This window comes from Teleopsis dalmanni, chromosome 2 (assembly GCF_002237135.1).
Source record: "Teleopsis dalmanni isolate 2A chromosome 2, ASM223713v2, whole genome shotgun sequence".
NCBI lineage: Eukaryota > Metazoa > Arthropoda > Insecta > Diptera > Diopsidae > Teleopsis > Teleopsis dalmanni.
Window position 1 is genome coordinate 94,231,704 of NC_051847.1, and position 108,950 is coordinate 94,340,653.

General features: G+C 31.2%; 3 protein-coding genes across 5 annotated transcripts; 1 reads left to right on the plus strand and 2 right to left on the minus strand.

Annotated features, from left to right (window-relative positions):
* Positions 1-11,013: 11,013 nt before the first annotated feature.
* LOC119685444 (caltractin-like) lies at positions 11,014-21,116 on the minus strand. Its single transcript, XM_038099718.1, has 2 exons — positions 20,787-21,116; positions 11,014-11,581 (listed from the first exon to the last, which is right to left on the minus strand). Exons 1-2 carry the CDS (start codon positions 20,997-20,999, stop codon positions 11,159-11,161), a joined length of 636 nt encoding a protein of 211 aa, XP_037955646.1. The 5' UTR covers positions 21,000-21,116; the 3' UTR covers positions 11,014-11,158.
* A 22,288-nt stretch (positions 21,117-43,404) lies between these two features.
* On the plus strand, positions 43,405-45,030 carry LOC119681491 (protein arginine N-methyltransferase 8-like). Its single transcript, XM_038094701.1, has 4 exons — positions 43,405-43,492; positions 43,555-43,779; positions 43,843-44,066; positions 44,361-45,030. Exons 1-4 carry the CDS (start codon positions 43,490-43,492, stop codon positions 44,980-44,982), a joined length of 1,074 nt encoding a protein of 357 aa, XP_037950629.1. The 5' UTR covers positions 43,405-43,489; the 3' UTR covers positions 44,983-45,030.
* A 4,183-nt stretch (positions 45,031-49,213) lies between these two features.
* LOC119678951 lies at positions 49,214-85,568 on the minus strand. 3 transcript variants are annotated; one of them, XM_038091072.1, is made up of 24 exons: positions 85,464-85,568; positions 85,301-85,405; positions 85,114-85,251; positions 82,040-82,114; positions 81,878-81,979; positions 81,643-81,819; positions 81,506-81,586; positions 81,344-81,439; positions 81,177-81,287; positions 81,047-81,124; positions 80,895-80,981; positions 80,728-80,832; positions 80,567-80,662; positions 80,400-80,510; positions 80,267-80,347; positions 80,114-80,200; positions 79,948-80,052; positions 79,786-79,881; positions 79,619-79,729; positions 79,476-79,556; positions 50,436-51,686; positions 49,805-50,370; positions 49,534-49,733; positions 49,214-49,466 (listed from the first exon to the last, which is right to left on the minus strand). In XM_038091072.1, exons 1-24 carry the CDS (start codon positions 85,515-85,517, stop codon positions 49,264-49,266), a joined length of 4,197 nt encoding a protein of 1,398 aa, XP_037947000.1. In that variant the 5' UTR covers positions 85,518-85,568; the 3' UTR covers positions 49,214-49,263. The 3 variants fall into 3 exon arrangements, with proteins under 3 accessions (XP_037947000.1, XP_037947001.1, XP_037947002.1); XM_038091073.1 differs by lacking the exons at positions 80,567-80,662; positions 80,728-80,832; positions 80,895-80,981; positions 81,047-81,124; positions 81,177-81,287; XM_038091074.1 differs by lacking the exons at positions 80,114-80,200; positions 80,267-80,347; positions 80,400-80,510; positions 80,567-80,662; positions 80,728-80,832.
* Positions 85,569-108,950: the final 23,382 nt, after the last annotated feature.

Consider the following 108,950-nt stretch of genomic DNA (forward strand, 5'->3'; position numbering starts at 1 on the left):
AACTACACATAGTTCATAAAAATAATAAATTAAGATAACGTTATACAGCCAGTTTGTCAACTTACGAGAAAATTTTTGCTTGAAAGTTTCAACATTAAAAATGTGCATATAATTATTTAGCGATAAAGTAGCTATTTCCTTAAATTCGTTCTTGTAACCCAATAACCGTATTTTTTTTTCTGTATGACAATCCTTCATAGATAGTGGATTAATTGTATCAAAAATAGAACCACAGTCCGGAAACTTTATCTCATCTTCATTAGCACACCCAAGTGCTCCACGTAAGACTTCAGAACCTAATACTATAACTTGATCATCTGACCAACATTTTTCCGTTACTACCTCTCGATGTCTATTTTCGCCTATGCAGACTGGAACAAAAGTCGGTAAGCGACAAACAGCCATATCTGAAGAGTTACGTGCACCAGTAGCTAAAATTGAACTACTCCGATTTATTTCTATAGTAGGTACACTGTCTTGTACTTCAGAGTGGTTAATATCTCTATTTGGTAATGTTTGAATTGCATCCACTCGCCTCATGTTTACATCATGCTTTAAAACATAACTGGGAGTTTCTTTATACTCTACACTACGTAAATCCTTAAGTTCCTCTTGTTGATATAACGTTTCTACTTCACAACCAAGATCATCTGGTTTGTCTGGTCTAACACGATCCGCTTGCTCTTCCACCGGTAATTCTAGCCTGTGCGCTGTCATTGAAAACATTTCTGGTATACTCCACTTTGGTAACTTTACTTCTTCTGGCGGTGCTACTGTTTCACCCCTAGCTCTGCGAAATGCGACCATTTCCTTGCGCATTTCAGTCATCCGTATTGCCAAATCCTCGTTTCGTTTCATCATCATATACATCATTTGTTTTAGTTGCTCCATACCCACCTGTTGAGCTCGTCCAGCTCTATTCGGTTGAGCTGTATTTTCAAGTTCTATTTCCATGGCAAGTGTATACTATCTCCCAGTATTACAAACTCTTGATATACTTCTGGTTAGTCGCTTATTTTCGTTCCTATTGCGTGTATTTGCTTCACCTGTAGGAGTAAACCACTCGCGATCGCTCTCCATGAATCAGAAACAGAATAAAACTAAACAAATTCGTGTAATTTGAATTGTAGCAAAATAGGAAATGTAACTAATTACTGTTGTCTATTTACCCAACTAATTCACCAAAAAAAAATTATACACTATCTCTATTAATTCAAACCGTTTATGCAGAAACAATTTCATAAAAAAAATTCCAGTAATAAGTAATATACCAGAGTCAAAAAGCGAAAGAGAATTAAAGAAAGATTTTGACTACTTCTCTTCTTAATTAAATGTAAAACTTAATAAATAAATAAATTATTTCCAAAAAAAAATATAATATATAAACAAAAATAAAAAATAGATAACTAGAGATAAGGGTTTTAAAAGAAAAAAAAAAATCAACCACCATAAATAATAATGAATAATACTCAAAATTATTCAAACTAAACTTCAACCAAAATTTGGCATCAATAGGCAAAATCTTAATAAATACCAAAAGAAAAATAACTTCTAAAACAGGTTAAAGCTATTCAATTGGTATACTATACCTAAACGTAATCTAAATATAAAGTATTACTATTCAATTATATTTAAATGGGTTTTGTAATTTCTACAATATAATAATAATAATGATATAGATGACCTTTGGTGTATTCTCAGTGTTATTATCTCAGGGACAATGTTAAAAAAAAATAAAAATGAGTTGAGTCGCGTTTCTCTCGGTCTTTAGTCCCCCACATAAATTCTAAGAATTATTTGCTGCATTACAATTTGATGCAGTCTGAACTACTGCCAAAAGCTAACACAACTAAAATTCTACACCCACCCATCACAAGCCGTTTCTGAAGCAAGCCTCACAATCACAGGACGTCCTACTAAATGATCAGCAGCTTCAACTTCAGTCTTCATTCGTACTTTCTATCATTCACGCGCACATTCATATCACCTGCTGCTATACTGACTTTCACGTATAACGTTTCTGACAAACAGCTTCACGGCACCTCAGTATAGCTGCAGGTTTGCTTGTGATTTAAAAGAACAAAAAAAACAAAAACTTAATCACCTCAAACATATCCTGTTCGAATGTATGTTGTAGCGATCAAGCCAAAACACAAACCTAACACTAATTCTGTCAATCCGTCATTCGTGTCCTGTCGATGGTCAGTCGTTCGTATTACGTTCTGTTCTTTCGTTAGTTCCGTGCGTTGGGCGCCATTTTGTTAAGTTCAACATCTTTATATTCATGTGTGCAGAGTTAGAGTCTGGCACGGTGGCGAGGCCAGCTAGCTCGTCAGAAAAGGGTTGGATTCTTTACTCCGCTATAGCACATCCGAACCGTAACAAAAAAATAAAGAAAAATCGTGCCAGAGAATTTGGTTCAAAAAAATTACAATCAATGATAGTAATTTTATATAATATTAATACCTTGTGTCTATCAGTTTTTTTTTCTTCGTATTGTCCTTGTCCTTGTCGGTCGGTTTGGACCTACCCACCCTCACTACATTACCGTAGTTACCGTTGAGCTGAAGTAACAGGCCCTGTTAAATTCTCTCCAGCTCCCTATTTTCATGTTCGTCCCTGTCCTGTCTAACTCATTTTTATTTTACTGCAACCTAACATTGCCCCCTTCTTCACTTTCACCTGTCACCTATATCTATTGAACTTAAGCCATCATTTTGTTTGAATTTACTTCATTTACACATTTAGTTTGTTACACAAAAAAAAAGAAAATCTTATGAATGGAATTATTTTTAATTTTGTTTCTTTTTTTCTTTTTATGGTTTATTATTTTATTATATAATAATACAAAAAAAATTCGACTAAACTAAACTAAGCAAAATTCTCTTCAAATAAAAAAAAATACAAAAGAATATATATATATATATACATAATGTATTCATAATAAAAAACTTACAATCTACTCTTACTATTTAATGCACAACTATATGTATATCCATAATATATTTATAATAAGAAAATAGATAAATATAACGAGAATAAAAAAATAGCTTTCTATACATCAACTTGTTGTTTTGTTTTTTTTTCCTTTTTTTTTTTTTCTTTTACATTTGGACTACCAATATTTTAATTACTTTGATTACTCTTACCAACATCGTAGCAGTGACGTCACTCCGCATTGCTGACCTAAATAGCTACAAAAAAAATTAAAAAAAACAAATTGTGGATAATCAAAGAAAAAAACAACAAAACAAAGACACCTGATGTGCTTGATCACTTATAATATATGTACATCATTTAAAGTAAAAAAATGTATATATTCTAATCTTGCGTGACTAATATCATATCCAAAATAAATTAACAATGAATATTATTTCTACTAATAATTTCATAAATAGAACTAATTAATTCAAGAAAATTAATAAAAAAAAACTTAATGTATATATAAAAAAATTCAAATTATTAAAATAAGTTGGAGAAAAAAAAAATTTTTAGTTTAGAAACAAAAAAAAAATATGAGATTGAATATTTAAAAAAAATTGTAAGACATTATAGACGGCAATAAGTCATAGGTAATTGAACAACTGAGTAAGCATAATATAATTTATTGTTTAAATGAATTTAATGAATTTAATTAATTTAATCATAAGCATTAACGTAAAAAAATCATATCCTGTAGCACTTCCGCGCGGTCTTAGTATTCTCCGTTGCTATTCTACAACTGTAAGGGTAGCTTACCGTACCAGTTGCTGTTAGATGTACTTGCAGTGAGTCCTAGGGCTAATTCCATATGTTTATCACTCCTTATTGAACTGGACTTATTACACATATAATACGGCTTGTTAGGTTGTTAAATCCAAGTTTCACCGACAGGTTATATTTATATATGGCTAATTCCATATGCTTATCAATCCTTATTGGACTTGATTTATTACACTTATAATACGGCTTATTAGGTTGTTAAATCAAAGTTTCACCGATATGTTATATTTATATATGGCTAATTCCATATGCTTATCAATCCTTATTGGACTTGATTTATTACACATATAATACGGCTTGTTAGGTTGTTAAATCCAAGTTTCAACGACAGGTTATATTTATATATGGCTAATTCCATATGCTTATCAATCCTTATTGGACTTGATTTATTACACTTATAATACGGCTTATTAGGTTGTTAAATCAAAGTTTCACCGATATGTTATATTTATATATGGCTAATTCCATATGCTTATCAATCCTTATTGGACTTGATTTATTACACATATAATACGGCTTGTTAGGTTGTTAAATCCAAGTTTCACCGATATGTTATATTTATTTGAATTTTTTTTCGATCATCAATTTATTCAAAGTTTTGATCATTTAAACCTCCGATTTGTAAAAATATTTTTTTTTTTTTTTTTTTTATTCACTTTAATTATTTTTTTGTATTAATAATAGTTAATTTTAAATGTTCACTTTAATTAATTTTTCAATATATCGTCTCAAATTTTTCACGTCGCTCGCGGACATCAACCGTCTTCTTCCAAAGACTTCCTTTTTCCAAAAAAAAACTACAACCAATATCTCTATCTTATATCATTCTCCTCCCGTAATTTAATCCGTTGGACACTCATCCCGTACACTTTTCGGGGTCGTTCCTTGAACCTCCAGTTAATGTTATTTTTCTTTCCACCTTCCGAACACTTTTTTTTTCTTTTTATCTTATTTCAATACTTGCATTACACATTGCTCTGGCAGCATTGATCATTTCAACTTCCAATTTGGCCAAACTTTTCGCCGCGACTCTTGATCAAAACAAAAGAAAACAAAAAAAAAATGTACAAAAGCTTTTTTTTTCTTTTTTTCTTTCTTGCAAATTTTGACATTTCGCTGTGCGTGCAATGCACAGGCTAATTTTAATTTATAAAAAAAATAAAAATAAAAATAAATAAAAAAATGAGTAGACGGTGTGTCAATAAAATATTACTGCCGCGAATTTGGACAAGGAAGTGCATGCTCACTTTACCAAAGGAATCACCGTGAGACAAGCAGGTGCTGCACTGAGACTGCCTGGACAACGTGGGACATGCGAGGTAATATCATGTTTTTAATTTTCTTACTCATGTTAGCCTATCACCTCCTACTCACACAGGCATACACAACAGCATTGTTTAAACGTCCTTTTTAATTTATGTATATTGTTTGAGAGCAAATATTCACACTTTTTTAAATAAATTGTACGCATTTTTTGTCGAATATCCGAATATCCTAGGTACGGCAGAGTGAAAGTTAAGTCAATGGAACACTGGTAATTTTGGTTCGTACTACGAATGCTTGTGTTATTTGCAGCCAATTGATTTTATAGAATATTTAATAAATTTTGATTAAAAACAAAAAACTATAATAAATTTTACTTAAAACGGAAAGGGTCAATAAATAATCTGATTCTGTGATAAATTCCTGCTTTTCAATTCCATTGTTATATGTTGAATTTTTATCTAAAACATTTAAAAAATGCTAAAAAATATTAAATCTCATTTATTTTTATAGCCACAATATTCTTCCTTTATTGCTATTTCCGTATATCTTAAATATATTTCAAATATTTTTGTTAGATATTATATGTTAGTATGAAATTATTATAACTACGGTCACAGTGGTCGAAATTCGACCAATAGAAAATACAATTTATTAACAATGTTAAAGTAATTCTATATTTTACATTACAAAGTTCTCAAAACTTCAGTGTAAACAATATTTTTCGTAAACACCATTTCATCATTAGTCAAATGACCTTGTCCACCTTCGTTACTGACATAAAATTACAGCCCATCAAATGATCTAACTCTACTGGCTGCAACGTAAAGTTGACCATGCCAAAAAACTAGTCTCCTAAACAATATTCCAACTCTATCAAATGTCTATCCTTGGGATTTATTAACTGTCATAGCAATTGCAGTGATAATTGGAAATTATGTTCTTTAAAAATTAAATGGCATTGCAGTCCCTGTATACGTCAAGTGTATGCGTGGAATCAAAATACGTTTTCCGCGAACAAATCCAGTGAACACTTCACAATCTATTGTGTTATTATGCATTGCTTTGACTCCTATTTTCGTCCCATTCACTAATGCCTGTTTTGTATTTAAATTTCGAATTAACAAAATTATCGCATTAATTTTGAGCTCCCACTTATGTGGTAGCAAACCACTTACAATCAAAGTATTCAAAAATTCTAATGGATAGTTGCGCACCTCGCTGTTATCCTCGCAAATAATTGTGTCAAAACTGTGAGAAACCTTTTTTTCACCAGCGTTGCGATTCAATACATCGTTATTGATAAGTACACAATCTTTATTAGTTATAGCTAATACAATTGACTTCAACATTCTATCTGATAAAATGGTTTCATTAATATCTCCAAAAATGTCTTGTAGTATATTGGATTCAACAACTATCAAATTTGCTGGAATTTCAACTAAATCTTCACCAAACTGTCTGTCATTAGATTCACCATTGCCAATTCTGTTTAGAAATTGAACAAATTCTAACTCTTCGGGGAGTGCTCTCATATTTTCAGTTAGCTGACTTCAACATTCTATATGATAAAATGGTTTCATTAATATCTCCAAAAATGTCTTGTACTATATTGGACATTGGATTCACTATTGCCAATTCTCTTTACAAATTGAACCAATTCCAAAAATAAACTCACCAATAATAAAGGAAGCAAAAATTAACCTTCAAACTCAACAAAATAAAACTTATTTTCCTTAATTTTTACATTTTTTTAATTTAACAACATATCATTAGTTAATTCGGATAGTCTACTCAGCTCAAGAAGCAATTTAAAATCGCTTTTTGTAATTGTTACACAAAATCAGTATTGAAATCCTACTTTGACTTTAGACAGTACAACATGCGAACGTACATACGAAAAAATAACGTTGTACACTTCTGCATGTCTTCACCTTTCCAACGGTATAAATTTTATCCATATATGACAACGGCAACACAGTCAACTAGGGAACACAAACTTTTTTGTTAGCGTAATTATATATAGATGATAATTTTTTAGTCATATTCTTTGTGACTGCCCAACCTTGATCTGGACCAGGAGGAGGTCACTGGGTCGAGAACGACTTTCCCCTTCTGACATTAGAAGGTCCTCATCTGGCTTTCATTCGGAAGGCGGAATGTCTATTGTGCGGTTAGGGTCTATTGCAGCACAAAAGATCAACCATGGTCAATCAACCGCAGTACTCCGTTCCGTTAAGAGCTGGTACCATGTTTATTCCTATTCCTATATGTAAGTAACAATTAAATTTATAATTATAAACCATCTCTTTAAATTTTTATTACAGCTACCTGATTTTACTGTATTTAAATTTTAACTACTTTTTCATATAAACGTATTTCCATGTACTGAGTTTACAAATTGGTATTAATCCTTCATAAACTCATATATTACCTAAACTTTAACTCAATCTTACTTTATTTTATTATTATTTTTAACTATATTTTTTATGTACACGTATTTCTATATACAAAGTCAACAAACCCTTTATAATGCTACATAAAATCACAAATTAATTTATATTTTCTACTTATACTACTCTCTTAGCATTGTGGTCTTTGGTGAACAGTCTATTACACCACTGAGTCGTCTTTACCTCGGCCTGTCTCTATCACATCCACAAAACGGTGTCCTTGTAATGCTTTGCCATTTGTATCAGTTGTCTGCTGTCATTTAAATGGAAATTTAAAGTCTTAAAAATTCAATACAAATTCTACCATTGTCAATTACAATTTTCTTCTTACATTTATTTTCAAATAATACTTTGAATTCTTCTAATTACTAAAGTCATTCCTTATGGATGATACATAAATAATTAATATTTACCAAAAAGAAATCTACACTTGAACTTAGTATCGACGAATTATTGTAACATCAACAGCTGTTTTTTATTGGATGGTAAGTAAATTACACTCAAAATTAATGAATAAAACACAATCTTATTTAAATACATTTATACTTATTCTACGATAAAACAATAACTCTAATACTATAAATGATCTCATAAAATACCATTATGTTCTTCTTCTTCCTATTATCCCCATATTCATACTAAATATATCTACGTCGTAGAGTTTTGCCTTGTGTCTTCATTTTTCTTCTCTTATTTCTTATAATTTCTTACCACATAATCCTTTTGTCTTCACTCCACTAAAGGAGTTGAGATTTTTGCAACTTCGCGCCAATCGGGAAACTTTGCTACTAACACTGATGAAGTTCTGTTGTATCATATATATTTTTAAACTAATTTTTTTTTAATAAATAGTAAAAGGTAATACCAAGAAAAAAAACAGAGCTATGAGCCGGCAAAAAAGTCTTTTCATACGATGGCTCACGCTCACGAGCGAGCCCAACTACAGAGCTCACGCTTACGAGTAAGAGCCGCCATTAAGTTATAAATGGGCTCACGCTCGTGAGCAAGATTATGAGCTGCGGCTCATGAGATCTCATGCGCCCAATTTAAGATTTTATTATTTTTGTTTTGTGAAAACATGTCATTAAAAAGATTAAAAATATTAATAACCTTGAACTAACTAAAATATGGAAATAAACAAAGTTCCTAAAATAAACAATAAATATATTTTTATTGTTTATTTGTGGAAAATAATAATATTTTATAAATTTGTTTTCAAATTCAAATTATTGTTTCATTATATTGTTTTAATATAAAATTATATATTTTTACATATAACGTTTATAAAAATAAATAAAGCAACTAAACTAATAAATCGCTTTTTATTAAACAGTTGAGCTCGTGAGCTCTCGGCTCGTGAGACCTCATGAACAGCTCTTCAATATGAGCAACTTGAAGGCTCACGCTGGTGAGCAGCTCTTCAATATTAGCCAATTTTGGGCTCACGCTCATGAGCCAATTTTGGGCTCACGTAAGAATTGGCTCTTGCTCATGAGCCTGAGCTGCTCATGAGTGAGCAAATACGAACCCTAAAAAAAAATAAGAAGACTGATCATTTGTCAAAATATTGTCGACTATTGTAATTTTAAAATATGTTGTACTAAAATATAAAATATATATAAATAAAAAAATATATTTTTTATATAAATAAATGCATTTGAATGCATTTTTGTCCCTTACCTTATATCACAATGGAATTCAGAGGTCTGAAAATATTTTGCAATACAGAATTAATATTTCATCTATAGATGTGTAAAATATTTAAATTTATTTTTTTTTATGCATCATACATCGAATACATAGTCATAACTGTAGAAACACATTTTATTTGATGTTATTTTTTTTATTTACTTAAAGCTGAAAACTTTTTTTTTAAATAAAAAATGGATTGCGGATTCACTGCTTTAAGATTATTTATTTATATAAAAGTAGTATTATAGGAACACCAATTACGTCACATTAAAATAACTTACCTTGAGTGAGAAGTGTATAAAAACATCGAAAAGTCAGCAATAAAAATCAAAATTCAAGATATCAAAAAATTGAAATATTTAGACATATAAATAAAATAGTGACTCTCGTAACAGTTATAAGGTGAATTTATTTTTTAATAATAACTGTTACGGTCCCTGACAATAAAACAAAAACTCTTAAATATAATGAAGTGCGGTTCATAAATTATGACGGTCACATAATTATGCAACTATTATGAAGACATTGTGAACCGCCCATTAATTACTTTTAAATTTTTATATATGTTTTAATTATTCATATAAATCTTAATCAGCATAAATAAAACAAAAATTGATTATTTAATAAAAAAACAAATATCAATAATATTAATGTGGATTTAATTTATGCAAATTTAGTATTAGTCAATACCCCTTTCGCTTTGACAAGTCATGCAGTAACGCCAACCAATCCCAAATTAAACCACAAAACTTAACCGACGGTTCGGATATTTTCTTCTTGTCAAATATTCCATGATTTCTTGCGTCAAGCTAATCACTTCCAATTCGCAACTCGTGGTGAACTGTGGGAGTTGTGGGAAATATTACACATGTCACAATTATATATTCTAATTAATATCCGAAATATCCAAAAGGGAATTTCAATTGTTATTTTGGTTAATTAAATTTAGAAACTGCGCACCGGCGAGTACCACTCACCTAAAGCCAAATATTTCATCCGCAATGCAAGTACCGCGATGAAGTCAAATGGATTTAACGCTGATGCAATTTTCTGTGTAGTTCTCTAATTAAATATTTTGATAGAATTTGCAATTTGAATAAAATATATCGCGGTTTACTCTACATTTGCAATGTTTTCATATCAACGAAAAATTCTTACTAACAAACAACTCATTTTTAATGGTTTTTAAGCATATGTTAAAAATTTATCATTTATTTTTCAGTGAAATTACTACTTCAAATTATACAACAATTTCAAGATCAGTAAAGGATGAGGTAGGTAGGTTGGAGAGTGGCGGCCTTATTTTCAAAAAAGCTCACTTAACCTCAAATAATGGCCCATTGTGATACCACAGGAATAGCATTAGTATATACATAGATTGAACGATCAGAATACAACAGTAAAGGATTGGATTTTTTATTATTTCATCCGAAGAATATTTCGAGTCATTATTTTTTAATTCGTTTTAAATTCGTTATTAAATTAATTTTATGTAAAAAACACCCAAATCCACTAATTTCAAAGATTTAATTTTACAGAATTATAATTATTCAATAAATATTAAATAAATTAGGCATGAGAAATTTTGCACCACAATAGAACCCTTCAATCCAAAATTTTGGTGAAATGCGTCACAAAGAGTCACAAAGTGGTGACTCAATCTTTCAGTGACCTACTCACAGGAAAAACTATTTTGTGTGCAATAGTGATTTAGTCAGAATTATATTTGGTTGATTTACAATCATTATAAGACATTATAATCATTCTTAGTATAACAAAACGTGATTAATAATAATTAATAATATATTTACATATCAGTATGTAAGCCAAGTGTACTCACTTATTACATTTCTAGGTAATATGCATGATTTTTATTCACTTAACTTCCGATAACTCTAATTGAACTAAGATCAGTGAAACATTTATTTTAAAACATCAATTAAAACATTTGCTACAAACAAAAATAAATCATGTCAGACTCCACATCGTTATTGGTCATACAATACCGTATTCAGTACTAATCGTATGTAGTCATCTTCATTAACTTTACCATCTTTGTTTAGATCAGCGTATTCAAACATTTCAGCCAGTTCTTCATCATTTAAGTTCTCCCCCAGTTGTCTGCTAACAAGCTTCAAGTCATCTAGAGTGAGACTATTTTTTCCAACACCACAAAATAAACGAAATGACTTGCGCAAATCCATCTCGGTATCTTTTTCACCAATTTTCATTTCCATCAATTTAACAAAATCATTGAACGATATACGTTCAGTGTTGTCCTCGTTGATTTTAGCAATCATTGCCTTAATATCGTCTTTCCTTGGTTCGAATCCCAAAGCACGAACAGCGACTCTGAGATGATTATCGCGCAGAATACCAGTACAATTTGAATCAAGTAAATCAAATGTTTCCTTCATGTCAAGAAGTTGTCGATCGTCAAAACGAAGTTTGTGTCCAATTTTTTGAGGTGTGGAAACATCACCTTCACTATCCCTCGATATAACTGAATCATCGTCTTCATTGTTAGAACGTTCTTCTAAATACCTCTGTAATATCTTTTCAGGAGTGATGGACTTTATTGGGGGAGCTTTTTGACGTTTACGAGTATTGCTTACAATTGACATTTTTAATGAAAATCAAACAAATCTGCAATTAATCACTTGTAGTTGTTTAAAGAATTGAAAAACTGAAGTCTGATTATTGATAAACATAAAGTTCCTTGCACATTCTTTGACAATGATTAACAAATATATCCTGATTGTGAAACAGTTTTTTATATAAATTTTTTTTATAATATATTTTGGAATGTTGTTTTACTTATCCAAAAATATACAGGCTAATGTGATTCGAAAATGATTTTGAAGTGATACATCTAATATTATGTTTAAATTAGTTCCAATTGTTTTATTTCGGAAAAAATAAGCAAAAGTTCTGAAATAAAAATGTCATTTGATCACATTTTCTGCGAATGCGTTATCAAGATGAGTGATTAGACTAAACATACCTTTTGCAATAACTTTTCTCAACATTGTGACCATAATGAACTACACCACTAGAATCGTACAGAAATTTGAACTCTAACTCAATTTCTAGATGACACCACTAGAATCGCACAGAAATTTGTACTCGAACTCAATTTCTGCACGACTTTGGCGTAATATTTTCGATCTTCGCTGACGTTTTGCCTGTGATTCGCTTGATTGGACAGTTGCTTCTGAGACATTAGCATCGCGTGTTATGTTATTACAAATTTCATCTAATTCCTATAATCGTCTAATTGTCAATCGATGATTATTGATCACTAAATGTTTGATTCACATTGTTCATCTGTTGATGTTGTTGGCTATTATATGGTATATCCAATATTTTTATATTAACAAACAATTCAAAACAGTCATTATTTGTGGTTCAAATAGAGTCATCAAGTTAATTGAAGCTGAAATGCCAGTTGTTAATTAAATTTTAATTTAAAGTAGGTGAGTTTTATTGCGCCACCAAGAGAAGAATCACAAATCATTACAAAAGTGCTATTAGGTATACTTCACAAGATGATGTCTACCGTATGTAATAAGGCGGATTCATCGTTTGGTTGCTGAAATAATAGTCAATCATAATCCGGTTCATTGCTATCGAGCTTGCCAATAAAGACAAGTACAAAACCAACAAATAGAGAAAAACATATTTACAGAATTTCAATTATAAGGTAAAGCCTTGAGCATTAATAAGAAGAGAGATTATTAAATTGTGACAAGCCATTGAAGTTCAGCCTTTGGTATCAAAATACCGGTGTTGTCATAAGCTGAAGGTAGATATTATACATTACAAAAGATTTCTGGCCTGTGGTATCAGAATCTTGCTGTCATCATAAGTTAATGGTAGATATATATTACAAAATATTTCTAGCCTATGGTATCAGAATCCCGGTGGCGTTATAAACTACGGGAATAAAAAAATTTCAGCCTGTGGTATCAAAATACCATTGGTGTAATATTTTCCTAAAAATAATTTAGGCATCTTTGTTTTATATATATAATATATATACATATATATATACAATATATAAAGCAAATAATACTAACGAAATTTCTCATAATAAATTTTATTAATATAATTATTTGAAATATTTATTTTTTTCTATAGTATATATATAAAGAATGATAGAAATAAATAATTCATTCAATATTTAAACAGTTCAATTTTTAATATAAATATTATATAAAATAAATATTATAAATGTAATCATAAATATTATAAAATTTATTTTATACATGTACGTGATCTATTGATGACAAAGATATAAGTATTTGTATTTGCAGATAGTTTTTAAAATTGAAGTCCCGATTCGACAATCTTTATTCCCGTTCTTTAATGACACTCAACTTTTCTAAGGTAGTGGAGTAATATTTAATTCTATCAAAGCTCGTTTACATTACTAATGGCAATGAACAATATTTATTATATATAATATATATTTATTTGAGTTATTTTTAAAAAACTATTTTATACACCATCGATTTCTCTTATTATATCTCAAAGAAGTCCAATTCTCTGTCTATTCCATTTGACAATCGTGGTCATTAATGCACAGAATACAGCGTGTGCCTATAACCTCATCTTTTACCAGTCATAACAGTCTATTTTAATTTTCTTATATTCTCTGATTTGTATGAATTTAGCCGTCAAAATATAACTTAAAAAACAATTTTTTATTTTTTTTATAAGAAAAATAAGAAAAATTTTTAACTTGACTTTTCATCTTTATTCCACTTGCTCGGATTTATATTCAGTGCTTTCTTTGAAATAATTGAACCTTATGTGCTATTTTCTTATATTATCAGTTTAGATGCAATATTATCATGAAATTTTGATAGTATATATATGATCTTCCCGATCAATTTCTCACCAAATCTAATTGCTAGTAGATGATCACAATAAACATACCTATTTTTCTTAATATAAAATTGTAGGTCAATTATATATTTATTTAGTGTTCGCATTTCATTTCATATACATAAAAAAAATTTTACTAAAATATCTTATCCAAAGCCACACCGATGATGGAACCGGAACCTTTTTGTGGACTAGGAAATAGCACGCTCCTTTCTCTCATAAAAATAAAGGAGAACCAGAATAAAAAGGACTACTGCGATAATATACCAGGAGTAAAACAATCCAAATCACTTATTGGTACCTATAACCTATAACCTATCAAAAGAAAAACTTAGAATCATCACAGGTATCCTAACAGGGCACTGTAGACTCAAACACCACCTTACAAAACTGGATATACTTACGGATGTAAACTGTAGATTCTGTGAAGAGAATGAGGAGTCGGCCACACATGTGCTGTTAGAATGCCCTGCGCTAATGCACATACGATAAAACTCTGTAAAGTAGATTATATACTACTTTTTATTGATGCAACAGGGCTTAAAGACCTACTGTAAGCCCAGAAAGGGGCACAATAGACCCGACGGTCGCAATGCTACATCCCCTAACAATAATAATTATCTTATTCAAAAGAAAAAAATTTTACTTTCGATTTCTTACTTTATATGTCAACTATTCATCACAGTCGATTTCGAAAAGGCTCTTCCGAAAAGACTCTACGTAAAAAGACTTCATCTTAATATGCTCCTCACGCTTTTATGTCGTGCGTTGAAGTAGCTTTCCCACTGCATTATAGCAACTGAATAAACTTCATTTACCCTTTAAATGGTATTAAAAATCAATTACATTTGAATAAACTTCCGAACCTTCAAATATAAAGCAAAGTCTTTTGTAAATAACCGTGTTCGTAATTTTGTTGAAAATATTATAAAGAAAAATGTCCAATTTAATTTAAAAATACCTGTGCCATTTCCTAATACGGAATGCACTTGCCACAATTTATGAGTTGATTTGGCACGATTTGCTCTGCGAAGTCTATTAGCTCGTATTCAAGCGTTAAAAATTTATTATAGATTTTTGTATTTTCCCATTATTTCCTGACAACCTTTTGTACGAAACTCACCATACCTACGGGGAACGGAGCCATTAGTTTAAAATTTTTCCAGTCCACTTTGTCGACTAATGCGATTTAATGGAAAACTGGTGCAAGTAAAAGTAAAGGAAAGAACATTTTAAATTGTAGCATCAGGAAATAAATTTCAGAGTTAGAAGAGTTATTCAGACTCTTAAGAAAGTTAAATAAATGCAATTACACGTGCACTAAAAAGCTGCTGTTCAGTAAAGTTATTATATCTATCATCTATAATCTTCGGAAACAAATTAATGTATTAAGATTTCCAATTCTCCATATATTTAATTACATTGAAATTGATTCTTCAAACTATCAGCTGTTATTGTAAGTTAAATTGTGCCTATAATTATTTAGATGAACCCAACATAAAGTATATTAACTCCAATAATTTTAATATTGTTGAAGACGAAAAGTTTTTCGACTAGAATAACTAGGATTGCATTGGAACAATTATTTATAAATCATATTATTTAAAGTTACGGATAAGATGGTACATATAATATAATTCACCTCGGATCTATATAATACTCCATCGCAAGCCTAATTAATAGAAACTTATTGACCAGTAAACAGAAGGTTAATTCACCCTGTCTTGCAAAGACATTGCAAGGTGCACGAAATGCAAGAATGCTAAAAATTGCAAGGGTGCGAGAAAACCTCTGTTGCCGAATTGCAATATTAAAATAAAACAGCTGTTGTTTTTCTTTTTTGTTTCGTTGCAAGCATACATACATACAAGATTGCAAGCAATTGCAAGAAATTTCGTGCACGTATTTTCTTGTTGTTCATTAAAGGCTCGAGCAATCTGTATACTTCGTGCACCTTGCAATGACTTTGCAAGACAGGGTAAATACCTTTAAAGTCTTTATACACATCAACCCAACACTACATACATATTATATCTATCAAATTACAGTCAAATTGTTACAGCTATGTGTCCGCAAGTCGTTTTCATTAAATTTATTGCTTGAAGACGATTAAGTACTGTATAATAATCTATCGAAGATATTGAAATCATGTTTTATTTTAAACCTAGTACGAATATTCTAAAATTGTTTTCTTTATTTTTACGTTCGAAACCAGAAATCTGGTAACGCTATGAAATGAAATTATAAAGTTCTAACTAAACTGTATGTCAATAATGCTCTTTCTGGATATGTAAACTATTCTTATTGTTATTTTTGAAAAAAGAGTTTCAAGTAATAAATATATGGCATCTTTAAAAAACCACATTATAAACCGTTCCTAATGCCAATAATGGCATAAGAACATAATGGACTTCACTTAGAATTTATGTCTGTATATATATTATAATACAATATTACCATATTGCTTTACAAATCGCCAAGAGTTTATGAATCGGAAAATATAAACCGTGACTTTGATTGTATTTGCACGCTTTGTATGAACTTGGGGTTCAATTAAGTTGACTGAACCTCTCGTTAACTGTAAAGCGATTTTCGCTCTGTCATTTCTTGTCTCTTTTGTATTTACTTTGCATAACATTGGAGGTTCACTTTTTTTATTGAACCGCTTGCACGCATTAATTTAAGAGTTATGATTATTTTACGTACATATTTTGCGCGACTTGTTTTCTCTTTTATTTTTATATTTGTATGTATGTTTTGTGTTTATTCAATACTGAACATAGTCCCAATGTGAATGTTATTTCATTTGCATGATTTGTAGGCAGCGCGGTGCAGTTTTTTTCTGAACCTTAGTATATTTTAGGAGGAATGTGTTTACTCTTTTATTAATTATAAGTAATGTTGGGTGTAACTAACATATGTATGTGTGATTTTGTTTGTATTGTACGTTTTGTGTTTATGTTAATCTGTTTGGAAAAGCTATTATAAAAAATGTTAAGTAGCAAAATAGCGAGATTATTTACCTAATAAAAAAAGATCCAAAAAGGAAGCTTTGTTAAGGGGTTCAGTGAACACTCTGAACCATTCGACGCCTCGCCTCTGCATACAGTGCATTTTGTGGATGCAATGCATTTTCTATATGAATTTTTGAGTTTTCACTGCTCCATATGCGGTAATCAATGGTCTGAAAATCGCATCACTACAAAAAATCCGATACAAAAAATCCTTATCATTTTCATAAGTATTCACAATCTTAACAGGATTAATTGTTGTTAAACATTTCATGTTGTAAAATTGCATATCCTAAACTAAGTATGTGACGCTTTGGATAGTAGTCCTATAGTGCTGCCAAATCAGAATTAAAGATACCATAGTGGAAATTCATACCAGAAATATTTGTGATCTGAATACCATTTATGGGTAGAATTGGAAAAATCTATGTTATATTCTTCCAGTAACCATTAAAAAATAAATTTTTTATCGAAAGTGAATAAGTGTGTGGCCTTTATACATTAATAAAATCAAGTATATGCTTTAATGTGAAATTTTCATTATAAGAATATTTCTTAATGAATATAAAACTTTAAATCAGTAAAAAATATGATTATATATGGCTAGATATATATTTTGAAAGTGGTTTTGAATATATTTAAAATAATGTATGTTAAATGCATTGCAATTTCTTAGATGTCAGTTTCGATTTGGGTTATAATCTCAAAAGTATTGCTTCATGTACTTCCACACTATAAAGTTATTCATATTTCCAGCTGATGTAAAATAAGCTATACGGAAAAGAATTAATTGACACCACAGGGCAAAATACATATGCGAATGATTCATTTCTCATATCTGATATTTTTCGGTTGGAAAAGCATTTTCACGATGCCATGCAAAATGCAGTCTCATAACATATTATTTGTTCGCGCTTACTCCTGTGTGCTCATCATTGCGTTCTCATACATGCATTCTCATGCACAAAATTATATATGAATGTCTTGAAAGTAATATACCAACTTTGCAAAGCTATGCAATACTGACATGTACAGAAGAGATACTTTCGGTACAGTATGTTTAGAAAGTTGTTAAAGAAAGGAGTCGCATGTGCAATAAAACAATATTAAGCGAGAAAATTATTCAAATGCATTTCAAAAATTTCTCAAAAATAACTTCGCGATATTAAACCTGCAAGGAATGATGTAAAACTTTTTTTATTATACGAGTATTTGAAATCTTATTTTTGAGTTGTATTATTTTGCTTAAACACTCAAAATAAATACGGTTTTGATTTCAATAAATAAGTTTTTAAGTTGAAAAATTGAAAAAAATTATTTATTTAGTTGAATAGTAGTTTAGGCTAATTGCTGATGTCTCACAAGTCATCATACATGCACGTACATGTATGCATCATATACTCTTGCAGAAGTGTTTTAAAAAAAAATATTTAAGCTCCCTTCATACGCACCGGACTATATCCTTCTCAGTTATCGCAAATAAAAAGGACAGTATCGTATTGTACTGCAAATATCCAAAACGGATTTTGTTGTTTGTTAACTACTCCTTAAGTAATAGACCTTTTTCAAAAAATTTTTTGTTATGTTGGTACACCCATCCTTGACATATGGTACAAATTTGAGCGCCATCTGGCAATTAGTTTGTTTACAGCAGCTGTTAATGTAAGACCACCTCAAGTGCATTTAGTGATTTTTACTATGGAAAATTCTTGTTGTACGCGATTTTTTCACCAAACATGGCACCACTGTCATTGCTCAGGCAACATATTCGCCAGATCTGGCGTCGTGCGACTTTTTCCTGTTCCCGAATCTCAAATTGCCCCTTCGTGGTAAGCGTTTTGAGTCGATTGAATCGGTAAAAGAGAATTCGCTGAAGGAACTAAAAGCCATACCTTCACGGGCCTACGAAAAGTGTATGGAAGATTAGGTTAAGCGTTGGCATATGTGTATCGCTTCAAAAGGAGCATATTTTGAAGGAGATAAAATAAATTTGAAATAAAATTTAAATTTGTGTCGTTCTTTTATTCAAAGCTTGCAGAAACACAGGCTTAAATTCATTTTTCGGTAAATTTTGTACTTCAAAATCAAGTTCCAACAGTATTATAAACAAATCGCTATAACATAACTTTCGAGACTGCAATTTTATAGTTGCTGTATAAAATGGTTTTAAAGTAGAAACACGTTCCGTCATAAGTCTACAGTTCTTTTCGCTTAAAAAAGACCATCATTTGAAATAATAAACGGTTTTAATAAAAGTAGTCCTTGCATTATTTCATATATGGAATTCCATCTGGTTACACAATCAATAAGTGCTACTTCATGACCTCCATCCATCAGCATATTGTGGTAATACTTAGTCGTTAATTTTTGTGATAATATGCGGTAGGTGTCAATATTTTCTTTAATACTGTAGATTTTTAAAGCATCGTTCACACAAAGTTGTATGGTATGAACCCCACATTTTATAAATTGAACTCTAAATGATATAAGATCTGACAGTATACGTTCTAAATGGCCCAGATATTGTCACTTTCTGCTGCTAACTCCTCTCTTAATTCTTGATTTAAATCCTCTACAGTTTTGATCATGTTAGCAGCATTATCAATAGTAATTGTTAAAATTTGAGCTAAATTTATTCCATAATCTTGAAGAACTTCCATTAAAATGGACTTCATGTATTCGCTTGTATGTGAGGTCTTTATTTCTTTTAGTCCAAGCATTTTAATTGCAATTTCTTTATCTTTAACATACTGCACATTTATTGCAACTACACTTAAAATGTTTATTGAAACCGCATCAATTTTTATTGAAATGAGCTTTCATTTTAAGTCTTCAATAATTTGGTCCTTATTCTTTGTGGAATATTTCACAATTCGCTCGTTAACATTGTATTCATTTATTTTTATTCCAATAACATTTAGTAGTGGTTCAGTCAGAACTTTAAATGCTGTATCCGCAAGCAAGCAGAAAGGCCTCATATTTTCAGTAAAGAGGTGCACAATAGCTACTTCAATTTTCCGTTTATTTACATTGATAGAAATTTTTTCCGTTTATTTACATTGATAGAAAATATTTATATTTCATCACAACTATTTCTTTGTAATTAAGGTGACAATATAAACAGTGACTTACTTAAAACTAAAAGAATTACAGCTGATCATAACTCACAATGTTAATCAACTAGCCTTCCATTACAAAATCATACTAAAAATTCTTGTATAAAACAATTTTAAAACTTTTATTAAAATATATGTTATGCAAACAAAATTAAATTAAATCAGACTCCACATCATTATTGGTCATACAGAACCGTATTCAGTACTAATCGTATGTAGTCATCTTCATTAACTTTACCATCTTTGTTTAGATCAGCGTATTCAAACATTTCAGCCAGTTCTTCATCATTTAAATTCTCCCCCAGTTGTCTGCTAACAAGCTTCAAGTCATCTAGAGTGAGACTATTTTTTCCAACACCACAAAATAAACGAAATGACTTGCGCAAATCCATCTCGGTATCTTTTTCACCAATTTTCAATTCCATCAGCTTAACAAAATCATTGAATGATATACGTTCAGTGTTGTCCTCGTTGATTTTAGCAATCATTGCCTTAATATCGTCTTTTCTTGGTTCAAATCCCAAAGCACGAACAGCGACTCTGAGATGATTATCACGCAGAATACCAGTACAATTTGAATCAAGTAAATCAAATGTTTCCTTCATGTCAAGAAGTTGTCGATCATCAAAACGAAGTTTGTGTCCAATCTTTTTGGCTTTGCAAGTCTCAAAATCACTATCCATCGATGTACCTGATTCATCGTCTTCGTAGTTAGAACGTTCTTCTAAATACCTCTGTAATATCTTTTCAGGAGTGATGGACTTTATTGGGGGAGCTTTTTGACGTTTACGAGTATTGCTTGCAGTTGACATTTTTAATCAAAATCAATCAAAACTAAATTAATCGTTTAGAATAGTTTTAAAAACTGAAAAACTGATGTCTGATTATGATTAACAAATATAGATTATGAAACCTATCTGGTATACAAATTTTTATTTTAACATACTAACATACAATTACGTATACCTATTTATTTTTGTTGACATTAAATAAATTAATTGGTTACTTAGATGAAAAGTACATAATTCAGAACAAGTTATTAAATAATGAAATCATTTACCTTATCACATAAACAAATGAAGCGATTACGTTAATTTAATTTAAAAGACAACCGTTTTTATACAATAATTGCTTTAATTCATGAACGAGTCACTGAATTTAAATAAGATTTATTTATTTTTTTTTTTTGTGATGTAGAGGTGGAATGCTTTACGCACCGTCAGACCAACCGTCGTCGAAATGGTGGGCCTGTCTTCCTAACATTAACAATATTAATAATATAATGTTATACTAATAGTATACGGACGAAAACACCCCCTCTTCGGCGAGCGGTATTTCTCCACGGAACCGCCTTCAAATTACTTGGAAGACGATCTCTTTTATGTTGGCATTTCAAGCCATGCTCTTGCGATTTTTGTTCTGCTTCCAGACCTATACTCTTTTACCGCATTTTCTTGGTGTCTGCACTATTTATTTGCCTAGTTTCGGGTTCTTCTTTCTAAATTTTATAGGATAACATCAATAAATTATCAACAACAACAGTGAATTTTTTTTATTATTGCATTACTGAAGACTTACTAAAGTTCTAAATTACTGAGGATATATGATAGAATTACAAACAAATAATAAAAAAATTTATAAAAATTTAACAGGACATTTCAAGTTAGTGATCACATAGACACTTTGAATAGCTTTTTAATTAATTAATTTCTTTAACGACAAAGTAATAAAATGTTTATAAGAAAAAATAGCTTTCAATATTTTTAACTTCGGCAGCAGAGCTTAATGATCATAACAATTAAAATGTTAACTCTTTATTGTCTTTATGATTTACCAACTTCCAAAATTTTCAACTACGAAAAAACAAAATCATTTAGAACCATGAAAATATCTAATTAAGAATTTTAATCAAAATCCGTGAAGACACAGAATCAAAACATTTTAGCCTGTGACTAAAATAGTTTTACAGAAAAGAAATTTTATTTCCAAGTCGATTAAAATTACAAAAGTTTATATTGAAGATTGAAATTTTTTAAGAAAAAACAGATATTACATAGTATATAATAAGGCAACGGATGATGACAAAGACACTGCAGAGTCAGCTCATTTAGCGGGCAAGTAATATCCGCTCCACTTAACAACTATCCATGTTAAACATCAAAAAGAACCTAAAAAGTTGAATTTTACTTTCTTAAATTGCAACTATTGCTCCTTTTTCTCAACCGTTTTATCTGCCACAGACTCAAACTGAAGTCCATTTGAATGTAAATTGTCTACACTCAACCGCCTACGAATTACATTTCAACCGCAATTTCACTTTAAGCAGCTGCAATGATTTGGTTCCGCGTCCTTGTTGGCAACTCTGTGCCAACAAGAAAATCAGCATCGAGGCAGTTATTATGGAAGCAATTCCATCCGGATTGCAACGCAACGCAGCATTATTCGAACTACTGTGCCGAAGTTGAATCATTTTGTTTATCTCTTCTTCTTACTCTTTTTCCTTAAAATTTTTTAAGTATTTAAATATTATTTAAATAGAGCTTCTTTTAAATTATTTGTATTAAACTTATTTTTAGCCTTTTTGTTAACGGAATTATTGATGACCGGATTTCCACAGGTTCTCAGATTATTTCATATAATATTAAAGTATTCATAAATAATTTATTGATTAATTACCTCCTCGTAACAATTGGCTCTTCTATTTACAAACAAAAATTGGAAATTAGGTAACTAATTATTAGTTATTTATTAGTTAGCATTATGAGGATAAAATCTCAATTACAACTTCATCTTAATAGCTGTCGATTAATTATAGTACTACATTGCAAAACAAAATCTTTACACACTATCTGTCCGAGATTCTATTCTATCCGAAAACTATTCAAAACAAAAAAAAGCTCCTCCTTTCACAATGCCTGATTATTTGCAAAGATAGTGATATTCAAAGGACAAACTGTACTTGTGTTAGGTACTTCTTCGGTTGTGCTCCCGTGTCAATCTCCATTTTTAATCCATATGAGTAGATGGAAACTCATAAATTTCAACTTCGAGCTTTCGCTAGTAAAGTATAGAGTAGGAATTCTTATGCTAAAATTAAGTATTAATGTCATGCAATCTGCAGCTAATTATAATTATTATTCTATAAAGTTTATCCAAAAAAGTATGGTGTATGAAGTTTGTCACACCGTATACTCATGTACTCTAAGGTCACTATTCCACCATTACCAGAAGCTATCTGAAACTACCTTTAAGCTTTGCGGCGACAGCAAAGTAGATATTTAAGTTATCACATGCTTTTTTTTCTTTCATCGGTTTATTTATTGTATCTTACCAAACAGAAATTGATCATTTTGAAAATCTTAAAAAACTATAATGTTTGCTATTGAGCTAAGTATTCATATTTATCAAGGATTTTCTTTTAAGGCGATTTGGTGCAGTTGCAGAAGATAAGTGTCGAACATGAGGATTTGAATGCGATTTGAGTCTCACTCAAAATTTGATATGTATTGAAGAATAACTTCTTCAACAGTTGGTAAATTTAGATCTTTGTGTAGATTTTTGTTTTTGACATACCACGGGGCACACGTAGCTTGTCGGAGAATTTTTTTTGTACTCTTTGGATTTTTTCTATATTTGTGTTATTCTATACCATAAGTCCAAATTGGCTTTAATATTGATTTGTAAATTAACAATTTGTTATCGAGACTGAGTTTAGAGTTGCCATTTAGAAGCCAGTAAGTAAAACTCTAAAAACATAAGAGTTATGTTTTATGCGAAAGATTTTATATAAAGTATCAGTACATCGGATTATCGGCCAATAACCAAACCTCATAAGAGAGATAAATTTAGACATACACATTTGTGGCAGTTTCAGGTTGAATCCGGTAACAACATATAACATAATTTTGCAGTTGTACCAATAGTCGTGTAAATGAAAACAGCTTCTAGGAAGTGTTTCAGGTTTACTATTAAATTAATTTTTATTGATATTTTCGGTATATGTCTGATATTCTTAATATTATAATTAATAGATATATTTTTCGTTATAGTTCTCATTCGAACTCAATTAACATTATTTGTTCCAAGCAAGTATTTTACCATAACTAACTGTTTCTATATATTTCAACCAACTTCATATTTTTGCAACATTAGTATATTTTTTCTAATTTATTAATATCTTTCTTCTTATATTTGTGCTAAGCTGTTTTGTCTAGACCGGACACAAAATTGCTTCCTGCACGCAATCGTTTCAAGCTAAATGTGCTAATTCTTCTCACAGACAACTTGACTCATACTATCACGCAACGTACGAAGGAAACAGATTGTTTTATTTCAAGAAAATTTGGAAATTAAATGGAAACATATGTTGTCTTATCACGCAAACTTCAATTGTGACTAAATGACTTAATGGATATCTAATACATAATATTGTTCTTTTACAAAAACGTTATGAAATTACCTAAATTTAATAAATAAACAAGTTTAAATTTATAAAATAAAATATTTTTCGAAAATTATTTAAACAACATAAATTTCTCTTATTAGTTTTTCAATATAAATTACCTGAAATATCTCGAGTACTAAACTGTAAGGGCCTCGTAAAATATATCGTAGCTAGACTATTTTAATTAGTGTAATTTTTTTTTTTTTTTTTGATATAAGTTTAATAAGATCAATCCCACATGGTAGATATGCCATAAGTTAATATAAAGAAAAAATTGTTATTCCAATTTGTCTAGAAACTTTAAATTCTCTAAGAATGTACCTTCTGCTCAAAAAGTTTTTTTAAATAAAACATACAAATTTAAATTTTATTCCAAATTTATTTTATCTCCTTCAAAATACGCTCCTTCTGAACCGATACACATATGCCAACGCTTAACCTAATCTTCCATACACTTTTCGTAGGCCCGTGCAGGCTTTTAGTTCCTTCAGCGAATTCTCTTTTACCGATTCAATCGACTCAAAACTCTTACCACGAAGGGGCAATTTGAGTTTCGGGAACAGGAAAAAGTCGCACGACGCCAGATCTGGCGAATATGGTGCCTGAGCGATGACAGTGATGCCATGTTTGATTAAAAAATCGCGTACAACAAGAATTTTTCATGGTATAAATCGCTAAATGCACTCGAGGTAGTCTCACATTAACAACTGCTGTAAACAAACTAATTAACAGATGGCGCTCAAATTTGTACCATATGTCAAGGATGGGTGTACCAACATAACAAAAATTAGGTCTAATAAAATCCTACGGTTTTAAATTCTTGACCTAATTTGATTTGATAAAAGTGGAATGAAGATACCGAACTCGTGTTCACGAACAGAGGGTTTTTGTCGGCTACTTTTTTGCTGTTAAAAAAATTGCTAGCGTAATTAGGATTACATTAAATCTCAAACCAAAAGCGTCAATATAGATAATCTGTTAGATTGTAAGAATGTATTGAAAGTCTGACTGACTGTTCTTGCGACAATAAAAAAGAAGTGCTATATAAGCTCCTTATTGATCTTTTGGACTTATTTAAATAAGTATCTTATATCATAATCTTTGTGTATAAAATAAGGAATAGAAAAGCATTTTATATAATTACAAAACAAATTAGTACAGTTTTTAGAGTGAATTTAAGTTAACACTTATCATAAACTTTTAAATTTTAGGTCATTGAGTGTTGCAAGCTCCTACACTTACTTGCTGCTCAAAATAAGGTAAGTCTTTATTGGGTTTCTGGTCACACAGGAGTTCTGGAAATGAACAAATTTATGTGCTAGCCACAACTGCATTAAAAACTGTTTCTAAAAGGCCTCAATCCATTTGTAGGTTAAACTGGGCCAGTACAAAATAAATAAGCAAGGAGAGGGAGAATCGTTTGCGGCTGGTGTACTGGGAAGATTTCCTAGGACTTAAATAAAGCAAAGCACTAATTAAACAGTTTTCCTACAAAAACATTCTTAAATTCTAAAAACGTAATTTAAGGATGCTAAGGAATTTCGTTACAGATCATTATGGTCTGTAATATCATCTACATAAACTTCGATTTTCTGCTAATTTGAGATGCAGATTATGCCTCGAAGATGAGAAAACAGCTATGCATATTCTCTGTGACTGTCCAGCTTTAATAACAGAAGAAACTTTTTTCATATAAAATATTTGTCACCAGAACGGATTAAGAGCTCTTCTCCAGAATTAGTTTTGAACTTTGTTGAGCTTTTTGGACAAAGTTTTATAGAGCTTTGTGTAATTAAAAGTGAATTTGGTGCAGTAGGATTCTGGCCGCAGTACCGGCTGTTTGGCAATTTCATGACAAAAATTTTAATGACAATAATAATATCATGAATTTTCCATTGAAATCATATAATAACATAACTCTAGCAAATGAACGACTTAATGCGTGTCTTCAAAAATCAGCCTGGAAGGCCATTCCGCAATTAAATTATACAAATACATTTTATAGCTTAACTCTTATAAAAGAACTCCTAAATACTAAAAGAGTAGCGAAGAAAAAGTGGCGACAAGAAATAACACCAAATGGTAACACTTCCTTCAATTCAACAGTTTAGCAGTTAAAGAGACATTTTATATCTCCAAGTGCACTAATTAGGAATGAGCTAAGCTCATAGGCTAGAACATAGGCTAGATGTCGCATAATCAAAACTATTTATTAAGTATTTAGGTAAGGTTTTTATGTAAATAATTCACTAATCCACTAAATCTAAATGGATCCATTAAATCAATTAATATAAATCATATAGCAACAAAAATTGAATAAATTTACAGAATATGACTTTATAATTCCATTTTTTAAAAAAATTGCTAAGAATAGCAGTAAAATTCTTATTAAATCTAAAGAAAGTCGTCGATGATGACGATGAAATGGAATCTTTATTTCACCTCAGTGGAAAGTAGCACAAGAAATCTTAGTTATTAAGCCGTGTTAAACGCCTGAGATATGAAGTCCTATTGACCGATAAGCATACTATGAATTTATACCAAGTTACCAGAAAAATGAAAACCATGATAACAGAAAGAACCAAATCCAGGTCATAAATTCAGATGTAGGGAACATCATTGTACATTACAAGTTCATAGACATGTTGAAAAAATTTATTCAGCATTTCAAAATACTGTACTACTGTACAGCTGCATATCCCAGGCTTTGAATAAAGTTGGGAATAACAATATACTATATAAGATATAGTAGCAGTGTTCTACCCGTACAATATTACAATTTCCTAAATCATACCTTGAAGCTCGCAAATTTTTGTGTAAAATAATTCGAAATCACTTTACCTTCTCAGTGGTTTGGGCCCAATACTATATATGTCATACACAAATGATATACCAATTGCGTCAGTTACTGATATTAGTATTTTACTAGTATTAGAACCTTAACTGGAATCAAGTCAATTATAAGCTAGTCTAGGTGAAATGGCAAGATGGCTCAATAACTGGAAAATAAAATCCAATAAAACCAAATCATCACAGATTACTTTTACAGCAAGAAGAAACTCTTATCCTCCAGTGCATTTAAACCAAGCTTTGATATCCAAGTCAACAAAGACTAAATTTAGTGATATTGAAAATATTGTTTATTCTTAAAAGCATGTTAACAGATTGCAATATTAATATGAAATAAAAAATAAACGTATTTTAGTAATAAAAAAAAATGCATATTTTAACAGACCTTAACCAATCCCTATATATATTTTTAATATTTATGGAATTAGGTTTAGGTAGCTATGGTAAATTAATTTCAAACTTACAAAAAATTTATTTACTATGTATATTCGCAAGAAAACATTATCAATAAACTTATATTATTAACTCACTATAAACGCATTTTTATTGAATTTTAAACTAAAATACTAATTAATCAAAAGATTATTTCAGTTTTTAAGTCATTTCAGGATGTGATTTAATTTCTTCCTTTTCGTACAACTGCATTCGCACAGCAAGCTTAAAATTTTGTGAAAGAAAATGCTAAGTATAAATAAAGACTTAAATATTTTAATGACGAAGCCCCCTCGCATAAAAAATGAATCCTCTTAATTTTTGCTAAGTGTGCCTAAAATATATCATTATGCATTCATACTAAGTTGGCTTCCTTTACGAAGGATATTTTTTTGATACGCCATCATAGGGGTAGCAACCCCAACTACTTCGCTGCGGAGCAACTGTTAAAATATTTGAAATTTCCCAAAGCTTTAAAATTGTCTAAAAGTATTTTGCATTAATCTTTCACATAAACGTTTTAGCTTAGTTACTTTTTCATAATGTCATCACTTTCTCAAAGATTGCGGCGGACATTAGGAAAAATGAGGGAAAAGTATTTGAAATGAGAAAGGACATAGGACGCGTTGGTTTGGAAATAAAATGTTTAAAGAATATTGCTTAAGTTTTCAGTTTCTATATTATATGTACTACAAAATAAAGTTGAATATTTTATTAAAGTATGATTTTGTCATATATAATTACACAAAACGATATGAAAAAAGTGAACAATTTATTTTTTAATTTAGATAATTAATTTTAAATTATTTTTAATAGAATATGGTCAGTAATATAAAAAACAACGACATATATTTTATGATACGATTTATGCTATTCTCTTTTATATCTTCAAATATATTTGTATTATTTGAATTTTGAAATCCTCTTGATATTAAACGATAACTTTGTGTATAAAATTTTCTATAACATTTGTGGTGCAATATAGATGACGAGGATCCAACCAATGTATTAATACAGTTGGATCAATTTTCTAACACTGTTTTTGGTAATTAATTCTGTTCCTGAAGACATATATTTCAATCTGCAATATACTATTTAACTAAAAGCTAAAACAAATGTACAGACTATATCTAACAACGTGACTATTTCTATACAAAATAGCAATAAATAAATACAACCGTATGGAAGGAAGAGAGATCCATTTTAGTTAGAAATCCACCATTATCTTAAAAAGGTTCATTCATTCATATATCAATTTTTTATTCATTATTGTCAATTATTTAGGTATTAATATTCATGCATACTAAGGTATTTGTGCTTTTTTATTTAAAATAAACTGTAGATAAATTACTTTTTAAACGATTTTAATAATATTGTACTATATCATTAATAATCAGATTAATGAACAGAAGATTTAATTTTATAAATATTTTATATTTAATATTACTTATGTAAAAAATAACCAAAGTTTTAAAAAAATTTGTTGGTGAATGAGGTTTAATGTAAAAATGAACAAAAAATTTTCATAAACACGTTTTCGAAAAGTAGTGAACTACAACAACAAAAATTTATTTTTATATTACTTTAATTAATTAAATTTTTGGCTGACCATACAGCTGTTTCGAGTATTACCAAATACCCATCATCCGTGGTCTTGGAAATAATTGTTGTATTTAATTATTCGTAAATAATGTTTTAAGAATGCACAAGTACCAGGAATCAAACTTGTGCCCTACCAAATTAAAAGCTCAAGTTTTCAAAAAAAAAAAAATTCACTTTAAACCGTCATAATTTTTGAATCTATTTTAATCTAAAGGCCAACAGGAATTAAATCAAAGGATAATAAATAGATTAAAAAGTGGTGTATATGTGAATATGAGGTGGATAAGAATCCTTTTTAAAAACATGGGCGATTTTCTAATTGTATTTTATTTAACGTACACATTTCGTTATGTATTTCGGTAAATATTGGAAATGAATCCCATAAGAACTTCCATAAATTTCAGCCAATTTTTTGGATCAAGAAATCATCTTTTGCATTTATTTCACTTTGATAGAAATTATATAGATAGAAATATTTTGTCAAAATTATTCTCTTATCATAAAACCCATCAATTGGATGTAATTGATGCGCAAGAACAAATTATTTCTGTTCTTAACAAACTCAAAAAATATTCTATCATTATATATACCTTCTGATTAAAAAAGAACGAGAGCCTCACTTTTGAATTCCCGCGCTTATCCAATCGGTAAATTCTTTTTATTTTCATGCTGGGAACACTATTATACACATTCTGTCAAAGTTAAATGCATATCGTACGATTAGTTTTTGTTTGGGGTCTATACAAAAAGTCGAAAAATTTTCATGTGGCGATTTTTATAATGGATCAAAAATTAGAACAACGTGCGTGCATTAAATTTTGTGTTGCAAATGGATTCAACTGTGCCGAAACTGTTAAAAAATGTTAAAAAAGACCTTTGGTGGTTTGTGTGTGTCGCAATCACGAGTATACGAATGGTTTAAAAGATTCAAAGACGGTCGTACAAGCTTGGAGCATGATGAGATCCCTGGCCGCCCAACAACTTCTGTTACTGAAGAAAAAATCGGCGAAGCAGATCGTGTTGGAAAATCGTTGTGAACTGATTAGAGAGATTGCAGTGTTGTTGGGTATCTCATATGGATCGGCCGAACACATTTTAACTGATGTTTTGGGTTTAAAACGGGTCGCTTCTCGGCTGGTGACATAAAAACCGAATTTCAATAAAAAAAACCGCAGTTTTTGGCAAAAACTCCACCAATATCATCACCCAAACACCGTACTCTCCAGATATGCCCCCGTCTGAATTTTTCCTCTTTCCCCGACTCAAATTGCCATTGCGAGGAACGCGTTTTGAGACCATAGAGGCCATAAGGTAAAAATCGCCACACGAAAATTTTTCGACTTCTTTGTATAGACGCCAAACAAAAACTAATCGTACGATATACATTAAACTTTGACATAATGTGAAATAGTGTTGCCAACGTGAAAATAAAAAACATTTACCGATTGGATAAGCGCGGGAATTCAAAAATTAAAGAATTAATTTATTTTTTGATCACAAGGTATATTCCAATAATACAAAAGAAAACGAGATTTTTAGTTTCATTTGAGTATACTACACATAATATTTGATGACCCATTTTTCAAGATACCTGATCATTTTCCACAAATATTAAGTTTTAAAGTGCAGTTTGAAATTAACTTTCCTAAACGAGAAATATGTGCAGAAAGCCTGAAACAAATAAGTACGCAAAAAGAGTTTGATACACAGATGAATCTTAACTTCAAGACGGTAACACTGAGACAAGCATACCAGGATATACTTTCCAAAAAACTATGTCAAATATTTGTAAATATTCAACTATACATCAAGTTAAATTGTGTACCATCCTATCGTGTTTTTGCTAATGTGTGCGGAAAGAGATACTAATAAATAAAGTGAATATAAACATAATATAGGTAAGTTAACCGGTCTTACTGATCTTGTATTCTATCATTTAGGTACCTATGCTAAAGAACGTCTCTTAATAAACCGTAAAGTATTTGCATTCTTTTAAGGTGGCTCCGCGATATGTACGAAACAATGATAATAAGTCAAAATTTTCAACGTATTTCTAACAGGGCACTGTAGGCTGAGGCACCATCTCAACAAAATGAGCCCTTCAGAGACCAGTATCTGCCGCTTTTGTGAATTACATAATGAAATGTCTGAGCACATTCACTGTGAATGTCATAAACTGAGCGGCAGCAGAACTATGTACCTAGGAGAAAGACTTGTTGCTTCTCATAACAAATTTGTTTTTTTTTTATTTAATTCAAATTCAATATGTATTCTGTCACATAACATGGTGACATTTTACGATTTTTTAATAAATACTATTTAAGTCATGATAATTCACAATTAAGGTAGTTCTCTCTGTGGAGAGCTACTCTTTCCTTTTTAAATTAAGATTTTTATTATAATATCTGAAGCGGCGTTTTTCTTTTCAGTCTCGTAAAAATTTTTGAGGGGGACATTAAATTCGAAGCAAGGAAGTTGGGATGAATTTCTATTCGTTCATGGTATTTTGTAGCTATTTTTACTTCATCTCTTACCGGGATTATCCTAAGGTCCCGATTGATTTGAATATTAGTTATATACCATGGAGCATTTACCATTTCTCGTAAAGTTTTAGACTGAAATCTTTGAAGAATTTCTATGTTGGATATTGAGGCTCTTCCCCATAGTTAAATGCCATAGGTTCATACTGATTTTAGCACACTTTTATATAAAATATGTTTATTTTTTAGAGATACTGAAAATTTTTTATTCAGTAGCCAAAACATTTTTCTGTATTGAATCCCAAGGGATTTTCTTTTGTTAAAAATGTGTGTTTTCCATGTCAGATATCTATCTAAGTGCATGCCAGGTATTTAGCGCTGTTTTCTCATAACATATGGAACAAAACCAAAGCTTTAAAGGTACTCAAGTTAATCAAAAGCCCAATGATCGGTTAAATTAACTTGGGTTAGTATTTCCCCATTTAATTAATAGTATACTGTGTTGATTTGGAGCTAAAACATTTATCTTTTATTCGCTGAAAACATGAAATTTGTACCTCTCAAAGCAAAAATTATTTATTAATCCTGTAAAACCCCAATTTTTGAGCTTTAAGTTATTTTCAGAGGTCCAGTTGTCTATTAAAAAAACAGGTTGTAAGTTCATACTTAGTATACCCAAATTAACCTAAAACCGTTGAAAATTTAAAAAAGAAAAAATACTATTTTTGTCTCATAGTATAATTAATAATACACTTTGATACAGCTGCATTAAATTCTTTTTTTTTTTTGCATTAGACGAAGTTCTATATTCGTGAGATAAAATATTTTCAAATAGAAAATATTATAAAGTAAATGATTACCAAACTATACTAATACACTAGTTGGATCCTGTGGTTGTATATTAGAATAAAATTGAACAGTGTTTTTAAATTCAGTCTTATTTTGAATTTAAATTAAATTTTCAATACTCTTTGTTTATAATAACAAAAGATTTATAAATATCTTTGTTATTATTCATAACAATCAAAAGCGATAATTATTTATATAAGCTTTCTCAAGAAATTATTTATATTGCTTAATAGCAAAACAACCGATATCCTTAAGCTTGTGCTATTGGCATTTGGAGAATATTTCTGATAAATTCTAAATTTTGGCAAATTATTGGTATGCAACCTAATTAGTTGTTCTGGATTAACTGGATTAACATTCCGAAGATACACACAGAAACGCTCAACAAATGTTTGTGTTCGGATTTTAAATCAAATATCTGAAATAATTGAGTTTGTGCTTAACGCAGCACATGCTCGGCATTTTCATATTTGCTGAGTGTCTGAATTTATTGCAATTGCTGGTTATCAAGATTTCAGCTTGCCACGTCCTGCAATTTATTTCGGTTTTATTTTTCAACTTCACGATCTTATTTTGCTTGGTTCAAAGAAAATTGCTGGTTCTTTGTTTAATTTCCGGTAGATTTAATGCAGACATTTTACGAGTATAGTACAAGCGCATGGGAGCCTATGCATTTCTCTTCGCGTACATTTACACAGATTATGGAAACTCAATTGTATGGAAAAGAAAAGTAAACTGCATTGTTAACCCTTGGCAGGAGAATGCTATAATTGGAAATATTATTTTAAGTTTGCAAATAAAACTGTTTCCTTTTGAGTTGTAATACACAAAATGTTTCTGCATTGATTCCTTGACCCAAAAAGTATAATCGTATGGGTATCGTTTGTATATACAGTGTTTACCAAGACAGAGGGTATTTTAAGGAATCCAAATGCTTAATAGCTCCATGAAGGTTTGTGAGAATAACTTTTATCCTATACTATTACGAGTCTTCAAAATTCGTTTACTTACTTACTTTTGTGGCCATAACAACCTGTGATGCCATAACGCAGCCGTAACCGTACATCAAATCCACTTAGTGCTCTCTCAACTTAATCACTCCACCGGAGACATGGTCTACCTCTACGTCTTCTTCTTCCAACTACTGCTTCAAATACCTTTATCGCTGGAGCATCTTCATCCATTCTCAATACATGACCAAGACAGCGAAGCCACTGGATATTAATTCACTGAATTATATCAATGTTGTGATAAAGCTAGTCATCGCCACCTCATAAAGGACCAAATATCTTACGAAGAACTTTTCTCTCGAACACTCCTTGTGTTTGTTTATCATTTTGTGATAATGTCCATACTACTGCGTCATACAGAAGCACATAAAAAATAACCGACCTATAGAGTATAAGTTTTGTTTGTCGAGAGAGAGCTCTATTTATTTCAGTTGCATGCTGAGCCCATAGTAGCAGCTATTAACAATAGTGATTCTTCGTCTGATCTCCAGGCTGACATCATTGGTGTTCATTACGGAGGTGCCAAGGTAGATGAAAACAACAGATTCGAAAGTTTAGTCGCCAGTCAAAAATCATAGATCGACGTCTGAGCGACGCACATTTCTACCAGTAGCAGACATATACTTTGTTTTGCGCTCTTAGTTCGCTTAGTCAATTAAATATTCTATAATTTGATATCTTAATGGTTATACTACTCTAATGAGTTCAAAAATCAAAATATGAAGGAAAATATATTTTTTTTTTCAAATTTTTCGCTTCTTTTTGCTTAAAAATTCTGTAATAATACCAGTCGAATACTGCGCGAATGATTCTACAAGCTAATCGGTCAATATGGAATGAAACCATTCACACTGACTTAATAATAACGTCATTGTGAACCATTCCAAAAAAAAAAAAAAATTTTGTAAGTAGTCAGAATTATATTTGTACAGATTAAGTGATTATGTTATAAGAGAGTGAACACAATCGCATCATTAGCTGACAGCAATGAAAGAAAATGTCTCAAAAGACATCATGTAATTGATTTCCGACAAATCTGAAAGATTTAAAATTTTGTGTGGAGTATATATAAAATATACATTGTTAATATAAAATAATAGTTATGCGCTTTATTTATTCAAGTTTAATAAATGGATTTATACATAAAAAGGTATATGTAGTTGTTAGTTATTGCATAATAATGGTTTTATTGTTTTCAAACTCAAAGGTATTCATAGACAATCAACTTAATGTACATTTAGAAACTTAATTGTTACTCCCATGGATGATTACAGCAACTATCATTCCTAAACAACTGCACAAAAGACATTGAAATGAAATACAAAGCAAAGTACATAGAGAATAAGTTTCATTTGAATTAAATATAAGGGAAACAAGAGGAAAAACTTCATGACAGTTGCAACTGGAGCAGCATTTGTTGCAACAAAGCGTGTATTCCATTGCGGATGGAAACTATTTTAACGCCCATAGACGCTGTTCCGTACAACATGTCAGTATAATGCTGGACATAAAAGCAAACGAACACAAGTAGTTAAAATGAAATTGCAGTTGACATGCACCGCCGGAAGGTAAGATACAATTTCAGGTTAAATTAAATCCACTTGATAAGGAACTGCAAAAAGTATAAAACTTTGAACGTCTTGTTTTACATTCAATGAATCAGTTATTTAATTTGTTTGGTTTAAAAACAAAAACATGAAGTTAGTTGTAGCTTTATAAATACTCCTCCATACCCCTTACTTATGTTACGTATGGTACGTGGTCTAATTACAAGACTATCATTTACAGCCTACTTAAAATATTTTCCTAAAGATTTATTCACATTAAAAATTACAAACGTTTCTTATAACAATTGTAAATTGTTTACAATTTACAACTTTATATTGTGTTTTGATTGTTTTTATATATTCTTCTCTAATTAGGTGCTGTTAACTGATAATTTAACTTTTGCTAACTTTAAAGTAGGCTAAGTTGAATATTGTTAGCATGCTAGAATGAAGTGTATAACTCCTCTTCTTAATTGATATGACGTAAATTTAATAGAGCATAAGCTTTCATAAAATGCAGTTGCTTTTTGTGAGTTATTTTGCATAACTATATTTTGTAAGATATAGTCAATTAACTTACTGAAGTAATAAACTTAATAATAAATCATCATCCTGACATTAATAAGAATAACGCTAAATGAATTTGTTTTATTTATCTGCGACATATTGTTTATATAGTATCCTATCTCCTTTACTAAGTAAAAATTTTGTATAACGAACTCATAGTAAACTTTATTCACAACATTGTAAAATGTTTAAAAGTATATTTATATGTGTATAAAAAACAATAAATGTAAACTATTATAAACACTTTAAATTGTTAAAAAGAAGGGTGTAATGTATTGTGTTATGAATTATTAAATTATTTTCCAAAAATCATACTGTTTGAGCAATATTCATGCTATGTAATGCACCAACACATTCATTTTTGAGCTTCTGTTTTCATTGCACAATTGAGCATAAGCTATAAATGCAGTTTCTTGTTAGAAATTATGAACACCCCTAGTATTAATCCCACCTTACACTACAAACTTAAAATTCTTGGAAAGGAAAATTTCTTTCACTTGTGTTCAAGTAAACACACAGAAACAAAAAAAAAAAACTATTCGATTTAGAACATAAGAGGCTTTTTCTCACATTCTTTTGCTGGGGGCTTGTAAGAGAATTTGAAAATAACAAACACATGTACAACAAAAACAACTTCAGAAAAGTACTTCAGCTGGTTAAGTTGTCGTGGCAAACACAGAAAAAGTTATTAGCTATTACAAAGTACACACAAAACAAAACAGCATAAAAATACAAACAGCACTAATTAAATTCAATCACTAAATAGTACACACGCAAACAAATACAATGTAATTGCTCAATGTTTGTATCAGCTGAGATAAGATTTTTCCAATGTTTAGGTCAAACAACCAAAAAGCAATTGATTATTACGTTTCCCCTTATTTTCACATTGGAGTGAATAAGCGAATGGATTGTTTTCCATAAGACAAAACTAACTAACTAATTCAACTTTTAGTATGGATATCTTCCATATTTCAGCAAAAAGTGATCTTAGCCATGGCTATCCAAAGTACGGCCCGCTCTGGCAGCAAAACCAGTGAATGACACCTTCCGCAACCGCCTTAGTTCCTAGACCTGACAGCATCTTTACAGTAATGAGGTGCGCACTCACAGGGTAGCTTTTCAGAAAATTTTGAAAAAGTTGGAAAATGGCTCTACAAATGTGGTTTGCCGTAAAAGACAAGCAGTTCTTTGGCCATGGTATTCATATATTACCTGAAAAGCAAGCAAAATGTGTAGAATCCGATGATCAATATTTTGAATAACTAAAAGTTAATTTCCATTGAAAATCATGTGAAAATTAATTTATCAAAAAAATCAGAAAAAATGTATGCATGCACCATATTGTGCTACTTGAATTCATTTCCACTATCTGACTTGATGTTTTTGATATGACTTGATATTGTACAGTATTTTTGACCTAAAAAATACTTTCTAAGCTCTGAGGACATAATTGTGAATGAAATATCTTCAGTGCAATAGTGAATATCATACTTTTAACCTAGTTTTTTATAAAAATATTATTTTAAAACTTACATTATTGTCATATTATCACCTTATTGTAGTTAAGGATTTGTGGTGGTCGTGGAAATTTAAGACATTCAGAATCTCGCGTACTTCGCAGATAACTATAAACTTGCTCTTTTGTCATCACAGTCACTCAACAACCACTAATTAGATAGAATGAAAAACGGGTAATAGACAACCACACATTTATGTTTACTTGTGGTTATATTATAAACAAATTAAATTATATTTGGTATTTTGAACTGAATTACAACAAAATTTTGTTATTTTTTAATTAAGAGGTTTCGAAAAGTAGTAAACTATAACAACAAAAATTCTTTTATATTACTTTAATTAATTGAATTTTTGGCTGACCATATAGCTATTCCTACTATTTCTATTTTTCATAGAAATTATGTAGGAATAATATGAATCTGCCAAAAATTTAATTAATTAATAAATAATAAAATTTAGTTGTTGTGATTCACTACTGTTCAAAATACCTCCCGAATAATAGATTCTATTGAGAAACATGGTTTAGTTCATCATAATTCCCTTTTGAAAGTAAAATTTAAATTAAGTTTATTTTATGTTTAAAATAATTTTTAGATCTGCATATTGAATGCACTGTGTTCATACTATTTGATTTGTTCACTAATATATCACTCTAATTCATTATTTAAGGCTTCCATTTAAGCAATATACGAGAGTCACTATTTATATTTTGAGTCTTGGCAACACTGTCTGTTGTCATCTGACGTTTCCATACGAAAATTTGAAATTATAAAAAAGCCTACCTCAGACTGTTTTTCAAAAGAGCGTTATTTGTGTTATTTACAGTGACTTGTAAATTGAGTGTTCACAAAAAAATGGAATTAACATGAGAAAATTTTCATGCAATCATTTATTACAACTTTCGATGAGGATTATCAAGACAATAGTGCATCGATCCACTTACTTACACATTTGGCGATGAAGCTCCATCTTTTTGCCACTGTGAAACACTGACACAATGATTTTAATCGTGATCCTAGTTCGCTCACTGACAAAATTCCTGAAGGTCGTCCAAAATCAGTTGTTGTACCAAAAAACAATATTGCTATGCAAAAACTGTACAAGTAATGTAAGATCGTTATGCTACATACTGTAAGAATGAACGAACCCTAGGTATTACTTCCATCAACATATATAATATATTACACTATCATTTAACAGTGAGAAAGGTTTTTTCTCGTTGGATACTTCATCTCAAGAACTACAATGATGATGATGAGATTATAACAGTTGACAAATCATGGATATATGGATATGAGCCGAAACGTAAACAAGAGTGGACTGTATGAGTGTTTCAAAATGAACCAAATCCAATAAAAGTTGTTCGCGCTCGAAGCACTGAAAAACAAATGGTTGCTTGTTTTTTGGCAACTACACGAATAAAATTACAGGAACGTAAAACGGCAAATTCCGAAAATGGTTTTATACAACCATTTGTTTACCGGAAATATTCAGTGAAATACGGAAAATAAACAAGCCCCGTCGGATCAATCTCCATCAAGGCAATGCGAGTGCTCAACCAGTTCGTCTAACAACTGACTATTTGAACATACAAAAAATGGCACATCGAATTGATGGGTCTGATTTGGTACAGTCCTGATTTGGTACCCAATGACTTTTTCTTGTTTCCGAACACCAAGAATAAATTGCGGGGACATCGCTCAATATTTTTATCGGCGGAGGAAGCCGTTATTGCATTTAAAAACCATATTTTGGCAGTGTGTGAAGAAGATTGGAAAAAATGCTTTGACAAATGAATCGAACGCATGCAAAAATGTATTAATAATACTGGAGATTACTTCGAGAAACAATAAACGAATTTTAAACAAGTTAATATTTTTTCATTATTAGGCTGAAATTATAAATAGTGACCCTCGTAACTATATCGAAAAAGTTCATAAGGAACCTTTCACTTTATCTTATTTTCTAAAAACTAGTTTCAGGTTTTATTTTATTACATATAAGTCATACTCAGCATATATACTCTTAAGCTCTCAAATAATTAGGTAAATATAATTTCATTGAACTTTGAAAAGTGGTACTTAAACCTTTAGATGTAGTTTAAAAATCTATAATAGAGAATATTTCGGTACTCTGAAATATTTAGTGCTAATCATACATTGTAATGAACTGGATTTATAATTGCAATCGATTTTCGTGGCTCTATGATTCACAAATATCCTAAATGCAAACAATTTTTATTTCATGCTTTTACAAAGCAGAATATACTCAGATAAAACAGAATGAACCCCCAACATCAATAGTAAAATAAAATTGTAATATTTCAAATGATAGAAATAAATGTGCAAAATATTTATGCCAACACATTGCACAATAAGAAGCAAGTGAAATACTTTATGTTGCAACAGTACATTTTGCATACGTAAAATATTCTAAAAATACTGAAATACTGAAGATAAAAAATATTTTAAACATGCCAAATAAAATATTGCTACCGTAAGAGTGCAGCTTGTGTGCATACTTGCATTGTGCATATGAAGTTTATGCTCGTAACGTAGTAGTAAATAAATATGCACTTATTAATGCCAAACCTCAAATTTGCCACATTCCATCAGAAGTTTTGTGCTCGCTGCAACCGAAACGCATACCGGCGCGAAAACTGCATGTATTTTTGCATAAATGTGCAAAAGGACTGTTGCAAAATTGCTATTTGCATAACTGAAAGAGGATATAATGCTCCTGTTTAAAGCCACATATACTCGTATATATACGATCTGCCAATAGTATCAATTTTTTCAAATACTCGTATGCATGCCAACCACACGTACATACTCGTATGAGTTCACATATTTTTGAAGAATATTTCACATCAGCACAACGAAATTGTGATGGTTAAAATGAAATTTATTTAAACAATTTTTATGCACTGATAAAATTCTTATGCTTGTTATTCTTGCTACTGAAATGCATATTTTATGGTCCAACATTATTTACAATTAAAATATCTGACATGTGTCTACTATACACTGAAGGTAATGGTGAAAATAATTGCATCGAATTATAAACAGAATTATACCGACACGTTTGAAGCAGGAGAAACGATAAACAGAATCTCAAGAGAGGAAGCTAAGATTGAAATTGCTTAATAAACGACAAATAAAATATTATTTAGAAATGAAAAACAAAAGGAAAATATTGAAAGTGATATATATATAATAATTTAACAATATCAGATACAGTCAAACTTCCATAACTCGAAGTACCATTTGACAAAGAAAAGGTTCGACTTATGGAGACTTCGGGTTATAGAATTTTTTTGTGTTTTTTTATTTTTGAAATAAAATAAAAAAACTACTTTCCCTGTGGAAAGTATCTAAAATTATCATGGTACATAAGCCAGGAAAGGATATTAATGACGTAAGTGGTTACAGACCAATAGCACTTCTGCCTGTACTTTCAAAAATATTTGAAAAAGTCTTACTGAAAAGAATCCTTTCTCTGATTGAAAGTCAAAACATAATACCTTTACATCAGTTTGGTTTTAGGTGCAATCACTCCACTATAGATCAAGTCCATAGGATTACCAATGTAATAGAAAAAGCTCTTGAGGAAAAAAAAATCTGCTCAGCTGTGTTTTTAGATGTCTCGCAGGCTTTCGATAAAGTCTGGCACTCCGGATTGCTTACCAAAGTAGAAATATTCTCCCAACGGAGTATTATGACGTAATCTCCTCTTACTTATCTGATCGTTACTTTCGAGTAAAGCACGGTGATGACTATAGCAAATTGCATAAAATTAACGCTGGAGTTCCGCAAGGTAGTATCTTGGGTCCTCTCTTATATCTTATTTATACACACGACTTGCCAACGAGTGCAACGACGTTCACAGCAACTTTTGCTGATGATACTGCAGTCCTTGCAGTTGGAGAAAGCGCTGAAATAGCAGCTAATAGTTTGCAAAATAGTATGGACAGTATAATTGCTTGGACAAGGAAATGGAAAATCAATTTTAATAAAGAAAAATCAGTGCATGTAAATTTCAAAAATCGAAGCGTTAGTTATATACCTGTTTATATCGATGCAGCACAAATCCCTCACGCGAATACTGCGAAATACTTGGGTATGACTTTGGACGCTAAACTAAGATGGAGCGAGCACATAAAAAAGAAAAGAAGTGAATTAGATCTTAAATTCAAATCGTTGAAATGGTTAATCGGTAAAAAATCAAAACTATCGCTTTTCAATAAACTTGTATTATACAAACAAATGCTCCAGCCAATCTGGACATATGGAATACAGCTATGGGGTTGCGCAAGCAAAACACAAATTTCCATCATTCAAAGATTCCAAAATTTCATGCTACGGAGTGTAACAAACGCACCATGGTACGTGAGAAATTCTGACTTACATCGTGACCTCGGAGTGTCAACAGTACAGGAAGAAATTCATACCAAAGCCAAATCACACCAAGATAGACTTAGTTGTCACATAAATGCTGAGGCGCATTTACTAGCGACAACTGAGCCAATACGCCGTCTAAAGCGCCAAAAGCCGTGCGATCTTTGGGCTTAAATCATTGAAATGTAGTACAATTAATTTATTATTGCGTGGAATCGCCTAATCTGTTTAAATTTAAATTGCTTGTTAGTTATCTAATAACTAGTTGCTTTATGTCTTGTTTTGTTTTATTTATTGTTATTTAATACCATATATAATAAAACAATTTATAATAAAAAAAAAAAAAAAAAAAAATTCGTTTGCAAATAAAAATTCAGAATTTTGAATGACTCTTCTACTTCATTCTTGGAAGAATGATGAACAATTTCATCCCCAGAGCCCTCATCAGTACTTTCCGTTACGCTTAGAATCGGATCCACTACAATGAGAAGAACTATAATGATCAATATTATCGTCATCTGTATCAAAGCTTAATGTACAAATTTCATTGTCGAGATCTATATAATCGTTAAAAGTGGAAGTTGGAAGTTATTGTATTTACTTTGCTTTTACTTTACTTTTACATCAATTCACAGTCTTCATCAATGCTATTCAAGAAAATTAAAGGAATGTCCTCCTGTTCGTTCCATATAAAAAGTTGACCAAATCCAGCTTTTTTAAAGCAGTGCACTATCGTTTGAATACCGTTTGCCAGCGACTGGCATTTACACAAAAAAACAACATAAGAAAGAAAAACTTAAATATTTGGTTTGAAAAAAGAGACTTTCCCTAACATCAAAATGGATTCATATTTAAAACAGAAATTCGACTTATATTCCTATTGGCACGCGATAATATTTCTTTCCTTTAAGCTGCGAGTTTCTACTAATTATTTATTATTCACATAGCATTTGTATTAAAAATTTTAGGCTATCGTAACAATTTATAACCGATGTATTGAGTAAAAGCTTGGATAATAACCAACAGTGATCAGTAAGCATTAGGAGGATTTGAGAGGTTACCATTCTTTGAAAGATCTATGATCCCGTGCGCGTTTATTATGAGTTAAAAAATTGATTGATTTGGTAGCTGCTGATAAAAACTGCAATAGAGAACATCCGAATTTTCAATGGTGGGACCAAAGAACATATAATTTGAAGACATTCGATAACTGCTGATCCGGATGACTAACGGAGACCAGTCATTTAACCATGGCATTCCGATGAAAAAAAAGTTCTCTTACGATATACTGCACATGGTGGAAAACTATGTTAGTTGGGTAAGTCACCCTGATCTAAACTGATATTTTGTAGTAGTCCATTAACCAGTCTTCTGCAAAATTTACATGCATTTATACAATCATTCAGAATTTTTTATTTAGATTGACAGTCTAAGCAACATTTTTTAAATGCCATCGTAATTTACATTATATACCATAACCGATTATTTTTGATAATTATCGAAAATATATATTATTCCTGTAGACATTAACTATCAAATTAATAAAGTAATTTTTATATGATTCAACAATCGTGAATATTCGTGCTAATTTATTGATTTGAAGATGGTAAGGAATTAATAGTTTGAAACAATATATGGTATAATGTACTTATATATTTGTGCCTATAGAGTGATAATCCCATGCAAACTGGAAATGGCATTGCTACTGCTGCTGATTGCGACAACGAGGCTAAAAAGAAATCTCGTATTAGATTAGAAGACATGACGTCTCAGGATTTTTATACTGATATGTTTGCATACTATGGAACTCATGAAGAGAAACTTAAGGATAGAGCTCAAATTGTCGCATTTCGTACGGCTATGTATAACAACAAGCAACTTTTCAAGAATAAGGTCATCTTATAAAACTAATAGCGTATATAAAAATTTTTAACCATTTGTCACTTGGATTCTTAGGTTGTTTTGGATGTTGGTTGTGGAACTGGAATATTATCGATGTTTGCAATTAAAGCAGGCGCCGCAAGGGTTATTGCAATTGATAACTCCAACATACTAGAGTTGACAAAAAAAGTGTTTGAAGATAATGAAATGTCTTTTCATATTGATTTAATCCAAGGTGAAATTGAAGAAATTGAGCTGGGTGTGGAAAAAGTTGATATAATTATTTCAGAATGGTTTAGGTAAGACAAACTCGTAGAAAGCAAAAACAAAGTGTGTGAATGTTCAAGTTTTTTTTTTATTAATATCTAAAAACATTACAAATACTACATCTGACCAATACAGAATATAAGTATACTTATAGTTTATGATATTTAATGAGAAGTGCTGTAGTGTTGCATTAAATATCCTTGTATATAAAGAACGTGTAGTGAATAGTTCTACTTACGTGCAAATAATTTGCAATATTACTTATATGCATATAAATAACAAAATGATAGTTGATTAAAACTTATATTAAACATATTTTTTTTTAGCTACAACTTATTTCATCTGTCTATATTGGATAAAGTATTGTATGCACGTGATAAGTGGTTGAAGCCCCATGGTCTCATTTTTCCAGATATTGGAAGGCTGTATATAACCGCAATTGAGGCTTTTAATAGCAAAGCTTTTAAGATTAATTGGTGGAATAAGGTATATGATTTTGATATGAGTTGTGTGCGTAAGGCCGTAATCAAGGAGCCGTCTATTTCTATTGTCTATGCAAATCATTTAGTTACAAACTCATGCCTAATAAAAGAAGTGGATCTCTATAAAATACAAAAGTCCGATTTAGAATTTGCTTCAAAATTTCAATTGAAAGTACAGCGTAATGACTATGTTCACGCTTTTGTTACTTATTTTGACATAGAGTTTAGTAAGTGCTTTTCTCCAATTAAGTTTAGCACTTCACCTTGGACAGACGACACACATTGGAAACAATGTGTTTTTTACTTAGATGATTTTATAACAGTTAAGGAAGACGAAGAAATCACTGGGATTTTTGAAATGAAGTATTTACAAACAAAAAAAACTGCTTTATATTTTGGCATTAAGGTCGATTTTGAAGGAGAGATTTCTCAAATTCATGAAATAAACTCTTACAATATGGATTAAAATGATACGAATCTCCATTATTTTCTTTAAAAAATTAAAAAGTGATATCCAGAATAAATACATTTGATTTTTAACGTGATTTATGAAGAAATTACTATTTTTTATTTAAAAAAGACTATTGTTTTTAATAGAGAGGTTTAATAGAGATTACAAGTACCAAGTGTTAAACTCATGCCCTGCCAAGGAAAGTGTAACTTTCCGTGTAAAATTAAAATTAATTTCAAATATCAATTGAAATTTTAACAGAAATAAATTTTTAATTTATAATCAAAAATGGTTTTGTATTTGTATTAAAAATTTTAGGCTATCGTATCAATTTATAACCGATGTATTGAGTAAAAGCTTAGATAATAACCAACAGCGATCAGTAAGAATTAGGGATGAGGATTTGAGAGGTCACCATTCTTTGAAAGATCTATGATCCCGTGCGCGTTGACTATGAGTTAAAAATTAGGTTGATTTGTTAGCTGCAGATAAAAACTACATTAGGGAAGATCCGAATTTTCAATGGTGGGACCAAAGAACATATAATTTAAAGACACTCGATATGATGATCTAGTGACATCAAATTGCTGATCCGGATGACTGAGGGAGAGCAGTCACTGGTTGTTTCATGGTATTCCGACGAAAAAAAGTTTAGTAATAAAAGAAAAAACAACCACTTTTCTTATCAAGTAATATTGTTCTTGACAGTCATACAAGTTTCGGGTGATACTAATCTCAAGTAGACGTATCTCTTTAGAAGGACCTTTACTTGATTGTTACAAGTAATGCAACAAGCCAATTATAAGTATTTCAGAAAATGCATGGTCTTGTACGAAGTATAACGAATACCTTGTGACTTCTATGTTAGTACTATGCAAACTTACCCATGATCACGCACCTTTACGTATTTAGCTCTCGTTGTACCAAAAAGGGATTTAAGCTTCAAGAAAAAGATTCAACAAGAAACATTAGAAGACGGTCGTTCTAAAAACCTAGAGAAAAACCTCATCATCTATGGCATGGCATGTCAATAGAACTGCATTGAATTATCATTTTAATGACATCATTTCCATAAGTATCCAACCTCAATCACACTTCCTTGCCACACTGCGACCATAAACACGAGCTTCCTTTCGCAATTAATACAATATAAATTAAATCACCTTTAATACTGTAGTGTTGCTAGAAAAATTTTGGCATATTTGATTTTCTACTACTTATATGAACGAACTTATTAATGCACCTTAACGCTTAATGTAGTTTTTTAATCTATCCGCTAGATCAAAGCCAGTTTTCATAATTTTCAAAGCAGCCTATACTAGCATTAATGTTGGGAGTATTCATTATAAATCAAATTTATATGATTTTAAAGATACTTTTAACTTTATTTTTAATTTTTTTCTATCGATATGTGTTGTGTTCGATGTCAGTGCTGAGCATTGCCTCAATATTCTTCAATTTGACGGACCTATTGGGTATTATAACTAATTGAACACAATTCGATTATATTACATCTAATTTAAATATTTAATTAAAAAAGGAAAAATAAATGTGTTTTGTTTTAGTTAGCCTCTAACTAAACTATGATCGGAATTGGAAGTGGGCCTTTAAACTAGATTGTCGTTATCCGGAACGTTAAGCCTGATAGAGATGTACTTGGTATGATACTAATGCTAATAAATATTCTTTAATATACTGTGCTATTTAAGATTTGCTCTCCCAACTTAGCATCATTTTCTAAATAACCTATATTTTGTCACTACAAATAAACAACACAAGTGTGTTGCTATATGGGAGGAGTTATAAAGTCGCTGATCATCTAAGAGACCACAACTTAAATGGTACCAAATCGCTTTTATTCAGAATATTACTCGGAAATTTTATCAAAAACTCCAATTATTTCTACATTTGTACATTTATATATTTATATATTTTTATAATTAATCAAACCTGTGATATCTCAAAACATATTAGTTGAAAACATAATATAATGTATCAACAATACATATCAACAAGAGGCTTTGGTATGGAACTTGTTGATTTTAGCTTCCATCTGAAATGACAGAATACAGCTATTATAAGATCTAAACAGAACAGTATCTGAATAATTATCTTAAATTTTTAAAAGTTTTTTATTTTATTTAGTTTATACCCAATCTGATAATATCCACCTGCCTACATACTTTATAAAGTATATGTTATTTTTTAACCACAACCGTACTTAGCGCAATTTAATGGGACCAACAAACCTAGTATTTGCTAGTAAAAAATTTTAAAATATTTGAGAATATCTAAAAATATATGTGCTATCATTCGTATTTTTATTAAAAATTTTAATTAATCATACATTGAAAAGTGAAAAAATTGCGTGTGATGCTTGACGTGCAATCTGGAAAATTAAAAACAATTCACGCAAAAAGTAGTTCATCTACTTCGCTTTTGAAAAGTATTTTTTTTAATCTAGAATATATAGAACTTTTCGCCATCATCAATCATTTCAGAAGTCAACTTTTTTTCTTCGTCATACAACTGTGGAAAACTTACATTAAATATCCCAAGACGTTTCTTATACAGTGAAACAGGTATTAAAGGCTCTTGAAAACATATATTACATGTATGTCAGGCTACGCCTTAACACATCAAAAATAATTTTTATATAAAATAGTATACGCAAACCCTACAATTTTTTTTACTTAACTCGTATACTTATATATAAAATGTCACATCTACACCATTTTTATAGCTTACATTGAATGTAATAAAAATATTACATTGAATGTACCCTTTATTTAAAATTAGTAATTAGTTTAGATTCATGAGATGAGATGTCATATTCCACTATGAAGGAATACAATACGGCAATATAGTTTTATTAGTTTTAAAACAATAAAACATACCCCTTTTTTCACTGATATAAAGTAATCAGTTGCCAACATTTTCCTCTTAAAAAAAACAATTACAATATTATTTAAAACTGTTTATAATAGGACTTTTCTTGGAATAATGTTTGATGTTTTATTGTTGTTGGCCAATTTTAGCAATATGTATATATTCGGCTCTACCAAAACAGAGGCTTACAACAAGTAGTTTATGCTCCATTCTGCAATATATTTACCCAATTCCAATATAGCTAAATAATTTACCAAAGAACATAAACAACGCCTTTCACGTCATATTAATTTTAAAGCAACTGCATCACCCCAAGGCAATGTCTACAGGCAATGACTTGGGTTAACGCCAATATTTGCACGAGACCTCATGAAAAACTGGCAGCTGTGATTGTTTATTTATATAAAGATACATATATACATATATATATGGTTGGATGTTGGGACAGCGTACTGTCCAACAAGTGGCCCCAGTGAAGTGTAGGATTAGTCGAAGTAGACCACGAAACGACTTGGGTCCTTTTTCGTCCTTCGATTCTCGGATGTTGTTATTGAGTTGAAGCTGGAGTGGCTTCCGTTCGCATAACTACATCTTTTGTTAATGCAAGCAGTTCATTTAGCTTGAGGTTTCCTGCCAAGTCGTCACCAACCCAATGGTGTCCCAAGACAATCTTCCTCCTACTACATATATACATACATATATCTTTATTTTTATATCTTAAATAAACAAAATCTCTTGTCGTATGTCTAATGTTGTCTTGCATTAGTTGTTATTGGAAAGAAATCTGTTTAATTTAGGAATCGTTGCTGATATACTGATATACAATATTCTTTTTTAAATCCAAGATATTCTAGTTATCTTAAATTGTTAAAAAAAACATGTTAAGTAATTTGATTAAGTTTTGTCTCAAAGACACTTTCCAATGTGAGTTAATAATGAATTTATGCCTTATTTTTGCACATTTCTTTTATGTGACCTGTATTTAAAGAGGTAGTACCAATCCGATACTAGGTAATTGATGGCATACAAGATAATAAGACAACAAAATACAGACTATGTGTTGTAAAGATCTATATAACAGTAAAATTCGTCAAAGTCAAAGTGTTAATACCTAGTTGTCATTTATAACTAATTGGCCTCCCTCCAATTGGCGCCGCTCATTTCAGATAAATCAAAATTTGTTTTTATGATCTAAAAACTATCTCATTTGAAAATAATATACATAACATATATCACCTTTAACAAACACAACAATATGTTATATTTAAATATGATGTAATAAAAAAGTCAAGTTGTCAGTTTCTGGATTATCGAAATAAAAAAGTAGACTTAAATTTTTGTTATTTTTTTATTCTTCATAAATTTCATAGGTATAGGAATCTCAATATAGAAAGGTTTCTATATATATTATTTACATGGTTTGGAATTATTTTGATTTTGATCACCTTCAGAATCTAAAAGTTCGGCATAATTTAATATAATATGAAAAATTCTTTTTCCTATTAGAGGCACAATTCCATCACCAAACAAAACGAAAACGTCAATATAACTTAGCGATTTTAATTTGTTCATAACTTTCAAGCGTGTATCCTCATTTAAATTTGAAAAGTCTAAACAAAAATAAAATATTTTATAATTAAAATAATAAAAGTAACATATATTGCAATGCAAGCTAACCTTTTATGAAAAATTGACAAGTATTCAATAACTGCGATAAGCTCTTATAGTATGGTAGAATGTCATATGCTTTTACCTCGCGAACTGTATGATCGTCTATATTAATAACGGTTGCCGTATCATTTGAATATTTCATAAACAAAGCTCTCTCCCATGCATCTTTTGCAGAATTATAAACGCAGCATACTTGCATTAACAAACTGCAAAAACATAAATTTTTATACATTAATAAAGTAATGTATAAAATTAGCTTAATAATTTTAAACTTTACTTATTTTTCATTTCATGCGATCGTTCCAACGTGTTACAGTAGTTCTGGATGCGTTCAACATCATCCCTTCCATTATCATTGCGGTAGTAGGAGGCAAATATATATCCATCCAGAAATGTAGAAGCATTAACTATATAAAGTCTTACTATTGTGTCCATAGGAATATAACAACGATAAAACGTATGATACTCGAAAACGTTATCTTCTTCTTTTACGGACAGAAATGGAATAAGATTGCCTATTACTGAAGCGACGGTATGCCGTTGTCTGATATCTACTAGTTGCATGTCATCCCGAATGTCACAATAGTGAATATTATATAGCATATGCTTTGACGAAAGTTTTTTCAATTGTTGAAGTGCTTTACTCTCTTCAACAATAATTTGACTATTTTCTGTTTCAACTTTGAAGATTTTACTTAACACCACTTTCTTTTGAGATAATGGGAAAAGACTTATAATTAAGTTAGTTTTTCGTAAGTGCGTTCTTTCGATATTTTCAACAATGTATCCAAAATCAATGGCAAAAATATTATATGTATTACTTTCTAAATTTATTGATGCAACCTAAAAATAAAACAAACAAAAGCGTGGGAATAAAATAAAACATTCTTCAAACACAAATAACTCACCTTTCCTCGGAATGAAAACGTTTTCTCATACCTCATAACTAATAAGTGATCTCCAACTGAAATAGTTTCGTGTTCATTAAAAACAGTTAGGTTATGCTCGATTGTATTGAGAATATCACTGTACCAGTGCGAGTAATAAGCTGTTACGCAGACCTTACTTATTGTCTCCACGTGAGAAATAGTTACCACTTCATTCTCGCGTATGGGTTCAATCCAAGAACTTTGCTCCAAAACTGGAAGTTCGGTTACAAACACTTTAATTTTCAAATTACCATTGATTAGCATCACGCAGGGTATAATGTTATTCTCCCATGCCAAATTCAATGCCACAACAAAAATTTTGTCGTTTTCACTAAGATTTGCAAACGTCGGTTCTTTATCTGCAGTTAAAATATATATTTTCTTCGCCGGATATTTTGCTTCATTTTCATTTGCCATTTTCAAAGATTTAACAACCATAATAACACCGTCATCAATTAAATATACAAGATATTGACCCGACTTATAAATCGTACTAATAATGCGAGCGCGTGACCAGCATAGTCCTCTAACATGAACCAAAACAATTGAACCGCATTCATGTTGCGACTTATAACGATCATTTACAGAAAAGTCAACACGAAAATTCCAATAAAACGTTTTAGATAATTGATTACCACGTAGATTAAAAAGTCCGCATGTTCCACCATTCATGATTCTGTACGGTTTCACCTCAATTGGTCCAGACCGCTCTGATGGTATCATCTCCGGCTGGGGAGGTATTGCTAATAAATGGGCTATTACGCAATTATCGTTAGAACGTTTTCTTAAAAGTTTTATTTTTAAAAGCATATGATGTACAAATGGTAAAGTTTCACTCAATTCCATTAAAAAGCTGAAAGCGTAGAAATTCTCCATGAAATTTTGAGCTTCAAAAACCTGAAAATACTCAACAGTTTTTCGCGCACCCCAATCTATTAAGTAAACTTGCAATAATTTTTTTCTTGTTTCAATCCGTTTTATGACTGATCTATGAAAACGATTATTTATTCGTGTGGCTATAAGCTCACCATTAGACGATTCAATTGCTTCTTCTTCCAGCGGGATGAAAACCTTTTTTGCCATATTTAGTTCCAATTCAATCAAATCACAGTAGCTGCTTTCATTCACAACCCAAAATTTATTTTTGTACGCATGATGCATACATAATAATCTAACAGTAAGTTTATTATTTATAGGTACAATGCAATGTTTCCATTTTTCCAAAGATTTCTAAAAACAAAAAAATTCCATTAGGTACGCCTTTTAAACTAGTATTATAGGATAAGGTATAGATTGTTAAAGACATATCATTAATATATTACATTTTCTCTATTTCTTATTACTATATATTTAACACATTTTTTTTTTATTATTCCATTAATACGAGGGCGTATTAATCAATCAAATAAGTCAGTGACTTTTTGAATTTCCCGCGCATTTACTCTAAATGCAACAGTGCTGCCATCAGCTGTAATCTACCAATGGTCAACTTTTTAATTTTGAGCAAGCTACGTCGTTCAGTTGGTGTTTGATAGCCGTTCAAAGCAGGCAACTTCGTGAATTTTTACGAAAATGGAAAAAAGTGAATTCTGTATGCTGATTAAGCATTACGATCCCAAATCTACGAATTGGAATACGAACTGCTACCCCAACCAGCATATTCTCCAGATTAAGCCCCCTGTGACTATATTCTGTTTCCAAACCTAAAGAAATGGCTGGGCGGTAAGAGATTTTTGAGGGCTTTGAGAAAACCTATTATTTGAATGGAATAAGAAAATTAGAAAAACGCTGGACTAAATGTATCGATCTAAAAGGTGATTATGTAGAAAAATAAAATGTTTATTTGCCGAAAATTTGTTTTATTCAAAAAGTCACTGACTTCTCAAATCGCCCTCGCATTATAGCTATCATAAATATTTAGTATCACTTTTAACAAATGAACTGTGGAGATTTGAGTCATCTTAAATCATCATTTAAGATAACATGTTAATGATAATTTCAATACATTTCATACAATTTCAATACATAAATTATTTTTTTTTGTAAAGAAAAGAATTCAACTTAATTTAATACCTAATACTTAAGTGGGTTGGAAGTGTACATTTTAGATGTTTTTTGTACTCTAGTTCCAAGGCAGGGAGTCTTGTCATTTCCAAATTTGTGTGCTGCAGCAATTTAGTATATGATTAGCACAGCTTTTTTTAATTTTTTCATGTATAGTAGGCATTTTGTGGTCTTTGTGAATATCGTCGTTTGTGATGTACCATCTAGCATCTACTATTGTTTACGGGATTTTTGATTGCAGCCTCTGCATAGTATTTATATTTGTCTTACAGGAGGTTATCCATATTTGAAATACATATTTCCAAATCAGAACAATAAAAGTTTTGTAAATTAGTTGTTTGTTATCAATTAACAGACTGGAATTTTTTACCAAGCCAATATAAATCTGCAAATCTTCGATTAGCTTCCTTTTTCTTCTATATTATGTGCTCCTTCCAAGTCAGCTTTTGACCTAAAAGCATGCCCAAGTATTTGGCTTTCTTGGTATTATATATCAATGTTTACAATTTTCAGTTTCTGTTCTTCAAATTTGCTGTTGATGAAAATAACTTGAGACAGTTTTTTCGGCGTTTATCTTAATCCCCCAGGTGTCAGACCAATGCGTCACTTCGTTCAGATGATTTTGAAGGTTTGCAGTTGCTTTCGTGATGTCATGGTTTGTTGATAAAAGTTCAGTATCATTAGCAAACGTTACAGTTAGTATTTCTCCACTTTTTGACATTCGTAGTCTACAGTAGATATATGAATTCGATTCAAATAACTCAAAGATACAATCTCAATATATTCTGCCAAAACTTCAACAAACAGATTTCAACGCTCTTCTAATGTATTGATCCCATCTCTGTTCATATTTCTAGGAAGGTCTGCCGATTAAACTCCATGCCAGCTTTTACCTCGTCACCTGATGAAAATCATTTTCCCTCAAAAGAATATTTTTAGATGTGAGAGCTAAAAGTCAAAGAGTGCTAAATCTTGCTGCATATACAACAAACTTTACTTAATTCACTGCAGTGCTTGATTATCTATCATATTTTTTTTTTATAAATTTTTTTCTTAAGAACTCTTACAATAATTTACTGTACTTGGGTCATGTTGGAAGTGTTATAAAGAAGTTTTTGTAATGAGATAGTAGTAATGATAACATATTATGCTAATTTGTTGTCATGGAGATATTTATGATCACACAATGAAGATGCCTTAAAATTTCGATGTGCGGCTGCGACTACTAGTAGACCCCAGGTGGTAATAAAACATGTAAAACCCATGACATGCTGAGCTACCGTAAGATTGTAGATATTAACAGAGCTGTTGATAGAGGAACAAAAATAATAGGTTGAAAATTTGACGATGCGTTGATAAATCAGAAATGAATTGTTTTAACTCTAATGGACACTGAAGCGCGGATACTGGATATTAAGCCCCTAGTACTTTTTATTTAATTCAAATTTTTCAAATTTTCAAGTGCAAAGACAAACGTAAGGCAAATGCTTTTTTCCATAAAACGACCAAAGTAATTATACAAGAAATAATGGTAGTTCTTTGAATTTTTTAAGAGATGGCGTGACTTTTGAACTAAACATTTTTTTACCCTGATACGAAATTTTGCAATTTTACAGTAAAAATTAATGAGATTATTCGTGAAACCGTAAACAACATATGTTTTATTTCGTTTAAACTGTCAAATTTCGTACCCAAAAAAAATATTACCGGAAAGCATACTTTTCGCTAATTGGTTTTAATCAAAAGAAAAATTTTTTTTTGCAATATTAAGACATTTTAAACTTATTAGACATTATTTTTAATTCTCTTAGAATAGCAATCTTTAAACAAAAAATTTTTGTTGATAGATTTTGTTGATAGAACACATAACTTCGAAAAAAAGGTTTTGTTTCGAATGTAAAACTGGTGTCAACAAATCTATTCACTGAAAATCCCGAGTTAGATTTAACAGGGTTATAATATTATTATGGCCGTGTGCGAGATCGAGTAAATTGAGGTAGAGTAAGTTAAAATAAATTCCCTAAATATTTTTTTTTTATTTATTGCACTTATTTATTATTTTTGGTTAAAAGTTTTTAAATTTATTTATTTATTTATTTTAATCTTATCTTATAAAATTTTTTACAATGGTAACACCTAATTTGCCTAATTTTTATCTAATTTACCCTACTCGAAATTCTGGTAAATATGTTACCAACATTCCCTGCCATACTGATATAATTTACGATTTTCCTCGATTTACCATCAATTTAATTAAACTCGCACACGGCCTATATTGTACTTCCAAACGGAATCAAGCCCTAATAAATCGCAGTGATTGACAAAGATTTTGATCGCTACTATTCACAATCGCTTTTGAAAACGGACGTTACTCTGTGAATAATCTTTTAAAAACATGTAAAAAAGGTGCTTTGAAAGCACCTATATATTATACTTATTTATATTACCTACAGTGCTGAACTCGTATACTACAGGTTTGTTCACCTACATATTTGCTACGTTAAGCAGCAACCATACCATCAACTTATTTAAACTCAATATCAAACTTAACTAAGAATTGAATTTATTATATATTAATTAACTTTTAATATAGTAAAAAAGTAAAAAACACTTTAATCGAGAATGAGAAATATATACTTCATTTTTAGATCATGGAGAGCTCAAACATTTGAATTAAATTCTTATAAAAGTTAATGTTTTAGACGAAATAAATTATCGTAAATAAAAATATTTAAAAGGTATTCCAGTTTGGAACTTAATTTTTGTGAACAATATAACTATCCATTTTCTTAACATTGAGGGTACATTTCCAAACTCAATGCACTGTATACCTAACATCCTTCAGAAATATTAAAACGTTTAAAACTATATTTAAATTCAAATATTTAACAAAGAAACTTCTATCTTTTATTTAAATTAAAATCAAGTAAACGAAAACAAAGTCGAGGAACACTGAAAGTTATCTCGACAGTTGAAACTGGAACAGTTTTAGTGACAATTCTGCGCTGCGTTCGTAACGTAGCGTTGCGGAAGGAAGCTACTTCAACAGCAATTGACTTGGTTCTGTCTTTCAAGTTGCCACAACGTTTGAAACAAAAATAAAAGACTGCCAGAACACTAAGTGAGATTGCGGTTAAAGGGCATAGGCGGACATAGAGGCGCAATCAGAACTCAAAGGATGTCAGACTGCCTGACAAGTAACCCAAGAGAAACTGAAAGGCATCACTAAAATAAAAAAATGCGTTTTGCTTTTAAAATTTATAGCGAAATATTTTTTTTAATTGAACTTAATATTAAATTTAATAGTAATTTTTATTACTTCTTACTTACTTTAACATAAGCCTTATTTAAAAGCTCATTTTCGGTTTAAATATATTTATTGATATTGTTCGAAAACTATTTAATTTATTTTTATGTAAAGAGAATAAAATTCAAATGCACCTTTTGGTTGAAAGGTTCACGTACCACTGATTTATTCTTAAAAAATATTATTAACAATAGCAAAAGCAAATAACAAATTGAATGCAATAATTAAATACAAGTATAAGAGTACCCAATTGACTTAACAGATATCGTGCTTGAAATTGAAATAGTTTTTCATTACTTAGCAAATATAACACTAATTTTTAGATTTTTACAAATATTATTAAAAAATATTATTGAAATTCAGACACCATTTGCAATCAATATTTTTTTGAGATTTGCTAAAAAGATCAGGGAATGTGAAAAAAAATACAGAATCTTTCAAACACAAACTAACGCAATAGTTATTTCAAAGCTGATTATCAGGATATTACTAACAGAATAAAGACGACGTCGATGAAGGCTTAGATGAAACCACACACAACAAAGCAATCAATTTGCAAAAAGACAGTGAAAAGTAAGGATACAAACCATGGATTTATGAGGACGTGAAAGTTTCTTAAGTTGGAAAAGTATATATCTTATTTAAAATAATAAAATTTCTCTACTTGAAAGAAATGAACAATTATGCAATCAAATTGGAAATGGGTTCTGTTTACGGCAACCTTGCACCATCGTTAACATCGTTGTTTTTGATAAGAAAACGTCTGGGTCGTTCAAACGAGATCACAACTTGAAAAAATATTGAAAAAATTCACAATGTTGTGTTATATGATCCAAAAATTAAATTACGTGAGATAGCAGATGTGACAAACATATCATTTGAACGAGTATCGAATATTTTAGATGAATATTTCGGTATAAAAAAGCTTCCGACAAGATGGGAACAGGTGCCGCGTTTACTCACAATTACCCACAACGTCATTTAAAACATTGTTTGGAAATATTTTTGCAAAATTTAACTGATTGTAAGCATCGAATAGTGATAAATGATGAAACATGGATCCATTACTTTATAACTGAGGAAAAACAATAAGCCGGGAATGGTAGAGACCACGTGGAGTGCTCGCAAACGATCACAAACTAATACAAATAATTTATAATACAATATTATCTATGTTAATTCATGAGGTTTTGTTCGCTTTAGTCTTCTCAGTTCATTGGTAATATCCAGCAGTTGAATACATTCTACATTGATGTGATTGAGTAATCATTTTTCATGCCTAGCAGCTACTTTTTGTATGGCTTCTTTGACTTGAAGTTTTGGCATTCGTAATTTGAGATTAAGTGGAATAATTTTCATAGACTATTTAGAAAAGGTAAAACAATAACATCAGACTACTCTTGCATACTATTGGATCGATTGAAATAGGAAATCAAAAGAAAAAGACCACATTTGTTGAAGAAAAAAATTTTATTTTTGCAGGATAATGCATTTGCTCACACATAAATGAAAACCATGGCAAAATTAAATGAATCACGATAGGAATCGCTTCCTCACCCACCGTATTCTCCAGATTTTTATCCTAGAGACTATTACCTGTTCCCATTCTTGAAAAGATCGCTTCAGAGAAAGATATTTACATCATATGAAAGACATATGACATACATCATATGTTTTGAAAGACTTGATGACTCGTATTATTTAAAAGGTATCTACTTTGAAATACCGTTAGACTTGGTGTATTAAGCTAAAAAGGGACTATATATTGAAGAATAAAATATAATTTTCCAAAAAAAAAGGCGTTTTTATAATTTGCGCCTGGTATTTATCACCTAGTACATTTAAAAAAAAAAACGTCACCTTAATTAGATTCGAACTTCACGTTTGTGTACTTAGCGAACTTATTATAACAGATAAACTCTTCTGTAGTGAACCTTAAGTATTACTATGTGTTTTACATTACTTAAAATGTAATACACCTCATCAGCCGATATGAATTGATAATGGATAATTCAACGGAATCCAGATATTGTTTTTAGAATAGAAAACTGTCATGTTTCTTGTAAGCAACCTAAAATGACAGAATTCAGGTTCTACAAAGTATTAAAAAAGTACTTTTCTAAAGCATGTTTCGTCGAAAAGTCAAAGCTGGGCAATCACGAAGGAAATGCTTAATGATTATTTTTAGTTTTTTTTCTTCAAAGTTTTCAAAACTTCTACAATGAAGATTTAAAGAAACGCATCTGTGTGGATTCGTTTACACTAATGAATTGTTAGGACTGTAGTAGGCCTTATGATATTCACGCGATTCCAGTTAATGATTTTCCAGGATCTGGTCTTGATATATGAAGGCCAGACTGATCAGGGAGTTATATATGACAACCGTGTTATTGACGTATTATGTTATGTATGTTATTATACTTGATGTGTCTTTTATTATTGACTAGCTGAATAGAGGTAAGTAAACCGGCATTACTAGTGATACATTCACGAACCCTACGAGCCAATCGATGTAGCCCACAAATTTTCGTTATACAGTTTTGATTTTATAGTTAAGAATTAAAGCGCTCTAATAGTCGCTTACTTTTCTGTCAACAGAAATAGTAAATCTACTTGTGTCTCCATGTGTCCCCAATCTTCCCATATTTAGAAAGCACTTATTAAGTAGAGAAAACAAGATGAATAATTCCTTGATATTGGTTGTAAGTGCATATTTTATTTAGCAAATTGATAATAATTTAATAATAATATAATAATAATTGTATTAAATAACGAAAGTCAAAAACTTATAAATAAGAAATAAACTAAAAATATTCTCTCTAAATAAGGAATGTTATATAGAAACTGTAATCGAAATATGTTACAACAGCTTCATCTGTTTTTTGAAACAAAGGGTTAAATAATACTCGTTAGGAATAAAAATGACAGCAAATAAATGTGAATCCAATTCAGTCACAATTTATAAATTGAATAACTTTTTTTTTTAAATAAACAGCTTTAGTACTCCTAGTGCAAGTAAGTTTTTCTCTGTATATTTGTCTAAGTATCTTCCTTTTCCATTAAAGAAAACTGATAAGAGTTCATATTCATATTGCAAAGGAATATTCTCCTTTTCCTACGCAATAAAAATAAATATGACAATGCAAATAAATGGATATCATCAATATGAATGCATTAAACATATGAGATTTTATTTTCAATAATTTTCTCATTCATTTGAATAATAATACAAATTGAAAGTTACTTTAAATGGCTATTATTTGTAAACATTGTTTTATATGCATTATTAAAATATACAAAATTTAAACACAATTAAGGCTTCATAAATACAGACTAATTACTGTTAAAATTTATTTATATTTTCACATAATTACTCAACAAAAACTTTAATCACTGTAAAAGCCTCTTAAATTTTCGGTGAATAAATCATTGAAAGGATTTTAACAAATTATTGTTTTATCGTATATTTCTATAAAAAAAATAAATTACTGATGATAAAAATTGATTTTAATACAAATGTGCTGAAGCGGCATTAATCAGTTTATATAAAAGTAACCTACTTTGGGCACTTAGCGAGGCAATCAGGAACTCTGGAACAACTGGTTGTTGAGGGAAAAGTAAGCGAAAGCAGACGACGAGAAAGGTAGCCTATGCTTTGGGTGGATCGATTACAACTCTTCTTGGAAAAACGATGAGTGAAGCGATGCAATCTGCGCAAGAATGAGCGCACCGAAACAAAAAAGTGCATTTATAATACCTCAACACGTTTTGTCAAGAGCAAAGGATTGAGAAGGAAGGATGAAAGTAACTAAAGTAAAGCTATATATTCAGATCCTACGCCCAAGCACATACAGGTTGCTTATGGAACATAGATAAAAAAATATGAGCATGAAAGAAGCAATATAATATAAAAATGGTTCTATTACATCATGTAGAATTTAAATGCTACTTGTAAGAGAATACAATCTACACAAACTAGATAGTAGCTAAACAAGATTTCTTTATTTATCACACAGATGGTGGCTAACCAATAGAGTCTCCACATAAATTTCATTCCATATCGTCATATTATCAATGAATTGGACACTATTAAAAAAATCAAAAATATTTCAGGCAAAAAGGCCATTGCCTAAGGCTATGCAATCGATTTTGGTTCAATTTCAAGTCATTTATTTTTTCCTGAAGTGCACTTTAAATCTTAGGATATCGCACATTTACTGAATGATCTCAATGCACGAATTGTCCCTTAATTTTGATGCGGGTTAAGTTCAATATGTTCAACTTAAATTCGCACTATAGACGTATATAATAGATAAACATTTAAGCAAATCTTATTTTTGTGTTATGATAAGAAATTTATTTTGAATAGAATATGAGGTAATTTTAAGAGTTTTCAAATCCAAAGAATCAGCCAAAGGCATTTGTAAACATAAGAATCTGCCCAATGCTAATGCTAGAGATCTCACAGATTATGTTGGAGGGGGACCTCAGAAACTTAAGCATAGTTCTGGCCAAGCCTGGATATAGACACAGCAGGTGTTCTGATGTACTATCTTCGAGAGCTGATAGATGTGCATTGCAGGAGATACCACAGGGTAGGCCAAACCGACCTTCATGCCGTCCCCTATATTGCAGTGCCCTGTAAAGACAGATATTAACCTGGATACCTCTGTATTTAAGTTCTGATGTTCTACATGTGGAATAGATTAGCTATATAGACCTACTCACTATTTGGCTGTCGCAAAAAATAATCATAAATCAACCTTCGACCGTAACTGGCAGTGGCATGGATTAAAATAGAGGTTCAATATAATATATTTTAACACAATTATTATTGGCAGAGATAAATTATATCGGAAATCTATCTTAACAATGGCAGAATGCAATGGAGCAAAACATTTTTCACATTTCATACTGTTGTGTTTTTTAAAATAAATTCTTTATTTGACATAACAATTCTGATAAAAAGTACTAATTAGACAAAGAGTTAAAAATTCTCCATTAATTACTTTATGCGTCGAATAGTTTACAGTTAAAAAAGTAGATGTTTTCTTTTCAAAACTTTATTATTATTTACTCTATATAGATATAAAGAATTTAAAAAATGAATGGAATGTCAAAAACATATGAAAAAACTAAACCAACAAAACAGTTAAAATAAAATTACAAAGCAAAGATTAAAATCCTAAGGAGACAATTTGTTATTTTACAATGATTTCAAAAAAAAAAAAAAAAATAAAAAAATACAAAAATAGTTGAAACTTTTAATATGCAAAGTTTCAACAAAGAAAAACTTTCAGTTGAAAATTCCAACTAAACAGAATCGCAAAGATACAAAAGCAGTACAATTTCTCTAAGTTTTTTTAGGAATTATTTTTATATATTTTCAGTATTTAAAATTTGCTGACTAAAAAAAATTACACAAGTATGTCGAATATATTTCTTAAACTACTATAAAAACAAACAAATAAAAAATTATGAGGATATTGTATATTATAACCAGTTGATTATTATTACTCAGTAATAATAACTCAATTAAATGCATTTTTTTATATATTATTGAGTTACGAACATAAACTAAAAATGGAACTAACTTAATGGACTTAGATAGAATATGACAACATAACTAGTAACCAAATGATATTTAATGGATGTAGGAAAAAGCAAGAGAAATTAAAAATTTAAATGCATTTTTTGGTCAACGATATAAAAAAAAACATAAGAAAATAAAAAATATTTTACTTCAGATCCCAATAAATATCGCTGATTAATAATTTATGAGTTTAATGATACAAGTTTAGACTTATAGAACCTCTGCAAAATCACTATACGAAGCCATGATTGCAGAAATCAATTATTACAAGAACTAAAGTTACAATCAGACCGGTATATATTCAGTGCCATATTCCATGCACTATCCATCGAAAATTAATTAAATCAAACAAATTTTTATAGTCAGTGCGTAACTATCTTATGATTTCGTGCTTTTTCTCAGTTTCAGCTTATCTTTTATCACATTCAGATATATTACATATCGCTTTTAGTAGCATTTTCTAACGTTTTGGGTTAGCTGCCTATCCCCTCCTTATATTTTCCATCAGCAACAAGTAATTATTTGGCTCACAAAACTCAATTGATGCAGCAAGATCCTCTCTATTATTTCAAATTCTAATAGAGTTAAGTTAAATTTCAAGAACTACTTTGATTCCGACACAAAGTATTGCGAAACAACAAAAAATATAAAATGGTTTTAATTTATAATCAATCATATTAAGTGTTGTTGAGATCTAAAAATTTAAATATTCAAAGAGAGCATAAATTTTCATACCAATAGACGACGACAGAGTTCATTCCCCGAAACAAAATCTATTGAAGCGCTCATAAAGAATAAAATCCAATCAGGTAATGCAGGCTTTTGTGCTTAAAATAATATCTAAAAATATCTAAAGAAGAATAATATGGGAGTTATATATAATAGATGTCGAAGTAATAAGTCTCAGGATACATATATGAACTAGTTAGGAGGACGGTTTTTATAGAAAACACAATAGGAAACATTTCATGCTCTACGAAATAACTGTGACACATCACATAATTAGAATACCAATTGAAAAAAAACTGCAGAGTACATATTTTTGAAAGTCTTGGAAGCGTGGAAAAGAGGGCGACCATGGCACAACTAGATCAATGAAGCAAAAAATCAAGTACACATCTACCAAATGGACAACGGAATATGTTATGCATTAAGAAAAATTGTACACCAGGTTTACATTCTAAGAGCACCACAAGCAGTGGAAGGAGAATAACCACAGTCCACTTTTCATCCAAAACTGAAGCAATTTTGATACTTCACATGCAATGGAATAAATTATATTGTTGAGAGGAAAAAAGATACTATATGTGATTGTTAGGGGATGTATAATATATTCAATACTGATTGAAATTTAGTTTGATCACATGTATATCTACATATTTATACTCTAATACATACACATAAAGTAGATGAGTACATGAAATTAAAAATTATTATTTTAACATAGGTATATATTTTTAATTTTTTAACAATTAATAAATTATTATTATTAAGCAATAAGATAATTGTTATAAAGTTGCTAAATTCATCTCACTTTAACGGTATAAATCTGTCTAAATGGCATAGATATTTATATACTTTCTTTGAAAGTAAAAATAACTAGCCAAGAATGTTAAAAACACTTAAAACATTCTTTGTTTTATATAACTAAGAAAAAAACCACAAATATAAAAATTTTATAAATTTTTCATTTTCGTTGTCATTTACAGTTTCACAGTTTTTACAGTTTTCACAGTTTGGATAAAGCTAATAAACTTAGTGCCCACTCATCACATTTCTCAACAGCTTTTTCTTTTCAGAATTACAAATGCTTTTGCTGTTCCTTCTTGTCTAATGCACAGATAAAATAAGAGAAGTCAGTGAATAAGTCGGTCACTCAGTCAGTTAGTTCCGCACTTACTTTCTTAGTATTAAATAAATTAAACGAAGCCACTTGACAATACCAATACGATTTTCTATTTTCTTTTTTTTTTTTTACTTTTTACTTTTTTATTCCTTGCAGTGACAGCGCAAATCTATTATTCGCCGTTCACACTTCCACTCAGCGTGAAAAACTTTCTCACTTGTTTTCGCATAGTTCATTTTCTTCTTCATTATTTGTGAAGTAACTTCATTTTTAATTTTTCTCAGTGAAAATTATTGGCTCTAAGTATTTCGTAGAGAATACGCTTATTTTTATAATATTCACCGTATAGCACGGAAAGGCGTAATAAGTTTGTGGAGATGTTTACAACGACGCTATATCCGTAGGTCTGTCCATCTATCAAGTTTAACTTTAACTAGCCTCTAAGTTTTTGAGAGACCCGAATAAAATTTTTTATTGCGAATAGTAGTCAAAATAACCAAAATTGGGGGACTAATTTTTGGGTGCATAATAAGTTTGTGGAGTTGTTTACAACAACGCAATATCCGTAGGTCTATCCATTTATCATTCTTAACTCTAACAAACCTCTGTTTTTGAGAGACCCGAATAAAATTTTTTAATACGAACAGTAATAAAAATAACCAAAATCGGGGAACTATTGTTAGGGTGCAAGTTAACACGTAATCAGCCACACTTCTATGTTTAAATAAAAATATCCGATGAATTATGTTTAAAAGCTCTCAGGTGAGAGTGTTGTAAAAAGCTCCCTCACATATGAAAGAGTTCAGTTCAATTTTGGCTCTGTAGTGTAAAACATATATTTAATAAAGAAATAAATAATTGATAATTGGTAATAAAATAATTTGCACAGTAGACATCAAATTTAACTCAAAGTTTCTTACACACCCCATTTATCAAATCAGATGAATATATTAAACAAAGAGATATAAGTTTTAGTAGTTAAGCTATTATTATTTAAAAGTTTTTTTAATAAAACACTTCTTTTTTCTTTTGTGTTTTGATGCTCTTTGTTGATTTTAATATGCTAGTAAGTCATGTAAAACCAAGATTTTTGGAGTTATGGAGTTCAGGAGTTATAACTGTATGACTGTAGAGTGTAGCTTGACACTTTTCAAACACATGTTCGTTTGATATCATCTGCTATCAAAAAATCGCGAATACTTTTCAATATAAAAATATATTAATAAACAGTTCCAAATAAATATTGAATTCTTTATCCATTTGTGCATACCTAAATACGAGCAAATGTATTCATCAAACAGCATGAATAAAATCTAGATATGAAAGTCAGTACATTCAAAGAAAAATGTATATACAGTCAAACTTCCATAACTCGAACTTCTATAACTCGTGTTGTCTATAACTCGAACTGATTTTTTTTTTTTTTTTTTTTTTTTTTTGCGGTAGGTGGAAAGCATCGAAAGCCGCAGTGTGAGACTTGAACCCACTAAAACCACCTCTTAGGAATGAATGGAGAAGATTCCCACAGCAATGTGGGAACTTCATTCCAGTAATCAGGGGAGAGAGAAAGTAGATAGACTTAATACCTAGGTGAACTAGGTTCATCTAAGTCAGAAAGCAAGGGCATGAATTAAGAAGAAAGGATGATAATGAAGGTAGTGGGGTTACGGCTAGTTAGCGGGGGTGTGGCTAGTGATAAACTTTGTGACCAGGGTCACGAAAGCCGCGGTTAAAGAGAGGAATAGCGAGAGGATTTTGGCCCAGCTCGTCAAAATAGTGGAGAAGGTACTGTGGAGGTTTAAAACGTAAAGCTAGAACAAGGTCTACTGGGAGAGTATCTGGACAAGAGACATCAGGAGGGAGGTCGTGGAGCCGGGTGAGATACCTACGGGCAAGTGTCAAAAGGTACTCATCAACACGAGTAATCTTGGCATTGTGGTACAGAGTGGAGATAGGAAAGTGCTTGCCGTTGGGCTTGCGTTTATAGTTGGTGCAATCACGGAGAAGTTTCCGCTCAAACAGGCGGATTCTTTCCATCTGAGCAGAGGTGATGGCAGACCAAATAGGAAAGGCATAAGTGAGGAGAGGACGAATAAGCTGCTTATAGCAGAGTAGCTTAACTTTACAGTTAAGCTGGTTGTGTCTTCGAAGTGCAGTTTTGAGTTGAGTGTGCCTGAACCGGGCGTTACGGATGGCATAGTCAACATGTGATATAAAATTGTGTTGAGATGAGAAGACAATACCAAGATATTTCAGCTTGGGGACAAGCTGAATTGGAGAATTGTTGAGCCTGAGCTGAATATTAGAGGTGCTAAAACCTCTAGGACGATCACGCTGCTGGCCAAGAAAGGCAATGGCAGAGATCTTAGAGGGATTGAGTTTAATCTTCCACTTGGTGTAATAGTCGAAGAGGGCTCCAAGGTGGGTATTAAGCTCATTGGAAAGGCGGTGAGGATTAGATGACCGCATGAAGACAAGGCAGTCATCGGCGAAGCAGATTTGCTTAACAGGGGCCCGCGGAAAAGGAATGTCTGCTATAAACAGGTTAAAAAGAAGGGGTCCAAGAACCGAGCCCTGAGGGACACCGGCGTCGATGGGGAAATCTCGAGACAGAGAGGAACCGACTCGAACCTGAAAGGTTCTGCTGGACAGAAAATTGTGGACCACACTACAGAGCGCAGGGGAGAAGCCGAACTGGTGAAGCTTTAAAATTAAACCTTCAAACCAGACAGTATCAAAGGCTTTTTCAATGTCAAGACTTAATGCCACAGTGGGCTGCTTATTGAAAAAGCCTATGCATATCTCATTTTGGAGATGATGCAGGGCATGAAGAGTGGAGGTTTGGCTTCTGAAGCCAAACTGATAAGAAGGAATAATATTATTCCTTGAGGAGAAGGACTTCAGCTTGCTTGCTATGAAAGTCTCATAGAGCTTACTGACGGAGTTGAGGAGAGAAATGGGACGATAGCTGAAGGGGTCACATTTAGGTTTGCCACTCTTGGCAATGGGACAAACTATGGCCTTCCTCCATGGCTGGGGGAAGGAACCAGTGTTGTACGCATGGTTGAAGAGCATGGCGCACTTTTTAAAAAAGAGTGGTGAGAAACGCCTCATAGCGTAAAAAGACACGCAATCAGTGCCAGATGACTTTTTAGGGGCTTTAAGCCGAAGTATGTTAGTAAGATCAATTGGGGTGAGAAACCCTTGAGTGTCTTCAACATTGATGCAGTGAGCGGGAAACTGCGGGGAGAAAGTAACAATGCTTTCATTAAAAGCATCAAAAAGCCCATGCACTACAGAATTTGTAGTGGACATAAAGTGGCGCTCGCCTAGGCCAGCCGTAAGACGGTGATTAGTCACAAAGACTTCACCAAAGACGTTGGCTTTATCGAAGTCATCATATGCTATGGTGTTGCCATAGCGGAGATCAGAAATGGACCTATTTGATCCGCAGATTTGCCTGATCGTGCTGAAGACGTCAGGCCGGCACTGGGTGGCCCGAAGTTTGGCACTAAGGGAATTGAACCTGGCTTGGTTGACCCTCTGGGCAATTATGGTGTCCAGGTTCTTAAGGATAGCTTGGAACGCATGAGCTTGCGTGGATGCAACCTGTCTAAGGCGATAATATCTGCGGCGAAGCGATTTCCTCAGTTTAATGAGGTGAAGGGTAGTAGTATCAAGTGGAACTTGATAAAATTTGCGAACATGCACCTTCGGAACATGCTCATCAATTGTGGAGGCGAAGATGCTTTCAAGAGTAAGGGCAGCAAAATCAATCTCCACCGGAGTCATGTTCCTGTGTTCGGGAATGCTCAAATTGAGAAGGAGCTGGTCAAGAGTGAGATTGAACTCTGACCAGTTGGTGCTGGGAAAATTAAAAAAAGTGCGAGGACAGGCACGAGCAGCTCTGCAGTCGTGAAGCGCAAGCTTTACGGCTTGGTGGTCAGAAATGCCGTCGATGACTCGTGGGTCACCGAGGCTGGGAAGAAGGCGATTATCCGCTAAAAAAAAGTCAATGATACTATTGACATGAGTCGGAACCGAAGGAGCTACCACACTTAGAATAGGACTGACTGGGCTACTAGTTAGCCAGTTGAATAGCCTGGTGCCATTGAAACAAGAGGCAGCATTATTCCAAAAGGGGTGCTTACTATTAAAGTCACCACCGATAAGAAAGGGGTTAGGAGACAAGGAAGCAAGAGTGCCCAGATCATGTGGGTCAATGGAAGAAACAATAGAGTATGTGTGGTAGATGCAAAAGATATTGAGATCAGGGCGATTAGAGAGAGAAAGAGTAATACCAACCGCCTCAAGAGAAACAAGTGAGGGGATGTGAATCCTAGAACACTTGAGAGAGTCTTTTACCAAGATGGCGACTCCCCCGCCGACGCCGTCCCTATCGAACCGGATAAAATTATATCCTCTGACATCAACAACGTTCCTGATATTGAGCCGTGTTTCAGTCACAAGGATGATATGAGGGTTGTTGCGTTCAGCAAAATCCGCGAAAAGAGCACGCCTAAGATTGGAGTGTATCGAATTGACATTTATGAGAATGATCCTTAGATCATTCATCTCAGTGCCAATTCGAGGACTTTCTGGACAAGAAAGGCTTTCTTGTCAGAATGGGGCAGAAGGCTGTACTGCTGTTTAATGCCAGCAGCAAAGGCGAAGATACCCTGAATATCAGGGAGAAAAGAGTCTGACTCAGGAGCACGAATAGGAGAAGGATTAGCTGTCTTAGGCAGCGAAATGGGTTTAGGGGTTGCGGCTTTAGCCGCAGAGGCAAATGAGACACCAGGTCTCACGAAATTTGACGGAGTCCTCAAGTCAATAGACATGAGGGGGGGGATTTTTTGCGCACGAGATTTATTGGCGCGAAGAGAACGCAGCTCCTTATATTTGGAGCAGCGGTAATTGGCCGGATGACCAGTCTGACCGCAGTTGCAGCACTTGGGGATAGTGGCTGCAAGTTGCTCCTGAGTAACTGGATCAAAAGCTGGAGGAGGAAGTTGACACTCGCCACGTAGATGAGACTCACCACAGCGTACACAACGGTGGGGGTAATTACACAGCTTAGCTGTGTGAAAATAGCGTTGACAATTTGAGCATTGAGGGATCTCATTACGAGATTTCTGCTCGAGTGAAATGATGATGTTAAGCGATGGAAGTCGCTTAACATTGAGAAGGGACTTTATGTCTGTAGAAGGGATAGGATGGAGCTCCCAAATACAAGAATTGGCATACCTAGAGGGGTTACGCTTTGTGAAGCGCGCAGGTGGAGTGAACTTGGAGACCTTCGAGAAGGTGAACTCAGGTAAGTCAGTCGCCAAGGCCGACTTCAAGTCATCCTCATCATAGGATGAGGGAAAGTTCTTAAGGAGGACCGGAGTGACTCGGTCCTCAAAAGGAATGGAGGCAAAACTCTCAACTTTCTGCTCGCGGAGCAGGGAGTTGATGTTATAAAAGGTATCCTTACTCTTAGTTAGGATACGAGTGGTCGTGCCATTTATGCACTTAAACTCATAAGAGGCATTAGGAAAGGCTGATTTGATGGAGGAGCCAAGCTCCTTGACATTGACGCCACGGGCCGTAATGGCCGGTGGCTTGGAAGACTTAGTGGCCGAAGCCAACGGAACTGTAGAGGGAGTGGGAGGATTGGGACCCACAAGGACCTTAGTAGCTACAGAGGGCTTGGGTTTGGGCTTTGGCGCTGGCTTCGGGGTACTAATAATGCTACAGGCCGCCGCAGTAGAAGTGGAGGGGGGGAACTCGAACTGAAAAGAGTGCAACAGAGTTTTAGAGAGCAAATTACATACAATTCTACTTCCTTAACTCAGACTTCTATAACTTAAATTTCTCTATAGCTCGAATAAAAATATTGTCACGTGCCAATAGGAATATGGGAGAGTGCATTATATAAGTCGAATTTCTGTTTTAAGTATAAATCTATTTTGGTGTTAGGGGAAGTCCCTTTTTCCAAACCAAATGTTTGAATTTTTTCTTTCTTATATTGCTTTTTTGTGTAAATGCCAGTCGCTGGGAAACGGTATTCAAACGATAGTGCACTGCTTTAAAAAAGCTGGATTTGGTCAGCTTTTTATATGGGACGAACAGGAGGACATTCCTTTAATTTTCTTGAATAACATTGATGAAGACTGTGAATTGATGTAAAAGTAAAGTAAAAGTAAAGTTAATACAATAACTTCCAACTTCTACTCTTAACGATTATATTGAGCATAACAATGAAATTTGTACATTAAGCTTTCATACAGATGACGATATTATTAATCATTATAGCTCTTCTCATTATAGTGGATCCGATTCTAAGCGCAACGCAAAGTGATGATGAGAGTTTGGGAGATGAAATTGCTCATCAGCCTTGAAAGAATGAAATAAAAGACTAATTCTAAATTCTAAATTTTTATTTGCAAATAAATAATACTACAACTGATAATCACTATAAGACTTTGAATAAATTAAAATTGGAATTTTCAATAAAAGAAGAAAAAATTAAAATTAAAATCCCAAAACCGAATTTCTGAATATTTTAAATAAATAAATAAATATCTTAACATGTGATGCTATTTCTTACAAAAATAAAAAAAAAAAATTTAAAAAAATTCTCTAACTCGAAATCTCCATAATTTAAACCTTTTCTTTACAAAATGGTACTTCGAGTTATGGAAGTTCGAGTATATATATATTTTCTATTTCCAATCCGATTTTACACTAAGTAAATATGTTGTTGACAGATAACAATCGGTTATAGAAGCGGCTGGCTCTTAATTCAAATGCCATTCATCATTTTAAACGACCAAGTGCGTTTCATCCCTCCCACAAATAATTAAAAAACCAGGCTCACTTTGATGGTTTTCAGAGGAGTTGCAGCTACCACAACAACAACAATTATTCATAGGAAAACTTGGTCTCAGTTTTATTTTATTTAAATTATACTTAAATACTACTCGGTAGGTCTTAAAACCAAAAAATAAACGTTTATATGTATCCCAAAGAGATGCTTATTTATACATAACGTTCTGATACATGAAGTATTGGTATCTTTTTAATGTTGCAATTGCTTAGTCTTTCTACTAAGTTTCAAAGTAGCGTTGACCACATTATTGACTTGCAGTATTGTTCATCTACTCGTGGTGTTACTTTTAATATTTAGGAACCAATTAAATAATAAAAAATATGTATTAAACAAACATTTGTCAATGGGAAAAAATACTTAAACAAACAAGTTAGAAACATAATGTTTAAAAGTAATGAAATGAATATTTTGAATCGATATGTAATGTTGGATACAACGTGTATCCAGAATATATCGAATTGAAACAATAATGGGTCAAAAGAATAAAAGTTGGTGCAAATCGACTTTTTGTATCCAAATATATCAAAAACGTAAATTTAAAAAATAAAATTATGGTCTGTTTATTTTGGAATGCCCACGGTATAGTCTTTATAAAGAACAACAATGACTTTTTTATTTTCAATTATTGGTACGTTTGAAAAAAGAAACGCAAACAAAATGTCATTAAAAGCAGAAGAAGATAGTACTGATTTAGCAAGACCATGAACGTTATTCATCAGATTCAACAGAATTCAACAGATTAACTCTTATCGGCTTCGATCTACTTGCAAATCTCATAAGGATGCTCCTGAAAAAATCATGTTAACAATAAAGTCATATACTGTCTTTGTTTATAATAAATAATTGTATAATTAAACAATCAATTATTAGAAAAGGAAAAACTATAATTAGAGAGCATATGCAAATATATAAATAGAGTTCTTTAAAATAAAAGCATTGCTTAGGTAATTCTTTGTATGGAAACTTAATAATCTGTACTTTATAATGATTACAACCGGACCAATTTTTCTGGAGCGTATGTTGTTTTTGTTGTAGTTCATTTTCCACCACTCCTGTTAAAACCTACTTCATTCACTTTGCTTGCAAACATTGAAACTCCAACTTAAATAAGGAGTCGTCGCAGACTAGTGACTTTCGGCGATAGATCTGGCAGCTACTGAGACTTTCTCCTTTCCTACTTTCTACTACATTTATTATCTTCTTTTTTCTTTTTCATAAACGTAAACCGTATTTTATAAATACCATTGGAAATTTATGATATTAATTTTTCACTTCACCTATTTATATCATCTTGTAGCAGTTCTTATTTTACAAATTATTTTAAAAAATATAATTTTCACTTGGTTTAAAATATTAAAGCTCTTTAATCAATATCCTATATGAGTCACAGTTTTCCTTTGTTTTGGTTTATTTTTTATATTCTTCGTAATATAATCAATGCTGTTGCTCCATTGAAGTGGTCGCAAGCAGACTTAATAGCTTTTTGCTTGGCTTACGCACAAAGGGGTTAACAGTTACTCTGACAGGTGCAACACATTTCCTTTGAGTAAATCAGCAGTTGGAATGCCACATTCATAAAATGACTTGAAACCGGCACAAGCTTGATTCATTATGCAACGAACCCAGCACTTCAGCTTCCCTTGCAATTATTGTGCATGCAGGAGAATTTGCAATTGTTTTTATGCATCCATGTGGGACACTCATATAAGTACAAATCCCACGGATTTTTACAATGACTTTAAAATATTCTGAACACGTAAAGCACCGCATATTTAATGTTGCTATGAGTGCAAAATTAAATGTTGTAGTAAAAATTTTCAAGACACACATTCATTTATTTTTTGCAGTAGTTTAAAAAATTATTGTGAATTGAGTGAAACTTAAAAAGAAATTGTTTTAATAAATCAAATTAATCAATTAAACTTATAACAAGTACTATTTTAATGGAAACTCTTAGAAATCTAACATTTCTTGCATATTTCATCAGTTTTTAACAATTTATTAGCACCAAATAAGAACATGATCATCTGAAAATTACTTTCATGAAACGTGAATTGAAAGCTTATTTACCATAGTTAGAATAGAAGTCCTCGTCCCTATTGGCAAAAAAAAATTGAGACAGTCCATTTGCACAAGCATCTCGTGATACGAATTTAGATGCATAAGGTAGATGCATAAGAACTTCCCAACCAAGCTCCCTGGCCTGGTGTTGTTCTGATGGAAAACAATTCCTCTCCTATTGCCCAAAGCAAAATAATCCAATCGTACAATCAGACAGTATAGTTCCGAGTTGAGCTTTGCCGTAAGGGAGCAGCCTATAGAAGATGATTCCCTACCAATTCCAACAAATACACATCAAAACGTGCCTGGCTGTCAATCCTGACTTGGCCACTATTTTAGCCAGCTCACTGCAAGTCGACCAGGACCCTTTTCGTTTGACGTTGTCGTAAGTGATCCTGATCCAATTTTCATCACCAGTCAACCGCTTCAGAAATGGATCGATTTTGTTGCGATCCAGCAACAATCCGCAGATGAAAATTCGGTCCGTGAAGTTTTTTTGCGTTAACTCGTGTAGCACCCATACATCGAGCTTCTTTTTATATCCAGCCGGATTTTGGTTCCAAACGGATTTTTGCGCTATCTTTAGCTCTTTGGGAATTGAAACAGGGTTTATATGACGATCGGACTAGGCAATTTACATGATTTTATCGACATTTTCGACCACTAACCGCCTTTCAATGCGTGGTGTATCTTTGGCGTCCAAATTACCGGACTATAACAGTTAATACTGTCAGAATCATAAACACTATTCACTTTTACAGCCACCTGGTTTGCATTTTCGCCTTGATCACAGAAAAACTATAAAATATGACGTATTTTCTCTTTATTAGTATCCATCTTTTGGCACTCAAACAAAGCTGAGTCATACAATTACGAAACTGTCTGTGGTTAGTACGAAATCTCCTCTTTATTTCGCCATCTAGCGTAACACAATCGGACTTAGACAACGCGGGGTTAAGATAACTAAAGCCATCTATTGGGAGTATAATGGATTTATTTTTACTACACCTAATATATTAAATTTAAAATAAAATGATAAAATTCCAAAGTTCAATAGAAACGGCAAAATTGCTTTCAATATTTAAAATCAAGCTTTCGAACTTTCTAGTGAGCGGACGTGCTTTTAAGCCGGTCTCGGAAAAATTTAAATTTCAGTATAAAAACAAGTAAATAACAATCACTTTTAAAAGAATTACTTTTGTTATTAATACAAAAATAAAAAACAGAACATTCTCGGACAAAAAAACAATTCCTAAAAGTTAAAAGTGCATAAAATATTAATTTGAAAATAGCGCGGGCTTTTTCGATTTTTGTTGATTTTTGCACAACTTTAATATTAAAAAAAAACTCAAATAGCTGACAGAGACAGCAAATTATTTTCTAAAGCTCAAAATAAAAAAAAGTGAGCAAGCATTCAAACAAAATATCAGTGCGGTTTTGTGAATATATAAACAAAACAAAAAAGTGCTGATAGAGACAGCTAGTATTTTATTACAAACGTGTTCCACAAAAGCTGTAATTGGAAGCCCGCAATTCATCACAACACAACACAACATCAAAACCAACATACGTGCTAACATTGGATTTTGGAATTTAAAGATATTTATTTTATTAATTATTATTATTTTTTTATTATTATTATTATTATTATTATTCTTAGTATAATTATTATTCTTTTTTCTCTCTTTTTGTTTTTATTTATATGTTTAATTATTAGAATATAAAGTATAATATTTTACACATTTTCATTTTATTTTTACATCTTCATTTTTATTTTTATTATTTTCTTCTTTATATTAATTTAATTTAAGTTTACTTATATTTATATATTTCATTGAACTTAATATCAATTTATTTAAATAGTAGTTAAATTAAGTAAATCTTATAGCACACCTGCTATTTGCATGTATAATCACGTATGCAAATGAGCAATCAAAATCTAGAGAGAAGACATACGATAAGCATTCCAAGTAAACGTAATGCTTTTCTGGTAATAGACGCAGCAAATACGTTGCCTCTGAAACCTACACTAACTGTTAAAAGCCTGTCAAATATTGCACCTTCAGCAGCTTCGAGTGCATTTTCCGACTTAGTGAGTCCAAAATATAAAATAAAGGTCCAAACAGACACGGAACGTTATGTAGATATGAAACGAAAATCTAGTCCTCAAAAAAGCGATCCAAAAGGTGCTAAAATAACTAAAACTATTAAAGATAGTGTATCTACAAGCATTCTTTCTGGCAATAGATTTGCTGAATTAGCTGAAACTACAGAGGAAGCTAATCACCCTATTACCAAAAATTGTAAACCGCCTCCAATCCACCTGAGTGAACGCAGCTCAAATAACCTAGTTACGGTCCTTGCACGTCTGATTGCAAATAATACATTTCATACTGTTCCCATGACTAGGGGCAATATACACGAAACCAAAATCCAAATCGACACTGAACACAATTTTAGGGTCATAACCAAATATTTCGAAGACAGCAAAAAAATTACTACACATACCAACTGAAGAGTAGTAAAGACCCTGTTGTCGTCACTAAAGGTATTGAGTCAGATGTAGAACCCATTGAGATAACAAATACCCTAAGCGAAAAAGGCTTTAGCGCTAGAGCAGTTATAAACATTGTTAACAAAGATAAAATCCCACAATCTATGTTCAAAGTTGGACTTCACCCGGAAGCTGCTAAACTTAAAAAAATGAGAGCCATCCCATTTACAACCTACAGTATTTACTTTACCGAATTAGCGTTGAGGAGCCCCACAAAAGAAATGGGCCGGTGCAATACACAAACTGCCAAGAGTATGGCCATACCAAGTCATATTGCACTCTTCGTACAGTGTGCGTAGCTTGTGATGAGCTTCATAGTTCCGAATGCCATGAAAGCATTAAAGGATACCAACTCCAAAAAATGTAGCACTTGCAGTGGAAATCACACTGCAAACTACAGAAGCTGTCCTATTTATAAAGAACTGAAGCACAGGTTAGCTCTGCAGAAAGAAGCGTTGCGTAATCCTACAAGAAGCAACCCTATTAAATTAGTTGAAGTACCTCAACCTTTAACTTCTAGGCCTGTTACACAAGGTGTTTCATATGCTAATGTCGTTAAATCTGACAAGCAACAAGCCCCTCCAGTTCAAAGTAATAGTTTGGAAATGATGATCTCCACTCTCACCCAAAGCTTAACTCAATTCATGTCAATCATGCAAACTACTCTTAACGAGATAGTTAAAATGCAAAGCCAATTAATGCAAATGTTTTTGTCTAATAAATAAATACTTTAAAAATTTGTACATGGAATGCAAACGTTTTAAGCCATCATAAACTTGAACTCACAAATTTTATGTTCCGAGAAAGTGGGGATGTAATACCTCGGTCAGAAACACATCTAACAAACAAAAATTTCTTTTCTATTCCTGGTTATTTATTCTATAAAACCAATCACCCAGATGGCAAAGCACATGGTGGTACAGGTATTTTAATACGAAGGCGTCTAAAACACAATTTTCTAGGTGCATATGCTCATAACTATATGCAAGCAACATCAATATGCCTTAAGTACAAAGGAAAAAATTTAACTTTATCAGCAGTTTACTGCCCCCCTCGCTTCAACATTACTAAGCTCCAATTTACGGATTACTTCTTAACTCTAGGTGAAAGATTATCTGCGGCGGGAGACTACAACGCTAAGCACACGTATTGGGGTTCACGACTCTGTAATTCAAAAGGAAAACACCTCCACAATTCCATTCTAAATAGAAAAAATGCATTAGACGTAATTTCTCCTGGGCAGTTAACATATTGGTCTGCTGATAACAATAAAATACCAGACCTAATAGACTTCGCCGTGACCAAAGGCATAAGCAAAAATTTTACCTCAACATACACTAGCTGCGATTTGTTTTCTGTCCATTTCCCAGTCACATTTTGCTTACTTGATGGTCCTCAGTTATACGACTGTTCCTATAGCCTTACAAGTCCTAGAACAAACTGGGTCAAATATAAAAAGTACATTAATTCACACATTGACACAAATTACAAGATAACGTGTAAGTCTCATATTGAGGACGCAACCTCGGTTTTAAACTCAATTCTGATTTCAGCAGCAGAAAACTCCACCACTAAAGACAATAAAATATACAGATTCAATAAAATACTTACAAATAATGACATAGAGAATTTAGTTTTACAAAAACGTAGATTAAGGCGTGAATGGCAAAAATCTAGGTCCCCTTTAGCAAAAAACTTATTTAAGGAAGCCCAAAGGAGACTTAGATCTGCATTAAGCAAGGAAACCAAAATCAGACAATATAATCATATTCAAAACCTATGTCCAAATGACAAAAACCATTCATCTTTGTGGAATGCTAGCAAAGGTATAAATTCCCCCATAGAATCCGATTCTCCAATAAGAAACTCTCTTGGAAACTGGGCGCGAAGTGATGAAGAAAAATCTACCGTTTTTGCTGATTACCTAAAAGAGGTGTTACAACCAAATCCTGCAACAGGACATTATGACTTTCCCACTCAAGATCCACCAGTACCATCTATTGACATGAATATCACGGCCAATGATCTTGTCCAAATAATCACAAATAAGTCAGATTGCAAAAAGGTACCGGGATATGATAATATCTCACCCATCATGATAAAAAACTAACCCCTTTTGGCTATAAATTTTATCACAAGACTTTTTAATGCTATTATTAAATTTGGTTTTTACCCAACAGAGTAGAAAACAATCATGATTATTATGATTCATAAAATAGGTAAAGATCCCACACTTGCCTCTTCATACAGACCAATAAGCTTACTGCCATGCCTTTCTAAGCTCTTTGAAAGAGCACTGCTTTTAAAGCTAAAACCGTTCCTTAACATTCAAAACTTAATACCCTCCCACCAGTTTGGTTTTAGGGAAAAACATGGAACCATTGAGCAAGTGAATAGTATAACGAATGAAATAAGAAACGCATTTTAGCTCAGACAATATTGTTCCGCGGTATACCTTGATGTTAAACAATCATTTGATAAAGTATGGCATAATGGACTCATATATAAGATACGCTGTTCATTACCTGCATATATCCACTCAGTTTTAGAATCATATCTGCATAATAGAAGCTTAAAAGTGAAATGTAAATCATATACTTCTAATAATTTCCCAATAAAAGCTGGCGTTCCACAAGGAAGTGTTCTTAGCCCTATATTGTATGTACTTTACACATCTGATATCCCGATAAGTAGTTCAGTTATCACCACAACGTTTGCCGATGATACGGCAATTTTATGCCGAAACAGAAACGCTGTGCTAGCTTCAAACCAACTTCAATCTCACTTATATCGGGTGGAGAAATGGTTGTCAAAATGGCGAATTAAAATTAACGAACTAAAATGTAGACACGTCATTTTTACCTTAAATCGGAGTACATCTCCAACAATTTTACTAAACAACATTCCCATACCACAAGCAGATAATATAACGTACTTAGGTATCCACCTAGACAGACGACTAACTTGGCGCAAACATATTGAAGCCAAAAAAATTCAGATGAAGCTTCAAGCCTCTAAGTTGCATTGGCTCATTAATAGCAGATCTTCCCTGTGCCTAGAGTATAAAGTACTCTTGTATAACAGCATCATAAAACCAATATGGACTTATGGTATCCAGCTATTTGGCAATGCTAGTGCTTCAAATATTGAAATTATACAAAGAGCTCAGTCAAAAATACTAAGAATTATCACTGGTGCCCCATGGTATATTAGGAATGAAAGTATACACCGAGATCTACAAATTCCCCTAGTTAAAGCTGAATTTGACAATATAAGAAAAAAATACAATAAAAGGCTGACAGAGCATGTTAATCTCCTTAGCAAGAAATCTCGCACTTTTATCCATTACTTCCCGTCTAAAAAGAGCTGACCGTCCATCCGTTAATTAATATTCAACAGCTTGAAGTAAAAACCGCACCTTTCTTTTTAGTAATCTGTTAAAGTTGAACCACTTTCTTAAGAAACCACCTAACATTCACTCTAATGAAATTTAACCCATTAATCTAAGTGAGGTTCGTGATATAAGGTTTACTTATTTTATTTTATTTTATACAATGTATAATTAAAATAAAAATTTGTAACATTATGTAATTAGTTATCAGATTTTACAACTAACAGTTGTAATAGACTAACAGTCTCATTTTAAGAGAAGATGCAATAAATAAATGTATGTTTTAAAAAAAAAAAAAAAAAAAAAAAAAAAAAATATTTAAAATTATATAAAATGTTATTGCGAGTCAATCTCAAATAATTACAAATATGAAACATCCACTTATGTAGGTTTCATTATGTGAACAAAAATTTATAAATATTCATATACATACAATTTCCAAAAAATTGTATATATCAGGGACATATAAGCCAAATTCTTATCAACTATTATCAAAAAAATTTTTTTATTACATGCCACATAGATTGATATTTATAAATAAAGTCACCACACGCTACAACAATGTAGGCAATACTTCTCCTGCAGCCCCTAAGTATATTATACTTTTGTAGATATTTTACTATCAAGAATACCTTGTTCTTACTCGAAAAACAACCGTCATATTAAAATTCAAATCACAGTATTACCATCTACTGAGTTGGTATTTATCTCGTATAAATCGGTTATTTTTAATATGTACTTTAACTGTAGTTCCACACAATATGACAACACACATCTTTTGTTTCACACTCATATACAAATATTAGCCCAATTTTAAGCCTGACATTTACTTTTTTCTTCTACTCTCTTACCCTCTCTTACTTTATTTGCTCTTCTTTGTTTCATCCTCATTACCTTAACACGTCCGATTAGTAATCCCACCATCCTCTTTACCATTCTTTATTTCATGCTCATTACCTTAACACACCCGATCATAAATCCCACCATCCTTCCCTACAATTCCTACAACAATATAATTTAATATCATATACTGTAACAATATTGAAATGCACTATACTTAGTCGAGCAGCCCTATATCTAATATATAATTTTATAATTACAATTTCTAAATAATACTTTAGTTTTTTCATACTTCGTTAGTTCCTCTTTTTATTTTTAATAAGTTAGTTTTAAGATAGTGCACTAAAAGTGTTCCCCTAAAGCACCTCTTAAAACATTTAATGAACAGAACAAGTTTTTTTTCTCACAAAAGTCATAGTAAAAATAAAATCTTTATAATAAAAATAATACTCGTAGAGATAAGTAATAGCTTAAATTTTAACCTACCTCTAATATAGGATTTCCCTTATTAAAAAGATTCGATTCAACTGTAAATTCTTTTGGAGCTTCTTTTCCAACAAATTTAAGCTAAAATATATATGTGTAATAAAATATCAAAATAATCTATATAAAGAATCTAAAGTGATTACCTCCGCAGATCTTATTATATTATCAAAACTGCTTGGTTTCCAAGGAAATGGTTTAAGAAGTGTTTCTTCATTTTCATTGCCGGTAGAAATTGTGTTACCAATCAATGTTGTCTGAAATATTTCAAGTATAATATTCAACGATATCCATATGAAGCGATTTTTCTTACATCAGCTATATCTCCTTTATTCGAAATAATGAAATCATCTGTATCAATTGCTTCCTCAAATGATACTTTAAAAGGTGATTCTTTTTCTTCAATTACCTGCAGAGCTCAAGAATATAAATTTAAGATCTTCACTTTTCACAAATAAAGTAAATTTTAACATACCTCAGATATAGGATCTCCTTTGTCCAAATGATTAAAATCATTTGCACATTGTTTAAAAGCCGTATTTATACCTCCTGTAGGTTCTTCATGTTCAAGCGATTCAATCTTATATAAATATTTTATAAGTACAAAGATTGTATATAGTAGAGACAGAATATGACTTTACCTCAGCATAATTTACTAACTTATTTAAATAACTTGACTTCTTCAATGATTCATTTAAAGAAAGAGTTTCTCCATCTATTAACATTATCTGCAAAGTTCAAGATTTTGAATTGACAATCTAAAATTTTAAGTCTTAAAGTAAGTATTACCCTACCTCAGATACTGAATCTCCTTTGTTTACAACATTTAAATCAGCGATGAATTCTTCCGGATCTTCTTTTTCAATAGCTCGAACCTATTATATATGCTAATTAAAAAGAAAATTAATGTGAAGAAGCTAAGGTTACCTTATCGGAGTTTGTTGACATGTCAAGATTACTTGCTTTGTCAAAAGATTCATTACAAGCAATTATTTTATTTTCATTGAGGACAGAAATTGCGTCATCAATTAATGTAATCTGAAATATTTTAATTACAGTAATTAAATTTATTTATATAGAGCAATTTTAACTACCTCAGTGACATCTTTTTCATTGAAATTAATAAAATCATCCATATCATTTGATTCGTCAGTTGATGCATTATATGGTAATTCTAGTTCTTCAATTAACTGCAGAACTCAAGAATTTTAATTTAAGATCTAACTTTTCACACATAAAGTGAATTTTAACATACCTCAGATATAGAATCTTCCTTGTCCAAAACATTAAAATCGCCTACACATTGTTTTAAAGGTGTCTTTATAGCTCCTGTAGGTGCTTCTTGTTTAAGAGATTCAATCTTATATAAATATTCAATTAAGTACAAAGATTTTATGTATTAAAGACAACATGTAACTTTACCTCAGCATAATTTATTAACTCATTTAAATCACTTGACTCTTTGAATGATTCATTTAAAGAAAGGGTTTCTCCATCTAGTAACATTTTCTGCAAAGTCCAAGATTTAAACTAACGATTTAAAATTTTTAGTCTTATAGTAAGTATTACCCTACCTCAGAAAGAGAATCTCCTTTGTTTACATTTAAATCAGCAATCAATTCTTCCGGATCTTCGTTTTCAATAGGTCGAATCTATTATATATGCTAATTATAAAAAAAATTAATGTGAAGAAGCTAAGGTTACCTTATCAGAGTTTGTTGACATATCAAGATTACTTGCTTCGTCAAAAGATTCATTACAAGCAATTATTTTATTTTCATTGAGAACAGAAATTACGTCATCAATTAATGTAATCTGAAATATTTTAATTACAGTAATTAAATTTAATTATATAGAGCAATTTTAACTACCTCAGTGACATCTTTTTCATTGAAATTAATAAAATCATCCATATCATTTGATTCGTCAATTGATGCATTAAATGATAATTCTAGTTCTTCAATTAACTGCAGAGCTCAAGAATTTTAATTTAAGATCATCACTTATCACACGTAATATAAATTTTAACATACCTCAGATATAGAGTCTCCTTTGTTCAAAACATTAAAATTGCCTACAAGTTCTTTCGGAGCTTCCACTTCAATAGATCGAACCTAGCATATACACTTATGAAGAATGGAATTACCGATGTAAAAAAAGTAAAGATTACCTTAGCAGAGTGTTTTGATTCTTCAAAATAGCTTGGTTTATCGAAAGTTTTCACAAGGAGAATCTTCTCACTTTCATCCGGGATAAATTTTGTGTTATCAGCCAATATAACATCTGTATATTGTTCCGGAGTCATTTTTAGAGTTCCAATAAGAGCATCTGGTTTAACCGATGTACACTAAATTATATATTCTATTAAATAAGAAACTAATCGATGCAAAGAAACTAATCTCTACCTCTGCAAAATACATTAAGTCATCAGAGTTGTTTAGTTTGTCAAAAGATGCATTAACCAAGGAATCATGAACCAAGGAAGTTGAACTGTCATTGAATATTGTCTACAAATTATGTATATAAATATAAAAAAATGTACGTGATAACAATGAATTTTAACCTACCTCACATGTAGAATCTCCCAAAAAATCAGCTATGAGTTGATCAGGTGTTATATTTAAAGTTGTCATAATAGTGTCCTAATTCGTTATAAGAATTAATACCGATAAATTCAACTTCTTATGTACTTTAAAGAATAGCACTCATAAAATTAGAATATATATATTTTAAACTCTACCTTTAATGCAGATATCCTTTATCTTTTATTTCATATTTTCTATATATTAAGTTGTTTCGGAAACGTGTTTTCATATTCATAACAATTTTAAAATTTAGATAAAATATTGTTAAAAACAAAATTTACTTCCACCTATATCCAACTTTTAAATTGAAACTGTAATATTTTTTATCTGAGTCCACATACTAAATCTTAACTGATTACTGCAGGCCTTTTCTTTTGTAAGCTGTCGCAAAAAAAAAAACAAAATAAGCACTACTTTTTATGGCAACTCTGGAACGTCCAGAAATTTTGTTAGGCTTATACCCTCATACATCGGTTTACGGCCGCCTCGTATAACGGTCCAACCATATTTATGACCATGTTTCGCGTAGCAGCCAAAAAATACCTCGTTTAACGGCCAAAAAAAATTATATATTATAATTATGTTCATAATATTATTTTGCTTATATGTAGTATATATGAGTGGCTTCAGAGTAAATTATTAGTGTTCAGACAAAAAGGCGACATTTTAGTAGCACTATGAGCATTATGTTTTTAATGCTCACAAATTGTTAAAAGTTGTTTATACGCTATTAACTCAGTACGAAATTAGAATTAGGAAAATACGGTTTTAACAATAAGTTCATACATACTTCTATCCAGAAGGTTAAATATATTTAGAGAAGAACAATTTATCTTATAAAGATCTACTCCTTTTAGACAATGCGCCATGACACCCAATAAGCCGTTTGCGATTTCTCTAAAAAATCAAAGTATTTGTTGCCGAAAGATATCACGGCTTTACTCCAGCTAATGGATCAAGATTAGCACCTTACATACACTTCTAAAACGCATTGTCTACAAAAATTTTTCGAATGCTCACACAAGTAACAGATAATTGAAAGTGCCGGAAAGGTTTTTGGAAAAGCCACAACGTTAAAGATGTCATAGTAAACATAGATCGATCATGGAAGGAAATACAAACGTTATCTCTTAACAAATTTCACAAATCTTTATGGTCTGACCATGAATATAAATGATGATGTTGTTAAACCGGCAATAGAGGCTGGTTTTGTTGTTTACATTACAGATGACGTCAGCCAACTTTTAAAAAACGGAAGAGAACAGCTTACGAATGAAAAACTGCTGAAGGTAGATGATTCAGAAAACTTCGATGAGGAAAGGAAATCATATCAGATAATAGTGTTAAATTAACATCCCAAATTCTGAAGAAATGTTTTGACAAAATTGATTAAGTAGTCAGTGACTTTAAATCTACAAATTCCCTTCCCTAGCAATGCTCAGACGTTCCCAAAAAAGGTAATGAAGCTATGTAACCATATGCAATAATTATAAAAGAGTAAAAAATCAAACAGGTAACATTACATTTGTTGCTTAAACAATCATGAAGATCTTAAAAATATATACCTCAGTAATGAATATATGTATATCAGATTTAAAGTGATAAAATATAAATTTTTTCTTCTTTTTTGAAGTCGTTATACATATATAGATTGTTTCTTCTTTCGGAACCAGTTTCATTATATACCATACATTTGTATGGAATCACTTGTTTCGTTTAATAGCATTTCATTTTATATCCAACTTTTTTGAAACATGTTAAGGCCGTTAAATGAGATATTTAATCATTATCATTATCAGAGAATATACGGACTTGTTTGCGAACAGGCTGGATATCATCTTCATCACAAGAAGAAACTAGAAGAATACACTTCAATGTTCTAAATTTATATGTCCTGAAGCGCTTTCAACAAGTATAGCTTTAAAATCCAATATATAAAACAATATTTCTCTATTTCGAGCACAAAATAATTATTGAACCGATAATTAAATATTGCTGCTACCACCCAAGCTTTTGAGTTGGCCATCAAGTGCACCTGGAGTTTTTGAATATCTTTATATTTTAATGCACCTGGCCTTAGGAAAGGATGTACTTCGAGTAATTTTAACATGAAATCTCCTGATGCATTACTTCAAAGTATTAATGTTATACAACGCTTGCTGGTCTTTAAACCACTTGTCTTTTTCTCAGATTTAGCTATATAAGTCCGATCAGGAGTTTTTTATCAAAATAACTGTCTCATAAGCATTGAACACTTGGTCAGATAAATAGCCACCATCTTCGATCATTTTAGCTAACTTCTTCGAAAAATCTTTACCACCTGCCGTATCCACCAATGCAACCTCGTCCGTTATTTTCACATTATGTGGCGAATTCCATTTTAAAAACCCGACCAACCACTCTTCGCTGGATGAAAAACTTTTCTCAATTTGAGAAGTAGATGGCTTCAATTATCTCATATTTTCATAATAATGAAAAACTTTTCATTGAATTAAATAACCGCTTAAAGGAACTCTTTTTTGAAATAATTCTTTGAACTCTTCCCATTCATTTTTTCTAATAAATCGTTTCTTGCAAATATGATAGCTTGCTATTTAGTTTTGTTTTGCTATTGCAGCCTCATAATTTTTAATTCTTTTTATTGTTGATTTGGCTATATTAAAAGGCTTCCCAATAGCTGTTGATCCATCTGCTTTCGACAACCGACCCAAAATATTAATTTTCATTTCTAAAAAAATGCCCTTCTTAGAACTTTTTTTTTTCTATTAGGGTAAATCAAACCTCACAGTAATTATTATGATAATAATATCATTATAATCAATTCGGTATAAAACGAGACTTGGGTGTACTGTTTTAACCGACATTTTTCTTAATTTTATATTGTTCCTATCATTGTTTTCTATAAAGAAATTCAATTTTTAAAAAATGGTATCCACCCCAGTGCAGATTGTCTACTTTCTAGTATTATCAATATAAGCTTAAATTCTATCTTCAACTTCAGTAATCTACAGTTTATTGTCTAGTTGAATTTTATCTTTAAATATATTATGGCTTACCTTAGACAAGCTTATTACTTTATTGGAATCTTCTAACACATCATTTTCAGTTTCAATTTCTACAAGATTGTTGTCCTCTATCATTATATCTGACATATCTCCACCGAAACATTCCGTTTCTTGGTTAGACATTATTTGCTACAATTATAATGTAGTTATTATAGTTACGAAAACTATAATGACTTACCTCAGAGTAATGCTCTTGATCTTTTAAATCCCTTTTAATTTCAATAAAATTTCCTGAGGGAATATTAATAGCCCCGGTTTTTGTGTTTTCTTCAGTTAGTATAGTCTAGATGTTTGTAAATTAAATACTAATATTTTTATTAAATAATGGTTGGTACACTTACCACATCTAAAGAATTAACTTTAGATTGCACTGAAGACTTTTCATCTACCGACATAATTTAATTAGAACATAGGTCATAAGCCGAATTATCAATTTACTGAAAATAAGAACACTATTTTTTTATTGTTTTATGTACAATACAATCAAATGCTAGTCATGAGTAGTATTTTTAAATTTCCTATTGCTTTAGGAACTTTAAAAGTAAAACTTTACTGTTAATTTTTCTCCATAGATATATAAGACAATTCCTGGATTTTTAATATAATTCCCACAGTCTGAATGTTTCAGATAGACTACTAGTATACCGTTCCAATGTGAATATTTATGATAATGTGAATATTTACATTAATTATAACAAATTAATTAAAAGGAACCCCCAGAATAATTAAATAGTCAATTGTTTCGAATGTACTATGTAATGTCGCCAGTAATGTTTGAATTACAAGTGATTACTGGCGCCTAAATTAAGTCAGGTACAATTACAATAATGGTATATTTTAATATATCTGATCGTGAGTGTCAAGCATAAGACCGAACACTGTCTGCCCAAAAATAAATAATACATATTGAAAGATGTTTCTTACCACTATATGTAAAAATATGATTGAGATAATATCAAAAAATTATAGTATTTATAAAAGTGCTTATTCTATCACAATCTTATAAAACATCTCTGTTAACGTCCAGTTACTTATCGAAATAACAGACTACTTGAAACTAGATTATTTATATCACTAGCACAAGAAATGTGTTGGTATGAATAACATATATTCGTAATTAGAGGGGGTTCCTTAATACAAATTCACAGCAAAATTACGCCAAGGTGCGTGAGAAGGGAACTCACAATATTTTATATTTTTTTAAAATATTAATTTTATTTTAAAATTAACATATATGGACCTAAGAAGTGGAAATGAATTAAAAAAAAGATTTTTTTCTTTGAAAAAAATCTACAATACAAGATTTAGAAATGAGTAAAAAATCGCGTCGTCATCGCGTCTTACTTCCGTTATATTTGCTCACGAATTATAACTAAAAGCAACAGGAAATTAGGATAGAATAAACCCAAAAAAATGTAATTTTCTAGTTGATGATATATTTAAAATAGTATATTTGCCTAACCAATTTAAAATTCATAAATTATATACACACGTTAGATATAAAATACTATATCAACTTTAATATCACGATATGTTATTTCACAACTTCCGACGAATATTAGTTTTAAGAGACAATAGCTTTTCTTAGTCAATTTTGTTTCTTTAACAATTTTTAAACACCAGCTTTCCCTTTTCTTTTTTTTTTATTTTTTCACTAATTCTTACATTACTTCTACTTTAATTAACACTTGCCAATATTGTAAAAGATAATGCTAAGCCTCAACTCCTTTAACGACTTGTGCCCGAAACGGTTGCGAAGAGACTAATATTCCACCAGCATTTTTTTGCACTAGTAAAGCACGTATGTTAAAATAAATGTAGTCATCTCTTTTCCACATATGACAACTTAAGTTAAAATAGAGAATTTTATAGAAAAGGAACTTAAGTGGACTTAAGAATTACAATATTAGACAACCGAATAAAATACCGTTGGTTTACGTCACAAGTGAAATAACCTGATTGCCAAGTCTTTATAAATTATTTTTTTTTTTCATTATGTAAAGATATATTTGAAATAAATGTTACATATGTTATGATTATTATTTAAAGAATAATTCCAGATCAATTTTAAAAAAAGACCATAACTCTATAATATATCTTTTATATGTTCTTAATTTTTGTTAATTTTGAAGAATTTACAACAATGTGTGGACTAACACTGATCCAAGCGACCTATAAAAACGTAGTGTTATATTCTCTTTATAATATCACTGATCTCCAGTTTTCTACAGAAAAATAATACTTTTAATTTTAGTTCTTGCAGTTTAGTATTTCTAGACGTCTTTAATAATTTCAGTATTTTTTATTTATTCATTATTTTATAAATAACAAAAACTAAAATGTATATATACATAAACATAGACATCTATTATTTTTTAATGCCTTTAGTAAGAAAGGACAATGCAAGTATTTAAGAGAATACATTTTGGGAAAATTTTTTTTTTGCAGTCATATTTATTAAAGATTATTTGTAAAAATATTCTTTGATATGTATATACTATACATATGTTATTATTACTTTTTTTAAAAAAAAATATTCCATATAAATGATGGATAATAAACTATCATTTTTGACTTATAAAATTCTTTTTAATTTGTTGCACAAGAGAAACTGGGAGGTGTCTTCCACAGAAGTTTACTGGAAAATAGTGCATGGTAGAAGGAACATTCTACAGCAAGAAATTCTTATAATATAATAAGGTACTTACATGCGAACAATTAACAAAAACATTTCAACAAAATTTTTAGATTAATCAAATTTTAAAAAAATCAAGAAATCAAGAACACTATATTCCAGACATTTAGAGAGTACTTAAATCGTTCGTAATGATTATAGCCTATATGTGATTATAATACTGAACAATTTTTCATATTCGCTGAGTTTGCAATTCAAATTTTTTCCATCAAATAAAAACTTATAAATTAATATTTAAGAAATCTATTCACTTACAATATCTTTACATCGACATAATCGATGCCAATTATTTTTACAAAAGGAAGTATAAGACCTATAGCCTTGATAATTTTTTTGAGTATATCCTTGATTTAAGGTTATGATTAAATTAAAAAACAGACTAGTAATTAATCTATATTTGCATTATTTCGATTATTACGATTAACTTTTAGGCATACCTACAATTGATTACAATATTATATTTAGATCACAACAATGACTTATTCCAATAATAATCAACTTTTAAATTAATTCTGTCTGTTAATATCCAAACAAATAATCACTCTAGCATTCTCACTCTCAAAAAAAAAAACTACTAAGTACCCTATAGAATTATTGACGAAACTTTGGCAAAATTTATTTTTAATATTATTAACCATGTATTTACAAAGCCTGATACTTAACGTATTTAGAACCGCTATCTATATTGCAAGTAAATTTAGTATGACTAGCATTGCAGTCATAAATATATTTCTCTTTAAGTTCTTAGTTAAAAATAATGTTTATTCAAACTGAGGCATCTGGAAAATAATGACTATACCTTTTTATAAATGTCATCATTATAAATAAATTGTATTAAACATTCAAAATCATGTATCGAAATATGAAGCAGGATATTTATTAACTTTTAAAAGTGAAAGGATGAAGTCCTATCCACAATTAATGTTGCATGAAATTACGAGTATGTATCCTTTTCTAGTGGCATATGCAATCAATTTATGGAATATTGGTAAATTTTGTGGTCGTTTTTATCAAAGCAAAATTTTTCGTAATAGTAAATACTAAAAAAACAATATTTATAAGATTTCATCAAATATTGTATGTAAATTTAAATATATTTTATATTATATTCTGCAGATACATATGACTCTTCATCATCATTGTGATTTTTCAACAAAACAAATGTTGTTTGTTAATGACATTTTGTGGCTTTTAATTTTAAATTGTTTGTTTTATGCCTGCGGGATTCTTTTAATAATTATTTTAAAAATTTTGGACAAAATGTTTTGTTTAACATTTTCTTAACTGGATACAATTTTCATAAAGTTACTCTGAATTATTAAAAAAACTTCTAAATTATGCATTGCATCAAGATATTCAAAATGTTGATTTACCACCGAAATCACCTCTTCATTTAACTTGAAGTTTTACCTTTCATGCAGGTCTTTAAAATTAAAATATGTTCATAAAAAGTTAAGCATGGAAAATAAAAGAAAATCAATTAAAACACAATTCATAAGTCTTTTTCTTACAAAACCCAATGAGTGGTTTTTCAGTAATTTGTGTATTTCATTTATTTAGTATGCGCCAGATACTGTACGCCTTATACGATAGCAGGCCCTTCTGCTATTACTGTTGGGAGAATAGTCTTTGCTTTATACTAAGAAGCCGTTCACACTTTTTAAAATCAGTTTCGATTATATTTTAGTCAGAGAAATGTAGTGATCAATCTACGTTTTATCAGACGTTATAAATCAAAAATTATAACGAAATTCTATTAAGTCTAATGTTAGTAAAGACAGCATCTAACTTATAAAAAGATTTATCATATTTAAATATTTATGCAATCAACTTTAAATGCTGTCACAGAATCCATATCCAATTTGATTGCATCATTGCTCATTCCTTACAAATGGACGAATTTTATTACTGGTCGATACTCAATTTTTTCCATTTTATAAAAAATCACCAAGGTGCACTGTTTTAATTATTTCCAAAAAGCTAACCAAAAATCGGAGGTAGTCGAAACTTTTACAGCTGTTGTTTAAATTTTGCCCGATACATAAAATACAATTGATTTTGTTCTGGCGTTGCCACCTGTTGCGAAGTCAAGTAATTATCAATCCACCTAGTATTTGGTATCTGGTTTATTTGTACCAGAGAATATCTAAGATTTGAATCTTCTTTGATTTGTACTTTCTAGTATAAGAGAGTTTAATGTGTTGTTTTTTTAATTCAAGCACTTTCTTGGAATTCTTAAGAACACATCATGTGCGGCATCATCATTCACATCATTCTTCTCTCAAGCTAATGCCATACACTTGCTGTAATTTTCCCGATGCAGTTTTGCCCTTGCAAATTGGAATTCTATTCTTATTGAAGTGAATCCATTTTCTCGCTATAATTAAGTTGTAGTATTTTATAAAAATTTTATGAGTATTATTGCTGGCTTCCAGATCTTTTCTCAAATGCAATAAAGCTAGTTTTCGTTTTTGGTTATGATACTTCAATTATTTTCTATAAAAATTGCCGTAAAATTTTCTTGAGCTTTCATTTTTGACACTAAAACCACTTTATTTTTCCTTTCATATTATAAATTTATATCTTGCCATCTTATATTGAGGAATTTGACATTTAAACATTGTAAGTGCAGGTAACCTCCGTAAAAAAAAGCCTGGGAAAGTATTTAGTTATATTTATGTTCTTTACTATCAGCTTTCACAACATTCAAAATATCCCTAACTTGTAAGTGAAGAAGATCAGAAACAACATCCCGTACTTATACTAAAGTCTTATAAATTTATGGATGCAAATGCCTATAAAAAACTGATTCCAAATATAAAAGTGGCAAGGACGCGTTTTTATCTGATAGAAGCGGAAGCTCTGAGCGTTCGTCATGTCGATATGATATCCATTATCAGTACCAATATACAAGAATCGTATAAGAATTCATCGAAAACTGAAAGTGATGAAAATTTTTTCGAGAAAAATAGTCTAACATTATCATTTGGAAATCATAATTCACAACCTACACAACAGCCAACTTAGTTGATATAGACAGCATATAGAAAGATTCAAAGAGAATTGGAAAACACACAACCTGAACAGAAATAATACTCATCTCTATTTCTTCCACCTTTTATTTTTTTTAGTGATAGCCTTTAATACGTAATGAAGTCAAGTCACGGTCTTAGTTTAGAGATGAATATAGTTTTTGTTTAGGTTGTGTGTTTTCGAACTCTCTTTGATTCTCTTCATATGCGTCTATATCAACTGAGTTGGCTGTTGTGTAAGTTATGAAATATGACTTCCAAATAATAATATTAGACTATTTTTCTCGAAAAAATTGTCATTACTTTCAGTTTTCGATGAATTTTTATACGATTCTTGTATATAGGTGCTGATAATGGATATAATATCCACAAGACGAACGCTCAGTGCTTCTGCTTCTATCATATAAAATATCGTCCTTGTCACTTTTCTATTTAAAATCAGGTTTTTTTTAGACATTTGCATCCATAAATCCATAAGACTTTAGTACAAGTACGAAATGTTTTATTTGGTCTTATTCACTTACAATTCAGGAATATTCTAAATGTTGTAAAAGCAGAGTAGAAAAAAAAATGAATAAAACTAAATACTTTACCACATATTTTGATAAGCGAAAAATTTAAAACAAAAACGACATCCAATCAAAAACTTTTAAAAAATTTTTTTGGAAAATGCTGAAACAATATCCAGTGAAAATTTAATAGATATGATTTTCGATTCTAAAAACTTTTACATTTAATATTTTTCAAATTATGCTCGCCTACTTATATGCTATACAGTAGGTTTATATTCATGCAACTTGACGTCCTATGACGTACTGTACATAGTACTGTATTGTGTACAGTACGTCGAAAGCTTAAGATAGTAAATATTTATTGTGTTAATATTTTAATCTGATTTAATTAATATGATTCAAGTTTCTCAACAGTTTTAAAACTCAGTAGCATAAAAATGAAACAGTGTTTAACAATAAATTAATTACTATTTAAACCCTACATTAAAACATGAATACGAAGGGTGCTATACATATTTCTGGCCTAAAATTGAAAATGCGAATATTTATCATCAGAAATTGTTTTATTGTTTTTCAAAGTATTCTTCAGCCTGATTTATACACTTTAGTATGCGCTGAAACCAATTATCGAAGCACTTTTTCCACTCCGATTGAGACACCTCCAAAACATGGTTTTTAAACGTTTCAACAGCATCTTCTGGCGACGAAAATCGTTGACCACGCATTTGATGTGCAGGAATAAAAAGAAGTCATTGAGTGCCAAGTCAGGGCTGTACGGCGGATGACCCATCAATTCGACGTTTCGACGTTTTGGCCGGCAAAAAAGGTGCTGGTTTAAGCCGATGTGTGAGAGCGATATGAACGATGATTCTTCTGCTCTTGTTCGTTTTTCGAATTTCTCCAAAGAATTCACGCAAACAAATTGTGGTGTACCACTCAGAAGTGACCGTCCTTTGTTGCTCAAGCGGAACAGTCCCCACATGACTAGTTTTGCCGAAGAAACAGGCGACCATTTGCTTCAAAGTGTTACTTCCACGAACAACTTTGTTGGATTTAGCTCATCTTCGAAGACTCACACGGTCGATTATTGTTTTGTTTTGGGACTCATACGCATAGATCCATGATTCGTCACCTGTGACGATCTTATAAACGTCTTTTGAAGCACCGCGAATGAATTTATTTGAGCGATTGTCAAATTTTGCGGGATCCAACGAGAACAAACCTTTTTTACGCCCAGGTGTTCATGCAATATCGAATGTATGCTGGTGCGAGAAATACCCAAGAATGCCTCTATCTTACGGTATATCACATGACGATCTTGCATTATCAGTGCATGCACGTCATCAATGTTCTCTGACATAACGGCCGTTTTTGGACGACCTTTACGATATTCGTCGTTGAGCCAGCGTCAGCCACGATTGAATTCATTAAACTAGTTTTTCACAGTGCAATAGGATGGTGCTTCATTGCCATACAAAGATTTAAGTTCATCAATACACTCTTGTCGTGATAATCCACGTCGAAAGTTGTGAAAAATGATCGCACGAAAATGTTCACGTGTTAATTCCATTTTTTAGCCGAGATGAATTTTTGAAGTTTCTGTAAATAAAACAATTGACAATTAAATTAAATGACAACACTTATAACTCATAACATAACATTATATTGTTCTATATTTATAAAGCCTACAGTAATTTCAAACACAGTGTACTGTTTTTAAACTCCCATCATCTCAATCTGATGACACCTTTTTTGAAATCAAAGATAGTACTTTACTTGAACGCAATCAACGTAATTGATCATACCATAGTTAAAGGCCGTTGACACACAACTTCAAAGACTGGATTGATAAACAATGTTTGGTTTGGTTAAATGTTTGGTGGGGATTGGCACAGGAGAAATTCATATTAACTGTCTATTACACGCCTCTCAAGCCTAGTGCAATAATTAACTTGGCCCTAGCTGTGCACAGCTTGATCACTTGAAAGAAAAAATCAAAGGAAACCGACTAAAATTATCCAATAGAAAATAAATTCTATGTCAATGTTTCATGTCAATACCAGATCATACACACCTTTCATGACTCGACAAAAATTGGTTGAGAAGCTTCGATGCATCCCCATATAGCCGGGACCTTGCATCGCCTGACTATCATTTTTTTAATCTCTGCAAAACTCTTTTAATGGTAAAAACTTTTCCGACCGATGATTGGCTAAAAACCACTTGGTCAAGTTTTTTGCCGATTTGTAGAATAGAAGTTTTACATCGATGGAATTATGAAGCCACCCAAAAAATTACCAGAGATAATAAAAAATGATTAGAATTGATTTTTTAAAATTATTATTTTATATATTTTAAATCAGCCATCTATTTGTGATTTAATGTATGCGTATTGAATGAAATAGTTAAAACTGGTAAACATTAACTACTAAAATTCATAAATTAACTATCAGTAAAGATAACATAATTTCTCGTTTCTTTTAGGACCGAAGATGGAAACCAAATCTAATAAAAATGTATTAAAATTTATTTATTTTAAAACAATTTTTTTCATTGAAATTTGATTGTGCAAACTCTACTTGTTGCTTGCTGACAGGATCACCACAATGGCATAGTGCATGGTCACATCGTCAATAACCCATTGGATTTTGAAATCATTATTAAATTTTCTTTTTTAATTATGTGATAGGTTAGGTTAGATTGTACCGGCGACTGCTAGTGGATCCACTTAGGCATGTTGGGTCTTTGTATTAGCGTAAATATAGGAAAAACTCAGGGTTTAAAACTACCTAGAACCTTTGGCGATGCCTAAAATGCTATTTAGTGTCAGGTTCTGAAATTGATCAAGATCTTCAAGAAATGGCGATCTTAAAGTGTTGAGTCGCCGCCGTGCATGAGCTAGGCAAAAACATAGTAGCACTCTCATCGTCTTTCCCACAGTTGTGACAGATTTGATTGAAAGAGGGAACTAATCTTCTAGCATGGTTCCCTAGTTTTCAATGACCTGTAAGTAAACCTACCAAAAGACTGATATCTCTACGGGGTATCTCAATGAGAGTTTTGGATTTCCTTTTATCGGAAAGTGGCCAGATTGTATACAGATGCCTGTATATCGTTGAGTCTTCCTATCTTTTATTAAAAATTTCAGTACGAAAAGAACTCAGTACAATATGCATGATCTTAGCGATATGTCCAGATTATTTAGGTGTTCCGAATGCGGACCTTAAGCATCCTTTCTGGCTAGCTCCTCAGCTCTGTAATTGCCGAAAATATTCGTATGATCAGGAACCCACTTGAGTGAAAGATTGGGCTGCGTCGACATTTCGTTTAGAGATGTGTAGCAGTCGAAAACCGTCCTAGATGTATATTAAACTGAACTCAAGGACTTTAAAGCACTTTGATTGTCTGACAGCATGTATATATTCCTGGTAATTATATGGTAATAGGTAGATAATTTGTTTGTGTGGACTTCTATAAGTCCATTTGTTGATTAAATCAAAGTTCATATTAACAATATACTTGGCAATATTCAAAACAGCTGTCAGCCAAAAATTCAATTAATTAAAATAATATAAAAAAGAATTTTTGTTGTTGTAGTTCATTACTGTTTGAAAAATCTTTTTAACAAAATATTATTTATTAATTTCATATGTATTAAAACATTTTTTTAAATTTTAAAGATATGAGTAACTATTTTCGATATAGTATTATTAAGCATTTTTTGATTATTAGAACTTTTCCAATTCCAATAAATCTCAGCTAAAGTTTTATTTTTATCTTCCACCATTGAACTGTAATGCAAATGTATTCAGTCAAGTTAACATCCCCACTCCCCACTACTATACGCCTCATAGATGAGTTTACTCAGCCATAAAAAATTGAAAACAGATACATTACAATGCAGCCATCCATCTATCGACACGACAACTTTATTTAACAAATACAATGCCAACAAATGGTGACAACAGATGACAATTTACACCGCGAAAATCAACAAGGACAACCGGAAAAACGAGCAAATGTTACGACAACGGGACATGTTCAAAAATATAAAATAAATATTGTGGAACAGATCAAGCCATCGGGTGGCAAAATCAAGAAATTTGATGACTTTAAATTAAATGTTAAAAATTAAGAGTTCAGCTTTAGTGGCATGAGGTGGCTTCCACAGAACTTCCACAGATCTTTTAATTTTGTTTATAAAATCGGAAAAATTCATGATTAAAAGAAAATTAAGTTATGCACTTCCATTTCATTGCTTTGAAACTATGAAAATGTGCAATGGCATTTTTATTTATTTAAAGCAACTTAATTTGGAGCAAATCGCATTGGTTTGATTCGTTGGCTATGCGAACTTGTGAGAAAACAAGCAATTTTATTTAAATTTGTTTGGTTATGAACGTGACGTTTTGCACATCCTCAAAATTCAAGACTAAGTCACGTTTAAACTATATAATGTGGAATATACTTATATTATAAAGTTTTCGATATGAACGCAAAGTACCAACACTAAATGTGTGTTCAAATAATGGATATATGTTATTTCCCATTGTGAGCTTATGACAAAATTGGGTCATGTGAAATTTGTACTCGAAGTGAAACGTGACGAATGCTTTCTGCCTACTGTTTCCTTTACAAAAGGCTATCAAAAACATATTTCAGTTGAGGAAATGCAACATGAAATAATTTTATACATAATCAACATTTTAATACAAAATCAAAAATTTTTAATATGAAATTTTTGCTTTATATTAAATTAAGAAAGCTGACTATAAGTCATTTATAAAAATCTAACATAATTATAAAAAACTTCAATAATTAAAATTAATTTTTACTCGTCATTGTTAAATAATTTACATCATTATTAGTAGCATTTCCAGTAATCTCAATATGGGTGTAAAAAAGTTTCCAATAAGGCAGCTTAATAAGGCTCCATGGTAACGACTACTTGGTAACATATTTTGACGAAGTCATGCTCTTTCCAAATGACTTGCTTTCGGTTTATATTGTCCAGCATGAACTTAAATTTTAATCCCGAAAAGTGAAACTACTGCATTTATTAGGGATCTTTCGCAACAACATGTCAAGTATAAAAAAGCTTTAATTTTTTATAATCATTTCCTAGAACAGCATTCTCGAGTATATTCCGAGTGTATTCTTTATAGTACACAAAATTCTGTTTAAATTTTTTTTTTATTTATGTTTTTCAATCAATTTAGAAAAGCACTTATAGTATTTCAAATACAAGAGTAAATAAATTCTTTAAGGATGCAATCCAAAATGAATTGCAAGCCACACAATATTTTTGTTGGGTGAAAAGTACGTAAAGTACATAACAAATAAAAACGAAAATATTTCATATATCGTCAAATAAATTACAAATGCCAACTGCAAAGGATTGCTTTAGTCACGAGTATTTCTCATCTCGAACTCATCTCATATGAAGAGCAAGGATAATAACAAAAACATTTTTTAACAATTTGTGGAAGTGAGTGCAGAACATAAAAAAAACATTATTAATTTTATTAAACATTATTAGTTTTATTAAGTACACATTTAGCTTCAGAACCTGAAAATAAAGAAATACTAATGTGATTAATATCAGGTGCAAAAGGAGCATAATTGAAAAATTATTCAAAATTTCATAAATTCATAAAACAAAACATTTTTGGTTTAAATAAATATATTATATTAAAAATATCAAAGAGCACATACAGGAAACGGCTCCAGTGAGAATATTTGCTTAAGCAATTCAACTGCCAGTGATACCCGAATGCTGCTCTTCAGCTCTTCATCGAAAATACTATCAGATCCAATCTCAAAAAACTACTTATTAATTGCACGTGGAAATGAAAATGCACAAACCGTGGTTTTAGGTTAGGTTAGGTTATACCGATGATCCCAGGGGAATCCACTTAGGTCTATAGGTCCATACGTCCACCGTGATATTAAAAACTCAAGGGCTTAAACCATCTAGAACCTTTGGCAAAGCTTATCATGATAATTAAAGGGAGGTCCTGAAGTTCGCCAAGATCCTCAAAAAATAAAGCCCCTAAAATGTTAAGGTGGGAGGCACTTTCATCGTCCTCACCACAACTACAGCAGATATGGTTGAACGGAAGATTTAGTCTCCTAGTTTAGTTACCTAGAATACAATGACCTGTTAATAAACTTACTGCAAGACTGATATCTCTACGAGGCATCTCTATGAGTGAGTTCGATTTTCTTCTATTGGTGTTTGGCCAAACTGCTTACAGATGTCTGCATATCGTAGAGTATTCCCAAATTTTATTGAAAAATTCAGTAGAGGAAAAACTCAATACCAATTTGCATGATGTCAACGATATGCCCAGATTGTTTAGGTGTTCCGAGTGGTTTCCTGAAGCATCCCGTCTGACTAGATCATATGCTTTGCAATTAACGAAAATATCCCTATGACCGGGAACACAGATTAGAGAAATACTGAACTGAGTCGACATCTCATTTAGAGATGTGTAGCAGTCAAAGACTATCCTAGATGTAAATTGGACTGAACTCAAGGACTTTAAAGGTGCTTGACTATCCGATACTATACATATATTTCTTTCAAATATATTATCTAATCTAGACAAGCTAAAGATTTCTTTATGACAATCACTACTGCCTGAAAAACACTACAGTGATCTGGAAGCCTATTATAAAAGAATATATTCAGCCCTTCTGAGAAAATTCCACTTCCTAAGCCACTCCCAGTTTTCAAACCATCGGTAAAAATTTTTAGACCCTCACCTAGGGAGGGACCTCCTGACAACCAAACTTCCTTGTATGGGAATTCAACAATAATTTTCCTATCAAAATCGAGAATGAGAGGGGTGTAGTCAATGTTATTTGGAGTAGGACTGAAAAGTTTTAGAAATGAGCCATGCCCATGGTTACTAGCCCTCCATTGTGATGTGGGTTTGAGTCTTAGGGCAGATGATGCTACCAAAAGTGGTGGTAACACCGATAAAGATAAAAAATTCCACAAACTTTGGTGAACTATAAAATGTAGTTCCAGGAGATAAACAATTGTGTATGAAAAAAATTTTTTTTCGAAGTACATGCTGCATCTGTTTACATTTGTTTGTTACTGTTTACTGGACAATAACATTTGTTACTGTTTGTTAAAGCATTTATCCCGATTTTTTGAGTAGGTATATGATAATGGACGAAACTTAGAATAACCAATTCACTCCAGAGTCAAATCAAATCTACAGATAGCAGAACAGCGATACTTGTTCAAAGTGGTCAAAAACGAGGAAAACCAGGCTAGCAAAGTTATGGCGTTCATATTGTAGGTTCAAATGTCTTATTGCGTTTCAAATGTCTTATTATTACCTATTACCCAGTGGTTGCCTATGCGCAGATTTAAAAAAATGCTCCAGGTAGAAGTCATCGAGGAAACTAAGACACATTTTAAGGCTAAAAATGAGTCATTGGGTTGTAGTTGAAGTTTGCCAAAAAGTTATGTTCTTGTTGGTTATTCTACGAACTTATTAGCCGATGGTTATATTGAATTTTGTCATTGCAAATACTAAATTTCTATTTATTCAGTAATAAATTTTCAATAAATTGTTATAATTATTTTATACAAGACTCTATTACTTCAATGATAGTATGCTTAACATCTTCATATTATAATAGCAATGAAGCTTGGGACAAAGCCAACAAAAAGAAACTTAAATCTGCCAACAATTTAGATTGCAAATAAATTAAAACTTATTTATTATCTCACTAAAAATGTACATTATTTACATTAAAATGTCAACTGAGTGAGGAGAATAGCTTACTAAAGAAAGTTACTCACGCAATTTCTTGCTGAAATTTAAACAAATTTGAGTTCCGTCAACTTAAAAGATTCTATGATTACCCTTAGTACGTATATAAATCAGGACATCGAACCGGAATTTTTTCCATTCCGGTTTTCATTTCGGTTCAAGAGAAAAAAAATATATCGGTTCGATTCCGGTTTTCGTTCCGGCAAAAATATCGGTTTTTTCGGTTTTCGGTTCGGTTCCGTGTCAAAAAGCAAAGTTATATCCGAAAATCATGCTATCATCTAAATGATCATTAGATTCACATTCAGCTTCAATAAGAAAATATTCTTTTATTTCCATTCCTAATGTGTTTACGGAAGAAATCATATTTGCTCCATTATCTGTAGTAATCGAATAGATTTACTGGGCATCAATATCATATTTTTCTATAACATTTATAGCATATATTTCTATAACATATATTTTTCTATATTTACTTGCTATAGCAGTCACTATTGGGTCCATTATTCGTTTGAGTCCTAAATACTCCAACATTTCGAAGGAGCATCCATTAATGGTAATAAGTTTAAGTAAATTTAAAGTATTTTTCAAAAGAATAAATAAATAAAAAATCAACAACTGAAGAAACAGATGGACAGATACCAAACTATATGGTGCTAAACTGAAATAAACCGATATATTTATTTCGATTCGTTCCAGCAAAAATATCGGTTTTTTCCCGGTTTTCGGCTCGGTTCCGGTTGGATGTCCTAATATAAATATTTAAAATACAAAGACAGACTTTTGTGTTAGAAATACAAATTATTTCAGCTACAATAGCAAATTAATTTGATTGTTTTATTTTGTGTCCTTACATTTCTTTAAAAACTAACAATGGACATAGATTTCCCTAATCGTTGGATTGCAATATAAATCAATGGATTGTTGCGATCTCGTAAATGTTACCTTTGATTTTGTTTTCTTTATTCTTGTAATTTATTTATTTGACAACAGAATCAACCATTCATTTCATTCACACCGCAAATCGTTCTTCGCTTCATCCGTGTCAGCGGTGGTCTATCGTTCTTCCTTTATTATTCGCTTCGAGGCATTTTTTAATCGTCTTCTTATTTGTCCAACGCCTCTTTTACGTCACTTCAGTGTGTTTCCGTTCATTGTCTATCCGCAACAATTGTTCCAATAAATGCGAAACAACTGTTGCAATTTTACTGTAAAGTGCATTGTAAATGAATTGCTTCAACACTCAACTTCGCTGAAGTGCGGAAGCTGGATGCTGGATGCTGGTACACCTTCTTCCTTTCTCTTCTTCTTAATCATCTTAAATTGTGCCATTTTTTATTATTGGAGAATTTACTATAAATTTTATAAAAATAAAAAATATTTACATTTATGTTCTATTAAAATGTTTCGAATTGAACTCTCAACTTCGGGTTATTGAAACAAGGATTGTTCATACGTATGTATGCGTGCTTAACATGCAGTATGTCATTATCCTTGTTATATCCTTGTAAAGTAAATACAGAAAAATGAAAAATTCAATTGAATAACTTTTAAAAGCAACATATAAATTATTTGGTAAAGTATTTCACAAATTACTCCAATTTTTTAAGTGATGTGATTTGTCAAATTAATTTTATTATGTGTGGTGCACAACTCCAGAAGATTTGATTTTTCTTATTTTATTTTATATTTGAAAAGTTTTATTATTTATGTTTATAAAATTTATCAAAATTAATCAAAATACTTTTTATTTAATGGTGCCGAAATGTTTCTAAGCCATTTATTGTACATTAATTGCCAATGAGGAAGTATGTTAGTAATGATAAAAATTTATGGTGATGCTCCATGTACAGAACTAATTTTAATTTAAAAAAAATTAATCAAGAATATCTTTATTGGAAGATATAAAAAGTATTCGCGGGTTTTTGTCACTAGATGGTGTTGGGATGGTTTGCTCGATTCTGTTCCGAAATATTCGATATCAAAAGATAAATCTCCCTTTGGTCGCACAGTCATTAAAAAGACAAATACAATTTTACAAATGCTGAAGAAAATCGAACCACGAACTGGCAGGAGATAGCGAAGGCACATATTGAAATCATTCAAAAAGAGCAGGGTACGCAAAGAAGCTAGATTTTTGAAGGCATCATTACGGGCAATGAAAAATTGATTGAATACGAGAATATTTTCTAAGCGAGATTTTCTAATTACATATAAACAAAACATAAGTAAAAGATCCAAACAATCGCTTTCAATTTAAATTTGTTTATTGCATTTGTAGTAAACGGACGTTGTACAACACTAGAAGAGAAATAATGACAGCTGACAGAAAGGCGGCAAGTGAGGCATTTTGGGTTATGTTTATAGGTCTGTTCCACGAGCTACTCATAGTAACTTTGAGTTAACACTGTGTATACACAAGCGCGTTCCACCAGCAAATTTTCAAGTATTTTTGTGTAAATTTTATTTCTGTTTTACTCATGTGTTACTATGAGTAGCTCGTGGAACAGGCCTTATATATTATGTGTTGTATTGTATTTCAAAATAAAGTGATATCTAATCTAAAAACTGTGTGCTACCATGTGTAAATAGTGAAGTTACCTCAGCATTGTTTCAACATTTACTAGGCACTTTTTGTAGGTAGTGGAATCCCCTTAATTCCCACTGATTCCCCTGATTATATATTATATATTTCTGTAGTTTATGATAATCTTTGAAAGAGACAGACTGTTCAATAACGCGGAATATTGAAAGTTCAAAACAAGGCATTTAAAATTACCTCTGAGTATGAATATAGAAAATCAAAACTCTGCTTATATTATAAAATATAATTTACAAGTACATTCTATGCCAATATTATCTTATAATCCATAAGTTTGGCTCTGTGCCACCGAGCGCAAAATTAAATTATTAATTTATTATTTGTTATATATCCACACATTTTTTTAGTAACTTATACCTATAACAAAATAAAGTCCTCCGAAACATTGTCAAAACCCCGTGGTACATTTGTAATTTGGAATCCATTAAGCCTTGAATGGTTTTCTTGCCCATATCAAAATAAAGTTGTCCGAAGCATTGTCAATACCCCGTGGTACATTTGTAATTTGGAAATCCATTAAGTTCTCAACATGTCAATAGTTGCTAAAGAAATTAGAGGACTAGCTTTTTCGTTAGCATGTTACGAGACAGCTAAGCAACTCAGAAGTTTCAGGAGATATGTTAAGAAAGAAGCTTCTAGGCTTCTAAATTAATTTACCTTGTTCTAACAACTCCGTTAAAAGAAAACACTTAATATTAAAGAAGGAGTTTTAAAAGTCTTTATAGAAATATTTGATGGGACTAAAGACAATGACAAACATTGTCAAAAAAAAAAATTTTCTTATTCAACTAAAAAAATTCATTTTAGAGGTGCTAGACAGAGTTCACAGTTTTGACTTGGCTTCTGAAATCAAACTGAAAATACAAAAGAATCAAATTCTCAAAAGAAAATGACTTCAGTTTGCTATTAAAGCTATTGAGGTTTAATAGAGGTTACTAATTGAATTCAGCTGTGAAATTGCAAAGTAACTGTGGGGTTTAGCATTGGGCTTACCACTCTTGGCAATTGAACAGAATATAGCTTTCTTAAAAAATGTTGACTGTAATGGTGGACAAGCATAGTGCACATTTTTGAAGAATTTAGAGGAGAGAATAAAGAAGTCTGTGCAGCTGAGTTTTCAGAATTTTTGACCTGGAGCATAGCACAAAAGTAAGAGAACGCAAGAAACCCACAAAAGTAGTAAAATTTTACCATGAGAAAATAAAATTGAGTCTATGGGCAGGAAACTGTTAGGGGCCATGTTATGCAGAGTGTCTCGGGCATGGTATGAGTACAATTGTTGTTGTATTCAATGCAAACTTAAAATTTGAGAATGAGAGAATAAACAATATGGCCGTTCATATTCCGGTATGAGAGCCGGCGTATTTGTGCCTCGGCACTAATGCAAAATAGTATTGTTTAATAATAAATTTTAGAATTTGCGCCTTTTAGAAACAAATTACTACAATTTTAATACGTTTTGGAGGAAAAATGTCAATAAGCCAAACAGCCTATTTTATAAACCGCTAATAATCTAATTGTCACACTTTCCGATTTGGATGAAAGGCGTAAGTACTGTTAACAATTATTATGAGATAATATAATAATAAATTAACATTATTACAGCCTCTATGAGTTTTTTTGCTAGTTATTTTTGGTGTCAAATTGTAAGTGAGTATATCTACATTTCCTTTTAAATATAGACACAACAAAAAAATACCAAAACACTGTAGAAATACAGAATTGGCAATACTGATGTGATACTCTGCATAACATGCATTTTCGGATAACTCGAAAGAGCGAATTTTGTACTCAGAAGTACATGAACTCATTTGATACAGGCTTTGTGACCAATATTCTTCTATTCAGCTTCCTATAAATTAGTATGAATCAGGTGATTTTTATGATTACGCTATGCCACCTCCAATTGAACGTAAGTGGACAAAATATCATATGTGGGATATGTCATATGTGCGGTATGTTTATTCTGGATTTCAAGTAAACATGATTAAGGAGTTAATCTTATGTTTTTTAAGCGATGCAAGAAAGCTTTATAAGCAATTTCGTCTTATCTTTGGACACTTTAGATAAGTTGATCACAAGTTTGTGCTAGTTTTGTTTAGTTACTATAAAGAACAAAAAAAAAATTAAAATTTTAGAACATAAAATAAAAAGCCTTAATTGTATTTTTAAAATTAAGATTATAAATTTTAATATTTAGTGATATTTTTAATTACTTAAAAATTGTTAATATGTATTAGCGTCGAATAAAATTTATTCCCACTAAAAATTTTCACTGTCATTATTATGTTGAAGCTAGTTGAGCCAGTGCGGTTGAACACTTTTAATCTCTATAAACTGTGAGGTTTCTTCATAATCCCTCTCTACGATTTGACTGGATTATTGTTTATTACTTCATCAAACTAAGTAGTAACTGACCTCAGATCTGCATACCTTCCCGAGAAGCCTGTAACCACTCTGAGATTCAAATATAATTTTAGGGCTCTATTCTTTATGTATTTTTTTTATTGGTTGAGTCTCGAGATCCCTGAGGATGTCATTCGTCCTAATGTACCATGGTACCTTAAAAAGTCTTCTCAGATCCTGCCTTTGTGCAATTTCTAGCTGGCGAATAGTAGTGTTTGAGGTTTTGCTGAACGCTACACGTACATATAGAAGTGTCGGTCGAATTATTTGGTTATATATCAGCTTCCTGTTCTTAGCATTGAGATTTTCATTTCTGAATAGCGATTGGAGGTGGTAAGAATTTTAGCGCATCTAATTCTTTTCAGTTGAACATGTTTAAGCCATGTGAATCGTTTGTCCAACGTGATGCCAAGATATTTGATGCTATCCTCCCAGTTTATTACTATATCTCCCACTTTCACACCTGAAAGGTTCTGTCTCCGCTAACACGTAATGAACAGAGCCTTAGTTTTTTCATTATTGATTTTTATTTTCTATTTTTGGAAATACTCAAGAATGAGGTTTATATGCTCTTGAAGTGTGTTGGTTATTTGGTAACTTTTTTAAAGAAATCTGTGGATGGGTAAGTTTCATAACAAAAACTGAAAAGATATCAGCATAATTTTTATTTTATGCAGTTCATATTTTAATACCTGAACAACAACTGAGCCTGAGTAAAAAGTTTACCATATATGGTTTTCAATTATTTTTAGAAGTATTTTTCAAACCAAAACAAAAAAATAAAAATATAAATAAAATTATATTTATATAAAAAAAAATTCTTTTCTGGAAACCTAAAAATACTGTTTGCGAAACAAAACAAAATATATTAAGTAAACTTTATGTGATGATAAAAGTAGTGAAAAAAAGGTATAAAATAATAGTAAGCAGGTACCAGAATAATATGTGATGAATTCACTTCTAAAAAAACTTTATTGCAGCACCGAAACATAAATAAAATTTTTGTTGCATTAAAAGTTTGAAATAAAAAATAAAATGCATATTGCAACATTCAGTTTTCCTTAGGTGCACATAATTAATTAAACTAATGTGCCACAAATAACACACACTAATTAAATAATAGCTTTGCAACAAATAGAAAAACAACACAGAAGAACTAAATTAACTTTATTTAAATAGGAAAAATGTAATCCTTCCAGTAACAGAAAACATTTATACGCAAACCATGGACAGGATCAAATTTTAATAAGAGACTCTATGGGGAAGCAGGACTAGGGGATACATCTCACCGTTGACGACACAAAACATAATTTACAAATTAAGGAACTGCTAAAATACTATAATTTGCACAATTCTTGCATATTTTTAAATGCATCCATGGCGTATGAGTGTTAAAAATACTCAAATGCTATACACTAGGGCAGTTCGAAAAATAAAGTTCGCGCATCGCCTCCAAAAATTGGCAAAATTGATTTAATCGATCATTTTTCAAAAAAAAAATTACAATTATTAATATACATACAATTAATGCAGCTTTACCTTTCTTATTCAGTTTAAAGTCCAAAATATTAAAAAAAATAACAAACCACTGATATAATAATATTAACCTATCGCTTAATATCAACGCAAAACTGATAAAACTCACAATTTTCGCTCCTTTCTTCATATTTAAATGTGACGGCAGTTGCAAGCTCTAACTGAAAATAAATGCAGTGCACAATGGTCTATTATCGTAGTATATTGTTCAAACTACCAGAAATATAAATACTATTAAACATCATTCATATTATAATATATACCAATCGCATATTTACTGAAAATATTCAAAACTGTCCACCCTTTCCCTACCCAACCAACAATCCAAGTAGGGTATGTTATTAATTTCTTTGCATTTCATATCTAACCACGCAGCTGTCCATACAAATGACTTTAAGACCTTACTGATATTCTAATTTAATAAACTTGATAAAGCTTTGCTCTGATTGAACCATCCATCGCACTTTGTCCCCACACTGTATTGGAATCTTCAGTCTCGACTGCTTGCGTATAACATGGATAATTCTATTTCTACTCTATATTATTTTCGAACCACCCTACTATACACTTACATATTAATTTGAATTTCATAACCAATATATCAATGATATTGCATTATTATTTGTGTTTGTCAACACTATGTATATCAGAATTAAGAAAAACCTTTTAAAAATCAAATCATAAAACTCTTTAAAGACTATTGTGATTTGGATCAACTAGTAGTGATTCGGATCGCCTTAATTACATACTCAATGTGAATGACTAATCAATGAATGTGAATAAATGAATAAATAAATCAATCAATCTACCGTTGGTCTATGTTAATACAAGACATAAAATAGAATCATCAAAGAACCTAAAATCTTTCCTGTGATTGTATCCTAAGCACCACTTCCATTCATATCTAATTAATATCATTCTAATCGAACCATCATTGATTGCATGGTACATAAATAAAAATTTGCAAAGAAGAAATTATTTATTACTAGCTGACCCGGCGAACGTTGTTTCCCCTTGCAATTAATTTTCCTGGCGTTCGTTGCGTTGCTCTTGACTTTCATTAGCACGTGTAATTGTATCCTGGTTTCTTACATCTTCATTATTTTCTGCCGATCTATTTAACTGACGGTTCTGGAGTAATTGTGAATTCCGAGTCCGTCGACCAATATTTCCTCCTCGTCCACGAAGACGTGGCATTTTTTTTTGTACGATATTTATATCTTTATATATATAATTCTTCTTTTTTGTGTGTTGAATTTTTGAATTCGCTGGATTTACCAGGAATACCACCACATAACTTAAGATTAAAAATTGTCTCACCTATAATTATGCTGCGGAATTTAAATGCACTTAAGCTATGCAACGTCAGTTTTACAATTCATTTTAGAGATTTTAAAGTTTTTAAACAAATCAAAGTAAGCATGAATAAATTTTAAGTTTTTAATATAAATGTATATGGATACCAAAAAATAAAAAATTGATTTAAAAGACATTATCCAGTGGGCCAAATTGTGAATCTAAACCTTTCTTGAATCCACTTGAACACACACAAAAAATTTCATCAAAATCGGTTCAGCCGTTTAGGAGGAGTTCACTGTCAACACACGTACAGAAGAATTATATATATAAGATTAAACAAACCAAATCAACTTTAATTCTATATATTTATTAAAGAACTCTGATTAAGACATAATGACGTGACATATGATATCATCTTCTTCGTCTTATTTGGCACTACAGTCCAGTGTGAACCGTGGCCTCCTTCTATTTTAAAGAAGTTTATAGCAGGTGTTTTTTTCCGATGCGAGGCAATTAATGTTCGACAAATGTAGACAATCAAAATATCGCAGTCAACAAAAAATTCAATAACTCTAAATTATGGTTTAAAAATTATATATTATGTTGAAGCTATTTGAGCCAATGCACTTGAGCACTTTTACTCTCTCTTAACTCGAGGTATTTTCAAAACCCCTCTTTACGCCTTGACTGGATTATTGTTTATCACTTTATCAGACTAAGCAATAATTGAGCTCAGATCTGCATATATTATCTGCACTATATTTACTGTGTAATGAATGTGGTAAGTCGATGAAACAAACTCAATCGGTTACTTAAAAGAAAATAGGACTCCTGGAATCGTTGGATAGATGTAATAGAAATTGACTTGAGAATCGTGAACACCCTAAATTATCTAATCAGAATTAATAATTGTTCATATAGGGAAAACACTGTAAAAGAAGCTTTGAACTCATTCGGGTTATAATAACTAAAAATTATGGACACCATTCTGAGTGTTGAGAAAGAATGATATGAACGTACTAAGCGGATATGATCATACAAGCCTTTCTTCTTAAGTATCACTTTAAAATTGTTAAGCAATACTAATCAAATCAAAAGCACACTAATATTTTCTAATTATACTCGTATTTCAGTCATCTTTAAACAGCTTTTAATAATTATTTCTGTTTAACATTTAATGGTTTCCAGTCATAAATATATTTTTGGCAATTACAAGACATATTGAGCAATTGAGCAAAATATGAGAAGATTTAATAATATGTTCTTTAAAGAAAAAAAATTTATTAATTCTATTGCGATATCCCGTAAAGGTATCTGTCTGTGGTAGATTTGTGGTAGACTCACGGTTCACAGCTGTTTAGAGAACCATGCTAGAAGAGTAAATATCCCCTTAATCATTGCTGTCAAAGTTGTGAGGAGGTCGATAAAAATGCCTCATATCTGCTTTGTTACTGTCCAACATATGCGGGGCATCGTTAAAATATGCTAGAGACTTACTTGTTTGAAGATCTTCACCATTTCCAGATCTTTGCATTTGTGGGTATTTTAAACTTTGATAGAAATTCAGTGTGATGCAATTTTTGAACTTCTGAGTTCTTATACGGTTATACAATGGGCCAATAGAGCCAATAAGTTAACTATAACCTAACATTAAGTTATGATAACAAATATATTTACCATATATCTCCTTTATATAAACATTTTGATCATAAACATTCTTCCCCAAATTTCCCTCACTTCCTCTTCCTATAGAAAAACCCTAAGAAAAAAACATTAAATGAAGTTGTGAAATTCGTATCTTGAAACAAAAAATTTGTCTTGACCCTTTTAAACCTAATTTTTTCAACTTTAACCCATTTTCAGAGACACGGGTTGCTGATTTAATCTGAAAATATCCAAAGCAACGTTAAACGGTTAAAAAATCAAAAAGTGTGGAACTGTGTTATATGC

What these genes read in the sequence shown, in the direction of transcription:
- LOC119685444 (XM_038099718.1), bottom strand. Translation starts at nt 20,999, where the DNA reads ATGTCAACTGCAAGCAATACTCGTAAACGTCAAAAAGCTCCCCCAATA. An exon ending in GACAACTTCTTGACATGAAG is followed by an intron (nt 11,582 to 20,786) that starts GAAACATTTGAT and finishes CTTGACATGAAG; the next exon opens with GAAACATTTGATTTACTTGA.
- LOC119681491 (XM_038094701.1), top strand. An exon ending in AGCAACTTTTCAAGAATAAG is followed by an intron (nt 43,780 to 43,842) that starts GTCATCTTATAA and finishes TTGGATTCTTAG; the next exon opens with GTTGTTTTGGATGTTGGTTG. An exon ending in ATTATTTCAGAATGGTTTAG is followed by an intron (nt 44,067 to 44,360) that starts GTAAGACAAACT and finishes ATTTTTTTTTAG; the next exon opens with CTACAACTTATTTCATCTGT.
- LOC119678951 (XM_038091072.1), bottom strand. Translation starts at nt 85,517, where the DNA reads ATGTCGGTAGATGAAAAGTCTTCAGTGCAATCTAAAGTTAATTCTTTA. An exon ending in ATCAAGAGCATTACTCTGAG is followed by an intron (nt 85,252 to 85,300) that starts GTAAGTCATTAT and finishes TTATAATTGTAG; the next exon opens with CAAATAATGTCTAACCAAGA. An exon ending in AAGTAATAAGCTTGTCTAAG is followed by an intron (nt 82,115 to 85,113) that starts GTAAGCCATAAT and finishes ATAACGAATTAG; the next exon opens with GACACTATTATGACAACTTT.